Source organism: Scyliorhinus canicula, chromosome 3 (assembly GCF_902713615.1).
Source record: "Scyliorhinus canicula chromosome 3, sScyCan1.1, whole genome shotgun sequence".
In the NCBI taxonomy this organism is placed as follows: domain Eukaryota; kingdom Metazoa; phylum Chordata; class Chondrichthyes; order Carcharhiniformes; family Scyliorhinidae; genus Scyliorhinus; species Scyliorhinus canicula.
Window position 1 is genome coordinate 217,947,977 of NC_052148.1, and position 144,179 is coordinate 218,092,155.

At 46.4% G+C, this 144,179-nt stretch overlaps 2 long non-coding RNA genes and 1 other non-coding gene across 6 annotated transcripts; 2 read left to right on the plus strand and 1 right to left on the minus strand.

The window, feature by feature from the left end:
* Nucleotides 1-2,380: 2,380 nt before the first annotated feature.
* trnag-ucc lies at nt 2,381-2,452 on the plus strand. The gene has a single exon. It is a non-coding gene; the product is annotated as a tRNA-Gly (tRNA).
* A 48,137-nt stretch (nt 2,453-50,589) lies between these two features.
* On the minus strand, nt 50,590-67,030 carry LOC119963754. Of its 4 annotated transcripts, none has more exons than XR_005460153.1 (4): nt 66,946-67,030; nt 64,713-64,781; nt 61,098-61,157; nt 50,590-50,903 (listed from the first exon to the last, which is right to left on the minus strand). It is a non-coding gene; the product is annotated as an uncharacterized LOC119963754 (long non-coding RNA). The 4 variants fall into 4 exon arrangements; XR_005460151.1 differs by lacking the exon at nt 66,946-67,030 and adding an exon at nt 66,610-66,776; XR_005460152.1 differs by lacking the exon at nt 50,590-50,903 and having other exon boundaries at nt 60,881-61,157.
* Nucleotides 67,031-100,514: 33,484 nt separating this feature from the next.
* Nucleotides 100,515-116,360, plus strand: LOC119963755. The gene is made up of 3 exons (XR_005460154.1): nt 100,515-100,586; nt 114,279-114,367; nt 116,084-116,360. It is a non-coding gene; the product is annotated as an uncharacterized LOC119963755 (long non-coding RNA).
* Nucleotides 116,361-144,179: the final 27,819 nt, after the last annotated feature.

Genomic DNA, 144,179 nt, shown 5'->3' on the forward strand with positions numbered 1-144,179 from the left:
CCACACACACACCGACTGCGTCCACAAAGATGGCCCTGGTTCTGCTGGACTGCATCCCTGTCCATCCTGAGCCCACAGCCCCCCAGCCAGCGGCATGAAGGCCAGCGAAGTATGGCGGTGCTGGACACTATCCGTGTGCACTCTCACTCTCTCCCCGCAGCCACCACGTCAAATTTACGACTGTTGAAAGCATACGGGGACCACGCCATCGGGAACTCGGCCCATCGGAGGCGGAGCATCACGGGTGGGCCCGCTAATGAGATGTGAATGAGGTTGCAACTGTGCACGACGTGCTTTGCGATGACGCCGTTTTGGAGGGGGCGGAGCATCGCGATTCAGCGTCAAAGCAACGCCTGCCGCAGTTTTGGCATCGGGAGCTATTCTCCGCCCGATCGCAGTTCCCCATTTCAGTGTCGAGCAATGGAGAATTCCACCCTGTAGCTTTTTGCTTTTTCCCCAAGTCAAAGTTTAGCTTCACAGTTGAGCTATACATTGCAAACTGGGTTATGTAAATTTGCTACTGTCTGCACAAGTTGGACCGCTAGGGTTGTGGTTATTGTATATATTGCCTAAAGAATCTATTCTGTGGTTAGCCACAGTCTCAGACAGACTGCAGACTGGACATCCTCCAGGCCTTCCAGAAGATTCTGAAATGCATAGCAGTTCTATTAGATCTAAAAATTCATTATTTTAGTAGATACTTTCTCAGCCATTTTGAACTTCAATGTAGTGCAGATTTAGTAGGCTTATCACGCTGCAGTGAGATTTATTAGCTGAGCATAGGATAGTGCCTGTATATTAAATCACAGTAAAGGTCATTGAGAACCCATTTGATACAGTGTGCATGTGATTCACTGAAGATAAAGAAAAGTAATGCACCTTAGTTTGATGATACTGTTTGTTTTGAATTTTTATGGTCTTGTATTTCTTAAACTTAAAAGGCTGGATCCCTTTCAGTTTATAATCCGAAATGGTGTATCAAAACCAGACCAAAATATTAACAATATGGCATGTATCGGTTTCCATGTGACGTCCCATTGTTTCTTTTTAACCATTTTGTTTATCGATTAACAAGTAGTTTTCACAGGGTTTTTTTTTGCTCCCTGAATTGGCAATCCTTTGTTTAATAATTACAAAAAGTTCAGCCCCGGACTGTACTTTTCAATATTTAGACCACAAACCGAGTTCTCCACTAAATATTGTGAACTGTGTGTGGTCAGCATGAGGGGAAATTCAGTCTGTAACTTTACACCTGAAAGAATCCCATTGCATTTCATTCATCCCAGGCACTCCGGGAGTTAATCCGCAAGGGATGTCAGCAGTCCCGTGAACTCTGTAACTTTCCTATTGATCTTTTCACAGAATTTAGACTTTTAAAAGATATATTTTCTTCACATAGTGTGAAGAAAATATTACTGCAATTCTAATTGTGCTACTTTGCCGACATTGCAATTGTTCATTACCGCTTTTGATTACTTTGGAAGCTCCTTTTAGGATTGAACTTTTAATATTTCAGATCATCCCATAACCCTGCCCCCAGTTACTGTTGCAACAAAAACGCATCTGCTTGATTACAGTGTGGATGAAGAAGGCTGTGGAGTATGAGGCGTGTTAGTGAGGAGGTGGACAAGGGAGTGGGGAAGAGTACTTGCACAGGAAAGGGCGGGAACCTGGGATGTGGAGAAGCTGACAACTTCAAAGGCAGCACCTCATAATCATGGGCACCCCATTGTATTCAGCAACTGACCAGATAGACAGGCTATCTGGTTGGCAGGCGGGATGTTAGTGACCGAAACTCGCAGCCAGGGACTACAGTGTACCATGAAAACATTGTGGAGGGGTAAACATTGAGGTGGAGTGAAAACAAAGGGGGGGTAAAAACATTGGGGAGGGGTAAAAATATTGGGGGGTGAAAACATGGAGGGCGAACACATTAGGGGTGAAATCATGGGGTTGTGGAAACATGGGGGGTGAACACTTTGGGGGCGAAAACATAGGGGGTGGAAACATGGGGGATGAACACATTGGGGGTGAAATCATGGGGGGGTGGAAACATTGAGGGGGAAACATTGGGGGATGGAAGCATTGGGGAGGGAGTTAAAACATTGGGGGGAGGTGAAAACATTGGGGGTGAGGAGCGTTTAAAATCGCGATCGGCGCACTTATGGCAGGTTGGAGTGAGATTTCATACATTTGCACATTTAAACTCCTTCAATTTATTTCCATCTGTCGGTGGGGGGAGGGGCGCGGAGGTGATCATTTTACCGTCAATATTTTGGTCCCATCAGTTTAGGACAATATTCTATTACCCAACAAATGATTCTCATCGATGAATATTTTGAGTAGATTAATTTCATCATCATGAAGGTATTCTCGGTGAGCGATGGTGGTATAGTGGTGAGCATAGCTGCCTTCCAAGCAGTTGACCCGGGTTCGATTCCCGGCCATCGCAATAACAAATGAGAAATTTAGGGCAGCACGGTGGCCTAGTGGTTAGCACAGCTGCCTCACGGCACTGAGGTCCCAGGTTCGATCCCGGCTCTGGGTCACTGTCTGTGTGGAGTTTGCACATTCTCCCCATGTCTGCGTGGGTTTCGCCCCCACAACCCAAAAATGGGCAGAGTAGGTGGATTGGCCACGCTAAATTGCCCCTTAATTGGAAAAAATAATTGGGTAATCTAAAATTTTTTTAAAGTGAAGGTATTCTCAGTGTGTACAAATTGCACCAATAATGAAACAGCACTGGTCTGGAAGTTACAGAAATAAAAAAAGAAGATTACTAATCGTTACCTGTCAACTTATCTGTATCCCAGGCAGCACGGTGGCACAATGGTTAGCATTGCTGCCACTGATGTGTAGGATAGGTGGATTGGCTATGCTAAATTGCCCCTTAATTGGAAAAAATAATTGGGTACTCTAAATTTATTTTTTAAAACTTATCTGTATTCCTGTCACCAAACTTGCATTTTAGATTTTTCATATTGTAACAGTTGCTTCATATGATTTTTTTTCCAAACAGCAGATAAAATATTAAGACTCAGGAAAGACATCGAAAACCTTCTGGGCCGGAATGTAGAGCAGAGAACTGCAGGTCACATTAGGTGAGAACCTGTGCAAGATTGACCAGTCAGGCTGAGAGTTATTTTTCGGTTTTATTCGTTACTTTGTGTTACCTCCAGAATTCACTCATGATGGAAGAAGCTCCTGTGATGGATTAAGGAAGCTTGTTTGATAATGGAGAACCCGCAGAGTGTCGCTTAATGCTTAAAAACACAGGATTAGGATAAAGGTGATACAAAAAGTTCTAAAAATGAAATAGCAAATTATTCAAGGGATGTGGATGTGCACAAGCTTGTTTGAGATTCCTTCATTACTTAGGCAGAGATATTCATCTACTTATTTTAAGCAAGGGACATCTCCACTGAATTAGCAAAATGAGAAATATCATAAGGAAAAACACGCAGCAACTTTGTTATATACCTCATCAGAATTTTAGAATCAATGTTGTTTTAAATTGCAGGTAAACTTTTACACTGTTCATATTCAGCCAGTTAATTGAGAAGGTGGATGATTGTCATGTGAGTATTAGTGGAAGTTCCACTCTTAAGTACATTTTTGCCTCAGTGGCATCTTGGAATTTTAAGCCAATCACCCCATCAAAATTGTTTACACAAACAAATTATGTGATTTTTTTTTCCTTCAATTATAGTCTGTACTCTGGTTTAATCGCTTGATGGATATGCAAGACACAGGTAAATGCTTTCCTGTTTCCCACTGTTGATAGTTTCCCAGAGCTCCAATAACTTGTAATTTTCTTTTGCTTTTCGAGGGTTCAGAATTTACTGTTGTCTTTCACAGAATCATTGTTGAATAACCAGTTAGAAAATTTGTGTTTTTAAGCAGCCACAGTAAAGACTGTGGCAGTGTGGAATCTAATTACGCTTCTGAAATAGTGTGCTCCCAACTGATTAGTGGGAATGGAAAGATAGTTTCCACAGGTGAGCACTGGTACTGAACTATCCCTTTGGAGCTGTACTGTTCTCCTTCCATTGCCAAACAGCTAGTCACCACTTGGTAATGTTATCCTGCCCCCACCGGCTGATGAATTCTCCGGCGCCGGAGATTTGGTGGGGGCGGGAATCGCGCCGGTCGGCGGGCACCCCTCCGGCGATTCTCCGGTCCGCAATGGGCCGAAATCCCACTCATTCTATGCGGGTCCCGCTGGTGTAAATTGGAGTTGGTCGTGTAAGCCTCCGTGATAGCCGGCGCGAAGGTGACGCCCCTGCGCATGCGTGGGGATGACGTCAGCAGCCGCGGACCCGCGCCGGCCAGCCGAGTCCCTTTGGCCCCAGCTCGCGCGGCGCCGCCTTCCACGCCGGCCGCGCGGCGCAAACCACTCCGGTGCCGGCCTAGCCCCTGAAGGTGCCGAGGATTCCGCACCTTTGGGGCAGCCCGACGCCTGAGTGGTTCCCGCCGCTCCACTGCGCCGTTTCTGCCCACCCCGCCGATTCCCGGAGAATCCCGCCCATTGTGTGGCAACTACAGCTTTCCTGCAGGCTCCTGTTTTCTCCCCACAACTTAAGAAATGGTTTTTATTCTATTCAATGAAAAAGATAAACAGTTGAATGAGCCCTGCTGAGATCCAAAACCAAAACCGAGAGACACTGGTCTGAATTTCCATGCAGGCATAGAGGTTCTCCGTCGTGGTGGAAATGGTGGTGGGGGCACAAACCCAGAAATCGTGCCCCAGAAAACTGGCCCCAGCATTTTTTCAGGGGTGGGGGGGGGGGGGGGGGGGGGGGTATTAGACCGGGTTCTTAGTTGCACATCCAAGGTGGCAACCGCATATCTTAAAATACAACTGCCTCAGTTGGAGATGGTTTTGGCTTGTGGGATGTTCAAAAAAAGACTTGTCCTGGGGGGAGAAGGTTTAAAGCGGCCGCAGCACTTAAGAGAGGTCCCTTTTGAATATGGTCCCAGGACACTTTATGGAGAGATGAAGTGCCCTTTTGGAAAGGTCAGGTGCCAGTTGAGATTGTTAAAAGTAGACATGAATGTGTGTAAAACCTGTATCAACTGCCTTATTAGAGCTGTCAAGGATTGAAAACTTGAAAACTCCTGCCTTTAAATATTAGAAAAAAATGTCTGCAGTGCTTTTAAAAACAAAACAAATCATACATAAATATGAGAGTGCAGCACGGCTGATTTTACAACCTGTCATTATTATAGTGGGGTGCCTGTCAGTTCACCATTTGGTTTACAGCTCCAAGTAGTTATACATTTTTTGAAGGGGGATTATGAATAAAAATGCTTGTTTTTATAAGGAACTAAAGGAAGTTGCATTTAATAAATTCATCAATAAGAATGTTCTTTTGAAATAATAAATTAATCAATAGACATTTAAGATATTTATTTAATCTCAGAAAGGCTTCTGAGGTCAGCCCATGGTGCATATTACGTGAGTTGGCATGATAGGTGTAAGGGCAAAGGTTGGTGGGTGGGGGGATGGGTCGGTATGAGTTTGGCACTAAATTGGCATGGGATTATAAAGGACTTTGGAAGTTGGTGGAGGGAATAGGATGGCATGGAATGTATGAAAAGCTGTGATGGATGGAGGTCATGAGGTGACATGGGTCTGCATGGGTGGCAAGAAAAGACAAATGTAAGGGGCAAAGGCTGGAGGGCTGTTTTCTATTTTATTGAACTTTTAAAATATTTTCATCCCACCCTGAAGCCTCCAAACCTTCTGGAATCAACCACCATAACTCTCATATTCACCTGCCCAATCAGAACCAAAAATCCAAACATCCAGATGTTATGTCACCCTGGGAAAATGTCCACTCAATTCCAGCCCACATGCCCCGGAGTCACAACACAAATGAATTAACCAACAGTCTTATAAAAATACCCAAATTATTTGGCCCTTGGCTGCTCATTAATTACAGTCACCAGGTTTGTGAGTTTGGACATAATTACTGCTTATTTATAACAAGAACTATGATGGGAAAATGTAGTAAATACAACTGATTAACTATCACCTAACCCCTGACTCTCACTTTAACTGCCCCACCCTTTACCCACACATGCAAGACAGACGAACACAGAGGGGGACAAGAAAAAGGGTGAAAAATAACAAGGATGAAGGTCAGAAGATAAGAGTCTCTGCTTCAGATGGTAGTTCTTTAATACATAGGAGCAGGAGTAGGCAACCTGGCCCCTCGAACCTGCTCCGCCACTCAATGAGATCATGGCTAATCTTTTCTGGACTCAGCTCCACTTTCCCACCCAAACACCATAATCCTTTATTCTTCAAAAAACTATCTATCTTTATCTTAAAAACATTTAATGAAGGAACCTCAACTGCTTCACTGGGCAAGGAATTCCATAGATTCACAACTCTTTGGGTGAAGAAGTTCCTCCTAAATATACCTCCCCTTATTTTGAGGCTATACCCCCAAGTTCTTTTTTTTTTTCTTTAGTTCTTCTTTCACCCGCCAGTGGAAATAACCTGCCCGCATCTATCTTATCTATTCCTTCATTATTTTATATGTTTCTATAAGAACCCCCCCCGGCATCCTTCTAAATTCCAATGAGTACAGTCCCAGTCTACTCAACCTTACCTCGTAATCCAACCCCTTCAGCTCTGGGATTAACCTCGTGAATCTCCTCTGCACACCCTCCAGTGCCAGTATGTCCTTTCTCAGGTAAAGAGACCAAAACTGAACACAATATTCCAGGTGTGGCCTCACTAACACCTTATACAATAGTAACATGACCTCCCTCATCTTAAACTCTATCCCTCCAGCAATGAAGGACAAAACTCCATTTGCCTTCTTAATCACCTGTAAACCAACTTTTTGCGACTCATGCACTAGCACACCCAGGTCCCTCTGCACAGCAGCATGTATTAATATTTTATCATTTAAATAATAATCCCTTTTGCTGTTATTCCTACCAGAATGGATAACCTCACATTTGTCAACATTGTATTCCATCTGCCAGACCCTAGCCCATTCACTTAACCTATCCAAATCCCTCTGCAGACTTCCGGTATCCTCTGCACTTTTTGCTTTACCACTCATCTTAGTGTCGTCTGCAAACTTGGACACATTGCACTTGGTCCCCAACTCCAAATCATCTATGTAATTTGTGGACAATTGTGGGCCCAACACTGATCCCTGAGGGACACCACTAGGCTAGCTACTGATTGCCAACCAGAGAAACACCCATTAATCCCCACTCTTTGCTCTCTATTAATTAACCAATCATCTATCCATGCTATTACTACTTTATGCTTAACGCCATGCATCTTTATCTTTTGCAGCAAACTTTTGTGTGGCACCTTGTCAAAGGCTTTCTGGAAATCCAGATATACCACATCCATTGGCTCCCCGTTATCTACCGCACTGGTAATGTCCTCACAAAATTCCACTAAGTTAGTTAGGCACGATCTGCCTTTTATGAACCCATGCTGTGTCTGTCCAATTTCCATCCAGATGCCTCGCTATTTCTTCCTTGATGATAGATTCCAGCATCTTCCCTACTACCGAAGTTAAGCTCACTGGTCTATAATTACCCGCTTTCTGCCTACCTCCTTTCTTAAACAGTGGTGTCACATTTGCTCATTTCCAATCTGCCGGGACCACCCCAGAGTCTAGTGAATTTTGGTAGATTATCACTAATGCATCTGCAATTTCCCTAACCATCTCTTTTAGCACTCTGGGATGCATTCCATCAGGGCCAGGAGACTTGTCTACCTTTAGCCACATTAGCTTGCCCATCACTACCTCCTTAGTTAAAACAATCATCTCATGGTCCTCACCTGTCATAGCCTCATCTCAATCAGTCACTAGCATGTTATTTGTGTCTTCCACTGTGAAGACTGATCCAAAAAACCTGTTCAGTTCCTCAGCCATTTCCTCATCTCCCATTATTAAATTGCCCTTCTCATCCTCTGAAGGACCAATATTTACCATAGCCACTCTTTTTTGTTTTATATATTTGTAGAAACTTTTACCATCTGTTTTTATATTCTGAGCAAGTTCACTCTCATAATCTATCTTACTCTTCTTTATAGCTTTTTTAGTAGCCTTTTGTTGCCCCCTAAAGATTTCCCAGTCCTCTAGCTCTCATTAATCTTTGCCATTTCGTATGCCTTTTCCTTCAATTTAATACTCTCCCTTATTTCCTTAGATATCTACGGTCGATTTTCCCTCTTTCTACCATCCTTCCTTTTTGTTGGTATAAACCTTTGCTGAGCACTGGAAAAATTGCTTAGAAGGTTCTCCACTGTCCCTCAACTGTTTCACCATAAAGTACACTTTCTTCACACCATGCTTGCTGATTAAAGTCTCTGGTTTACATCTGGAAATGGTCTTCCTTGTGGAGTTATTCATTCAGGGTCCCGCAGCTTAGAAAATACGGTACCCACAGGCAGCAGGCCTTCTGGAGAGAACCCTTGGGCGGAATTCTCCCCTACCCGGCGGGGCGGTGGATCCCGGCATAGCTGAGTAGCGCCAACCACTCCGGCGTCGGGCCTCACCTAAGGTGCGAATTCTCTGCACTTTTAGGGGCTAGGCCCACACCGCAGTGGCTCCCGCTCCGCCGACTGGCGTCAACGGCCTTTGGCGCCACACCAGGGGTGTCGGGGCTGGCCGAAAGGCCTTCACCGGTTGGCGCGAGTCCCGCATGCGCCGGAGCATCAGCGGCCACTGACGTCACCACCGGCACCTGCGCGGTGGAGGGCGTCTGTTCCACCTCCGCCATGGTGGAGGCCGTGTGGCAGCAGAAGAAAAAGAGTGCCCCCACGGCACAGGCCCGCCCGCCGATCGGTGGACCCTGATCGTGGGCCAGGCCACCTTGGAGGCACCCCCAGGGTCCGATCGCCCCGCCCCCCCCCCCCCCCCCCCCCCCCAGGATCCCAGGGCCCGCTCTCGCCGCCTGCTCCTGCTGGCACAGAGGTGGTTTAAACCACATCGGCAGGAGAGGCCTGACAGCAGCGGGACTTCGGTCCATCGCGGGCCGGAGAATCACCGCGGGGGGCCCGCCGACCGGTGGTGCGCGAGTCCCAACCCCGCTGATTCCCGGGTGACGGAGAATTCTGGCCACAGCGGGGGCGGGATTCATGCCAGCCCCAGGCAATTCTCCGACCCTGCGGGATGTCGGAGAATTCCGCCCCTCATTTCGCATGAAACTGGACCATCAGCTCATGATTCGCTTTCACGCCTATATCTTTTGGAGGGACACATTTTTTCACATCAAACCTTGCTTTCAGCTCATGGTTTGACTTCAGGCTTCTGCAGTCTGAAGAGAATGGCACCTGGACTTGCAGGAGAGAGAGTCAGGCCCCATGGTGGCCTTCTGGAGAGGATACATATGATCTTTTTGGAGTGAGCTAGGTAGATCTCTTCATCCAGGCTGCCTGAAATGAAACCAAACTGGAACCTCGTGACTCTGAAAACATTCCAGTGGGATCAGAGCCAATCACCACCTGTTTACTGGGCAGTGCACAGCCAATTTATTGGGCACTGGCCAAATAAATCAAACTGAACCATCACTGATGCTGGCCAGTCTGCAATCGCCAGTCTAAATCAGCACAACTGTGCGGATTCTTCTGTTTGAATTAGAGGCAAAGGCCACTGCTTCTTTCTGCTGGAATTAAAGAAAGAGCTATCTTAAAGTCACATGTCCATAAATCATCCGTGGATCAAAAACGTAGCGGCAAAAATAAAATAAACGGGGAATAAGGGAATAAACATGGAATAGATAAGAAGGACCATTACACAGGGCACTTTTTCCCTGGACGAATTTGCAGAGCCACAGATTATCCCAACTCTGTGCTCCCAACCCTGTTGTGAGAATGCAGGCCTCTAAGTCTGCTACTTAACCATTTGCACTACTTCATCTCTATGATGGGAGTAGCCATATACTCTCATAATTAGTAACCAAATAATGGGCAATTGAAACTATTCTCAAAATATTTCCTTTTTCTGAATTTAGACTGAAATGAAATAAAAGCCAAAACAATATTGCCTGAAAATTGTCTTCAATGATAGGAATGAATAATGTGATTATATCAGATCACTCTGTTCATTAGTTGAATTTTAAAATGGCAGATCGATGAATTATTCAGTGTAATTTCCAGACTTGTATTTAATACTATTGTGAAAGAAAGCTCATTTTAATGATGTTATAAATTAATATAATGTTTTGAGTTTTTTTTATATTATGCTGGTTATGGTGTCCTTTATTTTTCCATTATATTTCATGTGTTTTAATTTTACTCTGTTATGTTGCTTGAGATGTGTTTTAACAGCTTTTCTTTTAACCTTTTCTTCTTTTTAGTAGCTTTTCTATTTTTTCTGTAATGTTCTTTTATACAATTGTCTTAATAGTCAGGTGCAGAAATGCCATTAGAAATTAAAACCATAATTTTGCAAACATGGCACACGATCACAAAATGTGATCACTTTGAATCACTCAGATCTTCTTGATAATAATAATTGTCACAGTAGGCTTACATTAACACTGCAATGAGAATACTGTGAAAATCCCCTAGTCACCACACTCCTTAAGGTAAAGCAAAATTAAAAAATACTGAACTGCTCCTAAAATGTTTGTTACAGTTGAAAAGATAACATTATTATTAGTAACATGAACCATGGCAAGTGAAATAAATAATAGAAAATTTGTGGTTGGCTATCACACCCTCAAATTCAATTTCTTGAGTTGCTAAGTAGTGATAAATATGCTGATCTGCCATATCTATCAAATTTAGTATTCTATTTATTTTACATTTCTTCATTCAACTGCCTTAAAATGATGCTGTGTCAAGTTTGTCACATTCACTAGTATTTTAAAACGTTTACTGCTTCCACAGAAATTAACAAAGTGAACCTAAACACATTCAGCTCCTGTACACTAGTCATCTCAGTGCATCATTTCAAGGCCCAGGTTTCTTTGATGAATCATCTTGTTTTCTTTGAATAACTTTGGGAATGAACAAACAGGGATACTGTGCTCAGGTAATATAGGTAATTAGCCATAGTCCATAAAGTCAAATTGGAGACAGCCCTCCATGAACTACCATAGCCAATATGGGGGGGGGGGGGGGGGGGGGAACACACTCCAATTCTGAATCACAACTCACCATCTCACCAACTGAACAAATTGCAGGAGTTTTGTGAATAGCAAAATAAGAAACACGTTTTTTTATTGATGTATTTGTAATGTAAAACACATTATGACTGGGCCAGTTCCTTTCTCAATATTGTCTGTCTCGCTTTTGCTCAGGTAATATATTTTACAGGATTTTCACAGTAACTTCATTGCAGTGTTAATGTAAGCCTACTTGTAACAATAATAAATATTATTATTATTACCTTGGTGTTTTGTCGAACTACTGCTCTGAATCTATTTTTAAAAATCAATTCAGGAGATGCAGACATCCCTGACATGACTGACCTCATCAACACTACACCCCTGTATGCTTCACCCAATGCCAGTGTTTATGTTGTTATATTGTGTACCTTGTGTTGCCCTATTATGTATTTTCTTTTATTTCCTTTTCTTTTCATATACTTAATGATCTGTTAAGCAGCTCGCAGAAAAATACTTTTCACTGTACCTCGGTACACGTGACAATAAACAAATCCAATCCAATTTGTTGCTCATTACTAATTACCCTGGAGAAGGTGATGGTGAATTGACTCCTTGAGCTTCTGCAGGCCATGTGATGCAGGTACACCAATAGTGGTGTTAGGAAGGGAGTTCCAAGATTTTGACGCGGCAGCAATGAAGGAACAATGATATTTTTCCAACTTAGGAACATTGCCGTTTATTTTGGTTTCTGGGTTTTTTTCCCTGCTGAGGCCACACTTTAGTCTAGTGCCTGCTGGCAATCTGATCATGCGCGCAGGAATGGCTCCTCGCAGATCAGGGAGCCATTTTGAATGGCAGCCCCCATCTTTCCTCACCCCTTCCCCCCCCCCCCCCCAATTTTCAGACGTCCCTCCACTTTATTGATCCCTCCTTCACTCCCCCCCCCCTCCCCCAGCCTTGTTGAAGCCCCTGGGAAACCTGTCCCCACCCTCCTCCAATGGGAAAGGCCCCCTGACCTGAACTCTGGCAGTGCCAACCCTGCATCTGGCACCCTGGCACTGCCGGCCTGGCACTGCCACCAGGGCACCCACACAGTGCCAGGCCGGCAATGCTTGGGTGCCAGGGGGAGTGCCTGGGTACTACCATGCCCTGTCCCTGACCACCCGGGGCTCGAATCTGCGAGACCCTTGAGACGGCGTGACACCTGGTCTACGTTTGTGGAGACGAGTACTGAACGGAAAGGTGCGGCTGTTGACTCCAGGCGCTGGGTGCATCCAGTGTCTGTGTATTTAAAATAGCCTAATGACTCATTTGAATATGCAGATCTGGATCTTGCCCAGTGATGGCAAGATCCTGATCGTGCCAGGCGGAGAGAGTTGGGTGCCACATGATCGGCGCAGCACGGAGCCGATTTGGGGCTCTTGTGCGATTCACCCGTTGCACCAGATCCGTGCTGGGCACAAAGCGGTTGCTGAATCACAACCAATGAGCAAAAAATCTGATATGTTCTGATGAACCTTGACAAACACAGCTTCAACCTCAACTGAAGTCGGGCACCGCACTTTAGGAAGGCTGGGTGGCTTGTGAGAGGGCACAGTAAAGTTTTGAGAATGGTTCCAGGGATGAGCGACTTCAGTTATGAGGATACATTGGAGTAGCTAGGTTTCAAGAAAAAGTTGAGTGGAAAGGGGTGTTCAAAATAATGAGGAGTGTGGACAAATTAGATATGGAGATGTTGTTTCCATTGACAGAAGAGTGGAGAACCAGAGGACACTGACTTGAGATATTTGGCCAATGCACCAATAATGAGCAGGAAAATCTGTTTTACTCAGTGAATGCTTGAGATCTGGAATGCCCCACCTGAGCGTGTGGTGAAGGTGGTTTCAATTGTGGCATTCAGAAGGGAACTGAAGAGAAAAGGAAGGGCAGTGAGACTAACAGGTTACTCTTGCAGAGACGTGTTTCAAACATGATGGGCCAAATGGCCTCCCTCAATGCTGTAACCACACATTTGGAATACTGCGTGCAGTTCTGGTCGCCACATTACCAGAAGGATGTGGATGCCTTGGAGAGAGTGCAGAGGAGGTTCACCAGGATGTTGCCTGGTATGGAGGGTGCTAGCTATGAAGAAAGGTTGAGTAGATTAGGATTGTTTTCGTTGGAAAGACGGAGGTTGAGGGGGGACCTGATTGAGGTCTACAAAATTATGAGAGGTATGGACAGGGTGGATAGCAACAAGCTTTTCCCAAGAGTGGGGGTGTCAGTTACAAGGGGTCACGATTTCAAGGTGAGAGGGGGAAAGTTTAAGGGAGATGTGCGTGGAAAGTTTTTTACGCAGAGGGTGGTGGGTGCCTGGAACGCTTTACCAGCGGAGGTGGTAGAGGCGGGCACGATAGCATCATTTAAAATGCATCTAGACAGGTATATGAATGGGCGGGAACAGAGGGAAGTAGACCTTGGAAAATAGGAGCCAGGTTTAGATAAAGGATCTGGATCGGCGCAGGCTGGGAGGGCCGAAGGGCCTGTTCCTGTGCTGTAATTTTCTTTGTTCTTTGTTCTTTGTAACCATTCTATGATTTTAAGTTCTCCTCCCGAATGAAAGGTGGAAGCAAAATTTTAGTTTTGAAATTGGTCGTCTCGGTAGGCTTATAATTACTTTTGGGGCAGAGGGGGTAGAGAAGAATCCGAAACACAAAGCCAAAAGTTCAGCATTTATTTACCAAACTTTCCAAATGCTCTTTAGGGGAGGCAACGGGATTTGCCTATTTTCCTAGAGGAAGCTACTCTGGACTGTAGTTTGTGCAAACCATGATCATTTATTTGCAGCTCTGCGTTTATCTTGCAAACTCTGCATAAGTGGACTTCTCCTCCCTCCAGATCTCCGTTACTCAGTCATGTGCCATCATAGTTACATGAGCATCAGGTGCTTCTGATGTTAATGCTTTGCGCTCCATCTATTCCCATGTCTCTATCTCAACTAGATACATCCTCCTCCATCTCCCCATTGAGTCTCAGCCTTCACAGGGCTAGTTTCTGAGGTTCCTTGACTAATCTCCCTCTTGTTCTGATCTCTTTCTGAGGTCGAGGACATCATGCGTACTCTCATGTTCTACAATATGAGTTGCCTTTCTCCTGGGTGTTTGCAGAGGTTTGCCGTGTTTCTTGTTCCTTATCTCCATCAGGATCTGAAGAGTAAGCCCCAGTTTCAGTTGCTTTCTTTTCAAGGGTGTTAATGCACTGTGGTTTCTCCTTGTATTCGCTGGTCCACCTCAATCCTGTATGATCTCAGTTGTTGAACTCTTTGTATTATTATGCTGCCTTGCTGTTGATCTCGTATAGTACACTCCCCCGGGCTTCAGCGCTGCGTTTGAAGTTGAAGTAACAAGCATGTTTGTTCCTCTGTTCGTCCTCACATTGTTTAACTCTCCTGTGGTCATTCGAGCTAATATTAGGTTTTAATTTCTGTTGCAGAGCTGGAAGTTGTATTCCCAATCTCCTTCCCTTTAACAATTCTGATGGTGAGAAACGATTTGTAACAGTGTGGTTCCGTAACTCAGAAAAGCTAAATTAATATCTTCCTTCTACTTCATCACGTCTGTGGTTCGTTCACCTCTCTCACCATCACCATTAGCCTGAGGATAATGAAGCAAGCTGGATACATGAACAAAGCCATATTACTTCACAAAGTTGTGGACGAATTGATTAGCAAATTGCAGACCATTTCCTGACACACTAGAATGTCCGGATTGCCATGAGTTGCATTGATTGTCTTCAGAGGTTGAATTGCTGCGTTGGCTGTGGTGCTGCACAATCTGTCCACTTTGAGCATCATTCAAAGGCAATAAGGAATATCTTCAGTTAAAATCAAATAATCCATTTTCAGGTGCTTCCATGGACTTGCTGAAATGTGCTTTTTGCTCTTAAATGTTCACTGGCCCGATAAGATGATTTAAAATAATGGGCTGAATTCTCAGCCTCGCACCGCTGGTAGCGGAGTTCCTGGTGAGGCAGAGAATCCAGGGCTGGGGAGAAAATGGGATCAGCGCTGGGCACCGCCTATTTCTAACGCTGGTGTCGGGATCGAGGTTCATGCCCCATGCCAGCGGCATAATGCAAATGGGTTATTAAGACCCTTTCGCATCCAGTTATAGGACCGGGCACCATATTCTCTTGGCCCTGGTGATTCTCCAGTCCTCTGGGCCGGGAATCAAGTGGGTGAGAATTGGTGATGGTCCCCAAAAAGCGTGGGCGGGATTCTCCGACCCCACGCCGGGACGGAGAATCGCCAGGGGGGGCCACGCGAATCGTGCCACGCCGTCCCGACACCGGGACGCGATTAATCGCCGCTGGGGCCGGCGTGGTTGGCGCGGTGCCGGTAGGGGGCCGCTCTACGCAGCCCCCCTACGATTCTCCAGCCAGGATGGGCCGAGCAGCCGTAAAAGAAAAACGAATCCCACCGGCACCATTCTAACCTGGCTCTGAGCTGGCGGGACCTCGGCATTGAAGGGTCCGGGGATGGCCTGTGGGGGGGGGGCTTTGGTTCTGACCTCGAGGGGGCCTCCAATGTGGCCTGGCCTGCAATCAGGACCCACTGATCGGGGGGCCGACCTCTCTTCTCTCCCGGCCTTCTTTCTTCCGCGCCGGACAAGGGAGACACCGCGCATGCGCGGAAATCGCGCCTGTGGGACTGCGCATGCGCGGGTTCGCGCCAGACCCACTGCGCATGCGTGCATCCCCCGGCACCCATTCCACGGCCGCATCAGCAGCTGGAGCGGCTGCTTTCCGACGGGGTCAACACTTAGCCTCAGGATCAGAGAATCCCGCCCCATGTATTTGACACGGGGGACTTCGTGGTGGGCTAAGCTGGTAACTCTTTCATGGAGTTGTGTCCAATGGGGAGCGACCCTTCTCTCCCACAATGCAAGACTTGCCCACCCAACCCTCACCAGATTCGCCCAACACCCCCTACCAGACAACCCCTAATTAAAGAGACACCATAAATAAACAGACCACCTCACAGAGACCCCTAAATAAAGAGACTGCCCCCAGAGACCTCCTAAATAACGAGATGCCCTAAATACAGAGACCCTCTGCACCGACACCCCAGAAGCCCCCCTGAAGAGAAACCACAGACTGGAATCTAGAGAGCATTCCAGACAGAGGCAGTGAAAAGAATCACTAATTTAACACTCACCTGGACAATACACCTTCTGGTTCAGGCAGAGGAAGCAGCACCTATCAATTCCTGGGAAGAGAAAAACAGTCAGCTGGGTTTAAATCCCCTCAGATCCTTGATCTGCAAGCTAGTCATTCATTTTTCTTTGATATTGAATTTACTAGGTTGTGATTGACAGTGTACACACCACCCCCGCTCCCCCCAGCTGTCAGCATTGTTCCATTCATCTTCCTTCACGGTTGAGTAACTTTGAAGTCATCAGCTGTGAAGCTAATTACAATGTTTATAAACATCAAGCATTGATGGATTCCTGGACCACTTCAAATAGAGTTAAGTGCTATTAATTTCACAGCTGACCATTTCAAAATCACTCAACCATGAAAGGACTAGGAGGGGGGGAGGGGCGGGGGGAGGGGGGGAGGGGCTTGTGGGCTCAAATTAGCAGCCCGATAGTGTGATTCCCTAGGGAATCCGTCATAATCCTTGCCTTGCAAAAATTTGCATGGCTAAGGATTGAGAATCGCCTCTTGAGGGAGTTCAAATCAGATGCAATTCAGCTCTGGTGAGAGAACATAGGGCTGGATTCTCCGATTTTGAGGCTATGTCCTTACGCCGGCGTGGAAACGGTGGTATTTTACGACTGAAGATTCAGTGCAAAAAGGCCACCGATCCTCCGTTTGGCTGGGGGCTAACAGCCAAGCAGCATAGAGCACCTGACTCTAGCTGGCAATACGGCCCGGATAATTGCCGGGTCCATGGCCGCGCAGGCACACGGTGACGGCCTGCAGCGGCCGCACCACGCAACATGGCGGTAGCCGCACGTGGACCCGCCCTGCAAATAGTGACACCCCCCCTTTGGCTGGCTCGCGAGCCCCGGACCACCCCCCAACAGTGCCCTCAGCCCCTGCCAAAGTCCCCCCTCCCATGGATAGGCCCTCCCCCGACTGTGATGGCGCTGGACTGAGTCGGCAGCCGCCACGCCAAGTTCCCGACAGATGATAACACACGCGACTGATGCCGTTTGTCGGGGCGGAGCATCAGGGGGCGGGCCTCATGCAACGTCCTGCGGCTGTCGATACGACATGCGGCGTACTCTAGGAGTACTCTGCTTTGGAGGGGTCGGCGCAACGCAAAAGCGGCGCCTCCCCCAATTTCAGCGGAAACGGGTATTCTCTGGCCGATTGCCAATGCAATTTCAGTGTCGGCGACTGGAGGATCCCACCCCTAGTCTCTCAAACGGAGTATTCTGCCGAATGTCTTGTATAGAACAAACAATGCCAGGCTACCAGATGGATTGCTCAGCTCCCTCTTGACACTTTTCTATCCCTAAGTGATCTTGGTGAATTCTTGGAAGAATATCAAGCCGAAGTGCTCTCAGAATGTCTATTTTGTTGTTTAAAAACGAAGATAATCAATAATTGTGTGTGCTTTTCCTGTTCAAAGTACTGCAGTTCGTACTGGATTGTTAAGAGTATAGTCTTGCCAGCTTTCCAGACAGTATCCGTTGTCTTGACACAGTCATAAACTTGCTGTTGTGCATGTTTTATCTGCTGCAACTTCTTCACAATAGCTGGTACGTGCTTCGTAACGAAAAATGTGTTTGCTTCCAATTTCTTAATGAAATTCAGATCTTCCGGTTTGGTTCCTTCAAATGGCATTCTTGATGGTGTATCTGTTGGCATTGGTACTTCCCTTGGATGCACTCAGTTACTGAATCGTACCTCATTAATCTCGGTCTGAAGCGGTATTCTCCCAATCTTTTTCATGTTCCGAAGAGTGATCAATGGCTTAAGGTAGATCTCAATTTTAAACTGCAATCCCATCAAGTAACTGTGAGAACTTCTCACACACCCGTGCTGCTGTCAATATCTCCTCAATTGTGACATAGCTTTTTTCTGTGTCTCTGACCTTGAGGCAATGTCACAGCCATAGCAGAAAGCCAAAACCCAGAGAGAAGGCTTCTTACTGATCATAAGCTTTTCTTTTTGTATTTTGAAACTGAGGAGTAAGAGCTACTGACCCCAAAAGCATAGCACTCAATAACAGTTTTAGGTGTTAAAAATGGAAAGTTTTAATAAAAAAGAAAAAAACATATGCACATAATATAAAAGTTACACGGTAAAAACAGTCTTGCAGAACAACCCCCATAAAAACCCCACTTGGTCAATACACAAAAGTAAACTACCTTCTTGGCAACAACTACCTTATCGATTTTCAAACACAGAACTCCAGTAATATGGCTCAAGGCAGAGAACTGCTATCATTTTAATAAATGTATGCCACACGACTCCTCAGACACTCTCAGTCAGATGTGAAAATCCAAAAAGAAAGTTCAGAAACAAATTGCTTTCTGAAAAACAAATACATTTCTGGCTTGAACCTGGATGGTTGCTTCCAGTTCGAACTCTGATACCTTCTCAGCAGACAGATTTGCCTTCAGTTCATTTCCCCCACACGGCCTACCCACAATTCAGCAAAACATCATTCCTTGAATATATTTTTTCCCTTTCATCTCAGATTCCATTCTCCTTATAATTATAGTTATTATTATTCTTTAAGCTGGACTTTTCCAAATATAAGAATGTTCATTTTTAAAATTGTGTCTCCACTTTCAGTCAATATAATTTCATATACCTTCTCTTGTTTACCTATAAAAACTTTGTAAGTTGTACAAGTTGTTTGTCACTTCCAAACTCCCATTTGAAGTTCAACAGTTGAAAAGCCTGGTCCCTACATATCTTATAAAGAAAATTTTAAATCTATCCTATTTACTTGTAAATCCAACCTTGCCATCACCTTTCACGACAAATTCATGAACCTAACACCTTTACGTTTCACCTCTTAGTTCTCACAGGAAGGCTGTCTTTATTAACCCCCACCCGCTCGGCTTAATTATCATGGACAAGGTTTCTGCCAAATAGAACATAGAACATAGAACAGTACAGCACAGAACAGGCCCTTCGGCCCTCAATGTTGTGCCGAGCCATGATCACCCTACTCAAACCCACATATCCACCCTATACCCGTAACCCAACAAACCCCCCCCCCCTTAACCTTACTTTTTTATTAGGACACTACGGGCAATTTAGCATGGCCAATCCACCTAACCCGCACATCTTTGGACTGTGGGAGGAAACCGGAGCACCCGGAGGAAACCCACGCACACAGGGGGAGGACGTGCAGACTCCACACAGACAGTGACCCAGCCGGGAATCGAACCTGGGACCCTGGAGCTGTGAGGCATTTATGCTAACCACCATGCTACCCTGCTGCCAAATGTGGTAGAAACCTGCCTGCTTTGTTAACAATTCCTACGAATTTCTGTGACGTTCCTAGGTTGTGGAAACTCTCTCATCACCTTGTGTTTTCAGTGGATCAGCTGTTATTTCTGAGGCTTGCAAGATGTGTCCTAGAATCAGAGACTTTGCAAATTCACATTTCTTGTTCAACATTAAACCTGGCACGCTGTGGAATTGTGAGGACTGTTCTCACTCCATGGCCAGGCTATTCTTCCTGGAGCTGCATACAAGTATGGTGTCCATACGTCATATTACTCCTTCCATGCCTTCTAGGGTCTGAGACATGGCTCTCTGGATTACTTCTGGAGCAGACAGAATTCCAAATGGTAATCTATTAAAGCAATAATGATCAAATGGGGTTATAAATGTGATTAGCAATCTGCACTCTGTGCACAGAGACAGCTGCCAAAATCCTCTACTTATATCTAATTTTGTGAATAGGGTGCTTTTAGCTAGTTTGACAAGACTCTCCTTCACTGATGCCATCAGGTGGCTCTCAAATTCCACCGATTTGTTTAGCTGAGTCAAGTCCATGCAGATTCGAATTGAACCATTTGGCTTTGAGAATATTTCAGAACACCATATTGTCAATATGTTTAACCCCCTGATATAGCATGTGTCCAATTTCACCCTTGAGTTTGTGCAACTGGGTCTGAGCGACCTTCCTCAGTTTGAAGAGGCAAAGTGGTTTAGCATTACCTCTGAGTGGAACATGGAATTTGGTCTGCACATTTTCCAAGCCTATAAATAATCTTGAAATGGCATCACTGAATGTGCTCGATCAGCTTCAATTATAAACATGCCTTCCTGGGGTTCAATAGGAACAGAGGAATATTGGAATTATGGGCAGAAGTAGGCAATTCAGCCCTTTGAGTCTGCTCCTCCATTCAATCAGATCATGGCTGATCTCTTCCTGGTCTCAAAGACACCTCCCTACCTGTTCCCCACATCCATTTAACCAGTTTTTAAAATCAGAAATATATCTATCTTTATCATTGGATTTTAACTTTGCCAAGCGTTGTCTTATCACTTTCACTGTAGTTTCAGCTGGCCTCGTAACTGGATGGATAATGGCTGTAGTGTTACGTGCTTAAGTCATTTACCTCATCAGGTAAGACTGAAACAACTGCCCCTGTGCCTAATTATTTTCAACTTTTGTGTCTATCCACTTGAGGTTTAACGCTTCCGTATTTCTGTTTCATGTACTTCACCGAGGAAAGTTGTTTATTTTTTTTGTAGTTCTTCCACTTCCTGTATGTGGTTTGGTTTTAATATCTTTTTGTAGACTACCTGTGTTTTAGATCATACAACTTAAAAATGTCCATTTAAAAATGTCCTAACTTCCCACAGTTGTGGCATTCTGCTCCCCCTGCTGGGCAGTTACTCACTTATCCAGGTTTTTCCCACCACACCAAGAACATTTCAAGATGGCTGTTGACGCACTTTCTCCCGTTTTCATGGGCTTATATTTTGATGCACTTTCCCTCTTCTGGTCTGCATGTTAAATGGCCTAACTCATTTGTTTCTAATGAGCACTTTCCCCACAAATAAACCTTTTATTTTTTTTCCTTCTGGGCTCAGTTTGCCTTGCCTTAGAAGGAGAACTGAGGGTGGCAAGGGCACAGAATGTACTCAAGGCGGGGAATTCTATGTCCATCTGTGAACCGCAATGGATCGAGACCATCTGGGTAATATGTACCATATTAAGTCTACTTGGGTATCAGCAGTGTGCAATTCCTTTCCATACTTATGCTTCACATTCAGAGTGTATGTTTACAAATATCATTATGTTCTGTGTGTTTGCTTAGATAGGGTCCATATGTTCATATGTCCATGTGAGATAGATAGATTTTTTTTAAGCTAAGATATTAAGGGATACGGGCTAATGGCAGGTATCTGGAGTTAGGCCACAGATCAGCCATGATCTTCTTGAACGGCGGGGCAGGCTTGAGGGCCCGAATGGCCTCCTCCTGTTCCTATGTTAAACTATTCACACCAAAAATCTTTGGCAAGCCTTCCTGTCCAATATGGTTCTGAGGCATTGCACCATAATGTGCCCTCCTCAGTCATATTATGGCAGTTAAGATTGGATGCTCTGTGATTAACTTTGTTATGTATCTCAAACCAGCATGATTCGCACCCTTGTTTTCTTAGATGTGTCAGTATTACAGGCGCAGTTGAGAAAAATATAACAGGAAATTTGAAAGATAGCTCATCAAACAAATACTTCAGTATTATTTCGATCACAACAGAATATTTTTAACTTTCTTTGGATGCGGATTTAATGAATTTGTATTTGTTGTGGCCTTACACTTTGCAACTGATTTACACGTGGAACTTCTATAACCTGGGAACGTATTTCTTGTTGAATTACTCGGTTCAACAGGCAATAGTGGGGATAACCTAGACTATCATTGATGGAAACGCTTGGTGCTTTCAGCTCACCAGTTTGATATACATCAGTCCCAATTCCTATTTTAATCTGACATCAATGGAAATGGAAATCGGAAGAAATGAATATTGGACAGGTGAATACATTTTCCAATGTAACACCATCACCCAAAGACAACATGCCTCCAGAAAATGTTGCCCTGTGGCAGCCTTAACATAAACCCATTCTTCATTAAATCAAACACAATTTGTGTGGACTTCTACTAATAAAAGAGCAGAAAAACAAATATTTGCTTCACTGAAACTCATGCACTAGAACTCCAATTCTCCAGCGCAGAAGACCACAATAATACCAGTACCAAAGAAGAACAAGGTAATGTGCCTCAAAGACGATCGGCCGGTGGCCCTGACGTTTGTTATCATGAAATGCTTTGAGCGGCTAGTCATGAGACGGATCAACACCAGCCTCCCAGACGGTCTCGATCCATTGCAGTTCACAGTCCACAGCCAGTCCACAGCAGATGCTACCTCCCTGGCCCTACAATCAATACTCGAACACCTCCATAACAAGGACACCTACGTCACACTGCTGTTCATAGACTACAGCTCCACCTTCAACACCATTATCCTGACAAGACTAATAACCAAACTCTGCAATCCTGGACTTGATGCCTCCCTGTGCAGCTGGATCCTTGACTTCCACACTAACAAACCGCAATCTGTCAGGATAGGTCACAGCACCTCCTTCACAATAGTCCTCAACACGGTTACCCAGCAAGGATGTGTGCTCTGCCTCTACTCTACTCCCTATACATACACGACTGTGTGGCAAGATTTAACTCTAATCGATTTCTAAGTTTGCGGATGATATGACTGTGGTGGGTCATATCTCAAACAACGACAAATCATGATGTAGAGATGCCGGTGTTGGACTGGGGTGAGTACGGTAAGAAGTCTTACAGCACCAGGTTAAAGTCCAACAAGTTTTTTTGGAATCATGAGCTTTCAGAGTGTAGCTCCTTCATCAGGTGAGTGAAGAGGTAGGTTACACAAACACAGCACGTGGGGCAGCACGGTAGCATGGTGGTTAGCATAAATGCTTCACAGCTCCAGGGTCCCAGGTTCGGTCACTGTCTGTGCGGAGTCTGCACATCCTCCCCGTGTGTGCGTGGGTTTCCTCCGGGTGCTCCGGTTTCCTCCCACAGTCCAAAGATGTGCGGGTTAGGTGGATTGGCTATGCTAAATTGCCCGTAGTGTACTAAAAAGTAAGGCTAAGTGGGGTGTTGTTGGGTTACGGGTATAGGGTGGATACGTGGGTTTGAGTGGGGTGATCATTGCTCGGCACAACATCGAGGGCCGAAGGGCCTGTTCTGTGCTGTACTGTTCTATGTTCTATGTTCTACAACATATATAGACATAGCCAATGATGCAAGATACTTTGAATGCGAGTCTACTTGTAATTAAGTCTTTACAGGTCCAGACAGTGTGACTGGAGAGAGGGATAATAACAGGTCAAAGTGGTGTGAATTGTCTCATGCCAGGACAGTTGCTAGGATTTTGCAAGCCTAGGCCAGATGGTGGAGTGTTAAATGTATGGAGGCACCAATCCAAGATCCTGGTTTAGGCCATACCCATGCGTTCAGACCTTGGCTATCAGTTTCTGCTTGGCAATTCTGCGCAGATCTCTTGACCCACCGTCCGGCTCAACTCTGGATCCCCGAGCGCCCTAACTCAACTGTTGAGCCATTGCCCGAACCCCAAAGTAGACAAAATGCTACCAGGGTTCCTTGGCCCTGGCACCCTGGCAGTGCCCCTGCCAGACTGGCAGTGCCACTGGAGAACCCTGGCAGTGTCAGACTGGTGCACCAGTGGCACTGCCAAGGTGCCCAGATGGTATGGTAGGGTGCCAGGCTGGTAGTGCCAAGGTGCCTGGGTGGCATCAGCAGTGCCAACATGCCACCCAGCCCTGAGGCCAACCACCTGGGGGCCTCCAATCACCGAGGAGATCCCTCCAAATGCCATTCTGGAGGACCCAGTGTGAAATTACTCCTGGCTGGGGTCACCTCAGTGAGGCCGGTAGATCCTGGGTGCCAGTTCAATTTGGCATGGCAGAGTTAAGTGAACTTTTAAACTCACTTAACTCTGAAAGTCTGGGTCCTGCCTATTGGGGGCGGGATCCAGACGCAATGCGTCCCGAGATCTTGTTAGATCTTGTTAGATCTCGCGAGGCGTAACGACCATCGGGAATCCTGGAAGAGCATCTCGCGAGACGCGGCCGGTGAATCGCGCCCAATGTGTCTTGGCATTCCTCTGCAGCTAATAGAATGCCTAGGCAGTATCAAAGTGGAGTTTTGACTTAATGGCCAACTGAACTTGCCAGAATGCATGTTTGGCATCCAGTGCAGAAATAAACTTGACTTTGCTGAGCTTTCTGGCAATCTCTTTGACTGTTGATAGTGCAAAGTGAGACTTCTTAATTGCTCCTTTAAGTCCTTTTGATCAATGTAGATTTTCAGCTTGTTCCACTCCACAACTGTCACTGCATTCGATAGCCAATGTGTGGGTTCATTCAAAGGTGGAGTGCTTCTGTTCTAATTCATTTCAACTACTTTCTTTGGAGACCCCCTTCAGTACGGCAACAATGTTGAACATTGGCTTCACTTCTGCTTTTGCCCTTCAGTGCGTTCCTTGAAGTCAATCTAGATTTTTAAACATTATTGCCATAAACAATATAATTAATGGTATTTACATAATGACGTACTTAGGCCAGTTGCCAGTATCTTCAGAAACTTTTATCTCTGCATTTATTTCTGCCATTCCTTCTACTGCAACTAGAAACTTGGGATAGTGCGCACTCTGGCACAGGTCAGATAACTTTAGATGATTAGATATATCAAATATCCTTCATACAATTTTAGCTTGATTTTCCTGCTTTGCGAACTAGATTGTATCCACAATGACGTTGATGAGCATTGTGTCTTTCTTTGGAGCAGATTTTTCCTTATTTTCAGTTGCCTAAATTGTCTACATATAGAGACATCAGCATAGAAGTCCATTCAGCCCATCGAGTCTGTACCGACACCCCGAAAGAGCACCCTTCCTAGCTCCCCCCATCCTATAACCCAGTAAACCCACCTAAAGTTTTAGATACTAAGGGTAAACTTAGCATGGCCAATACACCGAGCCTGTATTATCTTTGGGCTGGAAGAGCACTCGGAGAAAGTTCATGCAGACACGCCAAAAATGTGCAAACTCCACATAGTCACCTGAGGTCAAAATTGAATCTGGGTCCCTGGCGCTGTGAGGCAGCAGTGCTAACCACTGTACCGCCATTCTGTCCTGCTAAATTGTGTTTTTTTTGGAAGGTTCTTTTGCAATGTTTCTGTCTTAAAATTTTGAGAAAGTTTTTTTATTTTTTAAATTCATTTACGGGATGTGGGCGTGGCTGGTCAGGCCAGCATTTATTGCCCATACCTAGTTCTCTTCAGAAGGTGGTCGTGAGCTGCCTTCTTGAACCGCTGCCGATCGTGTGGTGTAGGTATACCTACTGTGCTATTCGGGACAGAGTTCCAGTGAATGAACGGCCATATCTTTCCAAGTTAGGGTGGTGAGTGACTTGGAGGGGAATCTCCAGGTGGTGGGGTTCCCAGGAATCTGCTGCTCTTGTCCATCTCGATGGTAGCTGTCGTGGGTTTGGAACGTGCTGTCTAAGGTAACTTGGCGTGTAGATCAGTCATTTTCAAATTCAGGGTCAGGACCCGTGGGTGGGTTGCGGGCGGGTGCCGGGATGGTCATGGAGCGATTGGTCACGGCATTCCCGATTGCAGGAAGAAGTGCACAATGGCCGCGATCGGCTTTTAAAAGTGCCAGTCACGACCGGCTTTCAAGGATGCCGTCCGTCCTGCGCATGCATGTTCTCTCAGCTGAATGTCTCCATGTGTTCCAGGAGTAGAGTTTTTTTTTAAAAAATCAATTAGCCTTCCCGCCTGAAGTGACGACAGTAAGGAGGTCATGCACCCGGCACACTGACATCAAGTACTCTGGGCGCAAAATTAATGAGGAGAGCTTTCTCTATTTTATAGCTGCCAGCAAGCAACAGGGCTGTGTGAAGAACTGAAGATGGTTCTTTTTGGACTCAGGAAAAGAGGGCCAGAGACACAAACAGGCCAGGGTGATCTCACAACTGCATCTGCTGGAGAGAGCTTCGCAGGAGAGTCCACAGAAAGACAAAGTAGTGCTGGTGTGAGCTCCAGGATCACTGACGAACAACCCATACAGAAATGTAACACTGAATGACAAAGTAAGTGAGATTGTGAGGACCAAGCAGTCTCATCTGTCGCATTAAAGGTAAGAGAAAATGGTGGGTCGCAAAGTTTAGGCAGCATGGGTCACGAAGGTCGGCCGGTTGGTATAAATGTGTCCTCAGGAAGAAAGTTTGAAAAACACTGTTGTAGACGATACACACGGCTGCCACTGTTTGTTGGTGGTGGAGGATTTGAATGTTTGTGCAAGGGGAGCAAACAAACGGGCTGGATGGTGTTGAGCTTCTTGAGTGTTGGAGCTGCACTCATCCAGGCAAGTGGAGAGTACTACACTCCTGACTTGTGCCTTTTACAGTAAGAACTCTTACAATACCAGTTTAAAGTCCAACAGGTTTGTTTCAAACACTAGCTTTCGGAGCACTGCTCCTTCCTCGGGTGAATGAAGAGGTATGTGCCAGAAACATGCTTCGGGACATCCTTTCCTGAAGCATATGAGGTAGACAACGTTGGCCGAATCCCACCATCTGGCCTGGGCTTGCAAAATCCTACCAACTGTCCTGGCTTGAGACAATTCATACCTCTTTAACCTGGGGTTACGCCCTATCTCTGGATCTGTAAAGACTTAATTACCTGCAAATGCTCCCATTCAAAGCATTGTCTTGCATCTTTGACTTTGTCTATACACATGTTTCTGGAACAAACCTCTTCATTCACCTGAGGAAGGAGCAGTGCTCCGAAAGCTAGTGTTTGAAACAAACCTGTTGCACTTTAACCTGGTATTGTAAGACTTCTTACTGTGCTCACCCCAGTCCAACGCCGGCATCGCCACATCTTGTGCCTTGTAGGTAGTGGGCAGGCTTTGGGGATCAGGAGGTGAGTTACTCACTGGGATTTCTAGCCTTTGACCAGTCCTTGTAGCCATAGTATTACTATGGCTAGTCCAGTTCAGTTTCTGATCAATGCTAACCCCCAGGATATTGATTGTGGGAGATTCAGCAATGGCAATGCCATTGAATGTCAAGGGGGCGATGGTTAGATCCTCTCTTGTAGGAGATGGTCATTGCCTGGTACTTGTGTGGCGTAAATGTAACTTGCCACTTGTCAGCCCAAGCCTGGATATTGTCCAGGTCCTGCTGTATTTGGACATGGACTGTTTCATTATCTGAGAGTCGGAAATGGTGCTCAACACTGCAGTTAGCTGCAAACACCGCTACTTCTGGCCTTATGGTGGAAGGAAGGTCATTGATGAAGCAGCTGAAGATGGTTAGCATAGGACGCTTCTCTGAGGAACTCCTACAGTGATGTCCTGGAGCTGAGATGTTTGATCTCCAACCATCAAACATTCTTCCTTAGTGCCAGGTATGACTCCAACCAGTGGAGACTTTTCCCCCTGATTCCCATTGACTCCAGTTTTGTTATGGATCCTTGATGCCATACTCGGTCAAATGCTGCCTTGATGTCAAGGGCAGTCACTCTCACCACACCTCTGGCATTCAACTCTTTTGTCCATGTTTGAACCAAGGCTGTAATGAGGTCAAGAGCTGAGTGACCCTGGCACAACCCAAACTGAGCGTCCATGAGCAACAGCCATCTTGAAACAGAATGTTGCTCCTTTTCCTTAAAACATCTATCAGTTTGCCTCTAGTCAGCTTAGGTTTCTGTTCTCTGGGTTTCCATCCAAGTAGTTTACTCCTTTTATCAAACTATATGGACAGTCTCGTCATTATTGAGCTGGTTCAAGTGGAGCAGATTCAACAGCTCCTCCCATTTCTATCAGTTTTTGAAGGTCACAGGCTGCCTTTTGCAACAGTCCTGCTTTCTCATTTGGCTGTTTCTGACTCCAGAAACAATTCACTCATGAATCAGTAGCTCCTCAAACTCTCCCAAGTCCCAAGTGTTTACAGCATACTTCAACATCATAACATAGTGATTAATATGTTCCCTTACTCTTCTGATTTCCCGAATGAGAAACAGATCTCTCGTCCACAGTCTTTGCCTTTGGCTGGCAAAGATTCACAAGCATCTTTATAACTTCCCCTGTTTTATTCTCATTACTGTCTAACCTGATATAATTGTATTTAACACATCCAGGACTTCTTTATCTTTCATTGTAAGAAAGTGCTGCAACTCTGAAGCCTTCACCATTCCCCGCAGTCAGTACCTGTCGCCAGCTCATGACTTATGCGTCTTTTCCAAATGTTTCCATTTCTTCACTTGGTTTTCCAGCTTTAACAGTTCGGGCAATGGTAATCTGTTCAAACACTTTAATCATAGCACTAATGTTTCTGACACCATGTAATGGTGTGTCCTAAGAACATAATATTCAGCAATTTCTTATTGCTCAGTTGCTTTTTAGAAAATGACTACCTAAGATATCGTGTATGTGGAATCAGTTCAACCCACTGACACAATTAATACATTTTGTGGCTGACTTTCTTAGGTCTCAGCAGCTCCAAGATCTACTGCAGTGTCTATTCAGTACACTATTAAATAGTGGTACAGTCAACTGTGGTGCCTTCTATTTTTAGATCCTATTTTTCTGTCATCTCCCAGCTATCTATATTGCCCTAGCTTTGAGCATTAATGGGGAAAGCAGAGTAACCAACACCACAAATGCTCCAGATGTATTAACAGATTTATAGCTTTTGATGTCTTTAAGGCATGCTAAAGGACCAAGTGGAAGTTGAATTTTCCCATCCAGACTGATATAATGCTGTTTTTTTTTCTTCTGTTTTAGGATAGTTTATGCCCACAACCCTCCACAAACTCTCTTCCTCTAACTCTTGAGCGTCCTCATTTTTAATCGTTCCACCGTTGCCTTTAGCTGTCCAGACGCTAAATTCTGTAAACCCCCTCCCTAAACGGCTCTACCTCTCACTCTCTCTCTCTCTCTTCGAAGGCACTCCTTAAAACCTGACTCTTTGGCCAACTTCTTCGCAACCTGATCCAATGGCTCCTTATGAGGCTCGGTGTCAATTTTCATATTGTAATGCTCCTGTGAAACAAAGCCTGCCGACTTACTATATTAAAGGTGCTATGTAAACGCAAGTTGTTGTTTGTGAATGATCCAGATTGATTCCTCATCATGGCACAAATTTCAAATGCTGGAGGCAGAGGTTAAAAATGAGGAAGCTATAAATAAGAAGGAAGACAGGTCGGACTTTTACTTTGCATAAGGTTCAAAATGTCAATAAATAACCAAAGAAGTTCATTAAACCAGTTCGTGCAAAAGAGTTGAAAGAGAGAGGGGAGGATTGAGGGTTACGGTGAGAGGGTGCGGAGATGCATCTGACGTATGAGAATAGCTTTTGAGCTTAAAGACCATTGATAATTCAGACAGCCAACACAAGCACGAGTTCTGAAAATTCTATCTGTGCTGAGTGGAACTGTAATTCTGTGTTTTGAACAGGCCCATTTGGCATAGCAATTGGTCAATCTTTGTTGGAGTCAACGTCATGGCTACTCCAGTGTAGGAAGAAACCTAATTTCAGGGTGTTAGATATTGGGAAGTGCGGGAAAATTGTTCTGTCTACTTGGTCATCTATGAGGAGATCGAGAGCACACGTGGAGTACAGACTCCATGAAACAGGTCTTTGAAAAATGGGGAAGGAATAATATATTGTTTTAAAAAAGTGATGAACAATTAAAAAATTCAAGAAGTAGTTCCACAAAATAAACTTGTTTACGATCCCACAGGGTTAAATGCATCAGTGGCACAATGGTTTAACACTGCTGCCTCACAGCGCCAGGGACACGGGTTCGATTCCAATCTTGGGGGACTGTCTCTGTGGACTTTTCTCGATCTCCCCGGGGTCTCCAAGGGTTTCCTCCGGGTGCTCCAGTTTCCTACCACTGTCCAAAGATTTGCAGGTTAGGTGGATTGGTCATGCTAAATTACCCCTTAGTGTCCAACGGTTAGGTGGAGTTATGGGGATAGGTTGGGGGCATGGGCTTAGGTAGGCTGTTCATTTGGACGGTTGGTGCAGACTCGTTGGGCAGAAAAGTCTCCTTCTGCACTGTAGGGATTCCATGATTCATCTCTGATTCTCCGTTAAATGACTTGAATTTACATGTATAATATACATTCCCCCATTTTTGCATTCAATATAAACGTGTCTCAACAATACATATGTAAATATTTAATATTGCTGTAATAATACTACTGGAAAAATATTTTTATTATATTAACATACGCCACGGGAAACCTAATCCACAATCCGACTTTATTGAGGTCTACAGTTGTCTTGAGTATCTGGCGCCATCTACTGTTGGTTTGTTTTCTTGCAGTCAGTTTTTAATGACTTTCTTTCAGGAACTCTGCACTACAGAAGTTCTAAGTTATTTCCAAACAGTTTTGAACAGTGATCAGCAGCACTGAATATATGTCATCGAGGAAAACATTACTGCATGCTTAAAAGTGGATTGCACACGATTGGTAATTGAAGTCTTAACTGACATTCATGCAATACAGATAATGATTTATTTAAAAGAGCTCCTTTTTCAGTTACCCGGGTAACTTCTGCTTATGTAATTTATATGTAATTGGACACTAATTGCAAAAGTACACTTAACTGTATGCTGTGCTGCATTTCGTTATTCTGACTAGTAGCTGTAACATGACGTGGCTGCAGCAATTTTGTCTGTGAAACCACATAACCTCTTCGTTCATCTGCTGGATCCTGAAAATATTCAACAACGCTAATGGTAGATTAGTTTCTCGAACTGCAGAGTTGAATAATTTCATAATTGCTGCCACCTTTCTTCTCATTGCAGAAAATTGTGGAACAATTAATTTCAGTGTTCTTTCTGATCTTGAGTGTATTTTTCTTTGTCAGGTTTCAAAGTAATCCACAGGATAGTTTGGACTTAAATTGCATTATAGGAGCGTAAAAGATTTTTAAAAGCCCACAGAAAACGCACTGGAATATTACTGGGAAAGTGAAGATGTGGGGAAAATGCCACCTGTTGGGCACCATGTGTAGTGCAGAAATGTATACGTTCTGTCTAGTAACTTCTTCCAGATACGATAACGCAGCTTTTCAACTTGCTATCCTGTTACAGCACATTGGCTGCCTGCCATTGCAAGAGCCTCATTTCCTTTCCATTAGTGGGTTATTTAACCGAGGGGCAGTCTGCCACCACAACTTTGTGCCAGGGCTCGAAATTAAACATTTACTGCAGCAAAGCTTGCTATGAGGCTGACGTCCGAAGCAAAGCCAACCATTCCTGAAGTGTAACATAAGGTGCAAGTGCTTTCTTGAAGTAAAAACTGACCAATTCCCTTCCATTCTAATGCCTGTTACCCACCCTGCAATGTTTTTATGGTGGCCATTGTTTTTCTTTGATTTCCGGATTGGAATCTCCTCAAAGTGAATCTCTCCGCCACCATAACACACTGGAAATGCGATGGATTCTCTGCAGTAAAGACATACACCCATAGGTGGCCGTAGAATGTATTTGAGTGATGTAACCCCACCCTGATCCAAGATGCACTGGTGAATCTCTGCAAGGCAAATCCTCTCACTGCCCTTCTGATGTCCCTAATGCATGTTACCATCATACATGCTCACCTAATTCCGATTCACCCAAATTGCATCTGGAGTTGGGCTGGCCTAACATTTTTGCCAACAATCATGTGGAAATGGTACTGCTAATTGAGCAGTAAGGAGAAATATTGCTCAGTACAACGCAGGCGATTTAAAAGTAATGAACGGTTAAAATAGGAATAAGCTTCAGTGAAACACTGAGATGAGTACTGAAAAGAATAAGAGGACAAGCTAAAGCAGATAATAGTCTGGTGCACTAAAGTAGCCAGAGTGGTACTGACCAAATTGACCCTGTAAGGGATATGTTGGGTAGACATAATATGCAGGGTCAGGAAATGACAGATGTGCTAAATTAATTCTTCACAAATAAAGGCTGTGGATAAATTCCAGATCCAGTCAAATTGTCTTAGGAATCTGTAACAGATGTGGAGGTCAATATCTATTCTGAAGAGATGCCAAGAACTAATTTAAACACTAAGAATGATTTTCTTGGCAACATACAGCACCTGAAAAAGTGGACAATTATTTTACGCCCATTTTGACACTGGCTGTACTGCAGCTGAAATTTCCCGTATGACTTTACAGCTGGTTGCATTCCGTACAGCACCTGAAGTGAGTGCACAAATATAAACTGATTGCAAAACGTTGAAACATGTCTAGCATTCATGCTAAAACCAGATGCACTTCAGGGGCAAACTGTTCCCACATACATCTAGAGTCTAGACCGAGAGGTTTCAGAGTTGCTGTTGCTGTTTTGAAGGGCCTGTCGGCTTTTGTAAAGAAAGGTCTTTTGCCACAGATTGTGATGTCAATCAGCGTGTAATGCTGATTTAACGTTATTGGTACCATTTTTGACCTGAACATTCCAGCTGAAACCCTCCCTTCATCTTGTAGGGCGAGGCATGCAATGGAAAGGATGCCCCACCGTTTAAAGGAACTGTCGATTCTTTTCCAGGTTAGTTTACTGGTTGATTTCTGGTAAATAGTGCTGGCCCTGTAGAAATGTTTGATGGATTGCAAAGTTCTTGAAAGCTGCTGAAGTCCTACACGGACTGGTGCCGCGCTCGCGAAAGGCCTTGCCCGAACTTCAAAGATTTTCCTCTGGCCTCTTGCTCCCAGTCACGGTTGGAGTAGTTCGTATACCTGTTGGATTGCAACATGACTGAGCAGAAGTGACAGAGGTGAGGACAAGCTGCTCATGGGGGGGGGGGGGGGGGGGGGGGGGGGGTAGGGATGGGGGAGTGGTGGGAGGAGCATGTTCGGGACAGGTTCTCAGCCACAAGGCTGAAGGAAGTGGTTGTTACAACATCTTCTTATTCGCTGTCCACCGAGGAAGTTTCCTGATGCTCTATTTTCCCAAAAAAAGGAAAATGTTGTACTCTCTCTTTCCCAAGGGAAGTAGGCAAGTTAGGCTCACAGCTTTGGGAGGACTTCAGGTTTCACCATAGTGAATACACAGACCCCCTCCCCCACACACTGACGCCAATCCCCCCCCCCCCCCCCCAAACCCCCCAGAAAAGAGACAACTGTCTGGAAGCTCGCGAGCAGCCAGACAGGGGCTGTGGGAAGCATTCTAGCTGTACTACTTACCTTGCAGCTCTGCATCTCCATTTCCCGAAGGTGAGCAGCTGTGCCTGCATCTGGTTCCCACAGATTCACTGCCTGCAATCCATTCATGGCTTTCAAGTAGGGCTTTATGATTGGCAGCTTGTAAAAAAACATCTTCCGCTTTGATCCATTCATGTCCCTTCAAGCTTCAGTGGCCTAAATGGTGAAATCCCATTTGCCCACCTTAAAAAGCAGTAAATTGTATTACGTGTATTCTAATCGCTCAAGTATGTGATTTCACTGCACTGTGGGGGTCTGTGTGTGGGGCGGCCTGTGGAGGGAGTTCCTATAGGCAGTGGTCCCTGTGGGAGGGGGTCCCCTTGTTACAGAGGTTCCTGGGGGGGAGGGGGTCCCCCACTTACAGGGTTCACTGGGAAGGTTCCCCCTATTACAGGGTCCCTGGGGAGGACCACCTATTACAGGGGTCCCTTGAGGGGGCCCCCCTATTACAGGGTCTGAGGAGGGCGGGTCAGGTCTTGGGGTGGGCATCCAGGCAATCGGAGGGTGGGGGGTTGCTGGACTGAGTCCGTAGCCGGCACTTGAGGTTCCTGCCCGGCCAGACATGGTTAGAACCATGCCGTCGGGAACTCGGCCAGTTTTACCCGGAGAATCGCTGGGGGGGGGCTCTGTCAATGGGTCTGGGGGGGGAGGGTCCTGGCTGCTCTGTGGTCCGGTCTGGAGGGGAGTCATGGCCGATTTATGGTGGGGAGGATGCCAGCTGCGGGACTCCACTATCGGGTCACCCATTCATGATTGAAGCCCGATATCAGAATTCCTTGGGACTCCCCTCGTATTCCACGCCATGCATAAATTTGCATGGCAAGGAATACGAAATTGCATTCTGCTTTCCGACCACAATGGGATCGTAAAACTGGCACAATTAAGCTCTGCGGGAGAACGTAGTCTCTCAAACAGAGAATCCAGCTTATCGTATTTGTAGATGTTCACTGACTTTGACGACTCTTGCAATGTCATTAAGCTTCTTGTGCAACTGCACGCAGGCCCTCAGGGCTAGATTGCTACACTAACTGAAACAGTTATGTGCTCCCACTACTTTCTCAGAGTTTGTCTGGATGGTCTTCTGGCACAGTGTATCGAGCACATCTCTCCTCCTGCTTACCCCCGGTCCATGGCCTTCTGTATTGTATCTGAGAACCCTGGAGCGTACTCTATCCATGTTGCACCATTAGTCACTGTCTTTGCTCAGAATGTCTTCCCTGACCACTTCCAACAGCACCTGCAGCCAGAATGAACTGTCCCTTTAAGAGATGTAGACTTGCTTTAAGATTTACAGGCTAACTTTAAATGGTGCTAGTCTTGCTTGAACTCAGGCCCACTGTTGAGACACGCAGTCATTTAACAATGCGTTTAAAACCAGGCCGTCGGGAACTCGGCAACCCGACATTACGATCTTGCAGATGAGCAGATAGCATAGATTTTGCATGCTGCCATCATTGGAAGGAATGGATCTGTTTTAATTAAGCATCGTGATCCCTCAACCATGTTTGGAAGCTTTCCTTTGTCGTTCCTTTTCTCTTCGGCAGAACTATAATGCATTGAGAAAGAAAGATTAATGAGGCCGAATTGGGGCTTTGAGTTAAGATATAGAACTAAATCTGTTTTCACTGAAGTAAAGAAAGTGGTGAGGAGAAATTACCTATTTAAAGTATTGATAGCCCAACACATTCCGACATAAGCAAACGATTGAACTTAAACTGTGATTTTAAAACTGGATGACATGAATCAGAGTTTTACAAGCTTCAGGTCATTCTAGGCAGTAGAAGGTTCTTTTCCATTGATATGTAGAATAAAATCTTTTGAAAAGTGAACATCAATGGAGCAATTAAATCCTTTAAAAGCATTGGATAAATATCCGCTGGATTCTCCGCAGCTCCTCGTCGAAATTGCGTTTGGCGCGGGGGCAGAGAATCGATGTTCCCGCGGGAATCGTGCACGGTGCCGCTCACGCGCGCTCGTGCGCGGATTACGCAGGGTGCCATTGACAGAGGCCCCCCAGCGATTCTCCGGGCAAAACTGGCCGAGTTCCCAATGGCATGGTTCTAACTATGTCTGGCCGGTCGGGAACCTCGAGTGGTGGCTGCGGACTCAGTCCACGGACCCCCTGGTGGGGGGGCAGGGGATCATGTACCGGGGGAGGGGGAGGGGTGGCCTCCCGGGGCGCCCTGGGCGGCGATCAGACGTGTTATATGTAGCGGCACGGGGCTGATCGTCTTTCCTTCTTTCCACATCCAGGTCCACCGGCTGAGTCCGCCATCACGTTCGGTGCGGCCGCTTGAGGCCGCCGCCGTGCGCATGCGAGGAATTCCGATATCGGCCCGCAATCTACGGAGCAATAGCTGGACAGTGGGATTGGGCTGGATGGTCACTTGTCGGCCAGCGTTGATATATTGGGCAAGTAGCCTCCTTCATACTTTAAATTTCGATGATACATCAATGGGATGTAGAGTTGGTCAATGGTCAGGGAAGGAGGGTGTGACAGCAAGTCAGGCAGATACGAGGATCCATCAGGTGGTAATGGTGGAGCCTCACCGCTTGACATTTGACCGACAGCTACAGAGTACTTGCTACCTGTATGGATGAAAACACGGACTGTGGGGTCGATTAGCAAACTGACCATGGTACAGGAAACCATTCAAATGGCGGAAATGAAAATTAATGTGGTGGTAATAAGGGGCAGTATAGTCAGGGGAATAGATACTATTCTCACAGGGCCAACCAGGAGTTCCGAAGGTTGTGTTGTCTGCCAGGTATCAAGGTTAAAGGCATCGCTTCACATTTGGAGACCCACTGGGAGTGGGAGGACCCAGTAGCTTGTCATCGATGAATCAATGACATGGGTAGAACTAAGAATGATATTCCACTAAGACTGTTTGAGGAGTCAGAGTCCAAAATGATCATTCAGAACCTCAAAGGTTGCCATTTTTGGGTTGTTATCTGAGCCATGTGGCAATTGGCATAGGGTAAGGTATATTAGAGAATTAAACCTGGGACTGAAGGGTGGTGTGGCAACATAGGGTTTTGATTCATGGGGCACTTGCACCAGCACCGGAGAAGAGGGAACTGTTCTATTAGGATTGGTTCCACTGAAACCAGACTGGAATCATTGTTCTTGTTCATTATATAACTATGGCTATGCATAGGGTTTTAAGCTAAGGGAGTGTTAGCTGAGGGTTGTAAGAGGTGTGGGTGAAGATGTCAGATGAAGGGTGATTTAGAAATCGAAAGAGAAAAGTTGGGTGAAGCTAGACAGACTGGGCAGGAATGGACAGAGAGTTTAACAGTCGTTCTGCATCAGTGAAAAAGGTCCAAGGAAAGAATAGTAATGTTTTTAAGAATTGTAGATTCTTTATATGATCGCATGAAGTATTCGTAATAAGATACATGGCACATATAGAGATACATGTTTTGAATCTAATCACCCTCAAAGTGATCTAGGGCTGGATTTTATGCTCCTCCTCCAGCAGGTTTGAAGACAGGTTGGCGGGAGAGGGGCTGGCATGTAAATCCAACATGAAGCCGCCACCTGCCTACCCGCCTACCCTTGCCCCAATGCAATTTTACCAGCTGCAGGCTGATTACGGGTAGACTGCATGCCAGTGGCCCAACTGAGGCCCTTAAGTGGGCAATTAATTCCCACATATAAGGGCCTCATCCTAATACCACAATTCAACCTGCCGTGGGAAATGTCAACACCAAACACCCAGCCCAATAGATAAATGGGGTGGTCTTTAATGGACTCCTTGGGCCCACCAATAAGAGTTGTACATATTTTGGTTTGTTCCTTCTCCAGGGCCTCCAAAATGTAAACCTGTCCTCATCCTCACTCCCATCCTGCCAAGTTACCCTCCTCGCCAGTGCCTGCCAGCTTTACTCCCAGGTGATCCACTCACTGACTCACCTACCCAGCCAGACCCAGCGTGACTCACCTTATCAAGCCCCAAGTGCAGTACCCACAGTGGCCAGCGGTGCTGGTGGCACTGCTGGTACTGGAGAATTACCAGCCTCTGATAGGCCAGCAGTTCTCTGAGGTGGGACATCCTGGATTGGATTCTCCCAAAATGGGGCTATGTCCCCACGCTGACATTAATATGCTGGCGTTTCACTCCCCAGTTTCCTGCAAAAAATAAAAGGCTCTACACTTACCTGCAGGGGGCTAGTAGGGACCCGGGGAGCTTCACGCAGCTTTGGCTGCGGATACAGGCCACTGTACTTCCGGTTCCGAGTCCGCGCATGCACATGGTGACGGGCTCCAGCAGCCGTGTCATGCGCCATGGCGGATTCGGACTGCGGACCAACACGCACAAGCTAGGCCCCCCCGATCGGCCGCACACCGCTGCATCGGACCAGCCCGATTGCGACCCCGGCCGCCCATAAGGCCCCCCTCCCCCAGTGCTCGATCCCCCCTGCCCCAACCATGGCAGCCGCGGACTGAATCCCGACCGGCCATACCACATTAGTTTGACGCCTTCGGGAACTCAGCCGGTTGGGAGTGGAGTATCGCTGGGAGGGCCTCTGGCAATGGCCCCCCAGCCGCGCAGCGTAATTCACGACCAAGCAATTCTCTGGGGCCCGGAGAATCGCCGGAGCGGCGCTGGTCTTGAGTCGGCCGGGAACTTCGATTCCCCGCCCCAGCGCCAAACACAATTTTGGCGCAGGGCTGCGGAGAATCCAGCCTCCTGTTCCTGGGATGGGACAGAATCATCATAGAATCACTACAGTGCAGAAGTAGGCCATTCGGCCCATTGAGTCTACACCAAATCTCTGAAATAGCACCCTACCTAGGCCCACTCCCCTGCTCCATTCCCCATAACCTTACCTAAGCTTTGGATACAAAGAAGCAATTTATCTTGGCCAATCCACCTACCCTTTGGATACAAAGAGGCAATTTATCATGGCCAATCCACCTAAGCTTTTGAGGTGGGAGAAAACCAGAGCACCCGAAGGAAACTCATGCAGACACGGGGAAAACATACAAACTCCACACAGGCTGGAATTGAACCCAGGTCCCTGGCGCTGTGAGGTAGCAGTGCTAAGCACTGTGCCACAGTGCCACCCAAGTCCTCCCTAATTTCCTTAATTGAACATTGGATGTATAATGAAAGTGGAGTAGCTGTTGTTCTGCTGGGCGGGCTCCCTTCAAATTTTTAGTGGCACCAGGTGAAATCCAACCTGTGGTAAAAAGATGACCACGTTTGGTAAATAAATATTCCAGGATATGCAACGTTTTGAAAAGACGGGCAGAATGGAAAATGAGGAGCAGAAGTCCTGACAGAATAATGGAAAAGGATCTGAGCTCAGAGGAACAGCAAGTAGAATTGGTGTGGGTGAAGATTAGAAATACGGAAATTGCTTGTGAGACTTTTATAGGTTACCTGAAAGATGTTCTACCATTAGACCAAGCACATGAATACAGTTTGTTATTGTTTTAAATTTGTTTTCTGGATTTCATTTCAAGATAATAGGAGCACTTCCTCACAGGTTAGCTCCCATCCACTTGAGTGACCCATAGTCATTACCTGCAAACGGCTTGTTCAGTATCATTCAAAGGCACCCGCCTCTGTGGCAACAGCTATATTCTCATTTAATGAAAGATGCTGGATCATCTGCTGTCCTATTTCTGTGTCTGCCTTTCTGATTCCAGTCATCTGATGGTAGCAGCTCACAAGGTGTCATCACACTTGGAAGATTGCATTTAGCTGCTGCATTATTTCTGTTGAGCTTTAGAGGTTTTTTTGAAGAAAAACTCCACAAAATGGAAGGTTCATTTATTATTCACAGGCACGTCGAGAGATTTGTTTTTACACTTTGCTGAAACGAAGTAAACGCACGTCTTCATTCACGAATAACATGCAGATTTAACTTGTGTGCAGTCAGAAATGATCATGCTTCAGACGCTTAGCCTGTTCCATATAATTTTCACTGACAAACTGGAGCTGACAGGAAAACAGCTCTATTTATTGTTTTGTCTCTCTTTACACTGCATCTGTGTAGTTTCCCTAATGTGCTGCTGCGTGCTGGTGTGATTATTTTCTTTACCATGCCCTTTTGAAGGTTAATGAAAACAGCCAAAGATAATCTATGATGCAAGTGTTTCATTGCCCTGTACTGGAACATCGTCCAATTAGACAAAGTGCTACCTCTTTCAAGGTTGCCTAAATGCTCCAATGGCTCAAGTAACCACAACAGACTATTCAGGTTTTAGTTTCCTCTGTGATTAACCTTTCCTTGTTTCTAATACGACAGTAAACAAAATGATAATCAGTATCTGAATGTACACATTCAATTCCATTTATGCACAAATCTCATATCAGGCAAACTCCTAATGTAAATAAATTTTTTGCCACAGCACAAATTTCTTCATGATTTATTAAGCACCAATATGAGAGGAGCCCGTCCACCTGTAAATCTGGTTCCAGCAACACGTTAGCCTGTTCAGACCTACTGTACACAATAATGTTCACAGAACTTAATTTATCCAGCAGTCTCACTGGGATTTAAATGAAGCATAATAATAAATGATATTCACCTCTAGATTGCATCCTTTGTATGATCAATTATGTTTTCTAAATACAGTAGCTATTATTGTGCAGGCAAATTTAGGCGAGCCTGAATTGGAAAATCTAGATTTTGTCCTTTCAAACATGTCTTGTGTCTGGGATCAGTGTTTTGAGCTGTACCACATTCAAGTAAAATATTATGGCTGCAGTTGCATCGCTTGTGGTGGGAGGAAATTGAAGCAATGAATTTAAGAGCTCCAATCGAACTTTAGAGGGTAGGTTTTGTCAGCTTTCCTCTGACACTAAAATCCTAAGGGTTATTTTAATATAACTTGCCTGCCGGGGTGCCCACGAAATTGGGTGGATCTTGGTTTTAGATTGACCCAACATTACTTTTTGTTCACTTCAATGGTGAATAAAATTGAGAGTGTCAAACCCGCCTTACACACAATATAGTCAGCTTCCTGATGACTGGCTGGGTTAGAATTTCCCCCTTTATTGTATCAATTCCTTAAGATGGGTTCAATTGCTGCTGCGTTGTCATATTTCTCTTGCTGGCAAGTTTCCGGAAGCACAGAAACCCCCAGGATGCACTGGATCCATTGAAATATCGTTCCAATTGAGCAATGAGCATATGCTAATGTTAACCCGCCTCTCACAAGGGGGTTGTGCCTTTCACGTAAGCAGCCTAACATGGTTCAGTTAAACCTGAAAGCTGGAAGATTGGAGCTGGCTTACCAAGGGCTGACAGTTTTCCTGCTTTTCTCTCCCCTCTCACCATGACTGACTCGTATTTGGCATCGGACAATTTGGTGGGCAGCAGAGTGGGGTGCAGCAAAACGAGGAGTGTTAGAGGTCTGCAGTTCACAGGAGGCACTATGTGCAAGATAAGGAGAGACAGAAATTCATTCACATGTGTTAGGGGAACGGGTCTTTCCTCCAGGCTGTATAGGCAGTGATTAAGCTTCCTTGATATGTCTGAACAATGTCTTAAGAGGCTTGTGGGAGACACCTCTGACCTCCTAAAAGAAGACCTGCTGACTGCTTGACCTGGTGGCCTAGCATTACCAGTGACTGTAAAAGTTACAGCCGCCTCAACGATGTTGTATCCGGATCCTTCCTCCTCTGCTGGAGACATATCCAAGATCTCCCAGGTGACACCCCACAGATACACAAGGCAGGTGACTCATGACTTGTTTGCCAGGGCTGGACATTATGCTGACTCGATCTACAATGCACCCCAGCCAGAATGACTGAGTACTCAAATTTGCAGCTCTGGGTGGCTTCCCACATGTACAGGGTGTCATCGGCTACACTCACATGGCAATCTGGCTCCCCAAATCAATCAGGCATATCCATCAACCACGGGGAATTCTATTCCATCAACTTTACTCAGCTCTCTTGACCTGATAAGCATGCTCCCACTGCACACCACCTGGAAATGTGGCACAGATTTTGCCCATCTCCAATCCATTCTTGAAGTTCTTCTTTTCTTCCAAGCTCTCAACTCCTTCACATTACATCTTCAGATTGGTCCTTTATTATTATTATTAAAATTATTATTATTAAATAAATGTAAAAGTAAATTCACCATAATCCCAGATGACCATAGGCTGCTTTCACCTTTGAGGGGGAGAGCTGACTGGTGGTGATTTAACCTGAGGATCATCACATTTCAGGCAAGGGGCAAGGTCAAGAGGGCGGGGCCTTCATGAATTACCATTACAGTATTAATCACTTCCTGCAGACCTTCATCGCGTTCACAATGCTTGACCATGCCTCCCCTCCCTGCTACCTGCTATGCTCCCAATGCATCTTCAAGTGAAAAGCCAACGTTTCCACAAGGCAACACAAACAGGCCACCATTCGAACAACATCCCAAATTAAAATATTGGTATCAGATGGTTGGTTGCATTCTAATCTCATCCTAATAGTATCACAAAGTCTTCCCAAGTACTAAAGCCCATTGTCTTTGTGATATTCTTAGCTGTCCCATAGCTTCTTGGTGCTAATACACTAAATATGTTTTGTGACAAGGCTGCAAAATACAACAAGCACAAACGGAGAAAAATGGGCCAAAATGTAAATGGCGAATTGATATTGGCATTACTCACAGCATGTGAATAAAGTTCAGCAACCGATAAAAGATCAGAATATATGCCAATTACCCTTGGGCCAGACAGAGATTGCATCACACCTAGGATACGCAATTTTACAGATAACATATGCAATACTCTTGACTTGTTTCAAAGGACTGAACGGACAGAGGTGGGAGGCTGTTTGGAGAGGAATTTTCCAGATTCTCTATTCCTTATTGGGCAATGTTCCTCCCCTCTGTTTTTGCTTTGCAAATTGTCTGGTTGTGGAGTTGGAGAAAGTTGGGCTGGTGAGTTGGAAATATCTGCCACAAGTGCTCCGGCAATGGGGTAAGCTTGACAGAGCAACCAATCATTCCCTGTCCATCAAGTTCATGTTTATGTATGCAAATACAATTCATGAATAATAGGAGCAATTCTGTTTTTCCCTTGCACTTTATATCTGGTGAATATCACCTTCTCGCGGTTCCTAATTTAGTCTGCCTGTTTTAAATTGTGCTACTTCCTGTCGAAAATACTTGGAGCATGACTTTATTTTTCCCTTCAATGTCCTGCCAACATTTGGGATTTAAAAAGAAGGGAGAAAAAAAAACTTTTACTGTTGTTCATTGTGCATGGTATTTGTAATATTTAGTGTTTTATTTCAACATGTGCATGTACACAATAAGGTTAGATTTGTATTTGATGCATGCTGTTATATGTCTTCAGTACAATTGTATGATACTTCATATAAAGCTTGTCCTTGTTTTTGGCTTCAGTAGACTGAAAGGGTATTTACACCACTTGATGTGGGGCTAAGCCACACAGACCAGGTAGTTTCCCGCTTTGTTTGCTCTCCTGTGTCGATTTCAGCCAGAACAGTGGCGGCGCACCATAGTTGGTCTTTGGAAAGGAAGGAGAAAAATCCAACATAGTTCCAGCTTATGACTTCTCCCGAGAGATTTCATCTCAAAGTGCACATCTGTGAATGTTAGGCGATGACAGGGCTAGGGCCAACTTGATGAATTGCTCACTACCACTCACTGTTTAAGCTCACACATCAAGAATAGTCATTTAGACTAGGTTGATCTGCTAAACAAGGCACCATAGATCTCCCGTTGGTGTAAAAACATTATAATCGGTACATCACTGCCTTAGTACTTTTGTTTCTCACTATGTACGTTTCAAGCAGATGCGTCATTAGTTAATGAACTCAGAATGGTAAAGATGCCGCTACGTCTTCCAAAGATGAAGGGAAGCAACTTATCAATTTTTTTCCTGTCTCCAGCGAGCCAGAAGAATAAGGAAAGGTGTTGCAAATATTGACAGTGATCTTGTTTTCCTTTATCTTCAAAGGTATTTATGTAATAGAGGACTTAATTCTGACAAGTACTTCACAATGATTGCTGAGTAAGAGAGAAAATATTTCCTGGAAGTTAAACAATAATAAAGAGGTATTTTGTGAAGATGAACAATACAGGAACAGGAGAGCAGACATGACCATACGAAATAGGAACAGGAGTAGGCCATTCAGCCCCTTGAGCCTGCTCCACCATTCAATAGGATCATGGCTGATCCGACATTCCTCACGTTATTCCACATTCCACTTTCCTGCCCTATCCCCGTAACTCTTGATTCCCTGACTGATCAAGGTCTATCTATCTCAGCCTTAAATATACACAAGGACTCTACCCCCACAGCTCTCTGTATCAAGGAGTTCCAAAGACTCTCAACCCTCTTAGAGAAGAAATTCCTCCTCATCTCAGCCTTTAATTGAGACTGATGTCTGGTCTTACACTCTCCCATGAGGGAAAACATCCTCTCAGCATTTACCCTGTCAAGCCGCTTAAGAATCCTCTGTGTTTCAGTGTTATCACCTCTCATTCTTTCAATTTCCAGTGAGGTGAGTCCGAACCTTTGCTCATAAGACAACCCCTTCATACCGGGGATCATCCCAGTGAACCTTCTCTGAACCGCCTCCATTGAAATAATGGGTGGGATTCTCTGGCTATGCCCGCCTGGCGACTGGAAGTTCTCGCCTGATGTCAATGGAGCTATACATGGTCCGCTATCCGCCCTTGGCAATCATGCGGTTGGCGGGGCAGAAGAATCCAGCCCAACATTTTTCCTTAAATAAAGGGACCAAAATTACTCACGGTGCTCCAGATGTGGTCTCACCAATACCTTGTACAGTTACAACAAGACTTCCTTACTCTTGTACTGCAACCCCCTGGAAATAAGGGCTAAAATCCCATTACTTTTCCTGATATCTGCTGCAACTGTGTGTTGCCTTTCTGTGTTTTGTGCACAAGTACCCCAAATTCCTTTGTGTTGCCGCTTTCTGCAGTTTTTCTCCATTTAAATAATACTCTGTTCTTTTGTTCTCCATTCCAAAATGATCAACTTCACATTTTCCCACATTTTACTCCATTTGTCAACTTGTTGCTCACTTACTTAACCTATCAGTGGGCGGGATTCTCCTCAATTGGCGGGATGGCCCAACGCTGGCGCCAAAAATGGCACAAACCACTCCAGCGTCGGGCCACCTGGAAGTTGCGGAATCCTCCGTACTTCCAGGGGCTCGGCCGGCGGCGGCCCGGTGGGGTGTCGGAGAACCCCGCCCAATATCTCTTTGCAAACTGTTTGTATCCCTCTCGCAACTTGCCTTTCCATCTATTTGTGTTGTCTGTAAAGATGTTAGGCTAACCACCTATAGTTACCTGCTTTTCCCTCCCTCTTTTCTTGAATAGTGGTGTCACATTGGCAGTTTTCCAATCCACCAATACTTCTGCAGAATCCAAGGGTTTTTGGAAAATGACAACCAATGCATCCACCATCTCTGTAGCTACTTCTTTTAGGACTCTAGGATGCAAGCCATCGGGGCCAGGGGACTTATCTGCCTTTAGCCCCATAAGTTTGTCTAATATTACTTCTCTAGTAAGGGTGATGGTATTTAATTCCTCCCCCGTATTCTTAAGCATTAATGGGTGTTCTAAGTACCTTTCACCGTAAAGATGAATGCAAACTATCTGTTTAAGTCCTCTACCATTTCCTTGTTCCCCGTAACTATCTTCCCATAATTCATTTTCTAAGGGGCCTATGTTCACTTTGACCTCTCTTCCTTCTTCTATATTTAAATAAGCTCATACTGTCAGATTTTATCATCCTTTCTTGTTTGCCCTCATAGTTTATTTTCTCCCACTTTATTATCATTTTAGCCCTCTTTTGCTGAATTCTGAATTTACCACAATCTTCGGGGCTGTCGCTGACTTTCGCCCCTTTATCTGCTTTTTCTTTCAACTTAATACTCTCCCCAATGTCCTTGGTTAGCCATGGTTGGTTTAGCCCTCTCTTAGAATCTTTCCTCCTCACTGGGATGTATTTTTGCTGAGAGTCACAAGTGACCTTAAATGTGTCACACTGCTTGTTTATTGTCCTTCCTGCTAATTTATCCGCCCCAGTCCACCTTAGCTAACTTTGTCATTTCATTGTAATTCCTTTTTTTAAAAGTTAAAAACAGTTATTTCCGACCCAAATTTCTCAAGCTGAATATTAAATTCTAACATGTTATGATCACTACTTCCGAGGGTATCTTTTACTCTGAGGTCATTTATTAAACCTGCCTCATTACCCATTACCAGATCCAAGATAGCTTGTTCCCTGGTTGGCTTCATGACATATTGCTCTAGGAAACCATCCCTCATGCATTCTATGCATTTGCTGTCGTAGCTACTCGTACCAACTTGATTAACCCAATCAACATGAAGATTAAAGTCACCGATAATGATTGCTCTACTCTTTTTACAGGCTCCTATTATTTTTTGATTTAAAGCCTTTCCTACAGTGTGGCTACTGCTTGATGGTCTAGGCCCTACTCCTACCAATGTCTTTCTCTTGCTGTTTGTTTGACCTCCATCCAAATAGTCTCTGCACTGCCTGCCTAGTCCTCTTTCTCTGCCTGGTGTTCACCCATTCCCTCGGGATCTACCGGGAGGTGTATATAACGTAACTGTAAATAAATATGAGTCTAGATTGTCTCTCACAACTGTCCTCATTTCATCTCTTATTAACAGTGCTACCCCACCACCTTTTCCTTCCTTCCTGTCCTTCCGAAAGGTCAAAGATTCCTGAATGTTAAATTCCCAGTTTTGATCTCCTTGTAACCATGGGCTTTTATGCTCCTCATCCAAAATCTCTAAACAGTTGTAGGTCAGGTGAACTCCATGATATACTTTGGAGTTTTCTAAACCCCGGCCCATCTTCCCTGGTCCTTGCCACTACAGAATATAGCCCTTTCAAACTATGAACCACAAAGGACTTACAGACTATAAGTGATAAAACTAGTAGGTACTTACCCAACCTAACCCACTACTTATAATCAGCTCTCTCCCCTGTAACCTCTACTGCAAGATCACTCCCTGAAGATCTAAAAAGTTCAAAGGGGAGAAAAGGGACTGCTTTCCTGTCTGCACTGAAATCCCACTGTTCCAAATTCCCAATAGTCACACTCAATCTGGTTGTGTCTCACTCAGAAAGTGTTGTGTCCCACTGCTCGTGCACAAAGATGTTAAGAGTAACATGTTAACCCTTTTAGAATGAGACCTCCTGAAAGACACTCTCATTTTAGCACCTCTTCATTTTCATAAAAGCAAATGCAGTTTGGACCTTTTATACTCCCAGACCTGAAGATATGTTGAAGTAACATGTACTTCTTCCACTGATGGAGAGTGTAATTCCAGCTGCGCTCCTCAGATGAGGCCAAAAGATGCTGAGGCTATATTCTTGTTTCAGTATTAGAAACTATAGAAGTTGAAAAGCACCTTCTTTTGAATTTATGTTAAAGTGAGATTCACGAGGCATTTGATTCTTTTACAAGGGCAGCACGGTAGCATTGTGGATAGCACAATCGCTTCACAGCTCCAGGGTCCCAGGTTCGATTCCGGCTTGGGTCACTGTCTGTGCGGAGTCTGCACATCCTCCCCGTGTGTGCGTGGGTTTCCTCCGGGTGCTCCGGTTTCCTCCCACAGTCCAAAGATGTGCAAGTTAGGTGGATTGGACATGATAAATTGCCCTTAGTGTCCAAAGTTTCCCTTAGTGTTGGGTGGGGTTACTGGGTTATGGGGATAGGGTGGAGGTGTGAACCTTGGGTTGGGTGCTCTTTCCAGGAGCCGGTGCAGACTCGTTGGGCCGAATGGCCTCCTCCTGCACTGTAAATTCTATGAAGTTCTATGATCTGCCTTTCAGTTTCGACTATTTTACAGGGACAGGGTGTTTTTGCATGCCCCTTCATCCAAAGAGATGGCAAGAACCACCCACCCCCCCTCCCATACCCCATCCACTGACCACAGCAGTCCCACGGCCATTTAACATTCCAAGAAGCCTTGGTAATTGGCTGAAGATGGGACTTCTGCCCTTCACTTGTACAGAGGTGCTGCCTCGGAGAGCTGTCGGCCAATCTGATTGACTGGCAGCTCTGTAGTCCCTGTAGCGCCAATGGTAGGGGAACAGAAAATCCAGCTCAGGGAATTTTACAAATCCCGCCCAACCACCTCCTATCCCGCTGGCAGGGAACCAGAAATATCTGCCCCGGGTGGGTGAAGAATGATAAAACTGAACTGAAAGGGTAATGGGCCACATCAGCTGAACACATTCTAGTGAAGATTTTTGTAAGGGAGTGTAGACCCATTTATAAAGTGCATTTTTACTGGACACAGGAAATCCTCTCCCACCCACCTCGAATTCTGTGAGTGCTCTCTTTACATTCCCAGCTCAACACAATTTTTAAGTAGAACTGCAGTAACAAAACCAATGCTCAAATGCACTGACTGGAAGAGGTTTGATATAATTTGATTTTGAACACCTTTTTCACCAGTGATGTCAGGCTTCCTGCGCCCAGATACTTCTGCAGCTCACTGAAGATTTAGGAATTACATTCTCATTTGCTTGGCCTTTGCCTTTGTTACATTCGACGATGAGCTGACCCAGTTTTTTCAATTGCAAAGCCAGAGCACATTCTTTTTTTTCTTTATTCTGATTATCTTGTCAACTTCGCCTTTGCTCAACATCGCTCCATAAAACCTTCTCGACTGCTTGACTTTCCCTTGAATTCACCAGAAAAATTCAATGAAAAATATTTCTGCTCTCTTCATGGCCAGCGCCTGACCCAACCAGAAATAATAGTTTTGAACTGTTAGATTGTATTTCTCACAACTATTCATTTGATGCGCATTTGTAAATAAATCTCCAAAGATCTGTACTTGGTGCATTAAATGGTAAGCAAGTATTAAGTATTTCAGGCCATCAATATTTATTCTTCAAAAAAAACGCCTAGTTGGTAGGACCTGTAACATCGTCTGGAGATTGAAATTCCTCCAGCCAATTTTTAGTGCCGTAATTAATGCATTCATATCACACTGCCGAGTATGCTGTTTAATTAAAAATAAATGGCTTAATAATTTAATTAAAAGTGACGAGAGGAGTTTAACAACAATCTTTATATTTTGTTAGTTCTGCAAAGTTTTAAAACTTTTTTCTTTTCACTCTGAATTGCATGAACTCCTTTGAACCACCATTTGTCAGTTTTGAGACAGTCTGCAGGGAGCAAAACACAGCCCATATGCCAGTATGCCTGCAATGCCATGTTAGACACTGTTGGGGCAGCACGGTGGCCTAGTGGTTAGCACAACCGCCTCACGGCGCTGAGGTCCCAGGTTCGAATCCCGGCCCTGGGTCACTGTCTGTGAGGAGTTTGCACATTCTCCCCGTGTCTGCATAGGTTTCGCCCCCACAACCCAAAAAATGTGCAGAGTAGGTGGATTGGCCATGCTAAATTCCCCTTAATTGGAAAAAATAATTGGGTAATCTAAATTTTTTTTTAAATGTTAGACACTGTTCGCCCAATAAGTGCATTGCTTTTAAATAGGTGGCTGCCCTAATGGCTAAGTGACAGATTCATGCAATACTGAAAATATTTGGGTTTGGTTTCTGCTCCATGGTAGGTTCGTTGCGAAAGCTGGGGTTGGGGAAGAACAAAATCAGCTCTGATACATCCAATTGCTCTATAGCGACCTTCGCTGGAAGTGTTCATGCATTGAACATTGGGTGAGTAGTGGCTCAGCTAAAATGAGTTGAATAGCTTGTTGACATTAGTTAGGCTCACACATTGAAAATGGCCACTTAAATCAATATACCAGAGAGCAACTCCTAACTGTGGCACCATGACCCAGCATCGGGAACAGGCTTCACCAAGGATGTTGCTTTGAATTGTGGTCAAACAATTCCTGTTAAGAAAGTTTGATTTGTCAAACAGAAAAGTGTCGACTAAACAATCACATTTTGTAATTTGTAACTTCGTCATTGTGAAGCTAAGACCCTGTTAAATATTTAACATGCAAAATACAGTTTGGGAGGCAAGATTTCAGCTGTGTAGAATTTTAGGCTAGGTTCATCAGCCTAGAAGATTTACCGGGAAGAATCGGAATCTAAAGGCTGACAATTGTCCCATGAAATAAATTCGTATCTGACTTTTTTTTTATCAACTATGGATTTTGGAGAGACCACTTTACTAACTTAGCTTCACCAGTGATCACCTAATTTATCTAGGATTATTGCAGTGAATTTACTGTTTAGTTTTCTTCCAGAGTAAAATGTCAAGTCCACGGTTATGTGTGCAGTAGCTTTTCACTGGGAGAGCTGAACAGATCCTTGAAAAGCTTGGAGCAGTTGATCTTTGAATAGAGCAAAACAAATCCTCTTTAGCAGATCAATATTCATCCCTTTTAAGCTTTATGTGAAACTGGTGGATTTGTAGGATGTAATACTGATGTACATTTAATCATTGAAAATCAGCGGAGGCTTTTAGAGTAGTATCAGATTGTCATACAGGAAGGACTGTAATTGCTGACTGTTTCCTTAGTCACTGGGCCTAGTGTATGTTTGCAGTTGGTTTGCCATTTATGCAAAATTGTCTTCAGAACTTGGTTAATAAAGCTTGAAGAGTGGGAGAAAAAAGCCAGGGCTACTAAACATGTTCACGTTTCATGAGGGATACCACCAGCATTGTGAAACCAAGGCTTTGTTAAATATTAAACATACAACTGAGCAAAATTAGGAATCACAAGTATCTAACCATAGGGGGAATATCAAGACGCATTTTTAGTCCCTGGCCATTGATCGGTTTCAATTCATTTAACCCCGTCATTACACTGTTGAAAAAAGGCTCACCATTGAAGTGATACTGACTGATTTTGAGATGCAGTAATTGAGGAGTGGAATCTGGCTAGAACTTTTAAGGCTTCATTTCACACAGCTCACTAAGTCCTCAGAAAATCCACCATAATTTAAGTCCTGTTTAAATAAACTTTGCAAGCTACTCACAATGGTCTGAGTGATCCATTATATGGTAACCGTAATTTTCTTTTCCTGAAGAAGCAATGACGGTGTATGATACTGGCAAACTGACAAGGATCATAGAACAATTAAAGAAAAAGTTCTCTGAAGTTTAACAAAAGCATAAGCATGAAGCATTTCCCAGAGTGGCCTGTTTGCCAGCATAAAGGTATTGCTTTTGCAATGTATGGGCAGGTTTGAACAGAAAGTGCAGCTTGAAAGGCCCAACTAAATCTGTGGATTACTCACTGCATAGTGGTTTATATGTGTCTATAGATTCCTTGAGCTATTCAGGTGTAAAGAAAACAAGTATTCCATCTAAGATCCACATCTCCCAGCTAAGTAAAAGCCACATTGCATTAGAAAATCATCACATCTTGACAAGAAAGAGAGATCAAGTAAGTTTCTTTTAATTGTGGAATGATGTCAACAAAAATCCACTTACTGCTAGTTTTTTTTTGCCCAGCTGCAAAACATGCCTAAAGTGAAGGTATAGCAAAGTGCCGTCATCACACATCTTTCAGGAGTTTATTCTAAGACCTAAACCACAAGATGCAAAAAAAAACTTACCAACATTATTCATGTAGAAATTAATTCCACAATGAGTCACTCCAGTGAGAGGTAGGGAGGATGTATTAGATGTTTAGTCTTAAGCTCATAACTTGTAACTCCCTTATGGTAGGACCATACTGGCAAAGTTCCCCTTTTCCAGTTTATTCAGCAGCATTGTGCAGTCCTCTCCAGTAATGGGCAATATTTCACATTCCTTCACAAATTTATTATTCATGTGGGACAGCGAAACGTATGTGAAATATGATAGCGGTAAAAACTGATTTCCACTGAAGCAGATATTTCAATAGAACATCAGATCAGTTAAACCAGCCTGATCCAAGCAGTTGCTCATTAGATGGCCGTGGAGGCTGCGCTTTTTCCACCCCTAAATTAGGGAGTCATTGGGTTGAGGCTTCAGGTCCTCTCCAAATGGAAACCTGCCAGGAACAGGGAAAGTCAGAGTTTTCCTGCAGGATATGGAAGTGGGCAGTCTGTTTTAGTGCGGTTTACGATAACCAAATAACTAATAATTTAATCAGCATTGTACTCCATGAATGATGAGGAGTTAAGCCGACACATTCAACTGGTGACCTTTACTACACACATAACTAGCATCTAGACAAGTGAATCAGATTGTGTCACTTTTGTGAGACAGAGGAGGGAATACCTACTGGAAATATACTTAAATGGAGTTAGATATGTGGGAATACCCAGATCCAGCAATGCTTCACTGATCTTCTGCGTCCAAACAAAACAATAATAAGATTCAATTTTTATCTCCAGGTAATTCCACATCGAGAATAATAATAATAGCTTATTGTCACAGGTAGGCTTCAATGAAGTTACTGTGAAAAGCTCCTAGTCGTCACATTCCGGGGCCTGTTCGGGGAGGCCGGTACGGGAATTGAACCCGCGCTGCTGGCCTTGTTCTGCATTGCAAGCCAGCTGTTTAGCTCACTGTGCTAAACCAGCTTCATTCTGTGTGCTAGCTTCATTCTGAGTGATCAATCCACGACTCAAGCCTTTGGGCGTGATTTAATGGAAATGAAACAGAGTCCCATTTAGAATGCGTTTAGTGGGGTGTTTCCCGGCACTCGTAGCGCCGAGGACAACCCTACTATTAAACGGGACTCTGCTTCATTTTTGGGCCTCGTCGAGGAATGCCCCGCTGAGACCTCACTTGGGCTCATTTCCTGCACTAACAAGATGTCTGGAACCCCACCGTGGCCTCCGGAACCCCCGGACCCCCCCCCAACAATAACTTTACATATTAGGGGGTCTTCGAGTCCCACACACCCCATCTCATAAGGGTAGGGCACCTCTGGACCTGATCCCTGGCACGGGAAAGAAGCCACCTGGGCACTGCCAGGCTGATGAGCACTGCCAGTGCCAAGTGGCACTGCCAGGTACCAGGCTGGCTGTGCCATGGTGCCTGAGTGGCATCGAAAGTGCCAGGGTACCACCCTGCCCAAAGTCTGACCACCCGGGGGGGGGCCCCAATCGCCTTGGAGAAACACCCAAGCACCGGTACGCCTGATTCATGTTTGTGGAAACCAGTGCTAAACGACGTGAACTTGGAGTCTCCGAGGCAAGGCCGTTAGGTCCTGCGTTTTGGGTAACTCCGGCGCAAACACATTTAATTGAGCTTAACTGCAGACTTAAATATGCAAATATAGAACCCACACTCAATGGGCGGGGTCCAGATCATGACACCTTGTGTGTTCCCGTTAGATTCGCGGAACGTAACCAGTGTTGTAAATCTCGTGAGATTTACTGGCCTCATCGCATTCCGTGTCGGACACAGCAAGGCCATTAGATCATGCCCTAAACCTTCCCATTCTCTGATTCTAGATTATTGCATGTTCCAATAGGAGAAACCTTTTCACCAAGAGGGTGATGGGTGTCTAGAATTCACGGCCTAAGTTGATAGTTGAGGCTAGAAGGCTCAATTCATTTAAAAAGTACCTGGATCTGCATCTGAAATGCTGTAACTTACAAGGCTACGGAATAGGTACTGGAAAGTGGGATTCAACTGAGCAAAGAGAGGAGGAGGGCCTTTTTTTTGGCCAGCATAGACATGATGGGCTGAATGGCCACTTTCTGTAGCATAACTTTTCTATGGTTCTAAATGTACTTTGCAATGGCCTTTATTTTATTACTGTGAGAATTTGGTGAGACTAGTATTCATCATCAAGCATCAAGCCTTTAATTCCTCCGTGGAGTCTAATTTCCTCTCAGTGTTGAAGATTGAACGTTATTCTTTTAATCGTCCCACTCTCCCCATGCATGAAACAGAGAAATGGAAGATTTCCAATGACATTTGAAATATCTGCTAGAAGGGAAATAATGTGTGATGTCAGAAGTGTATGCGCATCCTGATAAACCCATCCACCTGTTTACTCCTAAAATGGCTGCTGAGCAGTTCTTCACAGAATCCCTTTGAGGTCACAGAACTCACATGTCTTCTGTAGGCCCTTGATCATGTCAAACAATTTTATGGATTTGGCCCATCCTTGTCAGTTGTTGTTAATATGTTTTGTTGTTCATTGAGGATGGGCAAATGTTTATGACTTATCATTATTGTTATTGTTGGTATTTTATTGCGGTTCGTTGTTGTTATATAAATACAAAATTTTTCAATAAAAATTATTTTTTTTTAAAAAAGTGTGTCTCTGCCACATTTAGTTTTTCTGCAGGGATTCCACCTGCAGCAGAGGCCTTGTTGTTCTTCAGCTGTCGGATAGCTTTTTCAACCTCACGGCGAGCTGGGGTTGCGCTGAGATGGTGGCGGGTAGAGTGTTGCGGGATAATGTCGAAGGTTGTGTCTTGGTTCACAAGGTCCTCGAAGTGCTCTCTCCAGCGGGCGTTGACTGACTCTCTGGGCGCGATTCTCCGCTCCCCAGGCCAGGTGGGAGAATCGCAGGAGGACCGCTCTGGCACCCGCAATTTTCCGGCCCGAATGGGCCGAGCGGCCTGCCATTCCCGACCTGTTCACGCCGGCGGCAACCACACCTGGTCGCTGCCGGCGTGAACAGCGCGCGAAAGGTGAGTTTGGGGGCGGAGAGGGGATTGAGCAACACGGCTGTGCTCGGGAGGGGACTGGTCCGCGATCGGTGCCCACCGATCGTCGGGCCGGCGTCTCCAAGAGACCCCTTTTCCCTCCGCCGCCTCGCAACATCAAGCCGCCACGTCTTGCGGGGCAGCGGAGGAGAAGATGGCAACCGCGCATGCGCTGGTTGGTGCCAGCCAACGCATGACGTCATTAGGCGCCGCCGGCCGCGTCATTCCCGGCGGCCGAGTTCCCCGCAACGCCGCTCCTAGCCCCCCCCCGGGGTGGGGGGGGGGAATAGGGGGCGAGGAGCGGTCTCCGACGCCGTCGTGAAACACTCCGGGTTTCACGACGGCGTCGGCCGTTGCGGAGAATTCCGCCCTCTGTCTTTGATGAGCGCCTCTCCATTTTTGGCTCTCAGTGAGGTGGGTCCCCAGATGGTTTTGATTGTGCTGAAGAAGCCGCACACATCATGGTTGTCAGAACGCTGCTGAGTCTCCTGCGATCTTTCCACCCCCCATCTGTTCTTTAGGTCGCGAGTTCTTTGTTGCGCCTCAGCCTTCAGTTGCCTGTCGGTTTGTTTCCTCTCACTTGGGTTTAGTGGAGCTGGCGGTTCAGGAATGCATTGAGCGTGTGGTCACGGAACTCCCGGCTCGTTGGTTGTTGCCAGCTTAGCTGTGTGGTGCAGGCTGAGTAGCTCTTTCTTCTCAGGGTTTTTGTGCCCTGTGACATTAAATCTCCTGTGGCAGAGTTTCTTCTGCCTGTGCCAGTTTGGGGCCAGGGCGACGGAGATGGCAGATCAGATTAGTTGGTGGCCAGTCCAGCAGTCATCTGTTCCGGTTGTGGCACGGGTGATGCGGACATCTTTGCAGTTCCTCGCTCGGATGATGACATAATATATTAGGCGCCAGTGCTTGGAGTGGGGTTCTGGACAAGAGGTCTTCAGCTCGTCCCTCTCGTGGAACAGTGTATTTGTGATGGAAAGTGATCCCCACCTCGGACAATGTATTGCAGACTGCTCAAATCCTTCGAGAGATATCATAAATGCTGCCTCCACATAATCTTGCAAATCTACTGGCAGGATAGGTGTACCAATGTGAGGGTTCTCTCCCAGACCAATATCCCCAGTAGCGAGGCACTGGCCCCCATGACCAGCTGCAATGGGCGGGCCACATTGTCCGCATGCCCAACACAAGACTCCCAAAACAAGTGCTCTACTCCGCGTTACGCAATGGCAAATGATCATGAGGAGGGCAGAGGAAACGCGACAAGGACATTCTAAGCCTCCCTAAATAAATGCAACATCCGCACCGACACTGGAAAATCGATTGCCTTAGAACGCACAAACTGGAAAAAAAGCATCCGCGAAAGCGCCAATCACCTTGAGCATCATAGGGTGGAGCACACGGAGGTCAAGAGAAAACAGCGGAAAGAGAGCGCAGAAATCGGGGCACCAGGACAGTCTCTTCAATATACACTCAGCAGCCTGGCCTCAGCCCCAGGACAGTCTCTTCAATATACACTCAGCAGCCAGGTCTCAGCCCAGGACAGTCTCTTCAATATACCCCCAGCAGCCAGGTCTCAGCCCCAGGACAGTGTCTTCAATATACCCCCAGCAGCCAGGTCTCAGCTCCAGGACAGTCTCTTCAATATACCCCCAGCAGCCAGGCCTCAGCCCCAGGACAGTCTCTTCTATACCCCCAGCAGCCTGGCCTCAGCCCCAGGACAGTCTCTTCAATATACCCCCAGCAGCCTGGCCTCAGCCCCAGGACAGTCTCTTCAATATACCCCCAGCAGCCTGGCCTCAGCCCTGGAACAGTCTCTTCAATACACACCCAGGAGTCTGGCCTCAGCCCCAGGACAGTCTCTTCAATATACCCCCAGCAGCCAGGCCTCAGCCCCAGGACAGTCTCTTCAATATACCCCCGGCAGCCTAGCATCAGCCACAGGACAGTCTCTTTAATATACCCCCAGCAGCCTGGCCTCAGCTCCAGGACAGTCTCTTCAATATACCCCCAGCAGCCTGGCATCAGCCCCAGGACAATCTCTTTAATATACCCCCAGCAGCCAGGCCTCAGCCCCAGGACAGTCTCTTCAATATACCCCCAGCAGCCAGGCCTCAGCCCCAGGACAGTCTCTTCAATATACCCCCAGCAGTGTGGCCTCAGCCCCAGGACAATCTTTTCAATATACCCCCAGCAGTGTGGCCTCAGCCCCAGGACAGTCTCTTCAATGTACCCCCAGCAGTGTGGCCTCAGCTCCAGGACAGTCTCTTCAATATACCCCCAGCAGTGTGGCCTCAGCCCCAGGACAGTCTCTTCAATATACCCCCAGCAGCCTGGCATCAGCCCCAGGACAGTCTCTTCAATATACCCCCAGCAGCCTGGCCTTAGCCCCAGGACAGTCTCTTCAATATACCCCCAGCAGCCTGGCCTCAGCCCTGGAACAGTCTCTTCAATATACCCCCAGCAGCCTGGCGTCAGCCCCAGGACAGTCTCTTCAATATACCCCCAGCAGCCAGGCCTCAGCCCCAGGACAGTCTCTTCAATATACCCCCGGCAGCCTAGCATCAGCCACAGGACAGTCTCTTCAATATACCCCCAGCAGCCAGGCCTCAGCCCCAGGACAGTCTCTTCAATATACCCCCAGCAGCCAGGCCTCAGCCCCAGGACAGTCTCTTCAATATACCCCAGCAGTCTGGCCTCAGCCCCAGGACAGTCTCTTTAATATACCCCCAGCAGCCTGGCCTCAGCTCCAGGACAGTCTCTTCAATATACCCCCAGCAGCCTGGCCTCAGCCCCAGGACAGTCTCTTCAATATACCCCCAGCAGCCAGGCCTCAGCCCCAGGACAGTCTCTTCAATATACCCCCAGCAGTGTGTCCTCAGCCCCAGGACAGTCTCTTCAATATACCCCCAGCAGTGTGGCCTCAGCCCCAGGACAGTCTCTTCAATGTACCCCCAGCAGTGTGGCCTCAGCTCCAGGACAGTCTCTTCAATATACCCCCAGCAGTGTGGCCTCAGCCCCAGGACAGTCTCTTCAATATACCCCCAGCAGCCTGGCGTCAGCCCCAGGATAGTCTCTTCAATATACCCCCAGCAGCCAGGCCTCAGCCCCAGGACAGTCTCTTCAATATACCCCCAGCAGCCTGGCCTCAGCCCCAGGACAGTCTCTGCAATATACCCCCAGCAGTGTGGCCTCAGCCCCAGGACAGTCTCTTCAATATACACCCAGCAGCCAGGTCTCAGCCCCAGGACAGTCTCTTCAATATACCCCCAGCAGCCAGGTCTCAGCCCCAGGACAGTCTCTTCAATATACCCCCAGCAGCCTGGCCTCAGCCCCAGGACAGTCTCATCAATATACCCCCAGCAGCCTGGCCTCAGCCCCAGGACAGTCTCTTCAATATGCCCCCAGCAGCCAGGCCTCAGGCCCAGGACAGTCTCTTCAATATACCCCCAGCAGCCTGGCCTGAGCCCCAAGGACAGTCTCTTCTATATACCCCCAGCAGCCTGGCCTCAGCTCCAGGACAGTCTCTTCAATATACCCCCAGTAGCCTGGCCTCAGCCACAGGACAGTCTCTTAAATATACCCCCAGCAGCCAGGCCTCAGCCCCAGGACAGTCTCTTCAATATACCCCCAGCAGCCTGGCCTCAGCCCCAGGACAGTCTCTTCAATATACCCCCAGCAGCCAGGCCTCAGCCCCAGGACAGTCTCTTCAATATACCCCCAGCAGCCAGGCCTCAGCCCCAGGACAGTCTCTTCAATATACCCCCAGCAGCCTGGTCTCAGCCCCAGGACAATCTCTTTAATATACCCCCAGCAGCCAGGCCTCAGCCCCAGGACAGTCTCTTCAATATACCCCCAGCACCCAGGCCTCAGCACCAGGACAGTCTCTTTAATATACCCCAGCAGCCAGGCCTCAGCCCCAGGACAGTCTCTTCAATATACCCCCAGCAGTGTGGCCTCAGCCCCAGGGCAGTCTCTTCAATATACCCCCAGCAGCCAGACCTCAGTACCAGGACAGTCTCTGCAATATACCCCCAGCAGTGTGGCCTCAGCCCCAGGACAGTCTCTTCAATATACCCCCAGCAGTGTGGCCTCAGCTCCAGGACAGTCTCTTCAAAATACCCCCAGCAGTGTGGCCTCAGCCCCAGGACAGTCTCTTCAATATACCCCCAGCAGCCTGGCCTCAGCCCCACGACAGTCTCTTCAATATACCCCCAGCAGCCTGGCCTCAGCCCCAGGACAGTCTCTTCAATATACCCCCAGCAGTCTGGCGTCAGCCCCAGGACAGTCTCTTCAATATACCCCCAGCAGCCAGGCCTCAGCCCCAGGACAGTCTCTTCAATATACCCCCAGCAGCCAGGCCTCAGCCCCAGGACAGTCTCTTCAAAATACCCCCAGCAGCCTGGCCTCAGCCCCAGGACAGTCTCTTCAATATACCCCCAGCAGCCAGGCCTCAGCCCCAGGACAGTCTCTTCAATATACCCCCAGCAGCCAGGCCTCAGCCCCAGGACAGTCTCTTCAAAATACCCCCAGCAGCCTGGCCTAAGCCCCAGGACAGTCTCTGCAATAGACCCCCAACAGACTGGCCTTAGCCCCAGGACAGTCTCTTCAATATACCCCCAGCAGCCTGGCCTCAGCCCCAGGACAGTCTCTTCAATATACCCCTGATGTGGAGATGCCGGCGTTGGACTGGGGTGAGCACAGTAAGAAGTCTTACAACACCAGGTTAAAGTCCAACAGGTTTGTTTCAAACACGAGCTTTCGGAGCACGGCTCCTTCTTCAGGTGAATGGAAAGGCTTGTTCCAGAAATGTTTATATAGACACAGTCAGAGATGCCCGGAATGCGAGCACCTGCAGGCAATCAAATCATCAAAGATGCAGAGAGAGAGGTAACTCCAGGTTAAAGAGGTGTGAATTGTCCCAAGCCAGTTCAGTCGGTAGGCCTCTGCAAGTCCAAGCTTGTTGGTGGGGGCCGAATGTAATGCGACATGAATCCCAGATCCCGGTTGAGTCCGCATTCATGCGTGCGGAACTTAGCTATAAGTTTTTGCTCAGCAATTTTGCGTTGTCGCGTCTCCTGAAGGCCTCCTTGTAGAATGCTGACCCGGAGATCAGAGGCTGAATGTCCTTGACTGCTGAAGTGTTCCCCAACTGGAAGGGAACAGTCCTGCCTGTTGATAGTCGCACGATGCCCGTTTATTCGTTGTCGCAGTGTCTGCATGGTCTCGCCAATGTACCACGCTTCGGGACATCCTTTCCTGCAGCGTATGAGGTAGACTACATTGGTCGAGTCGCACGAGTATGCGCCGCGTACCTGGTGGGTGGTGTTTCCACGTGTAATGGTGGTGTCCATGTCGATGATCTGGCATGTCTTGCAGAGCCAGAAATGTTTATATAGACACAGTCAGAGATGCCCGGAATGCGAGCACCTGCAGGCAATCAAATCATCAAAGATGCAGAGAGAGAGGTAACTCCAGATTAAAGAGGTGTGAATTGTCCCAAGCCAGTTCAGTCGGTAGGCCTCTGCAAGTCCAAGCTTGTTGGTGGGGGCCGAATGTAATGCGACATGAATCCCAGATCCCGGTTGAGTCCGCATTCATGCGTGCGGAACTTAGCTATAAGTTTTTGCTCAGCAATTTTGCGTTGTCGCGTCTCCTGAAGGCCTCCTTTACAAGGAGGCCTTCAGGAGACGCGACAACGCAAAATTGCTGAGCAAAAACTTATAGCTAAGTTCCGCACGCATGAATGCGGACTCAACCGGGATCTGGGATTCATGTCGCATTACATTCGGCCCCCACCAACAAGCTTGGACTTGCAGAGGCCTACCGACTGAACTGGCTTGGGACAATTCACACCTCTTTAACCTGGAGTTACCTCTCTCTCTGCATCTTTGATGATTTGATTGCCTGCAGGTGCTCGCATTCCGGGCATCTCTGACTGTGTCTATATAAACATTTCTGGAACAAGCCTTTCCATTCACCTGAAGAAGGAGCCGTGCTCCGAAAGCTCGTGTTTGAAACAAACCTGTTGGACTTTAACCTGGTGTTGTAAGACTTCTTACTGTGCTCAATATACCCCTGGCAGCGTAGCCTCAGCTCCAGGACAGTCTCTTCAATATACCCCCAGCAGCCAGGCCTCAGCCCCAGGACAGTCTCTGCAATAAACCTGCAGCAGCCAGGCCTCAGCCCCAGGACAGACTCTTCAATATACCCCCAACAGCCAGGCCTCAGCCCCAGGACAGACTCTTCAATATACCCCCAACAGCCAGGCCTCAGCCCCAGGACAGTCTCTGCAATAAACCTGCAGCAGCCAGGCCTCAGCCCCAGGACAGTCTCTTCAATATACCCCCAACAGCCTGGCCTTAGCCCCAGGACAGTCTCTTCAATATACCCCCAGCAGCCAGGCCTCAGCCCCAGGACAGTCTCTGCAATAAACCTGCAGCAGCCAGGCCTCAGCCCCAGGACAGTCTCTTCAATATACCCCCAGCAGCCTGGCCTTAGCCCCAGGACAGTCTCTTCAATATACCCCTGGCAGCGTAGCCTCAGCTCCAGGACTGAATCACGGCAGATGCACAGCACTTACACTCAGTCGGGACTTGGGCCGTTCTAATCATTCGCCGGCAGTGTGCTTAGTTTGGTGGAGGAATTTAATTTTAATGAACATTCATGAGATGTAAAGAAGGTTCCGGGCATACATCAGTGGAAACCGCGACCTGCTTTTAACCCGCCATCAAAGTTGGGAGACCAAAATCCAAACTGATTTCACACCGGCGGGCCACTGACATTTCCCATCGTGCCTAACTTAGGCTGGTATATCATGCGAGAATCTGTCCATTTGTGCATGTTTTAGAAAACATTCAGTCACATGTCAGGCAGAAAATCAAAGTTAATGCATTGACATTTTTTTACAGTGGCCCATAACAGGAAGTTTAATAACATCAACTCTATAATATTCCGTTGATATCTGTATAAATAAACACTGTGTAAAGGGGAGATGTTGTTGGGTCTGCTCTCTGTTTCACCGGATGGCCTGGACACAGTGGGAAGACTTTTCCAAGCTCAGGAGGGGTAAATTGTGGACGCTGCGGGATGGGAAATTCTTGGAAATTGTACCCGATGTGATCTTACCCTCTTGCAGCTTTCCTTGGAGTGGGCTGGAAGTCCAGCAGGGGGCATCTGTGGGTCTGGCTGGAAAGCAATTGAGGTGATTAAAAAAGCAATCTAGAGCCTTTTTATCCATCTATTCCTTCTTTCCCAACAATACACGGATTCCATTCTGTGCCTGAACCTCACTAGTGTCATTGAGGTACATACACAGTGGGAGGAGCTTCTTCAGTGAAACTGACAGGCTGCGAAGGCTTCATCCAAAGAAACTGAAGAGGTCCAGCCATGGCTAAGTGAGAGAAAACTTTTCCAAACACTCCTTCTCTCAGCCAAGGCTATTATTGCTTGATAGGTGGTTACGAACTGCTTGGAAGGTAATTCACTTATTGAGCACTTCACTGACATTCAGCTACACTTCCCTACTGCCAGCCTTCACCACCGCATGCAAGCAACTTAAGCAGCTCCACTGTCTACATCTGCTGAGGGGCAAGGGCAGAAATCGCAGCAGCAGGAGAAAGATAAGTGGGACCTGCTGGTTCAAGAAGGTGAGTGCTTTGTGCAGCACTTTTCATGGATCAGGAGCAACAGGAGTGTTCTCCATCACACCACCCCATGGTGTCCCAACAAGCACTGACACCAGCTCTCCAAGGAAACCTTAAACTTTGCATTCCCTCACGGCGCCGAGGTCCCAGGTTCGATCCCGGCTCTGGGTCACTGCCTGTGTGGAGTTTGCACATTCCCCCCCCGTGTTTGCGTGGGTTTCGCCCCCACAACCCAGATATGTATGTGCAGGGTAGGTGGATTGACCATGCTAAATTGCCCCTTAATTAGAAAAAATGAATTGGATACTCCAAATTTATAAAAAATAAAACTTTGCATTCCCCTAAAACACTGAACTCTATCCCTTTCAACTGACCGAACCATCCCAAGGCTCCTCAGCTGCAGCTTCCTTGCACTAGTTTTCCAGACGGCTGCCAACTTGGCTAACAGCCAGGTGGAAAATGGAAACGTGAAGCTAATAATGAGGTCCTGTTGTCAATTTTAGTAGGACTTTGGCATGCCTGCCGTTCCAGGTTTTTTAGCCATTCAAACCCCACTTGGAGTGTTTTGAGCAGTTCTGGGTACTACACCTCAGGAAGGATATTCTGGCATTGGAGGGAGTGCAAAGTAGGTTGACAAAAATGAAACCTGGATTACAGAGGTTGAGTTACAAGGAGAGATTACTCAAATTAGACCTGTTTTTGCTAGAATTTGGAAGGCTATGGGGTGATCTGATCAAAGTATTCAAGATATTAACAGAGAAAGACAGGGTAGATAAAGATAAACTAGATCCACTAGGTGGAGATTCTAAAACTAGGGGATATAGTCTAAAAATTAGGGTTAGACTGTCTAGGAGAGATGTTTGGAAGAACCTCTTCACTCAAAGGATGGTAGAGGTTTGGAACTCTCTCCCACAAACAGCAGTTTAAGCCAGATCAGTTGTTAATTTTAAATCTGACATGGATGGTATTTTGTTCAGCGAAAAATGTTAAAGGATATGGGCAAAGGCAAGTGTATGGAGTTAGGTCACAGCTCAGTCATGATCTCACTGAATAGCAGGGCAGGCTCGAGGGGCTGAATGGCCTACTCCTGTTCCTATAGTCCAGCTAGAGCCTCGCTCTAAATATCTGGGCCAATAAGTCCACACATGCACATCCAGGAAAACCTGCCTTCATATCTTCAGCACTGTAATGTTATACTTCATATTATATACATATTGTTGTAAAAACCCAGCTAATTGTCTAATGTTCGAGAGGGAGCGGAAACTAGCTATACTGCTCCAACCTGGCTTCACTGCTACTCCAGTTTCATATCCTAGGGGCTGACTCATCACTGTCCTCCGACATGCTCCAGCAAGCCAGGTCATTGTAGCAAACTGCAACAAAGAATGGACTGCAGTGATTCAAGATAAGGGGCCACCACAATACCAGCCTGGCCAGTGAGAGCTACACCTTGAGAACAGGGAGCAGACTGCACAGGGCTTATGCAGCCAGCTTTCTCCATGAAAATAATGACACTGGGCGGGATTCTCCATTTCTGCGGTTAAGTGCCGGCTCAAACGGAGAATCCGCGGGCGTTTTAAGTGAAGAAAATTGGCGTGAACCCCTCACTGATTTCTAGCACTGGAGCTGACTGCAACTCCCGCCTCCCGTGACAAAAACGGCCAGAGAATGGCCGGGTCCCGGGCTGCGCATGCGCATGGCTGACGATCTGCAGCGGTCGCACCGTACAACATGGCGGCGGCCATGCATGGTCTCAGCCCACCATCCGCAACCGCACAGCCCACCCCCTGGCCACCCCCCACCAGTCCCCCCAGCCCTTGCAGATGCCCCCGGGCCAGTGGCACGGATCCCGACTGGACACAGTCCGCAGCCGCCACCCCGGGTTCACAATTTGTGTGACCACACATGTCCCGTGCCGTCGGGAACTCGGGCCATTAGGGGCGGAGCATCACGGGTGGGCCGGCCGATGAGGCGCCAACGGCATTGCGACTGTAAGCGTCACGATGACTCCAGTTCGGTGGGGGTGGAGCATCGCAAACCGGCATCAAACCGGCGGTGGCCCCGATTCCAGCATCAGAATCAATTCTCTGCCCGACCGCCGATTATGATTCCGCCGTGGGCCAATGGAGAATCCCGCCCCAGATTCTCAGTGGGACTGCCAATGCCAACAGTAGCAATTGATACATCCAAATGAAAGCAAATTCGTGAATAGTGGTTCTTCCCTCTTTGAACAAATCAAATTGAACTTCAATTAAAACTTTCTATTTCTATTTTCTCTGATGTTTGTTGGGACTCTGAGACCTGTTGATCAAGATACGGGGGAAAGTTGAATGGGGAACCAGCTGTGGTTTTAACATTCATGAATTAATTGTGTACTGTACAAACCTTAAAATGTCTGATTTATTTTTAATGTGTTTTCGGTATTGTTCAAAGGAGTGCACACACGTTTTGATGGATAGAGAGTTGCATGTGTTTCTAAATGCACAACACAATCCTGCTTCTTACAATGCAGCGATATCACCCTGCTCACTTGCCACTGAAGCATCTATAGGAGGATACTTTTGACGATCTGCCAATTCTGTTTCAGAACAATGTGGTTAGATATCCTTCCCTAGAACACAAACAAGTCCTTTTAAATGTGCAACTTTTTGTGGCTCCACTTTTTGTTTTGTTTTACATTGAACTGCTTAAACAAAAGTAAGCCATTACAAATATTTGTTCTAATTGGACTCCTGTATACAGGTAGGCGACCATATGTCAGGCTTGTGTGTGTGTGTGTTTGTGTGTTTCTATCTGAGGATTAAATGTGGTCACTTAATATCCCTTTCCTTTTTTTTTGGCGAAGGACAAGCATGATTTATTCTCTGCAAACTATGCTCACATCTGTGTCTCGGATTAAGTGTGTTGGATCACAGGCAAATATTCCAGTTGTGACCAGTAGAGGAAGCTCTAACATGGGGGATAGGGGGCCAACAGTGTGACAGAACAAGGGACGCTGCCACCTGCTGGCTCCCATCTGTACAGCCCAGAGTTAAATGCTGAGGCCAAAATGAAAGCAGCATCAAGTTAAGGAATTAGAAGTATTTCAATACGGTACCTCATTGATTTGGGATTGGGTCTCCCATTTTCTCCGATGCTGTGCCTTTTAGCAGTTGACAGCAAAGATCTATTGAAAAGAAACCATCAAGCGTAACCAGTATATCCTGTATGTATATATTTTAATAATAAATCAATCAATAAATAGATAGGAAGGGAAATGTGAATGCGCCAGAACCAATCTACATTTATATTTTCATCACAGTGGTTCCAAACTGAACTTATCAATGTTGAAACAGCATCATCGACCACTTGTAAAGATGAAGACATGGGAAAAGGATTTCCTTCGAGGTTCTCCCATTCTGCCACGGTTACTTTGACAAAGGGCTCAGTAGAAACACCACCATTCTGCCAAAATTGTGGCGGAAGAGTGGATGTATCCCCGAGGATATTAACGACCATTTTAATCCTATTTTAGTGGTACTGAATGGGAGTTGAGGGGCTGGTTTAGCACAGGGCTAAATAGCTGGCTTTTAAAGCAGACCAAGCAGGCCAAGCAGCATGGGTTCAATTCCAGGACCAGCCTCCCCGAACAGGCACTGGAATGTGGTGACTGGGGGCTTTTCACAGTCACTTCATTGAAGCCTACTTGTGACAATAAGCGATTTTCATTTCATTTCAGAGTGAGGCAGAGGTCGATGCCTGCGCCAGAATAGGTCAGCCCAGAGATCCAAGCTGGGGCAGCTCGCCAGTCATCAGTATTTGATCTTGGAGGCCACTCAGTCACTAGCAGTGACTTTCAGCAGGGTCTTGGGATGGAGGGAGGCACTGAGAGAACCACCTGAGGGTGTACTCGAAGCTGGGGGTGCGAGGCATACCTATTGGTGCGGCCAATTCATTTAAGCGCATACACAGGCTCTTTCGATTCTTTTGCACAGCCAAGCAAGCATGGTGAATAAATTTGTGTGTGGCCAGTGCGGGGGACCTTCAGCTTGCTTAGCGGTGGCACAACTTAAGAGGAAACATTGGTGGGTCGTGGAGTTTTGGCGGTGAACAGTAATTCTAATGTAAAATCGGGATGCATGGTCTCCAGACTCCACATTCGGCTATTCTTTTAGCGCTCATCTTTGTGGTGGCAAACTGTACTGGTCACGTGCCAGTTGCATTCGGGATGAACCAATTTAATAAATCGGGTATTAAACAGGCTTCAGAAAACTTTCTTGAATATGATAAAGGCTGTTCCAGGTGCAAGCGCCTGATGCCAATGCAGTAAGTTGGTGCACCCCGCTTGCCATACTGGATGCTGGGTTGCTGCCTCAAGTACCTGAAAAACAGACACTGCACCATCGAATTTGCTGATCATTCCCTCTAGTTTGTGTTAATATGAAGAACTTTTCTTGCTTTGCCTTCAGCATCATCTGATTATCATTTAGATTCCTCCCTCATCTCCTGAATCCAAATTTGGATAAATTTAACAGGTTCACAGATGGTCTACTGAACCATTTGGGAACTTCGCAAACATCATTCATGGTAATGAAGTGAGGCCAAATTGCATGTATGTTAAAATTCGAGCAAACTTCTGCTGCTGTTAAGTAGACTCCATTTTCCAAGATTAATAAAGTTAGAGGTGGCAAGCTAACTCAGTTTCCTATCACTCTCAGCAGTGGCAGGACTCGGACATAACCTGTGATACAGTAAGCCCTTTGAACACTTGGATTGACAAGCTGAACGTCAACTTGGCTCAATATGAGCACCCTCACATTCCAGTCAGACTGCTTTAAATCCTCTTCAAAAATCACCATTGGTTAAAAGACAAACAGTCCAAAGAGGTCTGACCATCAAATCCAGTAGAGGGCGACAGATCTCACCAATCACAAACCTGCTATTAAGCATACAAAGGCATTTGTTGGACAAACATGAAAATTGAAGGACTGAAGAATAAACTTAGGAAATTTTACCAAGGGGAATCAGTATCATTAGCTGTGTTCAGCTCTCTGCTCGAAGGCAGGTCCGACCCACAGTGCCACAACCTTCACCAGCAAGGAGGCAGGATCTAAATCCACCCGAGCCAGAACAAGGAACTAGAACGCAGTGCTGTTGGCACCCAGTTGATCCACACCAGGTTGTCTAGCCAGCTGCACCACCCCCTCCTCTCCCCCAAGGAGTCCTAGTTGCTGTGACAACATACACTTTACATGCATGTTGAACCTCAAGCTATAGATAGTAATGGCAGAGGCTCCAATTTCTTTCCACCACACGGTTGACCATAAATCTCTCCCACTCTTATTGCCTACCTTTGACATTTGTGTGAAAGATTCATGTGGCATCTTTAAAAGATAGATTTGCAGACGATGAAGGTGCAAATAAACTAGTTTTATTGGAAAGGTATTTACTGTACGGGCTGCCCATTTGCCTTGGCCAATGGCCAATGATGTCATCAGTACATCACGAGATCTGACTCATAAAGTGACCTTGTTCCAACTAGGAACAAAGGTGAACACACACTTTCCTCCCCCTTTACATTAGAGGTTTCTTCAATGAAACACGCTATAATGTTAACAATCAAAATTTACAATATGAACCATTAATAAACACAACAGTCAATAAGTTAGACGTTTTGGAGGACATTGATTTTTGTGTGGTTGTCGGCAAAACGTAAGCGTCTGCTTTTTCATGTTGACTGTCTCCTCTGGTTTAATTTTGATAATGTTCGTAGTTGTTTCAACCGGAGCCGACGTAGTGTTCGGAGGTTGACTTGGTGTTGAAATGACCTTATCTTGAGTATTGTCTTCCACAGTTGTTTCTGGTATTGTCAGGTTCTCAGCAATGTCTCGGTCTTCATTTGGAATGGGTGGTGTGGACTCTTGGTTGACTCAATCTCTGGCAAGCTAGTTCCAGCTGCTAAAAGTTGATCAGCGTGTCTCTTCCACACTACATCATCCCGAGTTTGAATGGTGTAGGAGAAGGGTCCTGTCTGTGCTAAGATGGTGGCAGGTATCCATTTCTCACTGGTGGTATAGCTCCTTGCCAATACTTCCTGATCTTTCTGAAAAACCACGATATTTAGCTCTGTTCTGACATCGCAAAACATGACTTTGTTGTTTCCTCTCAACAATTTCTCTTTTCGTCAGCACATCAAACATTGTGCATACCTGATGTTTTACCATGAGTAATGCCGGAGAACTTTGGGTTGTCGAATGTGTTGTATTCCTGTGTTTGTGAATTGGCTTAGTTGTTTAGACAATGATCCTTACTCACGAGTTACCATCAATGAATGCTTCATTTTCTGAGCAATCCTTTCAGTCAACCCAGTTGCAGCAGGATGATAAGGAGCAGATGGGATGTGTTAGATTCCATTCTCCTTTAGATAATTTGAAAAGGCTTGCAAAATGAAATGTGGGCCATTGTCGCTAACCAAGTTGTTCAGGGTGACTGAATCTTGAAAAATCTCGCCCAGTCTTTCTATTGTTCTCTCCGAGGACAGTCTTCATAATGATGACTTCTACACTATTTCAAGTGTGTGTCTACCACAATGAAAAACATTTGTTCTTCAAATGGTCCAGCATAACCTATATGAACTCTTTGCCATGTCCCTCTTCTCATGGGTGTAATGGCACCAATGACGGTAGATTGTGAACCATTGCACAAGCTGAACACATGCCCGCCTTCTCCTCAGTTTCGCTATCGAGCCCTAGCCATCAAAAATAGCTTCTGACTACCTCCTCATCCTTACTATCCCACAATGACTTTCATGAAGTTGGTTTAGGACATGTCCCCTTAACAATGGTAGAATGATGACCCTCATTCCCCAGAGGAGACCATCAGCTTGTACGGCCAGTCTTCAGGTAACATGTGCTTCAACTCCAGGTTTGCTCCCGTACCATGTCTATAACTCCTGATGGTAGAGGATTATTTCAGGTGTACTAAACTTGTCCTGCGATTACAGGAGTGTTATCAACCTCTTCGAAATAGAAAATATGACCACTCAAACTATTCATTGACAACTTGTTAGGTAAAGGTTATCTGGAGAGTCCACCAGCGTTCCCATGGAGATTTGATTGACAATATATTTTCGCATGTATGTGTGTGCTGAAAACAGCAATGCCCATCTCTGCTTCCAGCTCGCTGTTGGAGATGGAATACCATTGTGCAGCTCAAGTATCATTGTTGATGATGATCCATTAGTGCATAATTCATCTCTGCTTTGTTCAAGAATCTTGATGGGCAAATGTTATTGGCTTCTCTTAACAATTGGGCATTATGGGAGGAACCACTGCTGCCACCTCATAAGATCGGCAAGGTGCCCCCCGACCCCCAGGGACCCTTGTGATAGGGGGACCCCTGTAGTAGGAGGGCCTCCTACAGGGGCCCCCTACCTAAAGGTATCTCCCCCACAGACCATCACCCTCCACACAGGAACCCCCACCCAGAAATGAGACCACTTTGTGCAAGCTAGAAAGCAGTCCAGATAGGGGCAGTGCAAAGCATTATACTTACCTTGCAGCACCATGTGTCCATTCCTGGAAGGAGACAGCTCTGACCTGTTTCTGGTTCCCACAGATCCATGAGCTGCAAACCATTCATAGATTTCTAGTAGTGGTCTGTGATTGACAGCTCCTACAAACCATCTGCAGCTTTTATTCGTTGATCTTCCTTCACGGTTCAGTGGCCTAAGTGGTGAAACCCCAAAGTTTGTAAACATTGACCACATCAAAGAAAGGTAAGTAAATTGAATTCACATGCTTGAGTGCTGGGAATGCACTTGGTGATTGGAATTAACTTACCTCTCTTGGTACTACCTTGAACCATGTTGTACTGATATCAGGTCAATGTTGTTCTGTTACTGATATCGATGTTTTATTACTGATATCGGTGTTGTTTTATTTCTGATATCGATGTTGTTATATTACTGATATCGATATTATATTACTGATACTGAAGTTGCAACATTACTGATATCTGTGTTATATTACTGATATCGATATTATATTACTGATACCGAAGTTGCAACATTACTGATATCGGTATTGTTATATTCCTGAAGTGGGGTTGTTATATTACTGATATCGATGATGTCATATTACTAATAATAATGTTGGTATTTTACTAATATCGGTGCTGTTATATTACTAATATCGGTGCCGTTATATTACTGATATCGGTGCTGTTATATTAATGATAGCAATGTTGCCATATTACTGATATCGATCTTGGTATATTACTGATATCGATGTTGTTACATTGCTGGTATCAGTGTTGTTACATTCTTGAAATCGGGGTTGTTATAGTACTGATAGCAGACCAAGCAGACCAGCAGCACAGTTCGATTCCCGTACCAGCCTCCCCGGACAGGCGCCGGAATGTGGCGACTAGGGGCTTTTCACAGTAACTTCATTGAAGTCTACTCGTGACAATAAGCGATTTTCATTTTCATTTCATTTCATTTCATTTTATATTACTGGTAGCGATTTTGTTATATTAATGATACCGGTGTTATCCTACTGATATCAATGTTATTTAATTACTGATATTGGTGATGTTATATTGCTGATATCGATGTTGTTATATTACTGATATCAATATTGTTATGTTACTGATGTGGATGTTATTATATTACTGAGACTTATGTTATTATATTCCTGATGTTGAAGTTAATATAGCACTGATATTGATGTTGTTATATTACTGCTATCGGTAATATTACTGATATTGGTGATATCAGTGTTGCGACATTACTGATATCGATGTCATATTACTGATATCGATGTTATATTACTGATATCGATGTTATATTACTGATATCGATGTTATATTACTGATATCGATGTTATATTACTGATATCGATGTTATATTACTGATATCAATGTTGCTATATTACTGATATCAATATCATATTACTGATATCGATGTTATATTACTGATATCGATGTTATATTACTGATATCAATGTTGCTATATTACTGATATCAATATCATATTACTGATATCGATGTTATATTACTGATATCGATGTTATGTTACTGATATTGATGTTATATTACTGATATCGGTGTTTCTATATTACTGATATCGATATCATATTACTGATATCGATGTTATGTTACTGATATCAATGTTGCTATATTACTGATATCGATGTTATATTACTGATATCAATATCATATTACTGATATCAATATCATATTACTGATATCGATGTTATATTACTGATATCGATGTTATATTACTGATATCGATGTTGGTATATGACTGATATCGATGATAAATTACTGATATCAATTATGTCATATTACTGATATTGATGTTATATCACAGATATTGATATTGTTTTATTAATGGTTTCGATGTTGTCATATTACCGATATTGATGTTGGTATATTACTAATACCGGTGTTGTTTTATGTCTGATATCGATGTTGTTATATTACTGATATCGATATTATATCACTGATATCAATGTTGTTATATTACTGATATCGATGTTATATCACTGATATCAATGTTGTTATATTACTGCTATCGATGTTATATTACTGATGTCGATGTTATTATATCACTGATATTGATGTGATGTTACTGATATTGGTGTTGTTATATTACTGATATCAGTGTTGCTATATTATTGATATCGATAATATATTACTGATATCAATGTTATATGACTGATATCGATGTTATTATATCACTGATATTGATGTGATGTTACTGATATCGGTGTTGTTATATTACTGATATCAGTGTTGCTATATTATTGATATCGATAATATATTACTGATATGATGTTATATTATGGATATTGATGTTGGTTTCGATGTTATATCACGGGCGGCACTGAAGCACAGTGGTTAGCACTGTTTCCAAACAGGACCAGGGTTGATTCCCGGCTTGGGTCATTGTCTGTGCAGAGTCTGCATGTTCTCCCCATGTCTGCGTGAGTTTCCTCCGGATTCTCCGGCGTCCTCCCACATGTCCCGAAAGATGCCTGTCAGATAATTTGGACATTCTGAATTCTCCCTCTGTGCACCCGAACAGGCCCCGGAATGTGGCGGCTAGGGGCTTTTCACACTAACTTCATTGCAGTGTTAATGCAAGCCTACTTGTGACAATAAAGATTATTATTATTACTGATATTAATGTTATATTACCGATATCGATGTTGCTATATTACAGTGATTGATGTTATATTACTGATATTGATGTTGTTATATTACTGATTAACGATATTGTCATTTTAGATATCAGTGTTATTATATCATTGAGATCGGCGTTCTTATATTACTGATATCGATGTTGTTATATCATTAAGATTGATGTTATTATGTTACTGATACTAATGTTATTATATCATTGAGATCGATGTTGTATTATTACTGATATTGAAGTTGGTATTACTGATATTGTGTTGTTATATTACTGATATCAATGTTGTTCTTTACTGATATCGATGTTGGTATATTACTTATATCAATATTAGAACATCGAACATAGAACAGTACAGCACAGAACAGGCCCTTCGGCCCTCGATGTTGTGCCGAGCCATGATCACCCTACTCAAACCCACGTATCCACCCTATACCCGTAACCCAACAAACCCCCCTTAACCTTACATTTTAGGACACTACGGGCAATTTAGCATGGCCAATCCACCTAACCCGCACATCTTTGGACTGTGGGAGGAAACCGGAGCACCCCGAGGAAACCCACGCACACACGGGGAGGACGTGCAGACTCCACACAGGCAGTGACCCAGCCGGGAATCGAACCTGGGACCCTGGAGCTGTGAAGCATTTATGCTAACCACCATGCTACTGTGCTGCCCTTGTTATATTGTTATATTACTGAGATCAATGTTGTGATATTACTGATATCGATGTTGGTGTATTACAGAAATTGATGTCCATATTGGTATATCACTGATATCGCCGTTTTTGTTATATTACTGACACCGATGTCATTGTTATATTACTGATATTGATGTTGTTATACTGCTGATATCAATATTGTTATGTTACTGATATTGGTAATGTTATCTTACTGATAACGATGTTATTATATTACCAATATCGGTGTGGTAATATTACTGATATTGATGTTGTGTTACTGATATCAGTGTTGTTATATCATGGATATCGGGGTTCACGTTTTATTAATGATATCGATGTTGATGTTATATTACAAATATTGATGTTATATCACTGATGTCGATGTTGTTATATCATTGAGATCAATGGTATTATATTTATGTTGTTATATTACTGATATCGATGTTGTTATTTTACTGACATTGAGGTTATATTAATAATATCAATGTTGGTATTTCACTGATATCAATGTTATATTACTGATATCAATGTTGTTATATTACTGATATCAATGTTGTTATTTCACTGACATTGAGGTTATATTAATAATATCAATGTTGGTATTTCACTGATATCAATGTTATATCACTGATATCAATGTTGTTATATTACTGATATCGATGTTATATTACTGATATCGATGTTGTAATGTTACTGATATCATTGTTGTTACATAACTGATATCAATCTTGCTATATTACTGATATCAATGTTATATTACTGATCTTGGTGTTGTTATATCGCTAATATCCATAATATAGTCCTAGTTCATATTTAGCACTCAATCAACATCACAAAAAGAGGTCATGTACACATTCCAGTTCATAGGAGGTTGGTGTTGTTCCATTTCTGATATCACTGCTGTTGTTACATTTCCGTTATTATTGTTGTTGCTACATTTCCGATATTACTGCTGATGTTACATTTCCGAATTCGCTGCCGATATTACATTTGCAATGTCATTGCTGCTGTTACATTTCCGATATTTCTGCTGTTGTTAAATTTTCGATATCACTGCTTTTGTTACATTTCCGTTATCACTGCTGTTGTTGCATTTATGATATCACTGCTGTTGTTGCATCTCCGTTATCACTGCTGTTGTTACATTTCCGTTATCACTGCTGCTGTTATATTTCTGATATCACTGATGTTGTTCCATTTCCATTATCACTGCTGCAGTTTCATTTCCGATATCACTGCTGCTGTTACATTTCTGATATCACTGCTGCTGTTACATTTCTGATATCACTGCTGCTGTTTCATTTCAGATATCGCTGTTGCTGTTACATTTCTGATATCACTGCTGCAGTTTCATTTCCGATATCACTGCTGCTGTTACATTTCTGATATCACTGCTGCTGTTACATTTCTGATATCACTGCTGTTGTTACATTTCAGATATCACTGCTGCTGTTACATTTCTGATATCACTGCTGCTGTTACATATCTGATATCACTGCTGCTGTTACATTCCTGATATCGCTGCTGCTGTTACATTTCTGATATCACTGCTGCTGTTACATTTCTGATATCGCTGTTGCTGTTACATTTCTGATATCGCTGCTGCTGTTTCATTTCCGATATCACTGCTGTTGTTACATTTCTGATATCGCTGTTGCTGTTACATTTCTGATATCGCTGCTGCTGTTTCATTTCCGATATCACTGCTGTTGTTACATTTCTGATATCGCTGTTGCTGTTACATTTCTGATATTGCTGCTGCTGTTTCATTTCTGATATCACTGCTGCGGTTTCATTTCCGATATTGCTGCTGCTGTTACATTTCTGAAATTCGTTGCTGCTGTTACATTTCAGATATCACTGTTGCTGTTACATTTCTGATATCACTGCTGCTGTTACATTTCAGATATCGCTGTTGCTGTTACATTTCTGATATTGCTGCTGCTGTTTCATTTCCGATTATCATTGCTGTTGTTACATTTCCATTATCACTGCTGCTGTTACATTTCTGATATCGCTGCTGTTTCATTTCCGATATTACTGCTGCTGCTTCTGATCATCGGTGATGGAGGGTGAGGAAGAGGCGGTGAGGTCGGCCTCGAACCATCGGAGCCAGTGTGAAAAAAATCCCTTTGGCTTCCGCGGCCTGTGGGTCAAGTTTCAGTTGGTCAGGTTTGAGGGCTGATTCCATTGTGGTGTTATAGTTGATTAAATTGATGCGACTATAAATTCACTCGAGACAGAGAATAGAAGTGAACAGAGGCTTTAATCAACTAGAACAGTGCCTGCCTGCAACTGCTCTGCTATGAGGGCCGCCTACAGGGCAGCTGCTCTTATACCTCCCCTCAAGGGGGCGGAGCCAGGAGCGGAGCCCACAAGGGCACCAACATGATACAATTGTGTAGTACAGTACAATGGTCCATAGGTGGAGCCCACATGGGCAACAGCATAATACAATCTAGTACAGTGGTGATTGGTTCCTATAATATGTTCTCCACACTGCAGTTGTTACACTCCCCGTTAGCTACTGCTGTTACATTCCCCGTTAGCTGCTGTTGTTACATTCCTCGTTAGCTGCTGTTGTTACATTCCCCGTTAGCTGCTGTTGTTACATTCCCCGTTAGCTGCTGTTGTTACATTCCCCTTTAGCTGCTGTTGTTACATTCCTCGTTAGCTGCTGTTGTTACATTCCCCGTTAGCTGCTGTTGTTGCATTCCCCGTTAGCTGCAGTTGTTACATTCCCTGTTAGCTGCTGTTGTTACATTCCCCATTAGCTGCTGTTGTTACATTCCTCATTAGCTGCTGTTGTTACATTCCCCATTAGCTGCTTTTGTTATATTCCACGTTAGCTGCTGTTGTTACATTCCCTGTTAGCTGCTGTTGTTACATTCCCCATTAGCTGCTGTTGCTACATTCCCCGTTAGCTGCTGTTGTTACATTCCCCGTTAGCTGCTGTTGTTACATTCCCCATTAGCTGCTGTTGTTGCATTCCCCGTTAGCTGCTGTTGTTACATTCCCCATTAGCTGCTGTTGTTACATTCCCTGTTAGCTGCTGTTGTTACATTCCCCGTTAGCTGCTGTTGTTACATTCCTCATTAGCTGCTGTTGTTACATTCCCCATTAGCTGCTTTTGTTATATTCCACGTTAGCTGCTGTTGTTACATTCCCCTTTAGCTGCTGTTGTTACATTCCCCATTAGCTGCTGTTGTTACATTCTACGTTAGCTGCTGTTGTTACATTCCCCATTAGCTGCTGTTGTTACATTCCCCGTTAGCTGCTGTTGTTACATTCCCCGTTAGCTGCTGTTGTTACATTCCCCATTAGCTGCTGTTGTTACATTCCCCATTAGCTGCTGTTGTTACATTCCCCGTTAGCTGCTGTTGTTACGTTCCCCGTTAGCTGCTGTTGTTACATTCCCCATTAGCTGCTGTTGTTACATTCCCCGTTAGCTGCTGTTGTTACATTCCCCTTTAGCTGCTGTTGTTACATTCCCCGTTAGCTGCTGTTGTTACATTCCCCGTTAGCTGCTGTTGTTACATTCCCCATTAGCTGCTGTTGTTACATTCCCCGTTAGCTGCTGTTGTTACATTCCCCATTAGCTGCGGTTGTTACATTCCCCGTTAGCTGCTGTTGTTACATTCCCCATTAGCTGCGGTTGTTACATTCCCGTTAGCTGCAGTTGTTACATTCCCCGTTAGCTGCTGTTGTTACATTCCCCGTTAGCTGCTGTTGTTACATTCCCCTTTAGCTGCTGTTGTTACATTCCCCGTTAGCTGCTGTTGTTACATTCCCCGTTAGCTGCTGTTGTTACATTCCCCTTTAGCTGCTGTTGTTACATTCCCCGTTAGCTGCTGTTGTTACATTCCCTTTAGCTGCTGTTGTTACATTCCCCATTAGCTGCTGTTGTTACATTCCCCGTTAGCTGCTGTTGTTACATTCCCCATTAGCTGCTGTTGTTACATTCCCCGTTAGCTGCTGTTGTTACATTCCCCGTTAGCTGCTGTTGTTACATTCCCCGTTAGCTGCTGTTGTTACATTCCCCATTAGCTGCTGTTGTTACATTCCCCATTAGCTGCTGTTGTTACATTCCCCATTAGCTGCTGTTGTTACATTCCCCATTAGCTGCTGTTGTTACATTCCCCATTAGCTGCTGTTGTTACATTCCCCGTTAGCTGCTGTTGTTACATTCCCCGTTAACTGCTGTTGTTACATTCCCCGTTAACTGCTGTTGTTACATTTCCCATGAGTTACTGATGTTACATTCCCCATTAGCTGCTGTTGTTACATTCCCCATTAGCTGCTGTTGTTACATTCCCCGTTAGCTACTGCTGTTACGTTCCCCATTAGCTGCTGTTGTTACATTCCCCGTTAGCTGCTGTTGTTACATTCCCCGTTAGCTGCTGTTGTTAAATTCCCCGTTAGCTGCTGTTGTTACATTCCCCGTTAGCTGCTGTTGTTACATTCCCCATTATCTGCTGTTGTTACATTTCCCATGAGTTACTGATGTTACATTCCACATATCATAGAATCCCTACAGAATCCCTACAGTGCAAAAGGAGGCCGTTCAGCCCATTGAGTCTGCACCAACCCTCTCAAAGACTGCCCTACCTAGGCCGACCCCTTCTCCCCACCCTATCCCCGTAACCCCACCAAACCTTTGGTCACTAAAGGGAGATTTAGCATGGCCAATCCATCTAAACTGCACATCTTTGGACTGTGGGAGGAAACCGGTACAGCCGGAGGAAACCCACGCAGACACAAGGAGAAAGTACAAACTTTGCGCAGTCACCTAAGGTCGGAATCGAACCCGAGTCCCTGGTGCTGAGAGGCAGCAGTGCTAACCACTGTGCTGCCTACATTTCTGCTGTTGTTATATTATCAACATCATTCCTGTTGTTGCATTTTATATATTGCCACATCAGTGAGCAGGTTATTGCTCAGTAAGTACCACTTGATACTGCTGTTGGTAACCCCTTCCATCACTTCACTGATGATCACGAGTAGACTGAAGGGGTGGTAATTAGCCAGGTTAAATTTGTTCTGTTTGTTGTGTACCAGATATACCTGGGCAATTTTTCTAATTGCAGGAAGATGTTATAACCTGCCTGCTTACCACTGGCTGGGGACGAATGGCAATCCCACAATCCTATGGGAGTATGAGCTTCCCCAATGAGGGGGGCGGAGAAATCATTAGCAGATTCCCTGCACAAATAGAGCTGGCCAGTATGGAACCAGCTCAAGAGGAGTGAGCAGCAAGGGAGTTACTGCTGCTGTTGTATATATATTTGTTATTGTAAATAAATGTTATTTATTTCTATTCTACAACTCGTGCTGAGTTCTTTGTGGCCCTCACAAAACTGGCAATGAGGGTTAAAGTGGATAACTGTCTGCACTGCTGAAGCCACCTCCCTGGATTTTTGTTAGATACAGGTTGGACGTTTTTTTTCTGTTACACCATGCCTCTGTCTGGACGTTTGGATGTTTTTCATCCTGCACTGGAAAGCTGGAACCAACACGCACAAAGGATGCGTTACTATTTCCGGGCAAACAACATCACCGAAAACGAGCGGCAGGTGGTCATTTTGTTCACCGCCTGCGGCCCGCATACGTTTGGGGTGATTAGGAGCCTTACGTACCCAGCTACGCCAAACACCAAGATGTTTGATGAACTTGTGACCAGTGGGGCAACATTTTAACCCAACCCCGTCTACGATAGTCCAGCGTTACTGGTTTCATTTCACTGAGAGGACCCAAGGAGGATTCCTTGCAGGTTTTCAATCCAGGCTACGCAGGATTGCGGAGTACTGTGACTATCGTGAGACCTTGTCAGAAATGTTACGTGTCCATTGGGTTTGCGGTATTAATAATACAACCACCGAGAGAAAGTTGTTAGCTGAGCCAACATTGACTTTTCAACAGGCCATTCAAAAAGTATTGTCCTGAGAGAGCGCAGAAGGTGACAGTATGGGTCAATGGTCACCCGCTTGAGATGGAGTTGAACACTGGCGCAGTGGTCTCCGTGATCGCCCAGTGGACATTCGACCGCATCAAGCATGGTATACAGACCCTTACATTAACCGACACACAGGCAAGGTTGGCCACGTACATGGGCAAACAATTGGACATTGCAGGAACTATGATGACCCCTGTTGTTTATGGATGCCAGGACGTGTTTCCCACTTATCGAGGTGCAAGGCCATGGGTCCAGCCTGTTGGGTCGGGACTGGTTGCGCCATTTGCGGCTGCAGTTGAAGCACATCCTCCAAAAAGGTTCTGGAGGGTTGACGGAGGTACTAGGACAGTACCCAGATGTATTCCAGCCTGGTTTGGGGAAAATAAAAGGGACCATAGCCCCTATCCAAGTCGAACCAGGAGCCACGCCGCGCTATTTCCGGGTGCGCCCGGTGCCTTATGCCTTGCTCGAGAAGGTAGAAGGTGAGCAGGGGCCTCACGGTAGCATGGTGGTTAGCATCAATGCTTCACAGCTCCAGGGTCCCAGGTTCGATTCCCGGCTGGGTCACTGTCTATGTGGAGTCTGCACGTCCTCCCCGTGTGTGCGTGGGTTTCCTCCGGGTGCTCCGGTTTCCTCCCACAGTCCAAAGATGTGCGGGTTAGGTGGATTGGCCATGCTAAATTGCCCGTAGTGTAAGGTTAATGGGGGGATTGTTGGGTTACGGGTATACGGGTTACGTGGGTTTAAGTAGGGTGATCATTGCTCGGCACAACATCGAGGGCCGAAGGGCCTGTTCTGTGCTGTACTGTTCTATGTTCTATGTTCTATGTGAGCTCACTCATTGGAGTCCTTGGGTATTATCAGGCCTACATTTTGCTGACTGGGCAGCGCCAATTGTACCTGTAATGAATCCAGATGCCAGTTTGCTTGTGCGGCGACTATAAACTTACAGTGAAGACGGCTTCCGGCTAGACATGTATCCAATGCCTCACATGGAAGATCTCTACGCGAAGCTTGCAGGTGGACTCTAGTTCACGAAATGAGATATGAGTCATGCCTACCTACAGTTGGAGCTGGACCCTGCCTCCCGGCCAAATGTAACGATTAATACACACCGGGGCCTGTATGAATATACACGGTTGCCCTTTCGGATGTCCTCTGCCTGCGCTATCTTTCAACGCATTATATACAAAAGAGAAACATTTAAGCAATCGGTACCAGGGCAGACACCCCGGCGCCAGTGGAGACTAAAACAAAGGCAGGCCAATGGTCACCTAGGACCCGCCCAGTGACCAAGCAACGACCCCTTTATTGGAGAGAATCAATACAAATGATAGGGACATGGTCCAATTAATTGGGGCCAAGTTCAGCAACCGCCCAGAAGGGCGCGAAACCTTTTGGGGTATAAAGAGGGGTCCTCTGTTCACTCTCTTCTTCTTCACCGTCACCTTGGCCTTGGCTCTCAGCGACGAGAGGCCCGCCAAGCACCAGCCAAGTAAGTCTAAGGTCAACGCACTACGAGTTAGGCGCTCCTAGCTACTATTCTATACCAGTTCGAAGCCAGCAGTATCAGAACCGGACAACGGCCATTGTTCCTCTGACTGAGTGGGCACTCGAAGCTAAGTATAGGCTTTTAGTATAGTTGTAGTTTAGTGAGTAGAGTTTGTGCAGGAGTAATAATTGACTGTGTGTGTAAATAAATGTGCATTTGATTTTAAACTTACTAACTGGTGTATCGAGTCATTGATCAGTATTCGGTTTTGAACCTTGTGGTGGTATCAAAAAGATACCTGGTGACTCTTGAGCAAAGGTAATTAAAACAGAGCAAATTAAGGGAAAGCATAAAAAGCAACAATACGCCGCACTCAAGAACGGTAGGGACATGGCCTTTCTCGGCATCGGCCGATTCAGCAGTTTGCACCCAGTCACCCAATGTTCATTCAGAATTTTGCTGGTGGTGCCCAGTGGGTCCCAGGCATTATCTTTCACCGAACAGGCCCTATCTCTTACCAGGTGCAAACCCAGGGTTGTCTCCATCGCAAGCATGTAGACCACGTTCGGTCCAGAAGACCATTTCTTCCAGATGTTCCCCACCCCCGGAGCTCACTTCTACAGTCGCAGAGACCAGGCACAGTGGAGAGTATTCCTCACAATCTTCCTCTGGTACTGCACTCAAAGCCTGCGCAAGCCGTTGCAGAACCGCATAGAGTTAGGGACGCTGAGATGATGGAGGCAGTGGACTCCGAGATGGAGACATAAGATGCCGCAGAGGGGGAGTCCTCAGGCCCATGGGCCGTGGATGTGCAACCGTTACACTGTTCATCATGGAAGCGCCGTTCTTCATCTCGCTACTCGCCGCCCGATCCAGTGCCTCGCGCAAATGGTGTCCAGCCTGCGGCAAAATAAGTCCGATGACCTCTTTCGCCAGGGTCTTCGGTGGATTCCTTGGACTTTAGTGGGGGAGGAATGTTACAACCTGCCTGCTTACCATTGTCTGGGGACTAATGACAATCCCACAATCCTTAGGGAGTATGAGCTTCCCCAATGAGGGGGCAGAGAAATCATTAGCAGACTCCCTGCATAAATATAGCTGGCCAGTATGGAACCAGCTAGAGAGGAGTGAGCAGCAAAGGAGTTACTGCTGCTGTTGTGTATATAATGTTATTATAAATAAATGTTATTTCTTTCTATTCTACAACTCAGGCTGGATTTTTCGTGGCCCTCACAAAAGAGGATGTCAGTGTTACCGCTGTGCTGGAACAGCTTGGGTTGAGGGTACAGCAATTTCAGCACAAGTCTTCAGTACTATTTCCAGTACATTGTTAGGGCCCCTGGCCTTTACAGTTCCAGTGCCTTCAACCATTTATTGATATCACACAGAGTGAATCAAATTGACTGAAACTAGCATCTGTGATGCTGGTAACCTCCAAAGGAAACCGAGATGTATCATCCACACGGCACTTCTGGCTGAAGATTGTTGTGAAGGCTTAAGCCTTATCTTTTGCACTGATGTGGGATGTTATAACCTGTAAGGTATGATTCTCTGACTATGACTATGTTGGGCTTTTGTTTGACTAGTCTGGGACATCGCTCCCAATTTTGGCACAAGCCTCCAGATGTTAATAAGGAGGGCTTTCCAAGGTCGGCAGGGCTGGGTTTGCCGTTGCCATTTCAGGTGCCTGGCTCAATGCTGAGTGGTCCGCCCGTTTCATTCTTTCAGGTAAGATATTAAACTGAGGCCCTAATTAGCTTCGCAAGTGGTGTCAAAAATTCATGGTGATATTTTGAAGAGCTAGGGAGTGCTCCCCTGTGCCCTTCCTAATAGTTATCCTACAACCAACCTCCTCCTCCCCTTCCTCCAGGTACCATGCCCTAAGAGGGTAATGCAACCATGACTTCCATTAAATTGCTACATGATTATGCTTGGCCAAGTACTGCAATAGTTTGCCATTGTCTACTACAGTGTGGCTGACCAGGGAACTCTCCCACTCTTACCGTCTGACATCAGACATGTTGGAAGGATTTACAGACTGATAATCAACCTGCTTTGTGACATTATGAATTCAGTTCTCGTGGCCATCAAGTGCCGGAGTTGGAAATGAACCCGGGGCTTCTGGCCTAGAAGTAGGGATGCCACAAGACCTTCCCTCTTTCAATCAACAATAATAAATAAAACAAATTCCATCCAGTCAGTTGTCTCATTGCTGTCTGTGGGAGTTGGCTGTGGGCAAGTTGGCTGTCACGTTCCCAACATTACCAGAGTGATTGCACTTCAGAAGTATTTCCTTGGCTGTAAAGTGCTTTGGAATGTGTTGAGGTTGTGAAAGACTTCATATAAATGTCTCATATAATGGTCTCTTTTTGACTAATGTCCCAGTGAAGATCCTGCAGCATTGTTTGTGTGCTGAGAAGTAAATTGAACCGTGTGTCTGCTGTGTTCGGTTTGTGGAGGCAAACCTCAGGGATGTGTAAGTCAATAGAATAGTGAGGGTTGTTCAGAGTTGTAACCTTATTAGTTTAACGCAGACAACAGCTGAACTGGTGATATCTGATTACTCCTCTTACACCACAAATTTACTGGTGGCTAACCGCTCAGCTACCATTTTGCAACATCACATGGCGACATTACACTCCCGTGTGCTTACAACTGAAATAGAATCAGGTTCGGAACAGAAATGGGCAGATTGGGGGCAGTGCCTGGGGGTTAGGTTTTGCGAATTGAAGTGGAGCCAGGTCTACTGGGTGCCCACCTTGTATTTTTGGTTCTACCATTTCCGGCGGGTGGACATGCAGGGGGAGCCATGAGCACATTCCCAATACCAATATGGAAGTGTTTGCCGATTCCTGGCTTGCCAAGGAATTCTGCTCTCCAGGTCGAACTTATCGGCCGAAAGCTGGAGGGAGCCTGCAGGAATAGACCTGGACTCTGCTGGTACTGAAGTATCAATTTGGAGATCACCAATTACCTTCATTTATACATGAATGGGACCTTTCAAAGCCAGAGATTTTTCTCCCTTTTCTAGCTGTCATCAGTCCAGGATTGACTTGGCATTCAAGAAATTGCACGAGTTGCCCAAACCTCCTCCACATCAACCCATCTACCTTGCCCTGCTCATATCCCTCGTGTCACCAGGTGTACCTAGAATGACACATCCCCATGAAGACACATGGCACAGAAACTTCAGGGTGCAGCAGCCACCTCGCCTCTGCCCCCAAACCCCTAACAGCAACTGTCACTTATATCAACAACCTTCTTTTGTAAAGGGAAGGCAATGGTGGGCGGGTTCCAGAAAATCCAGCTTTTTGCCTAAGTTCTGGACATAGTTTCTGCTGTGCAGTAGAGTCTGGAATCGCAGGAAATCTTTTTTCTTGTCATTAAAAAAAAAAATTGGTCAAACATGTTGACCCAAAAGGTTTCTATTTAGTAATTCTGCGACAAAATGCATTCCTCCGACGTCCCCTCTGCGTTTCTCGAAGGGATTTCTGTTTTGTGTCTCGCTTTCTCTTTAATACAGCACAATTTCCACTGCGTGTTGTTTGAAATCTGTCCAATATACCATAGCAGGAGCATTGTTGATGATCAGATCGGCCAGCATGCTCAGGGATCTCAGTGTATTTGAAGCTTTTGAAGCACGCAATGATTGCAGGTTTACCCCCAGAGACTATAGGATGAGTAAACAAAGCTGGAATTGATAATCTGTTAGGATAATATAAGCATCTGCTGAGTGAGGAAATGAAACAGCCTGGATATTAATTGTCAGGGGATAAAGCAGAGAAGAGGGGTGTTGTGGGGCAGAAAGAAAAGAGCCCAGGGTTCCTGGTGAGAGAGGCTTTCATTTTTAATTTGCTTTTCGTTGCTCCGATTTTTTTGATTTGAGGAGACGTTTTCGACATACCTAGCATGAGAACGAGGTCCGATGTATTCATGAGATTTGCAGACAGTGGGGTTATTATTGAGCATGAATTGAAAACTGTTATGCATTTTCCCACACTGCAGAATGGAGTCCTGGTTAAACATGATTACAAAATGACAATAAGTAGCTTATTTCCCTGTGAACTGAAGCCAGTGGACCTCCAGGGGTCTGTTTCCTTCTCCAGTATTCACTGCTGTCATACATAGTTGAGGTTTCCTACTTTAAAGTTTTATCAGTGGGCAAGACAAAAATCCACTCGAGATCAAGATTGTTTTTTTTGTCATATTGTGCAATTCTTAAATAAAGGAATCCATTGATAGCTTTGTAATAAGAGAGCAAAAGAGGGATAAGATTATGGCCTGGAATACCACATTATGTCCATGACCTGATGTTCCATTGTGAAACACCAGTGTTTCCTGGAATGGTCATATGAACACTCCTCAGTGAGCACAATTGCCAATTGGGGATCTCTGAACCACTGGAGCCAATGGCTCCATCTGTTTCAAAGAACTTGGGCGGAATTCTCCGTCCTGCGGCTAAGTGCCGGCTTCAACGGAGAATTCGTGGGAGGTCAACGTGTAGAAAATGGGCGCGAACTCCTCACCGATTCCGGTACCGGTGAGGGGCTAGCACAGCTCTGACCAAAACCCCGCCTCCCGCACCGAAAACGGTCGGGGAATGGCCGGGTCCCGGGCCGCACAGGCGCACGGCTGACGACCTGCAGTGGTCGCGCCTTGCAACATGGTGCTGGCCATGAGCGGACCCGACCTGCAAACAGTGACCCCATAGCCCACGCCCTGGCCACCCTCCATCAGTCCCACCCAGACCTCACTGAAGCCCTACCGGCCAGCGGCACAGATCCCAGCCAAATGTGGCGCCACTGGACACAATCCGCAGCCGCCATGCCGGGTTCACGATTTCTGTGAGGACACGTGTCCCACGCCATCAACAACTCGGCCCATTGGGGGTGGAGCATCGCGAGTGGGCCGGCCAATGACACTGGTTTGGAGGGGGCAAGACTAGCAAACCGGCGCCAGCCCCGATTCCACCGTCAGAATCGATTCTCCGCCCTATCACCGATTACAAAATCGGCATTGGGTAACAGAGAATCCTGCCCTTTGTGTTTATCTTGGAACAGAGAAAGCTGACGGTGCCTTAAAGTCTATAAAATTATGAGGGGCCACGAAAGAGTACTTAGACACAACCTATTTGCCTTAGCTGAAGTGTTAAAAATTAGTGAAGTTTAAAGTAATTGGTGGAAGGATTAGATGGGGCATGAAAACACATTAGTTAACCCAGAGGGTGTTAGGGGCAGAAACTCTCACCTCATTTGAACAATATTTAGATGACTACTTATAGAGCCATGAGCTGCAGCTACAGACCGAGTGCAGGACGGTGGGAATAGGCTGGGTAATTCTTTGTTAACCAGCCTGGACAGGATGGACCAAATGTCCCCCTATTGTGTCACAAACATTCTATGATTTCTGCAAACTAATTAAGTAAATCCATATTGGTGTGACCTGAAACATAGAATTATGAATTTCAAACTATCATTGTGCTGAATTTGCGGATTGTTTAAGTTGTAAACACACTGGGCGCGATTTAACGTGCAAAAAAACAGAGTCCTGTTTTGGGTGCACATAGTGAAATATTTCTTGGCACCTGCAGCACCGAGACCAACCCCGCTATCTAATGGAACTCTGGCTTTTTTTTTAGCTCGTTCAGGAATGCCCACCAAGGCCGCACTTACCTCATTAGGAAAATGACTCACGGATCGGAGAACCATTTTTAAATGCCATCCCAATTCGTTCAAATCTCTGTTCCCCCACCTTGGCCTCTGGACTCCCCCACTGCCCCAACCTACCTCTTAAGGGGTCCTCCAGCGCCCTCATCACCCTTTTAAGGGCATACAATCCTAGCCTGTCAGTGCCACCCAGGCACTGCCAGGGTGCCCGGTTGAAGTCCCAAGGTGTCAGGCTGACAGTGCCAATGTGCCCAGGTGCCAAGGAGTGCCAGGATACTACCCTGCCCAGAGGCCTCCAATGGCTTGGGAGGATCCCCCCCCCCTCCCACCGCCCTCCCCAGGTGCCGTTACGTCGGTCCAAGTTTGTCTCCCAGGCGAGGCCGTTAGTTCCTGGGCGTCAGGAGAATACGGCGTAGACATATTTAAATGATCCTATTGGCTCACTTAAATATGTTGATCAGATTCTTGCCATCGCTGGGCTAGATCCAGATCGCAACGTCTCGCAAGATCTCATTAGATCTCGCGAGGTTTTCTAAACTTTGCAAATCTAGTGAGAGGCCTCGCATGAGATTTAACGGCCTTGTCGAGTCGCCGATTCAAGCTCGACGAGTCCATTTGATCATGCCCACTAAATTCAGATTTTGGTAACATTTTTCAGCACTTATTTCTAAGGATGGCATGGGTAATTTTAACCTGTAATGTCTCAGATTAATCAGGATGGGACGAAATTAAATATTTTTCTTATCTGTTTCTTGAGTTCAAAACAGGCAAAATAGTCTATTTGGATGGACTAAAACCCAACACCATCAAAGCCAACTGACATTCCGTTGTCTGTGTCACCATCTTAAATAGGCATTAAACTTTTGTGTCATTTTGGATAGAAGAGTGGAAGTCAGTGAGGAAATTGCAGAAGAGTTAGTCATAATCTTTCAAAGTTCCTTATTTGGGAATCGTGATGTAATATTGACAATTTGCTTATGTCACTCTTTTAGTTGAGAGGTGTCGGAGAAAGAAACCAGGGGCAGTCAATCCGGCGTCAATCCCACCCCCGCCATGTTCTGAATTCTCCGCCCTCCCGAGATTCAGCGGGGGCGGGAATCGCGCCGGTTGGCAGGCCCCCCGCGGCTATTCTCCGGCCTGCGATGGGCCGAAGTCCCGCTGCTAACAGGCTTTTCCCGGCGGTGTGGTTGAAACCACCTCTGGTACCGGCGGGATTGACGGCGTGGGCGGGCTCCGGGGTCCTGGGGGGGGCGCGAGGCGATCTGACCCCGGGGGGTGCCCCCACAGTGGCCTGGCCAGCGATCGGGGCCCACCGATCGGCGGGCGGGCCTGTGCTGTGGGGGCACTCTTCTTTTTCCGCCCCCGCCATGGCCTTCACCATGGTGGGGGCGGAAGAGACCCCCTCCCCTGCGCATGCGCCGGTATGATGTCAGCAGCCGCTGACGTCCGGCGCATGCGCGGACTTTCGCTGGCCGGCGAAGGCCTTTCGGCCCCGGCTGGCGGGGCGCAAAAGGCCGTTCGCGCCGGCCGACGGAGCGGGCCTAGCCCCTAAATTCTGCACCTTTGGGGAAGCCCGACGCCGGAGTGGTTCACGCCACTCCGTTCCGCTGGGACCCCCCGCTCCGCCGGTTAGGGGAGAATCCTGGCCCAGCTAACTACAGCTCTGCCAGTTTGATGGAAGTTATAGGGAAACTACTAGAATCTGCAACCAGGGTCAGACTGATAACCATTTGAACCAAGTATCAGCTGATAAAAGAGCCATGGCTTTGTTAAAGGTGTGTCATCTCTGACTAATCTGGCTGATTGTTTTGAGGATATTGCATATGAGGAATACTAATAAGGGAGTGTCTATGAATGTTGTTTACATGGACTGCCAGGAGTCATTCAATAAGTTCTCACACTAGATTATTCTCAAAAAATGAAAGCACATGCAATTGAAGACAGCATTTTGTCATAATTGGTTAGAAATTAGGAGATAAAACGTGGATATGAAGGGCACCTATACTGATTGGCAGAATATTTTGTGGACATTCTATCGGGATCTGCTGTGTGGCCCCATGTTTTCAGCACGTATCTCAATGACTCGGATAAATGAATGGAGAACAGTGTCGATAACAACAATTTGCATTTATGTAGTATCTTCAATGTAGTAAAACATCCCAAGGTGCTTAACAAGAAAAGTAAAATAATTTTTGACACCGAGCTACAGAAAGATATTCCAGCACCAGTTACCAAACGTTTGGTCGAAAAAATAGGTTTATACAAAGTTACGTGGAACAGTAAAGCAGCACAAATGGGAGCAGAAGACTGTCAAAGGAGTGAAGGAACAAAAAAAAGGAGTGAGTGAACAAAACTATGGCAAATGGAGTTCAATGTGGGACAGTATATGGTCATCCCCACTAGAGCCAAGAAAGAATAAATCTGAATGCTTTCCAACTGATGAGAAGCTAAGTATTGTAGAGGGGCAAAGAAATTTGGGAATCGAAGTACAGGAATCATTGACAACAGAGTACAGGCACCAAAAGCAGTATTTAGAAAGGCTAATGAAATATTGGACATTATCATAGGGGGTGGGCAGTGGTTGAAATACAAAGGGGAAGGAAGTTATACTTCATTTCTACAGACTCATCTGGAAGGCTGCATTCAGCTTTTGCCACTGTACCTCACAAATAATGTATTGGCTTTGGAGAGGGTGCTGCGTAGGTTTATCACAAGGCCTGGCGGTGCGGAGTCAAGGATTTTGGGATTGGAAGTGGGCAGTGGCAATTTTTGGGATGGTCAGTGTTGCAGTTTTTTTGGATGAGGCATCAAACAGTCTCCATCTGCTTTCTCAGGTGGAAGTAATAATCTAACAAGGACCAAACAGAATTATTTTGGAAGCGGTCAGGAGAGTTTCCCCTGAACCAAAACCATAAAAACAGAATATCAAGTCATCATCACATTTCTGTTGTACGACTTCCCTGTGTGCAAGCTGGATGCTGTGTTTCCAGTGACTGCACTTAACAAGTACTTAATTGGCTGTAAAAAAAACCTTTGCGATTTTGAAACTGTGAAAGGTGCTACGCGAATGCAAGTTATTTTCCTTAATTCCTGCTTGGGTAAGGATGCCTTTTGCTTGACCTTATCCAGTACAGTGGGGGTCTGCACATGCTTCCTGTCTGCCATTTTGAGGTTGAAGGAGGCTGCATTGTGCTTGAACTTCTCAAAGTACGAATCTAACGGCAAATTCTCGGGAGGAGGGGGAAGGTGTGGATGGGAGATGGGGGATGTTTCAGGGGGGAGATGGGGGGGTGAAAGGGGAGGAGGAGGGTTTGGCTGGGGGTGGGGAGGGGGGGACCAAGAATGGAAGACCAGAAAGCGGGAGAGCGTGGCGGGGGGAGACCAGGAGGGTGCAGGGGGCAGACCTGGCGGGTGCAGGAAGGAGACCAGGAGGGCGGAGGGTGTGGAAGCGGGGAAGACCAGGGTGGGCTGGGGCAGACCCTACAGGAGGGTGAGGCAGTGGGGTGGACTGGAGGGGGGGGGGGAGAGTCAGGATGAAACGGAGGGGGGAGGGATCGGTGGACCAAGGGGGGTTTGGGCAGGGGGGAGGATGGGGTGGACCAAGAGGGGCTCAGGTCAGGTGGAGGGTCGCCTTGGGTGAGGGGAATTGTGTTGGGCTAATGTTGTCCCTTTGTTTAAGAAGAAAAGCAGGGATATTCCAGGTAATTATTAGCCAGTGAGTCTGACATCAGTGGTGGGGAAGATACTGAGGGACAAGATCTATTCACATTTGAAGTGAATGGACTTATTAGTGATAGATAACATGTTTTTGTGCGGGGAAGGGCATGTCTTACCAACTTGATAGAGTTTTTTGAGGAGGTGACATAATTAATTGATGAGGGCACTGAGGACCCGGGTTTGATCCAGGCCCCAGGTCACTGTCCGTGTGAAGTTTGCACATTCTCCCCCCATCTGCCTGGGTCTCACTCGCACAGCCCAAAAAGATGTGCAGGTTAGGTGAATTGGCCACGCTAAATTGCCCCTTAATTGGGGAAAAAAAAATTGGGTACTCTAAATTAAAAAAATAAATAAATAAAGACATAAGAGCTCAAGTGTATCACAGTCAATACTTGACTTTGCTGATATTCAAAAAGAACATTCTGCTTTTATTTGTATTGATTGTTTATGCCTCATCCCCTGACAAATCAAAACTGATTTGATTGTTTCTTCAGGCAATTGATGTGACTGCGTCTGTGAGGAAACAGGTCCAATTGTTTGATCTGCTAATTAATCTGATGAGGAGCTGATGTGATGTGAGAGAAGCTTCTTCCTACTGTGACAGTTGGGCTTTGTCCTCGAGGTGCAATAATTGCTCGAGGCAGACCTCTGAGAGACAACTCTTGAGGCCTTGAAACCTGACTAGATTGGCACTTCTCGAGACCCTCAAGCTTGAAATAAATGTCAGAAGATTTCACTCTTGCCTCAGTTCAACTATTCAGCGCCATGCTCCAGCAATGAACTAGGATTATGTGGTACTTAGAGCTCAGGTATGGCTTAATAATTTCAGTTAAAGGAGCTGAATATAAGTGCCTCAGGTGGCATGGATGGCAATGCAGTGGCCTGAAAATGGTGTCAGGCCATGAGCTGCCACATTTACATTGGTGAACTGGCCACTGCTTTCTCGAGCAGAGCGCCACCTGTTTTTCCTTTGAGTTGGGAGTGGTGGTGGGGTGGAGTGGGTTGGGGGGGGATGTTGCTGGAAGTCTTTCACAATGCACGTTACGGTCCTATAATAAACACAGAATCCTGATTGCAATTTTGAGATACAAACAGATGGATTCTTGAAGGGACTGCTGGGGAGCATAAGGAACAGCCAAATATATTTTTCAACTTTTACCTTTATAGAATCAGGTGGAGTAGAAGTGCTGAAGCCCCCGATAGCAATTTGAATTCCTTCTTTTCCAAAAATAAAGAAGCGCGCTGAGTTCTGAAAGCTTTTCAAGCAAGCCAAAACCATTTGATTTTCAATTTGGGATTGGGCAGTCTTGTGCCTCAGTTGGGGCCCTCACAAGACACTATCTTCAAATGTAAATATTTTAATTGGGCCGGAGACAACCTGGGCACTCAATTTAATGCTGAGCCTAACCAGAAGGTGGATGCTGTCTGCACAGCACAGGCAATAAAGGAAAATGCCAACCATGATGGCTATGCAGAGGAGAACATGCAGCACTTCAGGGGGGCAGCAGTCTCAACGCACATGGAATGGCCTAACAACCAAATGAAAGGTAATGCACATGATCTGCCGCAAGTTCAGCCAAGTCCCAACATTTTGTTGAAATAAGAAAATGTTTCTGGCAACACGGTGGCACAGTGGTTAGCACTGCTGCCTCACAGCGCCAAGGACCTGGGTTCGATTCCGACCTCAAGTGCCTTTCTGCATGAGGTTTGCACTTTCCCCGTGACTACGTAGGTTTCCTCCAGGTGCTCCGGTTTCCTCCCACAGTCCAAAGGTGTGTAGGTTAGGTGGGTTGGCCATGCTAAATTGTCCTTCGGATGGGATTGTAGGAATAGGGCTGGAGAGTGGGCCGAGGTAGGGTGGTCTTTCAAGGCTCAGTGCAGATTTGATGGGCCAAATGGCCTCCTTCTGCACTGTAGGAGTTCTATGACATCTGTGTACTTGCACCAACCTGTTTGGGCTCGCCCATTTATAAATTGAAAATTGCATTCTGTCCCTCCTCAGCCCATTAAAAAGCTCCTCCAGGAGTTTAACAGGTTGTTAATTGGAGATGAGCAGATTGCCGACTCCCTTACTCCCACCCTCGCTTTGAAAATTCGAGCGTGTCCATAATTACTGAGGTCCAGAGACTCGTTCCAGAAACGTGATCACACTGCATCTGCCCCTATGGTCGCCCTCAAAGCACTTTGAAAATCCAGCCCAAAGATTCTGAGGAGAAAATATAAATATTCTCATCACAGAGTCATATTGTGAGGGTCCTTCCTGTTGATTCCCTTATTTCCCCTTTCTTTATTTTTGCTGTTATCGTTTTGATCCATGGATGTTCAATGGACAAATATCTTTAAAGTTGAGCAGCGAAAGTAAGGAATTCAAAAGTTAAAAAAGAGAACACTGTGAGAGCTTTCAAATAGCAGAACTAAGACATTTTGGCACCTGCGAGGTCTGTGGGACTCTGTTCAATTGGTTGGCTGGTGCCCAATGAATTGGCCAAAAGGCCATATTCTGCCTGGTAATAGGTGGTGATTGGGTGCTGCCAGAGTGAGATGATTTTCAGAGTGCCAGGGGAAAGATAGATAGAGTAATGGACTCAGAGCAAAGGACCTACTCTCTCTTGCTCTCTCATTTTTTTTTACAGAAAAGCTGTATAGCTGCTGTACTTCTGAAAATATAAAGACCTGAGTGAATCTACAGTGAACACCATTACAGACTGGAAACAGAAGTCTCGAACTAAAGCCTGGACTGAAGAAAGGTGTGCTGGAAACAACCACCTGAAACAAAGACTCTCTCATCCTTTTACTTATTATTTTTACACCTCTTTTCTCCCCTTTGTGTTGTCTGTCTTGTGTGTGTGTGTAGAGGGGACAAGGATTCAGAATTAGATAATAGTTTTTTTTTAATTTAGAGTAGCCAATTATTTTATTTACTTTTTGGGCCAATTTAAGGGGCAATTTAGCGTGGCCAATCAACCTATCCTGCACATCTTTTGGGTTGTGGGGGCGAAACCCACGCAGACACGGGGAGAATGTGCAAACTCCACACAGACAGTGACCCAGGGCCGGGATTCGAACCGGGTCCTCAGTGCCGTAGGCAGCAATGCTCACCACAGTGCCACCGTGCTGCCCTCTCGAATTAGATAATAGTTAATCTGTTGGGCAATCTAATGTGTAGGTGAGATCAATATCCTGTCAGTTCAGCCTAACACTTTCAGTGCAACAGGATTGGATAGTGTCAGCCAACAACTCTGAAGCGCACAGAAGGCCCAAAGATTATCCATGTGGTTGAGACTGCAAGCCCAGAAGACACACTGTCATACTTCTTGCGTGAGGACAAAGATCTTGGTTTCACATTTGTAATGTGGACATTTCAGTCAATGGCCATTTAACAAATTTTAAATTTGACACAGGAGACAGAATAACAGTCTTCTCGGACAAAGCAATGTGGGTAAAAGACCACTCGCTTTGAACACAGACACACCACTTTATGAGCCCAGAGGATCTCGCCTTCTGGTCATAGGCCTGATTCTGAAACCACTAACCAGCCAACAAATCTTCAAGCTGATGTATGTCATCCATAACCAGCCTTTCTCTCTCTTGAGCACAAATGCATTTGTAGCCCTGGATTCCCTCAAACTGGCAGAAGATGTCAAGACAACCACTGTCAGTAATCATACAGCACTGCAAGTTCTTGTAGTCAAAACAAAAAAGAGTATCCTGACTGGGACTTCACCTCTGAACTGTCTTCTCTCTTTGGGAATCAGGTTTGTCCATTCTTATTCCAAGTGGCAGAAATTCTTCATGGGTCAGACCAGACAACCACCCAGGAAGTAACTATGAGGCCTCCAGTGGAGTATGTAAAAGAGAGCGACCAGAAATCTGATGAGCTTCAACCTCCGGCTCTCTTAGCCGGTCAACACTGCAACCACCAACCTGTGACCCCCAGCCAGCAGCCAAAGCCACAAAAGATGCTGTGACCTGGTAGCAGCTATCCATTGTTGACAGCAAAACACAGAGGTGCATTTACCGCTAAACCTCATTTTAGTTACAGAAATGCTCATCCTCCGCCATAGAGGACATTAAGATGGCCCATAGCGAAATAAATGACAAGGAGACGAGCACAATGCTCGTCCACCCCAAAGGAAATGAGTTTGGATAGCAATCACCAATCAGAGCAACAGCTGATCCAATGAAATGCACTTCAGCTCGAAAGAATGAAGCAAAAGGATGAAAGCAGATACAGTGGCTAGGTCAACCACAAAACCTACGGGAAGAATGAGCAGCGACAGCGCCTACCACGCCCGCAACAGTGCTGCAGACCAGATATGGAAGGTGACCAGACTGCCTGAATCTTTAAATTCAAGGACTTGAAGGAGAAAGATGGGATACTGATAATGTTGCATTGACAATGTAAATGTCTGATAGTAGTAACAATGTAAGACATAAGTGGCATGATTTAATGGGAGGAAAAAATTTCCATTTTGGTGCATTGAGCAGGGTGTTTCACGGCTCCCGTAGCATCAAGAACAACCCCACTATTAAACAGGACTCTTTTATTTTGGGCCTTGGCGTTAAAAGTCTCACTGAAGTGGCATGGCCCAGATCTCTCAGCTCCACCCCCCCTCCCCCCCCGCCCACCGTGGCCTCCTGACCCATCCTCCCCCCCCGACCAAAGTCCCAACTTACCGATTAGGGGTCCTCGCTCGAACCCCACCTCGTAAGGGCAGGGCACCCCCGGACCCGATCCCCAACAGGGGAAAACTGACACCTGGGCACCTTGCCACTGCCAGCCTGGCAAACTGTTAGTGCATCTTCCAGACAGATAGTGATAAGTGGCCACCCTGGAAGAGTCAGGGTGGCACTGCCAGGGTGCCAGGTTGAAAGTGCCATGGTGCCCATATGGCATTGGGGGATGCTAGGGTACCACCCCGCCCAGAACCCGGTCAACTGGGGGCCTCCAATCGCCAAGTTCCATTACGCCTAGTTCATGTTTGTGGAAACTATTGCTAAATGGCACCACGGCGAGGACTCCGAGGCGTTCGATCCCAATCCTTGGGATACTCTATCGCAGGCATATTCATGTGAGCCTAACTGCTCACTTGAATATGCAAATCTGGATCCTGCCCAGTGTGGACGAGGTCTAGATCGCAACATTTCTGATGAATCTCACTCGAGGTTTAACGACTTTGTCGCATCACCGAGTTGGGCGCAAAGAGGCCATTCGATCACGCCCAAGGTGAACTATAATCAATTAAAATGCATTGACTAAAAGCTTGGGGAAAGGTGTCTTGCAGAAACAGGGTTAATGTGGGACTGAGTATGGTGCTGCCCACACAGTGGGTCCAGGTGTCAGTTTTCCCGTGTCGGGGATCGGGCCCGGGGGTGCCCTGCCCTTATGAGGTGGGGTTCGAGGACCCCTAATCGGTAAGAGAACACATGACCCGCACCCAGGGTCAGTCTAGTGTTGGACAAAGCCTAGCTTGCATAATTTACTGTATATTTGTAAACAGTTTATTTTTTTACTATAAATTTAGAATATCCAATACATTTTTTCCAATTAAGGGGCAATTTAGTGTGGCCAATCCACCTAGCCCACACATCTTTGGGTTGTGAGGCGAAACCCACGCAAACACGGGGAGAATGTGAAAACTCCAGACGGACAGTGACCCAGAGCCGGGATCGAACCTGGGACCTTGGCGCCGTGAGGCAGCAGGGCTAACCCACTGGTAAGTAGTTTTTAAGAGTCAATAAAGACTTGGTTAATCTATATATGACTGTAAAGACTTTTTCGGACTCACCCAATTGTATTCAATGCCCTCTGACAGTAAAGCACCCTTTGGGTGAGGTAAGGAACCCTTTAAGTAAACAGGATTGTGCACAAACAGTGCATCAACTCATTGAAACTGTCAACGTTTTCAAATGATACTAGGTGAGTTGGCATAGAGGGGGTAAGGGCAAGAGGCACCATGGATTGACATCAGTTGCATTAAGTTGTCAGAGGGGCTATGAGAGGCGAGTGGAGGCACATGGATTGGCATAGGGGGTATGACGAACCATCGAGTTGGATGGCATGTTGGAGCATAGGTTGGCATGAATGGAGTCTGAGAAGTGTGAGGTAGGTGAGGCTGGAATGCTGTTTTTTTATTTTTCTTTGCCTTAATCTCAGCCCACCTACGCACCCAACAGCCTTGCCTGGGGTGGCGGGCCTGACTTCAAATGAAGCCCATCACCCTGCCCCCACCCCCACCGTCGGGAATTCTCCTGTCTCTTCACACCAGACCTGATAGCAGAAAAATTCCACGTGTCTGTTTCCTTTAACTGTTCATTCGTAGGCTGACTGATTTATAAATGCTTAGTGCTGTATCCTTGCCTGTGCAATTCTATAGAACATAGAACATACAGTGCAGAAGGAGGCCATTCGGCCCATCGAGTCTGCACCGACCCACTTAAGCCCTCACTTCCACCCTATCCCCGTAACCCAATAACCTCTCCTAACCTTTTTTGGTCACTAAGGTCAATTTAGCATGGCCAATCCACCGAACCTGCACGTCTTTCGACTGTGGGAGGAAACCGGAGCACCCGGAGGAAACCCAAGCAGACACTGGGAGAACGTGCAGACTCCACACAGACAGTGACCCAGCAGGGAATCGAACCTGGGACCCTGGCGCTGTGAAGCCACAGTGCTAACCACTTGTGCTACCGTGCTGCCCACAGTTTGGTTTTATATATGTTATAGTGGACTGATTCATAGTTTTTGAGTTATCCATCCAAGCCAGTACTTGTTTGGTGATATGGCCCAAACCTTTGTTGGTGCCATGGCAGCTCTATCAAATATTACTTTATTATAACATACAAAATATTTTTCATAACTTCCAGAAAAAGAAAACTATATTTTGTTGAACTCTAAAATGTCCAATATGAGTCATGCCTTCTGGTTTTACTAAGCCCACTATTTTTCAGTTCCAAATATATTTTCAATACTTTCCTCATGTAGTTTTTCTGTTGATGGTTGTGCTACAAACTCTCCTTTAAGAAGTCCTGTGGCCCTGAGCTTGTGGACTTCTGGGCCTCCTTTTTCGGCACCATGTCGGGGATTCTGTGGATTCAGCTGGAGTCGTGCCGAGTGGTGGCTATTTTTGGTGTATCGGACTCGGCGGTGCTGCAGGCAGCGGTGAAGGCGGATGTCCTTGCCTGCGCCTCGTTACTAGCCCAGAGGCGAGTTCTACCGGGGTCGAGGTCCCCAGTATTACCCAGTGCCTCGGCCTGGTTAGTGATCTGATGGAACCTTTGTATTTTGAGAAGGTCACGTATACCTTGAGGGCGTCGGTGGATGGGGTTGGGGTATTTTGCAATGGTGTTTGCTATATGTTATTGTTTTTCTTTACCTTGTTTTAATGAAAAACCTTTCTGAATAATGAAAATTGCTTATTGTCACAAGTAGGCTTCAAATGAAGTTACTGTGAAAAGCCCCTAGTCGCCACATTCCGGTGCCTGTTCAGGGAGGCTGGTATGGGAATTGAACCGCGCTACTGGCCAGTCTTGGTCTGTTTTAAAAGCCAGCTCTTTAGCCCTGTGCTAAAAAAGAAGTAATGTGCTGGTCCAAACATTGCCCAAGTAAGTTTTCACCATTAACACAGATAGTTTGCCATTATTTACTGTCATATTATTGTTGATTGCCATCCAAAGGTGTATTTTATTTAAACTAATGTGAGACATCAGTTTTGAGAGGGACATAATTCTCACAAATTCATTCTATATCCTACAGATCTACACCAAAAGTTTGATTTATATAGCACCTTTTAATGTAGCAAAATGCCCCAAGTTTAACTAAGCCAAAAGCAGACATACTCGGATGTTGCCTGGTATGGAGAGCATTAGCTATGAGGAGAGGTTAGATAAACTCGGTTCAGTTCTCACTGGAACGACAGGTTGAGAGGCGACCTGATCGAGGTCTGCAAGATTATGAGTGGCATGAGCAGAGTGGATAGTCAGATGCTCTTTCCTAGGGTAGTAGTCAAGTACAAGGGCTCACAGGTTTAAAGTGCGTGGGGAAAAGTTTAGAATAGATGTGCGAGGCAAGTTTTTTACACAGAGGGTGGCAAATATATGGAACACAATGTGTGGGGAGATGTTGGGAGCAGGTACGATAGTGGCATTTAAGGGACATCTAGCCAAATATGTGAATAGGGTGGGAATGGAAGGATACGGACTCCGTAAATGCAGATGATTTTAGTTTAGGCAGGTACCATGATCGGCACAGGCTTGGAAGGCTGAAAGGCCTATTCCTGTGCTGTATTGTTCTTTGTTCTTTGTTCTCTGACTGTTTAGTCCTCTTGATTGCATTGTTTCCATACACTTGGCGAGTGTGTGGTAAATTCCAGCCACACTTGACCCGAAGTCGCAACACAATTGAAATTAACAGATAATTCTTAAAAAATACCTGACGTTTTTGCTCTATGGCTGCCCAATAACTGCAGTCACCAGTTTTCAATTTAAACACAATTAATTTTTATTAGTAACAATAACTAATTAAATATGTAGCAAATACAACTGGTTAACAATTATCTAGTTCCTAACTCCTCCCTATTTAAGTCATCCCCACCCTCTATACACACACACAAGACAGACAAACAAACACAAAGGCGAAAGAGGGGATGTAAAAATAATAATGAAAGTAAAAGGATAAGAGTCTTTATTTCAGATGATTGTCTTCCAGTACACCTTTCTTCAGTCAAAGCTTTCAGTTCGAGGTTTTCTCCTTTCAGTCTGTAATGTTTTCACTGTAGATTTGTCTAGGTTCTCTGCAGTCCTGCCGTTCAAAAGCGATATTTCCAATTGCGCGGTGTACTATTTTGCAACTATTGAGATCCTCACTTCCTCTCCTCGACTGATATGTCCATTTAATGTCCATTAAACATCCATGGATAAAAATTATAACCGCAAGTAAAAGAAATGGGAAATAAGATAATCAGCAGGAAGGGCCCTTATAACATCACGAATGCTGGATGCAAGAGATCTCTATCTGGCACCAAAATTAAATTAATGGCAGAAAATGAGGAAATCACACAACAGAGTTCACTGGATCTTTTAGGCAGCATTTGTCAAGGTCAGGAACAAAAGGCATCATTTTACCACAACCGCAAAATCCAGGCTAGTGTCAATCTCATTTAACACAGTCATCAACCCATTCAAACCATTTGAGTGAATGACTGTTGTGGTAATGCAAACAGAAACTTAACCTAAATGGATTGACCATTGCACCGAAAGTGGCTTAAAAGTGTATATGGTTAATTTTACAAAATCACACGCCCAGCGGGCAGTCTTGGACACCTGGTTTGCAGAGGAGTTATCTTAATGTGCTCTAAATCTCCTCCCTTGTAATCTGTGTGTCAGCAAACATGTCGCTGGTACATTTCTCCCTATGTTTTGCATCATTCAGGGCAGATAATTGCCCAGAAGTGAAAATTTGATATGTCAGAAGTGGATAAACAACAGGACAGGAAAGAAATCCATATTTCGGAACATCGAAATGAAGTGCAATGTGCAGGACACTTTTTCAAGGAAGGAAACACAAGATAAATTACTTATACAGGTCTAAAATTTATTGCGATTCCTGCCTCATAAAGCACTGCTGCTTAACATTCATTCAATCCTACAACAAAGGAGACAGAATGCAACAACTTTGTTCAGGGTAGCTGGATCTTGTTTCCGTTTGAACTGTCCATAGAACCAGCACAATTTAACAACACAGGATCAAAAAGCATACACTGAAAGGGTACACAGACACCAATATCTGTTTAGACTGTAATTTAGATATTATATACTCCTGCAGACAAAAAAAATCACTAAGTAATGGATGTAAAGTTTCAAGTGAGCTCTGTTTCCGGGTTTAAAACCGTGCAAACTGCCATCAAGACCTCTTCACTGTATAAATGTTTACCAGACTACAGGCCACAGGAGTAGATAGACATGCTTCACTTGTGACCTTTATGTAAACCTAAGTCGAAGATAGAGTGGAGAACAGAATGCTTGAATGTTTTTTGTGTCAAGAGACTGCTAGGCCCCCAGACATGAAACAATATGACTTACTTAAAGGAATATTTATGGAAAGCAAACAGTAAAACAAAATTTATAATCATTACCATCTTCAGTATCAACACACCTGCTCTGGTCACTTGGGTGACGATTAGTTTAGTGCAGATTTCCATGGCAATGCTTTAGCATTTGCCATAATGCTTCAGTTCAAATAACACCACTTGCTGTGCTGAACTGCAAACACCGCATCATTCAGGTCAGTAGACCCTGTGGCCCCAGTTCCATTGGGCTGACATAATTAATTTTCGGCACATCAGAATATGTATTGGTGACTAACACTACAGTCTTTTTCTAATTCCCATTTTTTAAATACATTTTTTGCAAAGTTCACACATAAAAGAATTTGCTTTTGGAATGCAGCAATGAAATTTGACTGGTAACCACCTTATTTTTTCATGATCGACAGCATTTTTTAATATACATACAACTGTTTTATTGTTTATTTTTCCAGCATATATATTGCATCAAATGAATGGTTTGTGACAACTCAAATGTTTGGAGCCTCCCTGTCCACGATGAATTTACTATGCTTCAGCACTTGACTGAATCCTCGCCCGTTTAATAGGTTCCCCGGACTGCAAGGACTCCGGATAGTGCAAATAGTATGTTCACAAATGTCATGATTGTGTACTTCAGCTCATAAGTCCCTGTCAATATGAAAGGCACTTAGTTTGTGTATTTGGGAGTAAAATGGTTGCTACTGAGACCTGATTCATGAATTCATCTCCTAATTTTTGCAAATATTTTTTTATTAGAGTTTTTTTCCATTTTTACAAGTAACGCAACAAATCCTCAAAACTGGCACATTGCAGCATAAATACGTCTGCACCCATGAGTACAGAAAACTACTGGGAACACCAACACATTTGGTTCACCTTAATCATTAAACTTGGTGCCTCAGATTATACAATGAGAAACAACCAGGTAAGCTGGAGCACTGTTTTACAAACATTTTTTTCCCGGGACCCACTTTTTCCAATTGGCCGATCTTCGGGACCCACGTCGGCCAACCTTCGGAACCCACGCCACATTCGCTTACCCAGTCTATACTGAGGCAAGGCAGTCTTTGCAACACTAAAGTTTTCTTGCCCAGGCAAGGGAGAGAAAGAAAATTATTTTGTTTTCCTGTGCTGGCTGGCGTCTCTCACCCTGGTGCTGCCAAAGGATCTGCGTGTGACGCTGTAGAAAAAATGTAAAGTAAGTAACTATTCTGGTACTCCACCGCTAAAGAAACTTCCGCCTGTGTCTCAGGCTGATTCAGTTATTTTCACTTCCCAAGTGTGAACATAGAACATAGAACAGTACAGCACAGAACAGGCCCTTCGGCCCTCAATGTTGTGCCGCGCAATGATCACCCTACTCAAACCCACATATCCACCCTATACCCGTAACCCAACAATCCCCCCATTAACCTTACACTAGCATGGCCAATCCACCTAACCCGCACATCTTTGGACTGTGGGAGGAAACCGGAGCACCCGGAGGAAACCCACGCACACACAGGGAGGACGTGCAGACTCCACACAGTGACCCAGCCAGGAATTGAACCTGGGACCCTGGAGCTGTGAAGCATTGATGCTAACCACCATGCTACCGTGAGGCCACTGTAGGAACTGGAAGCCAGACTGATATCCCTTTCCAACCCGATTGACAACAGCTTTAGTCATGGAAAGCCACCCTCGATCACCCAGAGAGAGTGTGAACTCCTTAACAGGACACAGTGTGAGCCAGTGGGTAAAAATAATAATTCCGTTTCTGACTTGGATTGGAAAGTTCAGGAGGAGCTTCATTGATGACACTGGGTCTAATAACCATGTTCAGCTCCATGATGGCCTTTTGCAAATGGGACCCAGTCATTTACCAGTTCGGGTTTTCTCAGGTTAACAGGATCTGCAAGGAGGTTTTACACTTCCTTCCCATCCTTTCTCCTATTTCAAACCAAACTCCCAGAAATACATTTTTCCATTCCTTGTTGCGATCCTTTTTGGGGGGGAAAGCCCATTGCAAAGCTCTAAGGATGAAAAACAAAACGTGAATCAGAAATTCAAGCAGAAGAGACATCTTAACCTGAAACTAGCAAGGAGCAGCACCTGGGTTCACCCGCATATTCACCATTTCTTCACCTTAAGGCAGCACAATAGCATTGTGGATAGCACAATTGCTTCACAGCTCCAGGGTCCCAGGTTCGATTCCGGCTTGGGTCACTGTCTGTGCGGAGTCTGCACATCCTCCCCGTGTGTGCGTGGGTTTCCTCCGGGTGCTCCGGTTTCCTCCCACAGTCCAAAGATGTGCAGGTTAGGTGGATTAGCCATGATAAATTGCCCTTTGTGTCCAAAATTGCCCTTAGTGTTGGGTGGGGTTACTGGGTTATAGGGATAGGGTGGAGGTGTTGACCTTGGGTAGGGTGCTCTTTCCAAGAGCCGGTGCAGACTCGATGGGCCGAATGGCCTCCTTCTGCACTGTAAATTCTATGAAAAGACAGTGGAAGCTTCTCATTTGAATGAACACAGTCAGTGTTCACCTCTGGGAATTATAAAGCAGTGATGCGTCCAAAATCAGAGAAAATAAATCATTTTTATGAAACGCACAGGGACAGCAGGAGGTGAAGGTGCCTCTCACTTTTAAACTTACTCCCCCAGAAGTGTTAGAAAGAACAAGCTTTTATCTGTGTCAAAGAAAGTCTTGGTCCTGCTTAGCTAACTGAATCTCTGACACAATCAAATTGCCTCTCGCAAGGGCAGCACGGTGGCACAGTGGTTAGCCCTGCTGCCTCACGGTGCCAAGGTCCCAGGTTCGATCCTGGCTCTGGGTCACTGTCTGTGTGAAGTTTACACATTCTCCCCGTGTTTGCGTAGGTTTCGCACCCACAACCCAAAAATGTACAGGCTAGGTGGATTAGCCACGCTAAATTGCCCCTTAATTGGAAAAAATGAATTGGGTACTCTAAAAAAAAATTTTTTAATGCCTCTCGCCTCTCTGGTGGCGAACTTTTAAAATTAGGCTAAAATCCAGGTTTTGCAGATGTGTTTTCCGGATTGACTTGCCCCCGCGAGATGGGACTTGAATTTTTAACAGTGTTGTCTCTAACACAGTTTCAATGATGTTAGCAAAAGTAAAGGATTACCACTGATGCGTGACCCCATAAATGCTGCTCGTTAAAAAAATCCTTGAAACACAAAAAAAAATGCAAGTGCCTGGCGGCTGCTCTCCTTCCAGTCCCCACTTTCCTGCTCCTAACTGCCAGGCCTGCACTCACCAAAATATTCTAGTAGCAGACTGGGGACACTTTCAAACTCCCCACGGTTGGGAACCACTGCAACAGGACATCGACGTTTAAGGCAGGATTTACCCTGCAGACTTCTGAATGCTGCCATTGGGAAACTGCATCATAGGCTGATGTGCGCAGAATACCGCAACCTTTTTGATACCCCCCACGGGTCGCGGCCTGCACTTAGAAAAACCCTGAGCTAGAGGATGGGGGAGAAGAAGATAAACCCATGAAAGCATGGCAATATGATGCATCACGTGTAGCAGGTTCAAGGTGGTGCTACATGACTTATGGGGAACCTTGTAATAATTACAATAATAATCTTTATTGTCACAAGTAGGCTTACATTAAGACGGAAATGAAGTTAGAGTGAAAAGCCCCTAGTCGCCACACTCTGGCGCCTGTTCGGGTACACAAAGGGAGAATTCAGAATGCCCAATTCACCTAACAGCGCATCTTTCGGGACTTGTGGGAGGAAACCGGAGCACCCGGGGGAAACCCACGCAGACACGGGGAGAACGTGCAGACTCCGCACAAACAGTGACATAAACCGGGAATCGAACCTGGGACCTTGCCGCTGTGAAGCAACAATGATAATCACTGTGCTACCGTGCAGCCCGGAGAAAGTCAGATGTAACGGAAAACATAAATTTGGAATAGGGGTCCCGTACTTTCCGAAATGCATCCAATTTAGAACAAAGTATGCAAGTTTGGAACTCCATAGGGATACATTCCATTACAATTTTGAATTGAAGCATATTTATCATTAATCCAGGAGTAAGGAATGTTCTCCCATGCTGCAAAAGTTAGGATATTAAACAGCAATTTTTTGTTCTCGTTAATCACATCTGACTTTCTCCGGACTGCATGGTAGCACCGTGGTTAGCACTGTTGCCTCACAGCGGCAGGGTCCCAGGTTCGATTCTCAGCTTATGCCACTGTCTGTGCAGAGCCTGCACGTTCTCCCCGTGTCTGAGTGGGTTTCCCCCGGGTGCTCCGGTTTCCTCCCACAAGTCCCGAAAGATGTGCTGTTAGGTGAATTGGACATTCTGAATTCTTCCTCTTGTACTCGAACAGGTGCCGAATGTGGCCACTAGGGGCTTTTCACTCTAACTTCATTTCTGTCTTAATGTAAGCCTACCTGTGACAATAAAGATTATTATTGTAATTATTACAAGGTTCCCCATAAGTCATGTAGCACCACCTTGAACCTGCTACACGCGATGCATCATATGACAAGTCGACTTTGATTCATCAAGGCATTGCCCTGGGGAATGAACCATGAGGGAATGACTGTTCCCTAAACTATTGTTTAGATGAAAAAGGCACAAAGTGTGGACATGTTCCTTCCATCTGCAAAGGGCAGGAAGCCCTGTGTATGAATACATGCGGCTTCTAGTTGGTTTAAATGAGCCATACTGCAAGCCCGACTGATAATCTTAAAATGGTTTTCAGTGTAACTTTTAGCACAATCAGGATTGTTTAGCAAGTGCTGTCCAATTGCAGCAAATTGCAATAAATTATTGTTCCCCCGTTACAGTTTGGTCATTTCTTGTCAGCTATCCTGATGACTGAGGGAACACAAGTTCAGATAGCATGTCTTATTTTTCCAGCATGTTCTGTACTACCAAATAATAATACTAATCTTTATTATTGTCACAAGTGTCTCTTTTTTCATGCATGGTAACAGTGAACAAAGACATCTATTAAACATTTGCACAAGAATAACACTCAGTGTAACTTCTAGCTCTCGACATTTTGGTTTATTTCTGAGCCAAATTCCCCAGCTTAGAAACTGGGTATCATGACCTAATTCCATCTCCATGTTACTCCTAAACCAGCCACAGTAAGTGGTTCTAGACAGTGTTGTGAAATCACTTACTCACTGACATTCCATCTCGCTCACTCCTCTCGCCACATTCCAAATTTTTCAGATGATATATTCAACCGAGGCACAGCCTATCCCTTCAGTGGACATAAAAAATGCCTTGGCACCATTTTGCAGATAAGCAGGGGAGTTCTCCTTGGTTTCCTGGCCAATTTATTCCTCAGTCAACTACACCATGAAAAAAACATTATCTGGTCGTTTAATCATTGCTGTTTGCAAGACCTTCCTTTGCATAGATTGCCCTTCACGTTCTTAAAAAGATAGGAATTAGGAGCAGGAGGAGGCCATCCATCCCCTCATGCCTGCTCTGCCATTTGATAATATCATGGCTGGTCTGATTGTGGTCTCTACTATCCTATCTACTCCCTGTGCCCTTTGAGTCCCTTGTCAGTCAAGAATTTCTTCAATTCAACCTTAAAAATATTCAATGACCCTGTTTCCACTCCTCCCTGTGGAAGAGAATTCCACAGGCTTACAACCCACAGAGTGAAATAAATTCTACTCATCTCTGTCTTAAATATGGGGCGGAATTCTCCGCAAGGCTCGACGCCGTCGTGAAACCCGGAGAGGTTCACGACGGCGTCGGAAGCCTCTCCCGGCCCCCTATTCTCCCCTCCCCGGGGGATAGGAGGGCCGTACCAGGAAACCCGGTTGCTGGGCTTGTCCCTGGCTTCAAGGCCCGGCGTGCCAAGAATGACGCCACGGCGGCGCCTAATGACGTCAGCCGCGCATGCGCGGGTTGGGCAGCTCAAACCTGCGCATGTGCGGTTGCCGTCTTTCCCCTCAGCCGCCCCGCAAGACGTGGCGGCTTGATCTTGCGGGGTGGCGGAGGACAAACAGTGCGTCCCCTTGAGACGCCGGCCCGACGATCGGTGGGCACCGATCGCGGGCCCGTCTCCACCCGAGCACTGTCGTGGTGCTCGATCCCCGATCCGCACCCCACAGGCCCCACACTTACCTGGCGCGCCATGTTCACGACGGCAGCGACCAGGTGTGGTTGCCGCCGTCGTGAACAGGTCGGGAACGTCAGGCCGCTTGGCCCATCCGGGACGGAGAATCGCGGGCCACCGTGAAAAACGGCGGCCCGCGTTTCTCCGAGCGACGTGTCGCAAAACCGGACATGCCATTTTGGGGGGGGTGGGAGAATAGCGGGAGGTCCGCTCCCGCACCTCCCGCTATTCTCCCACCCATCACAGTTGCAGAGAATCGCGCCCATGAGACTTCTTTTTAAACTGTCCCCTCGTTCCAGTCTCTCCCATGAAGGGAAACACCCTTTCAGCTGCCACCCTTTCTAATCCCCTGAAGATCTTGCATGATTCAAACGTGCTGCAGTTGTGGGCAGTGCTATATAATTGCAAGTCTTTTTTTATGTTCTGGTCACATCATTGGTGTTAATTAAGGTGAGAATTTGATGGCAATAATGTAGCAATAAATTTTCTGATGACAATCCAGAAGCACTGCTCAGCTATATATACGTTGTCCCGTTCTCCAAAAATATTTTGCAAAAGGCCGATAAAAGCAAATGCTGGCAGCTGTGCGAAAGGAAACATTCAAAGAAGCAAAGATAAAAGCAAATTACTGCAGATGGTGGAATCTGAAACAAAACAAGAAAATGCTGGACAATCTCAACAGGTCTGACAGCATCTGTGGAGAGAATACGGAGCTAATGGGTACGATGGGTACGCCCATTCTGGGCGGGTAACCAAGTATGACCCCGTGACCAAACAGGATTCTGGGGTTGTTTTCTGGCCTCAGCCTGGAATCCCCTCCCCCACCGCCGAGACCTCACTTGCCTCATTTCCTGACCAGCTCACAATGAGGCATTTAAATCGTGCCCAAAAGCTTTATTCAAGGCAAGAAAGAAATCTCATGGAGAAAAGAGGCTGATAAAGTCCATTCATAGCATGAATAGATTGCAGCGTATTTACCCCCAAACAGTGAAAATGAGAAAATGGGGCAGTGGCCGTCATTGTTCAGTATTCTCGTTGTGGCAGGAAAAGGCTAAATTATAGCGAAGAAATGTTGGGCAAAAAAAGGAGAGTGGCGTTGCTGCAAGAAAAGAGGCCATTTTAAATCAGTTTGTCACAGCAGACAACTTTGAACAAAACAATTAACAGAGAAACAGCCAAGAACAAATATGATCCAACAACTTTAAGACATTCAAGAGATTGAGGATGAAAAGGAACCAGAGGTACCATTCTTCGGAGGAGGCAGAGAATCAGATGTAAACTATTGGAATATAATATGGTCTACAGATAAAATAAATTTCATGTTAGACACCGAAGCAAGAGTTTCAATTCTGTCAGATATGTGAGTTTTAAAACTCTGCTGACACCAGGTCGAACCGGCTGCCAGGACCAACCGGCCTCACCAGGGAAACCCCAGCCAGGTGCCGTCTAGCACTGGCCCCCACCAACGAGGGCCAGGCAGAGCGGCAGATGGGGAGTCCCCGGGATGGTTGTTATCTGGACAGAATGGCACCCTGGCACTGCTGATGCCACCTTGGCACTGCCAACCTGGCACCCTGACAGTGCCACCTGTGTGCCAGCTCGCACTGCCAGGTTGGCAGTGCCAATGTGCCAAGCTTGCATTTTCCCCATGCCAGGGATCAGGCTTGGGGGGGGGGTACCCTGCCCATATGAGGTGGGAGTGGGGGACTTGAGGACCCCCAACAGGTGATTTGGGGTGTTGGGGGGTCCGGGGCTTGCTTTGGGAAGTCGAGAGATCGGGCCGCCATTTCCTACCTCTTCCTGCACTGAGGCGTTCTGCTCATCGAAGTTCCTCAGTGCAGGAAATTGTGCAAAGTGCGGCCTCAGGGGGCATTTCCGTTGAGGCCCAAAAAAACACAGAGTGCCGTTAGATAGCGATGTCATTCCAGACGGTGCGACAAACACCTGGAACAACCCCGCTAAACACGCCCAGAACGGACTCTGGGTTTTATTTTGGTTAGATCTTGCTCCTAAATAATAAATTGTAGAAGTAAATTCAACAAGAGCAAATCATCAATTAAAACTTAATGAACTTCATGCATCAACAGTCTTTACTAAGTACTGTGAAAATGCTTTCTACAGGAAAAGAAATTCCTGATGAATCAGAGCAGTTAGTTGAATATCGAATTAAAAACCAAGACTGACGAACGACTGGAACTTTGAAGTGAAAAGAGCAATAGAATTTGAAGAACAAAAAGGATTGGGTATCATGAAAATCAGACAAAGAATTACAGCCAAGTGCAAATACCATTTTGACCCAGGGAACATCATAGAATGGGATGAAGACAGAGAATGCAGGAGGAGATGTAGGATCATGTAAATAGTAATTATTGAGTCAGAAACTTGGGAAGAAATGTGGTATAAAGTGTTTATATTGAATATGCAAACATTAGGTCTAATTTGTCAGTGAAGTAACATCACATAATGGAGCACGGAGAGAAAGCTCCATGTAGGGCATAATGTAGAGAATACCTTATAAATAGTTAGCATCATGTTAAGTAAAAGATAATCTGCTAATCTCCATTGCTCTTTTCACTTCAAAGTTCCAGTCGTTCGTCAGTCTTGGTTTTTAATTCGATATGCAACTAACTGCTCCAGGGGGCCAGCACAGCACTGGAGCGGTTCGCGCCGCTCCAGCTGCAGATCCCGGTGCGAATTGTGTGCTGCGGGATCCGCGCATGCGCATCTGCGCCAGCGCCAATGCGGACATGCGCAGTGGCACCGGCGCCAACACGCGCATGCGCAGTGGCCTCCTTCAACGTGCAAGCCCCGACGCAACATAGCGCAGGACTGCAGGGGGCGGCGCGTAGGAAAGGAAGCCCCCAGCCACAAAGGCCGGCCTGCCGATCAGTGGGCCCCGATCGCGGGCCAGGCCACATCGGAGGCCCCCCCAGGGTCGGGCCCCCCCTCCTTCCCCAAAGGCCATCACCCGACCCTTACACGGCAAGGTACCGCTGGCCCAGAGCAGTTAGAACGGCACCGGCGATACTCGGCTCTCTTCTTACTGCCGCTTGGCCCATCCAGGCCAGAGAATTGGTGGGCTGACCTCGTAGAGCAGCCCGCGACAAGTGCTGCAGCAACCACGCCAGCGCCAATGGCACCCGAATCGTGTCCCGGCGTCGGGGCAGCATGGCGCGATTCGCGTGGCCCGTCGGCGTTTCTCCGACCCGACGTGGGGTCGGAGAAAGTCGCCCCATGATTACCACATACCAGCAACCGTCACCACCAGTTTATACAAGTCACCTGATCAACCACTGATGTCATGGCTTTATTTTAAGAAAGTCCATCAAGCCAGCAATATTTGATCCCAACTCAAGTTTCTGGATAGCTTCTGGACAATCAGTGGTGCCCCTCTATGACTAGGTCTCGTGATATCTTTGGTTTGATACCACATTCCTCATGATACCAAGGGTCCCAGCTGAAAACAGATATTGTGAGGTGCATACGTCTACTAAACTGGAGTACACCTTTAGTGTTTTGAAGCACTGTTGGATATTTGAATAGGTCAAGGGCCAGCATGCAATACGAGCCAGCCACATTGTCATAGATTATAGTAATTTTTGTGCATGCTATATAACCAACCGGCAAAGAAGCATCCCTCTGGTCTACCTTTTGCTTCTCTCCTTCAGCAGTTTCCTTTGGGGTTCTGAGATGATCTCTTATGGAGACGGCTTCCTTATGTAATGTGGTTTCCACCTGAAAAATTTGAAATGGCCTCGTATGACCCTGGAATTGAACCCTGCCCCACAGTGGGTGTGAGCTCCCAGTCAACTGCGGGTACCACATTGGCCACCCTAGAAACAGATTGTGGGGTATCCATTGCTTGAGCTCTCACTCTGACAGAGGCATGATGAGTAGAACATTCTACCCTCAGGGTTAGCATACTAAAGATCAGACAAATGTTCCTCCCACACAATGCTTTAGGATGCCTACTCTATTGTACTATTGGGTAAAGCACTTCCAGTTGTTCATTTTCACTCATTGTGATTTTAGTTTTAGTGGTTGTTCAATCTCATCCAGTGCCTTAGTGCACAAAAACATGCATCTGTTACAGCACTGCAATTAGCATCAGACTTGCGGCAAAGCAAGGTCAGCTCTGCCGCATGTCTGGTGTTAATTGCAGCCCGACAGGAAGCAGTGTGCCACAATTGGCCTCAGTACCTTTGGTTAAGGAAGGAAATACTGGGGCTTCCTTCTACAGAAACTCCTTTTGGAAAGCACTCATGTTGAATGGCGACGGGATTGAGCTTCGTTGTGATGCTTGTACAGTTTAACAGCCTGAAAAAACCCACCGCACAGGCCTGTATGTGACAGCGGCCACTATTGTATTTTATTGTAAGGTGCTGTGCTCCAGCATACTATTAACAGGTTCTGGACACTGTCAGGCAACAAGAGGAGAGTGCTGGATGGAATAAGAGAGAAAATTAGAGGTTACAACCAAAGCCTGATGGAGCTGATATAGCATATATTCTCAATTCAGTTAACCCGAGTAGCTGGCATGTGAGTTTGTTTAAACAGAGCAAGTCGGAAAATTTTACAATGAGAAAGGAACATTTGATTAAAAAACAGTTTTATAAGTTGACTGTTTAACAACCATCCTTTTGAAGCAAACAAAATCTTTATGATTGCTGCTCCTAGGGCAGCGCGGTGGCCTAGTGGTTAGCACAACCGCCTCACGGCGCTGAGGTCCCAGGTTCGATCCCGGCTCTGGGACACTGTCCGTGTGGAGTTTGCACATTCTCCCCGTGTCTGCGTGGGTTTCGCCCCCACAACCCAAAAATGTACAGAGTAGGTGGATTGGCCACGCTAAATTGCCCCTTAATTGGAAAAAAATAATTGGGTAATCTAAATTTATTAAAAAAAAAAAAAAAAAAAATGATTGCTGCTCCTAGCTTGCGGAGACGTCTGCACATTGACTGAATCCAAAACTACACCTTAGCAATTCCTTAAATTCGCAGAAGTAACTTATGGCGGAAATCACACTTTTACAACCTGTGAAGAAATTTTACTTCAGTAAATGATTAATTTTTTCCAATATGGCAAACTTGTAATAGGTTAACAACTCTGTTCACATTTGATTTAAGACTTGCTTTTTTGAATTGCTTTGCCTAAGAGTCATCCAGAATCAACATTGGGCGCGATCAAATGGCCTCGTCACGCCTGACTCGGTGATGCGACAAGGCCATTAAATCTCGCGAGAGGTCTCTTGCAAGATTTGCAACGCTCGGAACGCCTCATTAGATCTAACGAGACCTTGCAAGACAGCGCAACCTTGGTCTCGCCCTTGCTGAGTGAGATCCAAATTTACATATTTAAGTGAGCCATTAGGCTAATTTAAATATGTCAACACCCAATTCCCCCGGGGCGTGAGTACGAGCGCCCGCACCAGAGAGACCAAACGTAGACTCGGCACCTGGGGGGTCTCCCAGGCCATTGGAGGCCCCTGGGTGGTTGGGCTCTGGGTAACGTGACACCCTGGCACTCCCACTGCCACATGCCACTTTGGCACTGCCAACCCAGCACCTTGGCACCATCCTGGCACCTTGGCACCACCAGCCAGGCACCCTGGCAGTGCAAGGTTGCCCAGGTGGCACTTCCAGGCTGGCAGGAGCAATGCCAGGGTGACAGATTGGCAGTGCCATGGTGCCCAGGTGCCAGGTTGCCTGTGCCAGGGATCGAGACTGGGGTGCCCTGCCCTTAAAAGGTGGGGTGAGGAGGGGGCTTGAGGACCCCCTGAGAAGTAAGTTGGGGCAGGGGAGGGATGCAAGAAGCCGTGGTGGAATCAAGATATCGGGTGGCATTTAAGAATGGTGCCCTGATCCACAAGTGGTCTTCCTACACTGGTCAGCTGAGCTCGTCAGTTCAGGAAATGAGGTAAGTGGCGCCTCGGCGGGGTGTTCCTTGCCGAGGCCAAAAGAAAACCCGGCAGAGTCCCATTAGATGACGAGGTTGTTCTCAGCACTACAAGCACCAAGAAACACCCCACTATAAGCTCCAAAAATTTCTTTTCATGTTAAATCGTGCCCTCTGGTTTGCTTTCCCTCTTCTGTTTGTCTCACTAGCTATACTGCTTTTGATGGAGCCGAGTCTCCCCATGACTCAAAATTTTGGAGAATGCCTCTTTTAAGGCTCCCACAACAATGTGATCTCTAATTAGCTCACTATATGGGGCTGGTTTAGCTCACTCGGCTAAATCACTGGCTTTTAAAGCAGACCAAGCAGGCCAGCAGCACGGTTCAATTCCCATACCAGCCTCCCCGGACAGGCGCCGGAATGTGCCGACTAGGGGCTTTTCACAGTAACTTTATTGAAGCCTACTCGTGACAATAAGCGATTTTCATTTTCATTTAATTTCATTCATATTCACATATTTCTGCTAATTAATATTGCTTATTAATAAAGAAATCTATGCTCTCTCTGGGTCTTTGGGTGCACCTGTGAAGTTTTGCCCACTTAATAACGGTGTTTTTAATGACTTCTTCATATGATGCCATGAATTCGTTTATATCCTGTCTGACCAGAAGGTTGTCTGCACTACTGCCAATGAAATATAGTAAGGTACTGACCTGTTCTTTGGCAGTCTTTTCTGCCAGTCCTGATACTGTTTTTTCGCTTGTGAACCTGCAATGCCAGTTCTGCCACTCTTAGGCTTGATCTGGAACTTCCATGTGGTCAAAGCACTGTGGGTGAGCTGGGACATTTTCCATCTCTTCTTTTTACTGTTGCTTTCCCTGGAAAATGGTTGAGGATTTTCCCTCACTGCTCTTTCCAGTCTCTGGGCTCTTTACTTGTTGTTCCTTCCGTCAGGCTCAACCTATGACAGCATTTGTTATTGTTGTGTTTGGTCTGGTATGTGGTAGTCATGATCCTCAACTTCCTGATAAAGGTGGAGGTGATACTATTAGCAAACTCTATCTTTTATTTAACATTATGCTAACTATTTAGAAGGCAGTCTTTCCATAATGCTCTACATGGAACTATCACTCTCTGCCTTCCGTTATCATGTGATATTGTGTCATTGATGAAGTAGATTATATAGTTATGTTTTTTTTCCCTTTTAAAAAAAAATAAATTTAGAGTACCCAATTATATATTTTTCCAATTAAAGGGCAATTTAGTGTGGCCAGTCCACCTAACCTGCACATCTTTGGGTTGTGGGAGTGAAACCCGCGCAGAAACGCAGAGAATGTACAAATTCCACACGGACAGTGACCCAGGGCCGGGATCAAACCCGGGTCCTCAGCGCCATATTTACACATTCAATATTAAGCCTTTACCCTAGGTACAGAATTATTGAGATCTTTTAGGAATCCTGTCATTCTGCACTCTCATGCTGCTGACAGTTCTGCATAACAAAAGAGAAAGAATTGCTTGTTCACAGAAACATGACATTTGTCATTTGCTGCAAAAATCTATGTACAGTCGATATCCCCAGTGGGAGTATAAAACTGACTCTGATGCAGCCTAACGTTCCAGCTATCCCTCCATTGGTTCTCCTACTACTTCCTTCAAAAACAGATAACAAATAAAAACAATTTCCTGTGCAAAAATATATCGTTCCCATTGGGCATGAATAGCAGTTCCTCAACAATTGTTGCAGCTAAATAGGGAGACAGGAACAAACAAAATACATCCCACAAAATTATTCTATCGATGTTCAGCCAGTGATGTTTAACTTGGGGGTAGATGGAAAATGGGGAACACAACACAAACGGATCAGCCATGATATAATAATAATAATAATCGCTTATTGTCACAAGTAGGGGCTGGTTTCGCACAGTCTGCTCAACAGCTGACTTGTAGTGCAGAACAATGCCAGCAGCGCGGGTTAAATTCCTGTACCAGCCTCCCCGAACAGGCGCCGGAATGTGGCGATGAGGGGCTTTTCACAGTAACTTCATCGGAGCCTACATTTGGCAATAAGTGATTATTATTATTAAGTAGGCTTCAATAAAGTTATTCTGAAAAGCCTCTAGTTGCCACATTCCAGCGCCTTTTTAGGGAGGCCGGTACGGGAATTGAACCCATGCTGCTGGCATTGTGCTGCATTACAAGCCAGCTGCTTGATGATCTTAACGAATGGTAGAGCAGGCTCGAGGGGCCAAATGTCCTACATCTGTTCCTATTTTGCATGTTCTTTAAAACCACTCCCACACATTAAGCACCAAAAACCCTGAACGTGTATTGAATAGGGATGCATTGATGAATCAGCTATGTTGCTACAGCAACACATGGTTAATTAAATGAGAATACTGTTTGACTGCTTGGTAATTAAGGTTATAACTGTAAAATCTAGTGTCAAAACAATATACCTTCTAACTGTTTGAATTACTTTTTCTTTTTTATACAGCTTCAATAAACACACAAAGATTCAGGTTACATTCAGCTGATGATGACAAAGATTAATATCTCTGTGATATCTGCTGACTGTATCAAAAACCTTCCTGATTAATTAGCTGGTCAAGCACTAATGCTGGAAGACATTTTTTAAAAATGGAGTATTTACATTTATGTTGCATTACGTGAGTAGTTCTGTCTCTGTAAATGTCAGCAGCTGGGGGGGAAAAAACCACTGGGGTTGAATTTCCAGTAAGTTCCTGTGATTGTAAACAGTACGTCAGTGGAAGATCAGTGGAAACCCTAGAGGGTCAACGTAAACGCCATTTAATTTATTTCAGTTGGAGATTTTTCACCTGTTTATAAATATATTGTCGACTACTAATGATTATTGGTGATCTTAACAGACCGGAATCCACATACAGCAACACCTTGCCAAGTACTTTAATGGAGGCTTGAGCACATTTAAAACGAAGTAGGCCTGCATTAATAGAAGGTAAAGGAATGTCACATGAATATTAATAATAATAATCACTTATTGTTACAAGTAGGCTTCAAGGAAGTTACTGTGAAAAGCCCCTAGTCGCCACATTCCGGCGCCTGTTTGGGGAGGCTGGTACGGGAATTGAACCCGCCTTGTTCTGCATTACAAGTCAGCTATTTAGCCCACTGTGCTAAACCACAGTCAATTGGTAGCATCATTTACATGATAGTAACCTTAAAAGAGGAATTGGATATAGACTTGAAAAGGAAACATTTGCAGAGATATTGGATTGGATTTGTTTATTATCACGTGTACCGAGGTACAGTGAAAAGTATTTTACTGCGAGCAGCTCAACAGATCATTAAGTACATGAAAAGAAAAGGAAATAAAAGAAAATACATAATACGGTACACATTATAACTACGTAAGCACCGGCATCGGATGAAGCATATACAGGGGTGCAGTGTTAATGGGGTCAGTCGATAAGAGGATCGTTTAGGAGTCTGGTAACAGCGCCGGGAAAGAAGCTGTTTTTGAGATATGGAGAAAGATGGGGACTGGGACTAATTGGATAACTCCAGCCAGCACAGGCAGAATAGGCCAAATGGGTATGGTTCTGTGCTGTAAAATATCATTGTATAATAATACATGTGCGAGACAAGAAAGTGTGCAACATAGATTCACCAGAGTGAAAGTAGTGAACAGAATCTATTGTTATGGCAAGCGGTTTCAGAAAGAGGGAATATTTTCCCTGGATCAAACAAATCGAGGAAATTTTACTGAGATTTTGAAAATTGTGAAGACTTCTGATAGGGTGACAATGGAAAAACTATTTTCCCTGTCATGGTAAAGGGTCCCAAAAGTAAAATCATCACACAGCCTGAGAAGATAGGAAGTATGCTTTTATTCAACAATTTACATTTATGGAGCATTGTTAACACGTTAAAATGTCCCACAGCACTACACAGAGGCCTTACCAAATGAAAGTTTACACCAAGCCATATCAGGAGGTATAGATAGCAAAAGCTTGGTCAAAGTGATAACGTTTTACAGCAGGAATTCCAAAGCTTCGAATCAAAGCAGCTGAAGGCACGACCACAAATTAAAATACAGGCTTCAAAAGAAGCGAGAATTTGAGGAGCGCAAAGAACTGAGATGGCTATAGGGCTGGAGGAGGTTTAATAAATTGGGAGAGGCAGGCCACAGAGAGATTTGAAAACAAGGGTGACATTTTCAAATAATCAGAGAGTTGTTGGAGCGTAGAATGCAATTAGCACAGGAAGTGGATTTGGAGGTGGGGGAGGGGGCCAATTTAGCTCAGTTGGTTAAATGGCTAATTTGTTGTCCAGAGTATAATAATAATAATCTTTATTGTCACAAGTAGGCTAACATTGACACTGCAATGAAGTTACTGTGAAAAGCCCCTAGTCGCCACATTCTGGTGCCTGTTCCGGTACACGGAGGGGGAATTCAGAATGTCCAAATTACCTAACAGCATGTCTTTCGGGATTTGTGGGAGGAGGGCACAGGGTTCAATCCCCAGTCTGGCTGTGGTAGACCTGGGGCCTGCCTCCTCACACTGCCCCACAGCAAAATCACACCAAAAACTGTGGTTTGGCAACCATCAAATTATCAAGGATGCTACCTGGGAAATCATTTATCACTCAAATGTTCACTGTATTTTTCTCTTATCAAAGCTTTTTATGTGTATTTTCTGCTTTATTTCAGGTTTTCGGTACTTCTATGTCCTTTTCTAATCTTTATGTAATGGTAGAAATGTGGTTTAATAAAGGCCTCCATGCATGAAATGCCCACAACCACATCTAACTTTAATGGCTGTGAAATACTTGGTTGACCGCACTGCTGGTGGGTGTGTCAGAACAGAATGCTGTCATTTACAAATCCTCTGATTATTTATGCTTGGATCTCATTTATAGGCTTATTTTCTGGTGTGACAATTTTGTAACAATTTTCAATTTTTGAAACTTGATTTAACAATTCAATATTGCTGTTGCCTGTTTTTTTTGACTGTTAAGTCATCAAAGGTTAGGGGAGGAACAAATTTCTGATCATAATATCCTGTGCGTGATCACCCCAGAAGTGTATCAAACTGGGAACTGGGGACTATAAATTGGGCACACTTCCCAGCCTTAATAAGCATTGGCTACTTTGCAGATGAAAATAATCTTCTCAAAACCTCTTGGAGTTCCCCTGCAAGGGGATGTCCACGAGTGAGTGATATAGGCTTGCACAATCTAAGGTCCAGGACGACATATTGAGGAATGCCCTAAACAGCGCCGGCCCTAGGGTTGCTGGCGCCCCGGGCAAGCTGAACTTCGGTGCCCTTCGGGGGGGGCGGGGCCGGGGGGTAGGGGGGCCGAGGGGGGGCGGGGGGGCAGGCCCGAGGCGGGGGGGCGGGCCCGAGGCGGGGCGGGACCGAGGCGGGGCGGGGGGCGGACGGAGGGGGGGGGGCGGAGGGTGGCCACCGCGCATGCGCAGTTGGGCTGGTGCCAACCAGCGCATGCGCGGGACCCGAGTCTCTGGCGCCCCCTAGCACATGGCGCCCCGGGCGACTGCCCGAGTTGCCGGTGCCTTGGGCCGGCCCTGGCCCTAAAGCAGGCATTTTCAAACCCAGGGTCATGACCCACAGGTGCGCCATGGCATTCCCAACCACAGGAAGTAGTGCCCAACTTTTATAAATGCCGGCACGACTGCCTTTCAGAATGCTGGTCGTTCCGCGCATACGTGCCCCCTCAGCAGTGCATTGGCCCAGGGTCCAGCTGAGCCTCTTCCTGACATCAACGTGCTGACCCAGGAGCAGATTGTTTTGTTTAATTGTTGGAATCTTCCTGCCTGGAACGGTGGCAGAGAGCAGGTCACATGCCCCGTATGCTGATGTCATGTGTTCTGGGCGCAAGAGCGATTCTTCCACTTTTCAGTTTCCAGAAGTGCTGGTGTAAACTCCAAGGCCTCTGGTGAACAACCCATGAAGAAGAAGCTAAAAACAGGAACAAAGCAGCATAAAGATGATTACTTGAGGTATGGGTTTATTAATTGCGCCATTGCAAATCAGGATTCAAAGTTCATGTGTGTTATGTGCAGGGAAGCACAGGCAAATGATAGATTAAAACCTTCAAAACTTCAAAAATATTTGAAGACTAAACATGGCAAGCTCGAGGACAAACCTCTTGATTTTTGTCAACGGATGCAGTGAGATCTTAAATCATCAGCTGAAGTCATTATCAGAAATGTAACATTGAATAACAAAGCAAGTGAGATTGTGAGGACCAAGCAGGCTCACCTGTCACATTAAAGTAACGGCGTGGGTCGCGACGGTTGGCCGTCGTGGGTCCCGAAGGATGGCCGGTTGGTAAAAATGGGTTCCGGGCAAAAATGTTTGAAAAATACTGCCTCAAAAGCTCAATGAGGAAAAGTCACTAAGGCCCTCCTGCATATAGTGCACCAAGGGACTGGAATCTATGCAAATCCCCTTAGGCTATATGCCTGACATGAAATGTATCTTGTAAGTATCACTTCCTCCCACTATTTTTACAGCATGCCACACGCTTCAATGATAGAAATTAAACAATACTTCATTTCATACAATGTCAAATTTGAACTGTTATGTAATGTACTTTTACAAATTTTATAATGAGAAAAAAAATCAGCACCTTCACACTGTTATGAAGCCCTGCTTGAAATTAATCAGAAAATAGATGGAACTTGCACTGTTGCCTACTTTCAGCCAGGTGTTCCAGATGTGAAGCTCAAACACCAATTTTCTTTTAACGTAGTTTAATTTCTACGAAACCAAAGGAGTGCCTTTCCAGACTCCACATTGATGCCATGAAAGGTGCTATAAAAATGCAAGCCTCTCTTTTTCCCATAATGAACAGTTCTTCATTATGCAGCCTGTTAGTGATGCAGTGTTCCATGGACCCAACAAAATATTTTAAGAAGCAGCATAACTTTTAACATCTAAAAAACAAACTAGTGATTTGGAATAGCGAGCCCAAATTCGCATTGCACCCACAGTCAAGATGCAGAAACGTCTTTTGAAATAATTAGGCACTCGATGCAACACTTTAAAAGGAACAAGTTTTAACTTGTTGAATGAGAAAGAGAACAGATTACCCTGTCAGCACTTTGCAAAAATTGAAATTTCATCAGTGGCCAGCGGCAGTATAAATTCAGTTGACCACTCTCGATTCATTGGGAACGCTTCCGAGATTGAACACTTGCAGCATAATAGAGCACTTAACATAGTTACTTCAGATAAACAATAATTGTGTGCCTTCCAAGCCTTGCGTGCGAGCACGTGTTCTGTGCAAACTTTTGCTGTCGTTTTGCCGTGCTTACTGTGTGAAATCAATTGCATGAGAATCATTTTTGCTCACAAATTTTATTCATAAAATCCTGTCTCTCCAGAGGTCTGCTCTAACATCTCCACAGGCTTATTATTACTTATTCAGACAGATAGGAGGCACTTTAACTGATGACAGAAGCAAAGGTTTTTCTGGCAATAGGACTAGCTCTGACAGACATTTCCCAGAGCAGGCTGATAGCACTTATATTTTCAAGTAACTTTGGAGTTTGAATCCAAGTTTCCCCTCCCCGTACACTTCCTCAGCCCTGATGAAAAAAACAGACTGCAGCAGCGTCCTTTATCTTTGGCTTTCCCGCAATATGTTAGGATTACTGTTTACATTAGGGGCTGAAGAGCCAGAAGCAGCCTGGCAGGGGAGAGCTCTTCTGCTATAACTGGAAGATCTCATGGGGTCACCCGGGTGTGAAGGCAACATTACGGTGTGCCAGGAATACACATTATTATCAGAGAGACAGACTGTGGAAGACTGTAGAGTCGACCATTTGTACAGTGTCTGGTCACACCTTGGTGCTCTAGTTATAACAAGCTACAGACAATCTTTTTTTCAGATAACGTACAAAGTACAACAAACCTTAGCTAAATTTGTTATTGTTTATTTCATTTGTAGTCCCTCCTCTAATTTTGTCCCTTTCCACGAATCAGGAATTCTCAAACGCAAGTAAATAGTTTAAGGTGAGAAAATAAGCAATCGTTCTGGCAACTTAAATAACTTTGGGTTCAATACACATTTTAGCTGATACATATGCCCTTCTACTCTGGTGTAGCCCACGCTTGGCGTCAACACCATTAGTAGCTGTAGTGGCAGCAACTCTGAAGGCTGTGAAACGGAAGGCTGATTTTTTGCACTGAAGAACCACAGAGAATCATCATCACAGAATTTACAATGCAGAGGAGGCCATTCGGTCCATCAGGTCTGCACCGGCCCTTGGAAAGAGTGCCCAATTTAAGCCCACACCTCCACCCTATCCCCGTAAACCAGTATCCCCAACTCACCATTTGAGACATAAAAGGCAATTTAGCATGGCCAATTCACCTAATCTGCACATCTTTGGACTGTGGGAGGAAACTGGAGCACCCGGAGGAAACCCACGCAGACATGGGGAGAACGTGCAGATGCCACACAGACAGTGGCCCAAGCCGGGAATCAAACCTGGGACACTGGCGCTGTGAAGCAACAGTGCTAACCACTGTGCCAACGTGCCGCCCCAAAAATGTGAAAAACATATTAGGTAGCAGGGGTCCTCACTTCCAGTGCATTCAACATGCTGGGGGTTAACATTGATCAGAAACTGAACTGGACCAGCCAGATTAATACTCTGCCTACCTGGGCAGGTCAAAGGCTAGGAATCCTACTGCAAGTAACTCACCTCCTGAGCCCCCAAAACTGTCCACCATCTACAAGGCACATGTCAGGAGTGTAATGGAATACTCTCCACTTGCCTGGATCAGTGCAGCTCTTAAAACACTCAAGAAGCTTAACACCATCCAGGACAAAACAGCCCGCTTGATTGCTCCCTCTTCCACAAACATTCAAACCCTCCCCCACCGATAAACAGTGGCAACCGTGCGTACCACCTACGAGATGCACTGCAGTAACTCACCAAGGTTCCTTAGACAGCATCTTCCAAACCCACGACCACTACCATCTAGAAGAACAAGAGCAGCAGATACCTAAAACCCCACCACCTGGAGGTTCCCCTCGAAGTCACTCACCACCCTGACTTGGAAATATATCACCATTCCTTCACTGTCACTGGGGCAACATCCTGGAACTCCCTCCCTAACAGCACAGTGGACGTACCTACACCTCAAGGATTGCAGCGGTTCAAGAAGGCAACTCACCACCACCTCCTGAAGGGCAACTAGGCATGCTGGTCTAACCAGCGACGCCCATAACCCATAAATGAATTTTTAAAAGCCTACATGACATGGCCTAACTAACAAGGTATTGGCGAAGGCTTGTGCAGTGGGTGCAACAGAAGCATGTAGTGTGAGTGAATCAAGGATCTGCCATTTTGGACTATGTGTTTGCTGCACAAAGAGCCCCTCCCCCCCCACTTCCCCACTAGCGTAATTTAAAGAGCAAACTATTTAACTTCCAGGTGAGGTGCTTTTGACTTTCTATCGTTTGTGGAAGCACTGTGTTGTGCATTTTGGAACAATTTTGCATCGCGTTTGGATTTTCAAGGGAGTGGTACTAAATCCTGACAGGAACATTGGAGAAGTTGGCTGGCCTGTCTGGAGAAAGCCTGCCTTCCGAATGGGGCATTTTGGTACAGTCCTCTTGAGGTTGCTAGGAAATTAAGCATAAGCAGCAGATGAAGGCTCTCAGTAGAATTTGCCTCACCATCGGTTCTTAGGGAGGACGTTTTCTACCTTCAACTCAGCCAGAAGCAGTGTCTTAAGTGCCTGTATTTCAGAAGGGTCACCTCCTGCAACCAGACTAGAAGCTTCACAGGAGGACGATGGTGGTGATGCCAGTAACCATCCAGGCTCCCATTGCACCAACATTCTACACCTCTGGATGCATCCAGGTGTCCCTTCACATGATATCAGCAGCAATTTGCAGTTACCTGTCCATTGTTCTATAAGGAGAGGTGACAAGGACTCCTAGAGAAGCAGTTGGTTTTCTATTGTCTTCACCACGGCCAGAGAGAAACATGAGGAGAGAACATGAGAATTTGCCAGGCTAGTGGAATTCCCAGTGGTACATAGTACAAATGGCTGCATGCATGTAGCTCTCTAAGCTCCCCACTTTAATAGAGAGATCTCTCCTAACAGCAAATGCTGGGACTCTGTCAATGTCCAATTGATATGTGTGCTGATATGAGTGGGAGCACTGCCATTGGTGCAGAGCATTGGTTTCCCATTGGCTCTGGCTGGTCATGTGCCTCTCGTCTGATTGGCTGGGACTGGTCATGTAACTGCTCACCAATTGGTCGAGAGGCAAGTAGACCCCGCCTCCGAGGCGGGGTATAAGTACCCAGGTTTCCTGGCAGTCGGCCTTTCTCTGTAATCGACCACCGGGCTAACAACTAGCTGATTAAAGCCACAGTTTGGATCTTCATCGTGTCTCGCGTCCAATTGATGGTACATCAATTTAATCAGCTAGAATTTTGGAATGGAGCTACGCATCAAGCCTGACTGCCTCCGCACCAGCCTGCATGCCTCAAATTCATCTGCAATCTTTAAACATTGGCAGGCGTGTTTCAACAGTTACCTGACAACTGCAGCCAGCAGACCCTCCAAGGAGCAGAAACTCCACATTCTCCACTCGTGCGTGGGGACGGCGGTGTATTCAATGATTGAGGACGAAAGCGATTATGATGCGGCCATGGATATCCTGAAAGGACACTTTCTCTGGCCGGTCAACAAAGTATACGCACGGCATCTCCTGATGACTAGACAGCACTTCCCTGGTGAGTCACTCGACGAATTCTACCAGGCCCTCACAGCTCTAGGGAGAATGTGCGCCTGTCCCCAAGTTTCGGCGACTGAGCACATGGAACTTTTAATTAGAGATGCTTATGTTGCCGGCATGCAATCCTCCTCTATCTACCAACGATTGCTGGAGAAGTACCCCCTCAGCCTAGCTGAGGCACGGATCCTTGCAACCTCCCTGGACGCCGCTGACCTGAACGCCCGCGCATACGCCCCCTGCCGCGCAGCAACCCCCTGGACATCGTGGCATGCGCCACCCCCGTCACCACTGACCCCGGCCCCCACCGGCCTGCGCTGCAGGATGCTCCAACAAGCTATCGGGGCCCCGCTGCTATTTTTATGGCCTCTCCAAGCACCCCCGCCTGCACTGCCCGGCCCGCTCTGCTCTGTGTAAGAGCTGCGGGAAGAAGGGCCATTACACGGTGGTCTGCCAGACCAAGTCGGTCGCTGCTGTTCCGCGCAGAGACCGCGGATCCCCCCCCCCCCCCCCCCCCGGGCCCCCCCCCAGGGCCCTGCGCCGCTCACCGACTTCTCCGGCCCGCCTCCCTGCTCCCGCAACAGGCCCACGATCCTCCCGACCCCCACTCCCAGCTGCCCCGACCGGCCCGCAAATGCCACTAACACTGCCCCCAGCTGCCATGAGGTCCCCACGGGCACCGCCATCTTGGGGCCCCAGCTCCACGTGCGGGTCATGGGTGCCGCCATCTTGGAGCCCCGGCTCCACGTGTGGGTCCTGGGTGCCGCCATCTTGGGACCCCGATTCCACGTGCGGGTCCTGGGCGCCACCATCTTGGGCCAACGCGGAAGGCCCTGCCAGCGATTACTCTGCCACCTGGAACTCTCGCCACGACTTGCTTCCATCACTCTCGACCAGTCGCGACCACGCTCGCTAGCCAAGACTACGACAACGATCCAGCTCAACGGACACAAGACCAAATGCCGACTGGACTCGGGAGCACGGAAAGGTTCGTCCACCCCGACATGGTAAGACACGGCGCGCTCCCCATCCACCCAGTTAAGCATAAAATCGAATTGGCCTCGGGTTCGCACTCCGTCCAAATCACCGGGTGCTCCATAGCGGACCTCACGGTCCAGAGGAGGGTTTTCAAAAACTTGAAACTCCTCATTCTCCCCCGTCTATGTGCTCCAGCACTCTTGGGCCTGGATTTCCAGTGCAACCTGCAGAGCTTAACCTTCCAATTCGGCGGTCCTATTCCCCCCTTACTGTCTGCAGCCTCGCGTCCCTCAAAGTGGACCCACCTTCCTTGTTTGCTGATCTCACCCCAGATTGTAAACCTGTCGCCACTCGGAGCAGACGATACAGTGCCCAGGACCGGACCTTCATCGGGTCCGAGGTCCAGAGGCTCCTTAAGGAAGGAGTTATCGAGGCCAGCAACAGTCCCTGGAGAGCCTAAGTTCTGGTAGTTCGGACTGGGGAAAAAAACCGGATGGTCATTGATTACAGTCAGACCATCAACAGGTTTACGCAGCTGGACGCATACCCTCTCCCCCGTATTTCCGACCTGGTTAACAGGATCGCGAAATACAAAGTTTTTTCCACGGTGGACCTTAAGTCCGCCTACCACCAGCTCCCCATCCGCACGAGTGACCGCAGGTACACCGCGTTTGAGGCAGATGGGCGCCTCTACCACTTCCTCAGGGTTCCATTCGGTGTCACAAATGGGGTCTCGGTCTTCCAACGGGAGATGGACCGAATGGTCGACAAGCATGGGTTACGGGCTACCTTCCCCTTCCTCGATAACGTCACCATCTGCAGCCACGATCAGCAGGACCATGACATCAACCTTCAAAAATTCCTCCAAACCACGAAACTCCTTAATTTAACCTACAATTAGGATGAGTGCGTGTTTAGCACCGACCGTCTAGCCATCCTCGGCTACGTAGTGCGTAACGGAGTGATAGGCCCCGATCCCGAACGCATGCGCCCCCTGATGGAACTCCCTCTCCCCAACTCCCTCAAATCCCTCAAACGCTGCCTGGGCTTCTTCTCCTATTACGCCCAGTGGGGCCCCAATTACGCCGACAAAGCCCGCCCCCTCATCCAGTCCACCTCTTTTCCCCTATCAATTGAGGCCCACCAGGCCTTTAGCTGCATCAAAGCGGATATCGCAAAGGCCACGATGTGCGCTATCGACGAGTCCCTCCCATTCCAGGTCGAGAGTGACGCGTCTGACGTAGCTCTGGCGGCCACCCTGAACCAAGCGGGCAGACCCGTGGCCTTCTTCTCACGAACCCTCCACGCTTCCGAAATCCGCCACTCCTCGGTGGAAAAGGAGGCACAGGCCATAGTCAAAGCTGTGCGATATTGGAGGCACTATCTGGCCGGCAGGAGGTTTACCCTCCTCACAGACCAACGGTCAGTAGCTTTCATGTTTGATAATGCACAGAGGGGCAAGATCAAGAACGACAAGATCTTGCGGTGGCGGATCGAGTTGTCCACGTACAACTACGATATCTTGTATCGTCCTGGGAAGCTCAATGAGCCTCCCGATGCCCTATCCCGCGGTACCTGCGCCAGCTCGCAGATTGACCGCCTCCGCTCCCTCCACACGGACCTCTGCCATCCAGGGGTCACTCGTTTTTACCATTTTATTAAGACCCGTAACCTGCCCTACTCCATTGAGGAAGTCAGGACGTCACCAGGGACTGCCATGTCTGCGCCGAGTGCAAACCGCACTTCTACCGCCCCGAACGAGCGCATCTGATCAAGGCATCCCGCCCCTTTGAACGTCTCAGTATAGACTTCAAGGGTCCCCTCCCCTCCAACAACTGTAACACATATTTCCTGAGTGTTATCGACGAGTACTCCCGCTTCCCTTTCGCCATTCCCTGTCCCGACATGACCACAACAACCGTCATAAAGGCCGTCCTATCCATCTTCTCACTGTTCGGTTACCCTGCATACATCCAGAGCGACCGGGGATCCTCCTTTATGAGTGACGAAATGCGTCAATTCCTGCTCAGCAGGGGCATAGCCTCTAGCAGGACGACCAGTTATAACCCCCGGGGTAACGGTCAGGTCGAGCGGGAGAATGGCACCATTTGGAATACCATCCTGCTGGCCCTACGGTCCAGAGATCTCCCTATCCCCCGTTGGCAAGAGGTCATCCCCGACGCCCTCCATTCAATCCGGTCTCGCCTATGTACTACCACTAATCAAACACCTCGTGAACGTCTTCTTGTTTTCCCTAGGAAGTCGTCCTCAGGATGCCCTCTCCTGACCTGGCTGGCCACTCATGGGCCCATCTTGCTCCGGAAGCATGTGCGGGTGCACAAGTCCGACCCATTCGTTGAGCGAGTCCAGTTACGTATGCGTACGTGGAGTATCCCGACGATCGGCAGGATACGGTCTCGCTTCGGGACCTGGCACCCGCCGGCGTGCGGCCCTCTCCTCTTCCATCAACACCCCCCCCCCAACCCCAATTCCCACCAGCGCCCCCCACGCCCCTGCGACCCAGCGCATATACCCCCCCTTCCCCGATTACAGCATCTTCGATTATCTCTACTCATATCACCTGTCCTCGGACCCCCCCCCCCCCCTTCCCCTTACACAACCCGCCCCCGCCTTCTTTCTCCACAAGGGGTCAATGTGGTGATATGAGTGGGAGCACTGCCATTGGTGCAGAGCATTAGTTTCCCATTGGCTCTGGCTGGTCATGTGCCTCTCGTCTGATTGGCTGGGACTAGTCATGTGACTGCTCACCAATTGGTCGAGAGGCAAGTAGACCCCGCCTCGGAGGCGGGGTATAAGTACCCAGGTTTCCCGGTGATCGGCCTTTCTCTGCAGTCGACCACCGGTCTAACAACTAGCTGATTAAAGTCACAGTTTGGATCTTCATCGTGTCTCGCGTCCAATTGATGGTACATCAATATGCAACCTTGATCAAAAGATCCTATCAGTCAATGCCTGCTATCCTGGCAGTAGTCAAGAGGCCTTCGTTATTCCCCAGTCAGCCATGCCCATGGACTTTGGTCCAGGCTGATATTTTCCAGTATTTTATGTTTTTATTTCAGATTCACAGCATCCACAGTATTTTGCCTAATCTTTTAAACTAATGGTGCGACCTGTAGAGTAATGGGGCTAGATAAAACGCACATTCCTCCCATCCTAGTCGTAACACCATAATCCTGAATATTCTTGGCAATGCTCCATGCAACGGCCTCAGTAACCGGCAGCTTTATTATGAGGAGAACCGTCTCCTTCAGGGGGCTCGGGAGATGCAGGCATGCCTATATCCCTCCTGTCTTGTGCTGCTGTTTATGATTCTGGGCCACCTTGTCCTGTCAGGGAGAAGGAAGTACATCAATGTGCTTTGGTGATGTACCTTCTGTAATTGAATAACTGGAGGTATGTGGAAACAGTGAGAGGTGGGTGTGAGAATGATGGCTTTAGTAAGTGTGACAGAGTGAGGTGGAGGCTCTGGATGTTATGCCCAAGTCCTGTGTGCCAGGAAGTGCAGTTAGGTGAATGATGGGGGTATGGTGCATTGAGCAGGCTGGGAGCTTTTTAATCTAGTGGGTAATAGATGTCATGTGAAAACGCATTCACTGATCTTAACCATCCTGTGAGGTCATTGACTTTCTTTCAGAACAGCTGTAAGATCTTCGGGGACTTGACCATCCTAGCAATCTCCTCTCATTTTCTTCTCAGATTTTACATTGGGGGGCCTCCTGGCCTTCTATGGAAACCTTACATCTCTCCTCTTTTCTACCACCTGCACTAACTAATCTAGCACCACATCAGTAATAGTGGGAGCCCTGCCTTTTGCCTGTTGCTCCATGACCTATATTTCTGCTTCTATCCAAGTCTTCCAAAGACAATCTACAATATTTTCTTAAGAGGTATAGGCTGTCTTTATGCAGCCCCAGCGAGTCATGCATTATGCAAACCACAGACACTGCTGGATACCCCAGCAATCATGCAGCCCGTTCTGCATTGGCCTGTATTATTGAAATGAATTGGGTGAGACGACAGCACATCATGGCCTCCATGCCAAATAATAGACATTGACAAATTTGACTCCAAAGACTATTGGGTAGAAATCACACCTGTTCTGCAGGTATAAATGGATGTGAAGCATACCGCATTAACATTGGCCTGTATCCAATCTATACAGTAATGCAGCTTGCTTTCAAATTTGTGTGAACGTTTTTTAGACGTCACAAGTGGATGCCTAAAACAGGCCTAAAACGTTCCTTGAATATTTAAATTGGGGGATGACCCCTTTAGGGGACTCCTTTGGCATATCGGTCACTTCAAGAGATTCTTCAGTAAATCCTACAGCCACCAACCAAAGGTTTTGAATGCTTTATCAGAAAGACTGTCTTTTGGAACCAAGGAGGAACAGAAGTGCTCTCCCCCAATTCCATATGACAAATGACCTGCTCAAATCCATTTTCTCCAGGGGCTAAGCAGAGAATCATTGTCAATGAGGCAGGTGACACAAAATTGATTTCTCCAGTTGGTCAAGTTGCCTGGAGACATGACCAGTGGCAACAATTCATCCTATGTATACAGATGGGAAGCAAGGGCCAACACTTATTGATCCTCAGCCCTCTTTCTTCAGGCAAACTTCCTCCACAGTGCCAAACCTGGGTCCAAAAATAGGCCCGGACCAATTGAGGTCTGATCCTATCTCTTTTTGATGCTGATCCTGGGTGTGAGGGTATCTATATTATATGGTACTCAGCCTATCGGTAATTGGATCATTTGATGTTCAGACAGAGTGGAAAATGGTTGTTCATCCAAGCTGATGACAAAAGCTACATAATTTGAGGTATCAACTGGCAGGCCCCTACCCAAGGATTCATCAGATCAAGAGTTTCCTCTGTAGTGCAACAACACACCTGGAACCATACAGTCTCTCTAACTGAGCTATTCTTGACCATCTGCCCAGTTCTAGGAGCTCCTCAGCACCAAACTATTCAACAGTTATCTCAACATTCTCCATTGTGCCAATGGGATCAAAGCCAACTCAATCGTTACTTGTAGTGTCTGCATCAAGTCTAGCAGTTTCTGTGTCAAAACGTGACTAGTTTATTGAAACCTTTGCTGCTATAATCCTCAATGCTATGAATGTCATTGCCAAGAACGATGCTATTAATGGTATTAAACAATTCAACAGGAACAAGTCTCTTCAACACATCCATTTATTCCCTCTCAACTCCCTGTCATTGATCATTGACTGCTTGCAGCCAAATGACACAGAAGGAAGGGGCAGACCAAATTAAACACAGACAAAACACTATGTGCAATTGATGCCTGCTTTATGTGACTTAGGGCACAATTTAACGCCCGTTTTCGGTGTGTATAGCCTGCACCTCCGAGAACATAGAACATACAGTGCAGAGGGAGGCCATTCGGCCCATCGAGTCTGCACCAACCCACTTAAGCCCTCACTTCCACCCTATCCCCAGAACCCAATAACTCCTCCTAACCTTTTATGGTCACTAAGGACAATTTATCATGGCCAATCCACCTAACCTGCATGTCTCGAAAGGATGTCCCGAAACGTGGTACATTGGCAAGGCTATGCAGACGCTGCGACAACGAATGAACGGATATCGCACGACAATCACCACGCAGGAATGTTCCCTTCCAGTCGGGGAATACTTCAGCAGTCAAAGGCATTCAGCCTCTGATCTCCGGGTAAGCATTCTCCAAGGCGGCCTTCAGGACGCGCGACAACGCAGAATCGCCAAGCAGAAACTTATAGCCAAGTTGTGACCAACCTTTAACCATGTTTCAGTAATGGCCACTAAACCATAGTCATTCACAATGATTTGGGCCATCAACTCATTTACTTTATTCCGAATACTACGAGAATTCAGGTAAAGTACACTTATGTTGGCTTTTTTACCTCTGCTTTGAATCTTAATATCTCAATCAGTAACCTCTCCTAAGTTATATTTCCTCTTAACTTTTCTCCTAATTTTCCTTGTTGTTGAACCCATATCTTCATGTAACAACCTGCCGCGTCGCTTACCATTAATGTTTTTACTTCCTGGACGACATCACCATCTGTGGCCACGATCAGCAGGAACACAACGCCAACCTTGCCAAATGTCTCCACACCGCCACTCTCCTCAACCTCACCTACAACAAGGAGAAGTGCGTGTTCAGCACAACCTGCTTAGCCATCCTCGGCTATGTGGTCCAGAACGGAGTTCTGGGGCCCGATCCCGACCGCATGCACCCCCTTATGGAGCTTCCCCTCCCCCACTGCCCCAAGGCTCTCAAACGCTGCCTGGGGTTCTTCTACTATGCCCAGTGGGTCCCAAACTATGCGGATAAGGCCCGCCCACTCATTCAGTCCATCCACTTTCCTCTTATGGCCGAGGCACAACAGGCCTTTGCCTGCATCAGAGCTGATTTAGCCGAGGCCGGGATGCACGCAGTTTACAAGACACTGCCCTTCCAAGTAGAAAGCGACGCATCAGACGTCGCTCTTGCCGCCACCCTCAATCAGGCAGGCTGACCCGTGGCATTCTTTTCCCGCACCCTTCATGCCTCAGAAATTCGGCACTCATCCGTCGAAAAAGAGGCCCAAGCTATCATTGAAGCTGTGCGGCATTGGAGGCATTACCTGGCCAGCAGGAGATTCACTCTCCTCACTGACCAACAGTCGGTAGCCTTCATGTTTAACAAAACGCAGCGGGTCAAGATCAAAAACGATAAAATCTTGCGGTGGAGCTCTCTATAATTACGAGATTTTGTATCACCCCGGCAAACTCAACGAGCCCCCAGACGCCCTATCCCGAGGTACATGTGCCAGCGCACAAGTAGACCGACTCCGGGCCCTACACGACAGCCTTTGTCACCCGGGGGTCACATAATTGTACCATCTTGTCAAGGCTCGCAATCTGCCCTACTCCGTCGAGGAAGTACGGACAGTCACCAGGGACTGCCAGGTCTGTGCGGAATGCAAGCCGCACCTCTACCGGCCGGACCGTGTGCGCCTGGTGAAGACCTCCCGCCGCTTTGAACGCCTCAGGGCCCCTCCCCTCCACCGACCGAAACACGTATATTCTCAGTGTGGTCGATGAGTACTCCAGATTCCTCTTCACCATCCCATGCCCCGATATGACGTCTGTCACCATCATCAAAGCCCTAAACACAATATTCGCTCTGTTTGGTTTCCCCACCTACATCCACAGTGACAGGGGATCCTCATACATGAGTGATGAGCTGCGTCAGTTCCTGCTCAGCCGGACGACCAGCTATAATCCCCGGGGAAACGGGCAGGTAGAGAGGGAGGACGGGACGGTATGGAGGACCGTCCAACTGGCCCTATGGTCCAGGAACCTACCAGCCTCTCACTGGCAGGAGGTCCTCCCTTACGCACTACACTCCATCCGGTCACTACTGTGCTCCGCTACAAATAACACACCCCATGAACGTCTTTTTGCCTTCCTCAGGAAGTCCACATCCGGGGTGTCGCTCCCCACTTGGCTCACAGCTCCAGGACTGGTCCTGCTCTGTCGGCACGTCCGACTCCACAAGGCGGACCCATTGGTGGATAGGGTGCACTTGCTCCACGCCAACCACCAGTATGCCTACGTGGCGTACGCCGAACGGCCGCCAAGATACTGTCTCCCTCAGGGCCTGGCACCAGCAGGTTCCACCCACACACACTTTTCCGGCCCGGCGCCACCCTCCCCTCCCCCGGCGCTCCCAACATTAATCCCACCAGGACCATCTCTCCTTCCCCTGCCCACGCCAGAGGATGAAGAGGATTTTGGCACACTCCCGGAGTCATCCAACATCAGGCCAGCATCGATATCGCCAGCATCGACATCGCCGCCACCGCTACGTCGTTCCCAGCGGAACGTCAAGGCACCACACCAGTTGAATCTCTAACTGGCACCGGACTTTCAAAGGACATTTTTTTTTCTTTTCCCTGATAAAACACTGTACATAAATTCACTACTGTATATAGTTCTCCACCACCCCCGCCGGACTCATTTTTAACAGGGGGTGAATGTGGTAAACCACTGTTACACCTGTATTAGGTGATGTAAGGTAGGACCTGTACTGCCTGCTGTCTCCGCCCAGTAGAAGGTGCGTGTCCTCTATTCAGCAGCCATTTCGCCAGCTGCTGTGGGAGGCCACACATCTTACTGCAATAAAGCCACAGTTATATCCAACCTTAGTCTTTGTGCAATTGATCATACATCAACCTGTTGTAAGACTTCTTACTGGGGAATCTAAAACATAGGTGCAGTCTCAGGTTAAGGGGTAAGGGCTGAGATGAGAAACTTCTTGACTGTGAACCTTTGTAATTCTCGACCCCAGAGGGTTGCGGATTCTGCCTCATTGACTTTGGGCATGATTTAACGTTGTCGTCACGCCTGATTTGGTGTTGCGATGAGGCCATTGAATCTCGCGAGATTTGTGATGCTCGAGAATTCTCGCGAGATTCAACTGAACCTCGCGAGACGTCACGATCAGAATATCACCATTCTGCTTATTTAAATAAGCTTTCGCCGGATTCTCATGGGGCCCAGGATTCACCGGCGGCACCTGGGAGACATTGCCTGGACGCCATTTAGTACTGGTTTCCACAAATGTGAACAAGTCGTTATGGCATCTGGGGATCTTCCAGGTCATTGGAGACCCCTGAGTGGTTGGGGACAGGGCAGAATACTACCCTGGCATGCCTGCTGGCACCCGGGTAATGTGGCATTTCCCTGGGTACCCTGTGCCAGGATGGCACTGAAGGGGCACTACCATGGTGGCAGGCTGGCAGTGCCTAGATGCTGAGGTGCCAGGTTGCCTGGTCGGACCCAGGGGTGCTATACCCATAAGACATGGGGTTAGGGGGATGCTCGAGGACCCCAGAAGAGGTAAGTTGGCTGAAGAGGCAGGGTTCTGAGGCTGAGGGGGGTCGAAAGATCGGGCTGTCTTTAAAAATCGTGCTTCTAGGTATTGACTAAAGTGCGACCTCGACGGGGCGTTCCTCGCCGAGGCTAAAAAAAATGGCAAAGTGCCATTGAATAACGGGATCTTCCCCAGCGCCAAGAAACATTCCGCTAAACTTGACCAAAACCGAACATAGAGGGCGGGATTCTCCGTCCCGTTGCACCAGATTTCTGATGCAGCGCGCCCCCATGATTCTCCGTCTCGCTAACAGGCAAATGGGGTTTCCCATTGTGGGTAACTCCACGCAGTCAAGAAACTCTCGGGGTGCCGGCGCAACGGAGAATCCCAGCAGTGGAGAATCCAGCCCAGAATTGTTTTATGGCTGGAACAGACAGATATTAAATCGCATGATATAGGGAGGGGCAGGAAAGAGGGTTAAAGACAAAGTTCAGCCATGATCATATTGATAGCTGAGCAGGCCCAATGGGCTGTATGGTCTACTCCTACCTCTTGTCCTTTCGTGATGCTGTGCAATAATGTTTGCCCCAAAACTAATGGGGACAAATTTATCTTCCTTGACATTCGAATCACTGAACTACAGCCTTGTAATTCACTGCCAGTTGTCAATTATTGTATGAAATATTTGTGTACATCAAGGAAGGTTAAATATGTGCACATAAATGCCTCAATTAATGTAAAATGTGCAGAGGCAATAATACCAGACTAAACTAGTATTAAGCATGTGCAAAGATATTAGTTCAGCTAAGTTGATAAATAAATGGGCTTAACTAATAATAAATTCAAAGACAACTTGGAAATTACAGAAAGCCTGGGCTATTTCTACAGCAACCAAAAAAAGAACCACTCTTGGGAATTGCTAATACCCATGTAAGGTGAATGAATGAGGGTATAAGCTGGTGTATCAGCGAATTGCTATACCTCTGTTGGAAACCATGTTAAACCAGGCCTATTAATATATCAACTTGTACCTCAGTGGGATGCCACCAAGATTGGATTAATCCTGCAGAAAACACCCACTGGGACATGCAGCAGGAAAACTGACCTTACAAGAGGTTATGGCTGTCTCAGAAACTCTGAGTCATGAACCCAATAAAAAACCCCGAGGCACACAATGTTGCTAATAAACAAAAATATTGGATTTGTGGTAGACTCAGCTTGATTTTCAAGATTGTCAACATATGCGGCAACATTTCCCAAAACCTGACAAAGGCACTGCAGTGTGGCCAAAGAAAGCAATGGCATTGGTCTCTGGAAACGGTTTAATGAAGGATCCAATTCTCAAAGATCAGAGACTAGAGACAGCGGCTCCACTTATTTTTGGAAAAACACTTCTTTTTCCTCCAGCTATGAATTTTTTTAAAACCCACAAGTGAATGCTGTGGGTACAATGTAAGGTTTATTTTAGGTCTGGAGAAATTTGGGAACAAGTTACACATGGAGACTCTTGAAAACTGTTTCAGTTTATATTCCGTATTAAAAGCTTCAATATATTCCATTCTGCTCACGTAGGAAAATGCTCAGAAATTATACTGGACAGTAAGCGTGAAGGCGAAGGTCAGTGAATTAAGTTTCATTGTCGTTAATACTCTTCATTCAGCAAACACGTAATTGAAACAAAACTGAGCATAATTATACATTTGATGTGGATTGGATATTAAACTGTGGGCTTCTGTCACAATACATGTGTCACTTGGCAGTTCTCCCGAGCTATGATTTTAACTAAATAGTAAACTGAACAAGACAGTGGAAATGTAAGTGACTTCAATTTCATAATATAAATCAGTTCCAGCCATAATCTTAATTCCAAGTCGCATATCGTGCAAAACAAAATAAAATTAAATGGCAGCATTTTCTTTAAAATTGCAGCAAATAGTTTTATATTCCTTTGATGAGTTTCATTAAGCCGTGAGCGTGCTTTAAAACATTTTTTCCATGTTAAGCAATATAATCTAGATTGGCACCATATAACTCCTTTGTGGAGTTAGCAGCATTTTAATTTGCTGTATTGAAAATGGATTTGACAATAGAAAACAGTGGTTAAGGTTTGATTTGGGGGCAGTGACTTGCAGTGGTCAGTTTGCATTGGTTTCAATTCCCATTTTTTCATTTATGTTTTTTTAACGGTTATAGGGACTACCACAAAAATTAAATGAAACACTGAGCTCGATTCAACAGAAACATTAAAAAAATATATATTTTTTAATTCTCCTCCTTTTTCACATTTTCTCTCAAATTTGCACCCACCAACAATAAACAATAATCAGTAACAAATATGTCAATCCCCATATCAATAACAACGATCCCATCCTCCCACCAAACCCCAAACATTAACCTGCATGTTCACATAAACAAATGACAAAAAAGAATCAGTGATCACCCATAGTCACTATTAGCACTCACAGCCCCCCTCCCCCAATGATCGATGTTATCCAGTTCTTGAAAGTGCATAATGAATAATGCCCACGAATGGTAGAACCCCTCCATCCTTCCCCTCAGTTCAAACTTAACCTCCTCAAGAGTCAAGAATTCCAACAGGCCCCCCTACCGGCATGCCAGGGCACAGGGTGGAGAGGTTGATCTCCAACCTATCAGGATCCGCCTTCGGGTGATCAACGAAGCGAAGGCTACAACATCTGCCTCCACACCCGTTTCTAACCCCGGCTGGTCCGACACCCTGAATATGGCCTCCCAGGGCCCGGGTCCAGTTTCACGTGCACCACTTTAGAAATTACCCTAAAAACCTCTTTCCAGTAATCCTCTAGCTTTGGACAGGAACAAAACATACGAACATGATTAGCGCCCGCCCCCAATGCAACGTTCACACGCATCTTCTACTTCTTCAAAGAATTGGCTCATCCTCGCCCTTGTGAGGTGTGCTCTATATACCACCTTCAGCTGTATCAGCCCCAGCCTCGCGCACGAGGTGGAGGCGTTCACTCTCCAGAGCACCCCACACCAGAATCTCTCCTCCATATCCTCTCCCAACTCTTCCTCCCATTTTGCTTTGATCCCTTCCAGCGGTGTCTTCTCCTCTTCCAAAATAGCTCCGTAAACCGCTAACACTACCCCCTTCTCCAGTCCCCCTGCCGTCAGCACCTCCTCCAGCAATGTGGAGGCCGGCTTCACCGGGAAGCTCTGTATCTCCTTTCTGGCAAAATCTCGAACCTGCATGTATCTAAACATTTCCCCCTGCTCCAGCCCATACTTCGCTTCCAGCTCCTTCAATCCTGCAAACCGACTCCTAAGAAACAAATCTTTTGGTGTCTTAATCCCCTTCTCCTCCCATTCAACAGAAACATTTTTAAGTGTAATTTTTGGTGCGTTTGGCAGGGTGTTTCTTGACTGCCGTGTTGGCGAGACAGTGGCTTATATTCAATTGCACTTAGTGCTGAAAATGAGCCCCCATGAGATTCCCGTCATTATTGGCTCCTCGCCGGTAACAAGAGGTAGCTGCTATTAAACGATCCCTCACCACTCACTCCCAGTCAAAACACAAGCATGGCAGTGCGCAGACCCGCTCCTCGCATTGGGGATGCCAACCTGGCCAGGCTTCTCGACACTTTGAATGAGAGGAGGGACATCCTGTTCCCCCGAGGGGGTTGGTGGACCAGCTGCAGGGTCAACAATGCCAGCTGGGAGGCAGTGGCAGTCGTTGTCAGTGCGGGCAGCATGACCAGGAGGACTGCCGTCAAATGCCGGAAGACCAACGACCTCCACCAAGCTGCAAGGATAAGTTACCATCTCTCTCCTGGCATCAGTTCCGCCTGCCACCTTTCAAATTCCCAAACTTCCCCGCCGTCCCCCTCCTCCCACAGACCACTGGCTGACACATTGCACCCTGCCCACAGACGACCCTCGTGCTGTTCTTCAGAATCCCTGGCACCCACCAGCACAACCCCTTCATGTCCAGGTCCGGTGTCCACACATGCTACCTGCTATAGAAACCCCTGACCCATCAAGCGTGCGGCTTGCAATGCCCTCTCTTTGTCCCATAGGAGAATATAGCCCATAATAAGCGGGGAAGGGCCAAGACGGAGGCAGTGGAGTCCAAAAGATGCGAGTCCGCACACCCTATGAGGAAAAAATCCAGGAGACTGTGGGGTGGACTGAGGAGAGAGCAGTCACCAGGCATGTGGGCATCCCTGGCTGGGTCAGCATTTGTTGCCCATTCCTGAGGGTATTTAAGAGTCAACCACATTGCTGTGGATCTGCAGCCACATGTAAGCCATGCCAGGTAAGGATGACAGATTTCCTTCCCTCAAGGATATGAGTGAACCAGATGGGCTTTTAGACAATCGGCAATGATTTCATGGTCATCATTAGACTTTTAATTTCAGATTTTAAAAAATATCAAATTCAAATTTCACGATCTGTCATGGCAGGATTCGAACCCAGTCTCCAGAGCATTACCCTTGGTCTCTGGATTACTAATCCAACAACAATACCACTATGCCACTGTCTCTGTGCCACAGTGTTGAGGATCCACTTCCCCTCACCCAGATGACCTGCCGCAAGCCGCAAGTGAGTAGTTCATGTCAGACAAAAAGATTCTTCCCTCTCACTGACCACATGTCCATTGTCTTGCAGGATCTCCATCTGATGGGGCCAGGCCTGTGAAGACGTGGCACAGGTGCCGCACTGTCTCACTCCCAAGATGACATCTTCTGCGACACATGTCTGTCATCTTATTGAAAGACCAGCGACGCCTGTACACCCTGGACCGTCGCTGGCCTTCCCCACTGGGTTCCTCTTAAGCCTGATGGGCGGCCGTGTCTTCAGGGTGTGCAGTGGTCCCCTGCACATGGGTCGTTGCTGCTGCCGCCTTCTCCGGCATCTGCCTGCTTCAGCTGCCACCCGCAACGCGAGGACAGCCGCTGTGGGACCGACACCATCAGCCATTTTGGTATGTGTAAGGAATTCGAGAAGGTGAGAGACCAGCAATCAGTTTGAGCATCCATCCCAGATCCCTCAAATCCTACAAGCACCCCCGCCCATGCCCATTCCCCCCTCCGCCACCATTACTATGACTGTGCCGCCTTCTATCAGAGTGCCATCCAGCAAACCAGTTGTGCTGGCAAACCTTGCTCACCCACTGGCCACAGCAAGAGCTCCTCGACCCCAGACCACCGCCGGGAACATTAGAGAGACTATGCTCAGGTGCCCTCCCCTTATCCATACACGTGCCTTTTGGTCACAAGAGGTTCCCCAATGCTGATGCCTAGCTCTTTAGAGTTTAATTGTTGGCAGCTGCCTCTATGGTGCTGACGTTCCTAGAGTTCAGGCACACTGTTCAGGCTTCAAAGTTTCCTTGAAATACTATACACTAATCATCCTCCGAAGCATCAATCATGTACCCTGGAGGAGGCACTTGAGAGTTAAGAATATTTTGTTCATTGAACGGTTAAGAGTAACAAAGATTTGAAAATCAACTATGTAACATTCCTCACTAACCATTAAACAACAAGGAAATGTCACCGTTCCACATTGGTACCAATACAAAGCTATATCAGCTCATTTCCACAACAAAACCTAAACACACGGTATCACCCCTCGCAGGTTCCTCAACACTAACGGAGGAGAAGCTTGCGAATGTGTTATCATGTCCAGAACTTTGTCATCAAAATGATCTGTCCATCAATGTGTAACCTGTTCCACATATCAGTGCCATTCTCCGTCCAGGAGCCGCAGCTGTGCAGGCCCTCCCACATGGCCCAATCTCACCGGAACCAAATCCTGGTATCCATATATTCCACTAGTTCTCAACGTGCAGTTGACTTCTGGTGTGATTAACCTTGGTGACATGCCATTTACATGCAGAACTCACCACACCAGCAACAAAAGCATCAGCAATCTGCGAAAGCATTTCTTCAACGGCGTTAGCACGTGGCCCATTTGGATGAATGTTGCGCACCAGGTCCCGCAGCATCTTCTTGCCCCAAACCGGAATGTCTACTGGACTCAAACGTTCCCCTGAGCCCGGTGTTCCAGGATGCAGGTATCTTAGCAAAAATTGTCCTTCTTTCCAGCTCCAGAAAAGGAAGGAGACGGCAGCAGCAGCCTCCAGGCATTTGCAGCCACCAGCAGGAGCAAGCAGCAAACACAACCGGCAAATATTTTGATGTATTGACAGTATCAAAAATACAAAAGACAATACAAAGAGGACACCAATCACTTGGCACCCAGCAAGTATAAGATACAAATGGGTCAGCGGACAAAACAACAAAGCAGAAAGAGAACGAGTAGTAAAAAAAATAGTCGGAAGACAAACCTGCCTCATCAACTGGCGAAAACATAAACTGCAATAACATGGTGCCTATCATACAATCCCCCTCCCCCTGGCAAACATAGGCCAAACACAGTACAGAAGGAAAACAATGAACACCAGCGACCTGTGCAGCTCCAAGAACAGGAGTAGCAGATGGCAATTGAACACAAAAAGTCACTGGTAGTCCATGAAATTGTCCCGACGCAACCTCCGAACTGCGCAGTCAAACCGGGCTGCCACCCCTCCTCTCCTGCAGTATCAGCATCAGATCTTCCACTGCCACCCAGTCCTGGGACCGGGCCACAGGAACACAGGGGGTATTAATAGGTGACCCAGGAGGTTAAAATCAGAATATACAGTCAAAGGTCAATCCGTAAAACAGGCCTTCAAAGACATCTACAAACTGCTCGAGCAAGCCTTCCTTCATCCTCAGCCCAGTAGTAGACCTTCCAATATCATCCTCCCACCTCATTCGAGGTAAAAGAGGATGAAAGGCAGCTGCCTGTTACCTCAGTCAAAATCCCAGGTCAAGGACTCTTTTCTCAGTTCAGGCCCTGGAAACCGTCTCAGCTCCTGTTGCTTCCCAGCCCAGAGGCAGACGCTCAGCCCCTTGTGTCGGACTTAGACTACGAATGAACAGGACGTGCTGTATGAGTCCTTGCAGCATAGAACAGTTGGAGGTATGTAAAAGCCTAGACATGGAGATAGTTCTTTACCTGTAAGGGGGGGTCTCAAACATGTCAGGAACCATCGTGTGTGCCAGGATGAAGGTGTCATGCACGCTGCCCAGGTATTGATCGTAGATGTGTATGATGTTCATCTAATGGTCACAAATCAGTGGCACGTTCATCGAGTGGAACCTCTTTCAATTTGTATGGAGCGGCCTGTGCCCGTAGGGGAACATGCATCCCTTTGATCATCCCCTGGACCTGGGGCATCCCATCGTTGACGGCAAACCCGGGTATCCTGGTGGGCTCGGTCCACAGTGAAGTGGATGCCTGGGCATATAGGGCCTCCGTGACGGCACTGATGCACCTGTGGACCAAGGTCTATGAGATCCCAGACAGGTCCCTACTCGGTGCCTGGAAGGACCTCGTGACATAGAAGTTCAGGGCGACCGTCACCTTGATGGCCACCGGGAGCGGGTGTCCTCCCCCATACCCTTGTGATTCCAGGTGGCAGATATGTTGCACTCTCTCTCTCCTCATCCGGAGTCTCCGACGGCATGCCCAGTCCAGCGCCTCCTTGAATGACAGGCGGTGCAGATACACATAAGACCTCATGCGGCACCTCCTTGGCACCTCCTCCTCGGCCGATTGGGCATCTCACTCTCCATACTGGGTGGCTGCCTCCTGCCCTTCTGAGGCATGCTCCACTGCTGCCTGCTCCGCTGATACATGCTCTGTGGCAGCATCTTCCTCCTCCTCCTCGAGCAGCGGCCACTTGTACAGCCTCAGGGCATTCCCCAGGGCTGCAGCCATGAGCAGGAAGGTCACGATCGCTGGTTGAATTCCAATATCCTATGACTTCAGGGCGTTAAAGGCCGACATGTTAACAGGGTGCATACCTCCATGCCCAATCACGTTCATCGGGCTACATGGTGGCTACGGTTGGCACTGTGGGTCCTGCCCCCGCATGTCCCTCCCCAAACCCCTGGCCCATGGTACTGGCACCATGGGGGCCTCTGGCCCTGGCTCCCATCCCTGATGCCAGGGGTACCTTTGGCTGGAGCTGCCCTCACCAGGGATATGGACCGCGGCCCCTGTCGGATCTACTGTGAGTGAGGCCTTGGGTGGGCCGCCGTCAAGTGGGGTATGGGGTCGGGTTGGGGGGTTTGTGTGTGTGGAAGAGCTGCGTGGATGGGAATGCGGGGTGGTGGAGGTGGGCCACGGGGGTGGGGGCACCCATCCAGCTGGTGTCACTCTGCAGAACCAGGGGCCGTGGTGGGTGGTCTGTGAGGTGCCCAGCAAGGTGGCCACCGTAATGGCGGTCCATACCCGGGCACCGACCCGGACCCGTGGGGGTCACCTCGGCCGCTCGATCTGTGCGACCGTCACCTTCCCCTCTCCTGACCCTGGAAGTACCATGCCACACCGACTAACCCGTCCAGTGTCCAGCCTGGCAGCCCACAGTCACTTATCTCTGTGTCCTACCTCCTCTCTCTTCCTCATCAGCCGCAATGTTGGTTTCACGATTTTTAAAAGCACAAGTCAGGAAATCAGCCCATCGGAGGAGAATCACAGAGGCCCTGGAGAATACCGGGTCAGGGCTGCTCATGATATGCAAACAATGTTTACTGTACGTGCGTTCCACATGCATTGACGCTGCTGTCGAGGTGACGAAGAATCAAGGTTAGGCATCAAATCGGCATCAGCTGCGATTTTGGCGTTGGAACCTATTCTCTAAATCCTCAAAAATCCGCAGATTAAAGAAAGAAATGACATTGCAGTTGTGAAATGCTGTATTTTGGACCTTCAACAATTTAACATCAGCACACTGGGCTGGCAATCATGTGGCTAAGCAGCTAAAACTTGTCACCATAATAAAATGAAGCTGGATTTTCTCGAGCCACGTCCTTGTTTGTTTAGCCTATGATGCAATACTGATTCACAGACATTAAAGGTACATGCACATGATGGATAAGCAAACCCTATGAATTTTAACCTAAATGCATGAGTCCTCTGTGGATTGGTTATAACTCGCAATGTGGACTAAACTGACTCAAAGAATATCTGAGCGTCTCATTGCGCCAATACTTCTTCAGAGACTGGTTGAAACCATGCATTTCAAAGAGTATCAGTGTTTTAATGGAGTCAGAAAATCAAGTTAAACTTGCACGAGTTGCTTGAATTATTCTACTGAGCACCACAAGCCAGAGCACAACTTGCGTGCACAGCGGAGAAAAAGTGAGAGATACAGTGGGCTGTATTCTCCGATTTGGAGACTATGGGCTGGATTCTATGATTTGGACTATGTGCCCACGCCGGCGTGGGAACGGTGGCGTTTTACACCAGAAAAACTGGCATAAGACGGCCACCGATTCCCTGTTTTGCTGGGGGCTAGCAGGACGGCTGCGTAGAGTACCAGGCTCTAGCTGCCGATATGCCCCGGAGAATTGCTGCGTCCGTGGCCGCGCATACGCACGGCGGATGCTTGCAGCGGCTGCATCATGGTGGATGCCGCTCGCCGACCCGGCCAGCGCAATAGACCCGCACTTCGGCTGGCTTGTGCGCTCGCTTTATGTTTCAAACTCTCATTCATGTTCTCACATCCCTTAATGGTCTCACCTATCCCTACTTCTGTAACTTCCTCCAGCTTTGCAAGCCTTCGCGACCTCTCCAGTCCTCTGGCCCCTTGCATAGCTGTGATTTTATTCCCCCGCACCATTGATAACTGTGCTTTCCGCTGTTAAGGCCGGGAAACTTAAAATTGCCATCCTAACCTACTCCTCCTCACTATCTGTCCCTCTTCCTTTACTTATCTCTCACCTGTCCTACATTCTCTCTTGGCAAGCAACTCCCCCAGACCCCGCAAAGCCTGTCCAGCATCTACAAGACACAAGTTAGGAGTGTAATGGAATACTCTCCACTTCCCTTGTTGAGTGCAGCTCCAACAATACGCAAGTAGCTCAACACCATCCATGACAAAGCAGCTTGCTTGATTGCTCCCCCTTCCACAAACTTTCAATCCCTCCACCACCGACAAACAGCGGCAGCCGTGTGTACCATCTACAAGATGCACTGCAGTAACTCACCAAGATTCCTTAGACAACACATTCCAAATACACAACCACAACCAACAAGAAGGGCAAGGGCAGCAGATACCTGGGAACCCCACCACCTGGAGATTCCCCTCCAAGTCACTCAACACCATGACTTGGAAATATATTGCCGTTCCTTCACTGTTGCTGGGTCAAAATCCTGGAACTTCCTCCCTAACAGCACTGTGGGTGTACCTACACCTCAGATACTGCAGCGGTTCGAGAAGGCAGCTCACTGCCACCTTCTAAAGGGCAATTAGGGATGGGCAATAAATACAGGCCTCACCAGCAATGCCTACATCCTGTAAATGTATTTAAAAAATGTACTGTATTGATTCAAGTTGTTGTTTTTATTTTAAATGTAATTAGATGTAAAAAAATACCGTGAGAGACAAATTACTTTAGAGAGAAATAAGGGCAAATATGTGAGACTTCACTTCCAATAGAAAATATCAGATGGATTGTAAAATGACCATAAACTCTAAGTGAGGAGAATCGATCGGAGCTCCGCTGGAAGAAGTGTTTTACAGCATTTCGCCAATATAGTCACAGATACAAACTGGCTGTGTATCTCCAGTATTTTATATAAAGTAGTGCATTGATAGTAAACATGATCACTTGTTTGACAGGAAGCATATTGGAAGCTAAAGCAGGACTGAAGCTGGGGGAACATTTAACATTACAACAGCACAAGTATTATGTGTACCTGCAAAATATATTGGTTGAAAGTAGTTTTTGCTGAATAGATATTATGCGTGTACAAAGAAGTCAAAGAAGATGGACCATTTCAATAGTCGACACAGTTTTTTAAATAGTAATCTCATAATTCCTCTGTACTAACATTTGAATTCTTAAGTATGATCTCCAAGTCCTCAGCAATCCACAGATTAAAGAAATAAATGACATTACAGTTGTGAAATGCTGTATCTTTGGACCTTCAACAATTTAACATCAGCACACTGGGCTGACAATTATGTGGCTAAGCAGTTAAAACTTGTCACCATAATAAAATGAAGCTGGATTTTCTCTAGCCACGTCTTTGTTTGTTCAGCCTATGATGCAATGCTGATTCACAGACATTGCAGGTACATGCACATGATGGATAAGCAAACCCTATTAATTTTAACCTAAATGTATGAGTCCTCTGTAGATTGGTTATAACTCGCAATGTGGACTAAACTGTGCCAAAAAATATCTGAGCGTCTCATTGCGCCAATACTTCTTCAGAGACTGGTTGAAACCATGCATTTCAAAGACTATCAGTATTTAGTGGTGTTATATAAGCAAGTTAAACTTACACGAGTTGCTTGAATTATTTTGCTGAGCACCACAAGCCAGAGCACAACTTGCGTACACAGCGGAGAAAAAGTGAGAGACACAGTGGGCTGTATTCTCCGAAAATGGGACTAAGTGTTGACGCCGTTGTGAAAACTGCGGAGTTTCACAATGGCGTCACGGGTGGAGCTGTTCACCGGCCCACAAGTGGCTAGCACGGGCGGGACATGAAGCGCCCAAGGGAGCGGTCGCCGGTACGCAGGTTTCATCATTGACACGACGCCGCGGCTCCTCATAAACATTCTTCCCCCCCACACACTCAGTGTCGTAGGCAAGATGGCCACCAGATGAGCAGCCCCGCGATTGAGGGACGGCAAGTTGGACACCCCGCTGGACGTCGTGGAGGAAAGGAGGCTGGTGTTGTACCCCGGACCGGGACACAGGACAGCTGGCATCATCGTTCGCCCTGCCTGGGCGGAGGTGGCCGAGTCCGTCAACGCCGTTGCGCTGATGGCCAGGTCCGCATATTATTGCAGAAAAAAGCTGCACGACCTCCTCAGGGCAGCCAGGTTGAGTACCCAGCACTGTGCCCCTCCCTCCACCCTCCCTCACCCCATCCCCCTCACCCCACCCACTCACCACATCATGCCTCACCCCAACCTGTATGTCTAACCATACATGCTGTCTTGTGTCTTGCAGGACCAGCCGGCGATGGTCCCGGCCCATCAGGCGCCCCCAGCCAGTGCCAGGGCCGGTGCCCCCCAGGGACTCAAGCACCGACTGGGGAGGCAG